The sequence below is a fragment of the Vidua macroura genome, chromosome 2 (genome assembly GCF_024509145.1).
Source record: "Vidua macroura isolate BioBank_ID:100142 chromosome 2, ASM2450914v1, whole genome shotgun sequence".
In the NCBI taxonomy this organism is placed as follows: Eukaryota; Metazoa; Chordata; class Aves; order Passeriformes; family Viduidae; genus Vidua; species Vidua macroura.
In genome coordinates, this window is record NC_071572.1 from 101,005,217 (window position 1) to 101,149,395 (window position 144,179).

The 144,179-nt window shown below is 40.9% G+C and overlaps 1 protein-coding gene and 1 long non-coding RNA gene across 7 annotated transcripts; both read left to right on the top strand.

Moving 5' to 3' along the window:
- The first annotated feature begins 20,911 nt into the window (after positions 1–20,911).
- On the top strand, positions 20,912–111,794 carry TSC22D1 (TSC22 domain family member 1). Of its 6 annotated transcripts, none has more exons than XM_053972056.1 (4): positions 20,912–21,384; positions 22,004–24,867; positions 109,274–109,325; positions 110,362–111,794. In XM_053972056.1, the coding sequence occupies exons 2-4, from the start codon at positions 22,037–22,039 to the stop codon at positions 110,617–110,619; spliced, it is 3,141 nt and encodes a 1,046-aa protein (XP_053828031.1). In that variant the 5' UTR covers positions 20,912–21,384; positions 22,004–22,036; the 3' UTR covers positions 110,620–111,794. The 6 variants fall into 6 exon arrangements, 5 of the variants coding, with proteins under 5 accessions (XP_053828031.1, XP_053828029.1, XP_053828032.1 ...); XR_008436037.1 differs by lacking the exon at positions 20,912–21,384 and having other exon boundaries at positions 21,995–24,867; positions 110,362–110,850; positions 111,009–111,794; XM_053972054.1 differs by lacking the exon at positions 20,912–21,384 and having other exon boundaries at positions 21,995–24,867.
- A 2,852-nt stretch (positions 111,795–114,646) lies between these two features.
- On the top strand, positions 114,647–117,556 carry LOC128804368 (uncharacterized). Its single transcript, XR_008436038.1, has 3 exons — positions 114,647–115,222; positions 115,451–115,662; positions 116,712–117,556. It is a non-coding gene; the product is annotated as an uncharacterized LOC128804368 (long non-coding RNA).
- Positions 117,557–144,179: the final 26,623 nt, after the last annotated feature.

A 144,179-nucleotide genomic window follows, 5' to 3' on the forward strand; every position in this document is an offset into this window, starting at 1 on the left:
TGCTGAGTTGTCTGCAAAGCGCTGGTTGTGCTAGCTAAACCAGTTTGCTTTAAAGGAACAGACTCTGAGCCAGCTCCAGTGCATCCTGAAGCCATGGAAAACTTCCTAGAGACTGCAGCGAGCAGTGGGCTGGACCTTCAGCTGGAAGGGAGGATACTCAGTCTCCTGCAGAAGTGTTTCAGTAACATTTGTTCAGACGTGTGGAATACTGGGATGGAGACGGATATTGGTAAAAATTGTGTAAAGCAACCTCTACTGTAAATCACTGCATCTTAACTGAGCAGTTCTGGGTTTATGCCAACACAAATGGAAAATACTCTGGTCAACATTATGGATAAAACATTGGCCTGCAATTAGGATACCAAGCTGTTGATTTCCTCAAATTCAGAAATGAATGTTCACTTTCTAGGAGCCACAGTTAGGAGAGGTGTAATTCAATAGATATTACTTTCAGATTACACAAGCATGCCCCCAAAAAACATTGAGTATTCGAGCTTGACAGCAATTAATAACCTTGAAAAAATAGTCTGTTTCTGCTGATCACATAAGAAATGGCATAACCCATGGAGGTATCTTCTCAATACCACCAGTAAGCAATGAACTTGCATAGGAAAGGAGAGCCTGAGATTTAGGTCCTAGGGCAGCATCTGCATTTAACATAATGCAGAAGTCAATGTAGAAAGCAAAAAAAGAGCCCTAACATTCTCTGTTTTAAATCCTAAGCCTTTAAAGTTGCTTTCAGCTAGTTCTACTATCTTGCTTCCTCAAACCTGTGTTCCAGGGAGGTTTATACTCAGCAAGAACAGAGACTGGACTACCTGTGGAACTGTGTTCTCTCCTGGGATGTGGACACTGTGGGCTTGGACTCTGCTAGATTGGGGTCCAAAGGGATTTTCCATCTCCTAAGAAAGCCTTCTTAGAACCAAGCTGTCAGAGGCAAGCTGTGCTGTATGGTCAGACAGTATGCAATACCATAATAAACAGCAGATAGGTGTTGGGTTTGATTTTGGTTTTTTAAAATAATTAAAACTCTTTTTTTTTTTTTTTATAATGAATACTACTATTAAAGGTATCTTTCTTCTGGTCTGTAAAATTAATGTTACACTCAATCTCATATTTTATGACACTATAAAAAGAGAAACTTGCAAGAGATAGGTTTTTATACTTCAGCCAATATTGTAGCCATGCCTGTTTAGTCAAATTCATTGAGCACAGTGTTTGAAGGATAACTCCTCTATTATCTAATGTGTGTCAGCAATGATCACCCACTTATGAAGCACTTATTGCAGCCAACAGCACGAGGTTTCTTCAAAAAATTCTGTGAGCAAGGTTGGCCAGGTACCAACTTAATTCAGCTAAGAGACATAACCACTAAGGTCTTTCTGCTGTGCCTGGGGAAGAAGCAATTAAAAAGCTACTTTACCCAAAAGCTCAGGAGAGTCCTGTGACACAGTGCCTTTTTAGCAGACTGAACCTTGCTGCTGATAGGATGTCTGCTTGGAAATGCCCCATCCATCCAGGCTCATACATTATAGCATTTCGTTATGCTCACTTCAACTTAATATCTCCTACAGCAAGCAGGCTCCTGGCACATAAAAATGCAACCACCTCATGTGGACACTCATTGCTGTGAGGAACCTTGCATGGTGTGCCACAGTATTTTATATTACAGGTTTTGTGGCAGTTGGTTACAAATACTGTTATTATTAGAGATTTAAAAAATGGCTGTTCTGTTTGTGTAAATCCTTTCAAAAGACTATTTATTTACGTGACCTCTGGAAGGAGAGTTCAGGTGCACATACTGCACCTTTTCCCTTTACCCTGGGCCAAGCAGGGAAGCTGCTAGTCAGGCTTTGTCCAACAAGTTTAAGGAGTTTGTCCCTCTTTCTGGCCTTGTTCCACCAGGCTTTTCTCATCACTTCTGTTTAACTTGCTTTCTGTCACTGTAGATTGAACAATGCTGTACATCGCTGACCTTCCTGAGTAGGAAGGAGTCTGACTTCAGACCTGGGATTTGGGATTGTTCATCTCCACGCTGCAATGCATCCTCTTCCTCTGAAATCTGTATTTGGACCCGCTTGTCCCTCTCCCCCTTCATCTATAGCAAGCCTTCACCTTCCCCTCATCAGCCCTGGGGGTCAAGTCAGGGATGCTGCAGGTGGGAAGGAGAAAGATGAGGTGAGATTGTGGTTGCAGCCATGCAATCAGCAATGGGAGCTGCAGGGACAACTGCTGCTGATGGGCCAGCTCCATCCTGGCCAGTCTATCCTCTGCAACCCAGTGGCAGCTGCATCACTGCAGCATGTGTGGCCAGTCTACAGCAGGCACTCTGCCACTTTCCTTTTAACAAACAGGCCAAGGGGAAGGGATCTGCAATCCCTCTTCAACCTACAAGCCCAAAAGCAAATGACTGTCCAATGTTTCTTCTGGAAGTAATGGATTGCAGTACAGGAATATCAAGACCCAGAGTGTCTGGGCAAGCTGCCGTGAGCAAAATCACTCCTCCCTCCTCCCTGCATGCACATCATCCCAAAATAAATGTTGATGCCATCAGTAACCACAGCAGTGTGCCAGCTAATGGACCAGCACCAAGAGATGCATTTCTACCACCTCAACAGAGAGACCTGTTGAAGTAGAACTTGATTCAGCTGTGTTCCTATTCTCAATTCTTTTGTTTGTTACAATAGGTCTTTGGGGTGGCAGAAATACTAGTACTTTTTTCTGGATGGTTCTTCCATCCTCTACCTCACCTCTTTTTTATTTTTTAGCACATACCTCTCTGCAGTTTTTAATTGCAAGTACCTTTCTCCTACCTAAAGAGCTGACAGTACTGATTCCTGGTGTCTAATATAGTGGTTCTTATACAGGGAGACACTGGTGTCTACAGAGATGGAGCCATAATCCACACAGAAGCTCTGCAACAGGTCCCATGCTGACCTTCAGAACATGGTACCAAGGATCTGTCTTCTCAGCAGTTTTCTTGGCCGTGTTCCAAATTTTGATCAATTTTATGCTATCATCTTATGTAATCTACTTTTTCCCTCTCTTAAAAAAATAAAAGCCATGATAAGAGAGTTGTTACATCAGTAAGAAAAATTGACTTTATGGAGTCTTCTGCCTTGGGCTGTATGTTTTGTAAAGCATTTTTTCAATCAGTGCCAGGCTGGGATTATGAAGTGTTTTAACCAGATGCAGATAATCTGCATGTACAAAGCTGAATAGCTGGACAGTGCAAATGGCACTGATTTTTTTCATATTTGATGAAAGTTATTATTCTGACCTTAACGCTTCCTTAACTTTCAAAGTAGCGTGAGGAGTTTTGTATCTATGGCTTACTGGCCCCATACTGCTTCTGTCCAAGATAACAGAAATTTTATTAGTGATTTCAAAGAGGACAAGCTCATACCAATGGTGTCAATACCATTGACTGCCTCATAAGGCTATTCTCTTGGAAAAAATGTCTGAACAGGAGTTCCCTGAACAGGAAGAAGTACAGTACATGTAATAGCACCAAATATTTGCCATATGACTTCATGTAGATCCACATGTCCATCATAGTTTTAACAGCTAATGTGGCAGCAAGTAGATGCTCAGCTGGGTTCATTTTCAGGTATCTGTTTCCTCTAGATTGAAGCCAAAGTCCAGATCTGTTGGCAGTGACTCTGTAATGTCAGTAGAGCTTATGCTTCTGTGGCCAAAGGTAAATTGTGTCATTCTTTTTAATGAAATATTCCTTAATTGCCTTTATTCTTTTGAATTGTGTGTTTAATAAATAGAATATAATTTTATAAAGAGATTACAGAAAAGGAGAGTTGGTAATACCATTATATAATCTTGCAAATCCTAAACCTGAAATTGCCTTTTGCTTGCTGTTCTACAGCACATCTTTTCTTTGTGTCCTCTGTAGCTGACAGAATAGTGTTTGTTTAAAAAAATATGTGACAGAAAATACCATGGGAAAAAATGTATTGTGAAATCTCAGCCAACCCGCAGGAAGGCTCAAGCCGGGACTGTCAACACACACAATCCCAATTCAATGTCTGCTCTTTGCAGTAGAAGAAGGCAGTGCAGAACTAAGCAGAAATTAATTAGAAGACCAAAAAGAAAGAACAGAGCAAATTTTATTTCTTCCTAATCCCAACCCAAACATGATACCCGTCTACTGTATAAGGATATAGTTTCACTTTGTAGTTCCTACCTAGTGAAAGCCATAAACTAGCTCACAGTGAAGTTATCATTTTTTTGAAAGCCCAAACAAAACTCCTACTGATTTCAGTGGAGCTAGGCTTTCGTTTGATAAGCTTATCTTCTGCAATTTCAGCACTCTAAGAAACCAATATTAGTTTTTCTTTTTTTTTTAAATCCTGCATTTCTTGGCCTGTGAATTTCAAGTAACTCTTCATAAACACTGTGAACATATACCGTGATGCTATACATTTCTCAAGAGTTGTAGGATGTCATTTTACTGCCTGCCCCTCACAGAGACACACTAGATAAAACAGACAAAAGGTTTCTGTGTACCTCTCCTTGGTGTAAAACAAGAGCAGCTCTTAAATTGACTTTTCTGATCAGAGATGGATCTTGACATTGATTAACTGCTCAGGGCTTGAAGGTACCCACAAGCTCTTCTTAAAAATACCTATTTCTTTGGCTTGGTTCCACCAGAGAAAAAATATTGTGCCACACCCCAACAGATTAACTCACATCGGGTTTAGATTCTTTGGACGCTCTCCAAATAAAAGTGCTTTTGCTATTGCTAATGAAAGGTTTTCACCTTTGATTATGAAGTAGAAACATTACTATGGAAGTAAAGCATTAAAAAAAAACAAAAACAAAAACAAAAACAAAAACAAAAACAAAACCTCAACAAAAACCCACACAGGAACTTCAAGTGGATTTGATAGCTGCTTATGCCCAAAATGTCACTTAAACTTCCTTTGAAGCATGATGATGTTAAGCACAGGAGTCCAGGCCAGAATTGCTGAGCAGCTGGTTTCTGAGCTGCTGTTCTGTTTGATACCCTGATCTTCCCAGATTGCTATTGCACCCCACAGTATCAGGGTTTCACTGAGTGCCAAAACCTGTCGACTTCACAGGACTCTTTCTTCTACTAAGCTAAGGAACCCTGAACTATTTTTGCAAGCATTTAAGCATACTTTAGAAATGGTCTGGATGTGGAATGTCCAGCCAGTGCCAGGCTTACCTTCTGGAATGAGACTGCCTTTCCCAGGTGGCATGACCTGCACAGAGAACTTCCGGTAGTGTCATAGCAAGGTACACATTGCTTATCACACAGAGAATTCCATTCAGAGCATTTTGACAGCCTCTGGGATTGTGACTGACTAGCACTGGCTTTCCACAGAGACGTTACGGTATTGGGGCAGGTGTGGGGCTTGGTGTGTCACCTCCCCACCTACCTTACGTCAGTATTATAAAATCATCATCACATATGCTATTGCGTCAGTAATGGCTACAGAACCTCCCTCTGCAGCTGCTGCTGCTCAGGGTGGCAAGCTGGTCTGCAGCAGGGCTAGGAGAGTCTGGCTCCCTGCAGCTGTGAAACTCAGGAGAGCTATGGCTAAAGGGCTTTTATGCAACGTCTTTTATGCAATAGAGCTTCTCTCTCTTACACACTTCTCTCCATCCTCACGTCATATCAGGAGTAAAAGTTACACTACAACCTTTCTCCTCTACTTCATTAAGCTTGTGCAAACTAAAGGTGTTTGGGACCTCTATCTTTTTATCAAAAACATTAAAATTCCCATGTTTTTGGGAATATATATAATTGCTGGAGTTTGGAGAAAAAAAAATGGGAAAGATATGCTATCACGGATATTCAGAATTTTTTTGAAAGTAGGTTAAAAAAATACTACATGAGATGTAGGGCTTTCACTTTCTACCATGCTGCTCAACAAGATTAGTGATATGGTCACAGCACATATCTATTCTATTTATAGAAACAGTGCTAGGGCAGTGCTCCTCGACTTCCTGCTGGCAGGGGCCCTTCTGCTCTGTAGAAAAAGCCTTTCATGAGTAGAATGCTGGTCACCATTGCTGCCCTACAGTACTGTTCCTAGATACTGAGCACACCAGAAAAGAGAGGCACAGGTTTAAACACTGTCCATGGCATGTTGTGACCAAAATCTGGGTATAGTTATAATCACCTTTTCACTCCACATTTCACCTTTTTAGTTCCCTGAAGGTATTCAAGTGCTTTTATGAAAGATGGGGGTTTGCACAAGGCAGAATGGAATACTTCTGGGATATGATTTCACAGAACCATAGAATGGCTTGGGTTAGAAGGAACCTTTAAGATCATCTTGTTCCAACTCTGCTACCATGGGCAGGGACATCTTCCACTAGACCAGGTTGCTCAAAGCCCCATCTAACCTGGCCTTGAACACTACCAAGGGATGGAGCGTCCACAGCTTCTCTGGGCAACCTCTGCCAGTGTCTCACCCCTCTCAGTAAAGAAATTCTTCCTAATATCCAATCCAAATCTACACTCCTTCCATTTAAACTCTTTCTGTTTCTTTAGATCCGTTGAGGCAGAGGCTCTAAGATTTCTTGTATTCCCACAAAACTGAATAACCTTGGATTTGTTGTCCACACCCATTGCTTATGCTGTCTTTTCCACTAACTTATAAGGTCAGCAGGTAGTCTGCATAGAGTCAGCTGCCTTTGAACAAGCAGAATCCCTTTCACAATACAGAATAGGAGCTGGTTTGGGGTTTTAAAAATTGATTTATTTCATAAATATGCACTTCTTTTTTTTGTCCAGCAGCAATTTATGCTGCTGAATATGTGACTTTCCAACAAATCCCTTGCTTAAAGCATATAGAAGGAAATAATAATAGAGCGGAGAACTCTAAGTCCTGTAAGACTTGTGGAGATCTCTGCCAAAATAGGTCAATGTGTTCGAACATCAGTTTTAGCAGAACTGCTGGAAGATTCCTGAGAGAGGTAAAAATCTGAAACCATTGTATTTGTTGCTGGCTTTGCAATCTGGTAAGACTTTAAAAAGTGGTTAAAATATAGTGAAACAATTTTTATGAGAACTGAGACAATAGCAGATATGTTGAGAAAGGAAGCAACATGCTCATATGATTATGCAAAGCTCTAAATTATTCCTTCAGTAGGCTCCAAATGTTTCTGATTTAATCCCAGATCTTTCTCATATTTATTATAATTTTTAGCCTTAAGAACTAACAAATTATGAGAACTTTCAGAAGCCCATGGCAACAATCATCATCTTAGAAAAAAATAGTTTACCTGAGATTTCTTCAAATAGCAGGGGAACAAATAGAAAATTTCTGAAAAGTTTAGTGAAATATCTGCCAGTTCAAATACTGGCCTATGTCTAGAAACCATAGCACTTTCTGCATCCTAAACATGCATATGACTGGATGTACAGGTTTTGATAAAATATTATTATATTTACACTAATATACCATGCAAATACTTTGGTAGCCTTACACCTTTGTCTGAAACCAGAATGTTTTCTACAAAGATTCCCAAATTTTCTTCTCCTTTCCCAGTCTCAGGTAGCTAAATTTAATTCCTGTTTTTTCAACTTTGCTAAACAGCAACAACTGGCAGCCAATTATAATTTTTGAGCTGTGTTTTCAGCCAAAGAGCTGGATTTAGAGCTCTGAAATGTGAAAACACAACCAGGGCATTTGTATCACATGCAGTTGCCAGCCTTTCCTATAAATAGCTGGGTCAGGAGAGCACCTGTGTTTTTTCCCTCCCAGCATTTGATGGATAGCTTTGCTGGCATCTCTGCAATAGACACTACACTAAATTCAAAAGAGAGGCTTAGTCAGTTCTAAGTAATGGAAAGTGTCCAAATTCTCTTTGGCTTTGATTCTAACAGGGAAAGACATAATTTTCTCGTCTGCTTCCAGATTAAACTCCATTCCATTTTCTGCTGCCCTCAATGCGCACTCCTGAAAATCCCACAGACGCATTAACATTCAGTCAATGAAATATTTCTAGAAGCTAGACTACTACAATGTTTAGGTTCTTCTGCAGTTGCAAGGCCTTGATTTTAGCTTGCCCTTACAGTGCATAAATTGCCTTTAATTTTGACAGCCCTGAACAATACCATCTTGACAGCCTGTAATGTCTTGTACCCTTGCTAGCTATACCACCCAGCCTTTAAGGCTGCCATTTTGACCTTCTGCTGATTGCTGATATGAGAGAAAAAAATTAATAATCACCATCCAAATAATGAAGAACCTGTGTTTTCATGAGTTCTCCTGGAAGTCCACGAGCAAACTTTTTTTTAGCACAGATTGTTTGGAAATTCCTCAGAATGCGGGTGAAACAACAAAGTGCAAATGTTTTCTCTTTCCCTTGTGCAGAATAAATAAACCACCCCCAGCTGGTAGAGTATCAACAATTCCACATTCCGGCATTGGGGAAGCAGGATGAAGGGAGGGATAGTATATCAAGGGAAGCACAAACAGCAGGTTCAGGCTGTGAATGTAAACTATACCTACGGAAAAGAAGAGATGTAACCTGCTAACGTCAACCTCTTAAACCCTTCCCTTGAAGATGGCATGCTACAGAAAGTACAAGCTATTTTCTTGCCACTCACAACCTTTGGTTCAGCTGCTCGCAGACTCGGAAGGATTTGCTACCCAAGTTTATAGCAGATCATGCTTTCAAAGTTTTCTTTGCAACTTCAAAGGGCAGGAGGGTACTTCAGACTGGAAATTAACAGCAACAGCACGCAAGTTCTAGACTGTGCCAAGTGCTGACACTGTCTGGGTAGTCCATTCTGACACACTGCAGTGTCCTTGACCCAACCTTGCATGAGCCACCTTGCATATGCTAACATATGCACTAGCCAAGGGCAAGATCACCAGCCAAGAATACATTCCTCTAGTGGCTTCTACTACTTGTGTCAAACTTCAGATTACCACATTGATGGAGACTCCAAAATGGCATAATGGTAGCTCATGCACACCCACAGTCATAGATTGCTTGCTAAGCAATGTAGTCAAATGTGTTCAAAAAGTATGTGTCATTCTTAGTGGCCTTTTTCCACATAAAATTCAGTTCAGCTGAAGTAATTTCAGTGGTCTGAGCATATGTAGGGCTCCAAAAGGGCAGGTTCCTAGGTTACAGCTTACTTTATCTCAGCCCCATTGAAACTGCTGAGTTTTGTGACAGAGCACACTCCGCCAGATTGACCAGTTTGTGTTTGGCCAAGACATTTCTAGCCTGATTTCCTTAGGCTAAGGTCTGTGATTGCAGCCTTCATGCAAGAGCACATACATGCATAAATGTGTGTGTACATTTGCATGTCTGTGAATTCCCCTTCTCATCACTGTCCATCATCCATTGGTAATGTTGAAGCTCTCAGTCACTTCCAACCAAATCTGATAGCAGAGCAGAGATTTATAACATGCGTATTTTATATGGGTCTGTATAAATAGGCAGTTAGTTAATGGATAAAAGCTCTGGTAGTATATCAGTAGTCCAAAGGAAAAGGTGTAACTCCTATAGTGTACATCTATATCCCTGCATTAATTTTCCAGGACCATTTTCTGCCATTAAGGGCAGCAAGCTGTGAACAGCCCATGCCACATACTACTAAATGCTCTTGCCCTCTGAAATAGGGTGGCCAGCTACTTGATGGAAATGGAGTTGGCCAAAGCTCACTCCCACGCTGTGTTCCGGATCCGTTTGGGAGACTGTTACAGACACAGGTCGGCACCACGCCAAGCACCGTTTGGATAATTTGACAGTACAGAGCACTGAATTTGAGTTGCCAGAACTGCTCCCTGGGACTGTTTGGTGTAGTACAGAAACTCAAAAGGGAAGGGTTTAAGAATGTCCCATCTACAGGAAAAGCTTGGATCAAGGTCACTATCATATTAGACAAGGGTGAATCCAAGTATGAAGTACAAACCTTCAGGGAATAGGCCTCATTAAATCTGTTTCTGACAGAATGACTTGTTTAGCTGATGGCACCTTATTTAGAATTCACTCCCACTAGCAACCCATTTCAGATATGCTACAGAAACTCTCAGCCCTAGATACCAGATGCATGAGTATTTTTTTTTTTTTTTAGTATTTAGGTGTTCAGATTTTGTTCTCTAGTTTGTTTGTAGTAGCTGCCACCATTGTTGTTTTTTTAAGACATTGTAATCATGTGCACCTTTATTGCTTAACATGTGAATCAGATGATTTATCTTATTTGCTATCAGGAGAGGCAACTGAGAATTCAGACTGTGACCTCCATGGCTAAAGCATGAAGATGTTAAAATCTTAGAGTATGAAGTCTGCTAACCAGCAGCTGCAAAATCTCATCTTCCATGGCACAGAGAGACAGAGGACAAATACCAAGTATCTGCACACTGGGTATCTGAAGAACAGCCTTCTGCAAGGATAAACAGCTGAAAATTGTAGCAATGCTGAGAAGATTTAAGACTTGGAGGAGCTGGAAACTTGAATGCCCATGAGGACTCTGAAAATTGCAAGCTGTAGGCTCTATCTCTTTGGTACCAGAGAATGAAATCTCATATTCCTACTGCAATATTATTAACATCTGTTTGTATTTCACTGGCACCTAGTGACCCAAATCCAAGACTAAGCCAACCAACTGAAAAATGAATACACATGCACCATGGGTCCATGATGTGCATACACATGAAGAGAAAGACTCCAGAGAAGGAAACTCTTTTTGCATGCATCTTTCTTTGTCGTAAATGCGCTTATTCCATGAATAACAGCAATAATGTGAGTTTGCGGGCCCCACGTCGGGCAGCTCCCTGAGGGCTCCCCTTGAAGCAGTTCTTTGTCAGGAAAAGCAGAAGCACAGGGTTTTTTCGGTCTTCAGGTTCTTGTTTTATTGTTATCTTATCAAGACTTCAGCACACTGTCTGCACTCAGACCTTACATGCGTGAAAACAGCACAAAATGGCTAACAAACTCGAGCCACAAGGTCTTTTTAAGTCTAATCTAAAGCTAAACTACCCAATAAAGAAGTGACACCTAGATTATTTCCCTTTCTAGCCCAATAACTGACCCCTAAAGGCCCGCAATGCAGATATTTCTGCCCAATTACAAGATACCACCCAAACCCAAGAAGAAGAAGGAAGAAGAAGAAGGAAGAAAGGAACTCGAGACAACACCCTGCATCCTCCATATTGCATCTATCTACAATATGCTAAAAATCCTAAAATCTAAATTTTTCACCCGTGTGACATACTAAACTACTCTCTACAATCTCTACAATCTATTTCACACTTTTGTGGTCTTTGGTTTACTTTGAGGCTTAGGAGGCCTTCTCCATGAATGAGGGTCAAAGTCGGTGTTTTCCTGGGAGTCAGAGCACCCCTTGCCCTGGGTTTCCACACAATAACAATGTTTGCCTACAGACTTTTGCCATGCTACATAGCAGGCCTCCATCCTTCCCAGTTCATCAACATTTTTCTCCTCACCAGAACATTGCCCCTCCTCAAGCTCTTTTTGCCCCCAGAGAGGGCTGTGTGGTGGCTGGCCAGACCTTGCTGGCTGAACCGCAGTGCTGTGGCCACTGCTGCCCCAAATGGCTGTGGGGAGCCTGTGTTAGGATCTCATCCTTTCCTAGGCTGTAGAAGTGCAGGATCTTCAGTGCTAGCATACCTTTGGGATCTCTATTCCTGTCTGAAATGAACAAACAGGTTCAGAGTTATTAAAGGGGGGCTGACAGACAAGCAGACAGACAGCCAGGCAGAACAGTTGTGTAAGCTTTGTTTCCTTAGGAAAGCAGGCTAAAAAAAGAAACAAAATGCAGTATTCACTCATCATTGTCTGCAAAAACACTGAAATCAGCTATTTAACACTTTGCAATGAGTGTAATGGCTCAGCAGAGTTATTTATTCTGCTTGAAAAACCTGTTTCTAGGCCTCAGAGGATTAGTTGAGAAGCAGCATAACCTCTGTGTGACCCTACCCAAGAAGAAGCTGGTCTAACTGGAAGCCTGAAAGCAGTATTTTGAAAGTGGTGGCAGCTATGTGTAGCTGTTCTAGGACTGAAACTAAGGGGAAATTTTGCAGAGAAGGAAAATACTCTAAGCATCAGAAAGGAGAAAGAGTCACAGAAAGTAAGTGAAAAGTAGGATTGAAGACAAGCAAAGAAAAAACCCCAGGATGAATTTAAGTGGGATAAGGAACATGGTATGTAATTAAAATGATAGGTTAAAGGTATGTTTGAATCGTTGTTAGAAGCTGTACAGTGAAGAAATTTGTAAAACACAAATTTGGTGTTCTTAAACACTTTTTAAATCAACATGAAGCATCACTGCCCCCAAATGCAGTGGATGCCAGAACAAAGAAAAGACATCATCAGTAACATGAAGCCAGGGCTGAACCCAAAAATCTGCTTTCATCTACCTGCCAGTGTTAGGTTTGGGAGGTCATGTTCACGTGGACTGTAGAGAGATGTCCAGTTTGGGAAGAAGGAAGACAAGAAACATGGGAAGGAGCTCTCAGCTGCACTGGCCAGGCCAAACCAAGCCCAGAGCACCCTTGGCTAACAGCATCTGACAGCAGGAGGAGGCAGAATTGTCAATCAGCAGACAATGAGAGCACCACCAAGTTATATTAGGAAACATTATTAAGATTATTATTTCCCAACATATATTAACATATATGTTAGGAAATATATATTAAGATTATACATGTAATATTTTCAAACAGAAAACCACACATAAAAATATTTACTTATGTATGCACATGTTTATATACATGCATAAATTTATCTATATAAAGAATGTGATTTTATTCCCCAGCATAATGTTAAAGAATAAAATCACATTCCTTTCTGCTCTGGACAATCACCTGTCACTTTAATCCTGGTATCAGGTAAAAGCCTTCAATTATTGATTGTTGTCCTTTGCCAGATAAGAGCATTGTATATATTAATGGTAGGAATAATCTTACAGATTATATGAACCCTCTCTTGGCAAGCATAGGATTACTCTGTACAGGCAATTCTTTAGTAATTTATCTTGGCTAAATTTGAGTGCCACTGTAATTGATTTTCTACCCTTTTCTCATGGCCTTCCACTGTTAGTGTCCAGTGTAGCTTCCAAACTCTTTGTTCTGATGTTCAGTCTAAATATTCTTTTTCTGATGTCATGGCCTCACATACCTCCCACCTTACCCAAGGTCCCTATTGATAGACACACACTAGACATCTAATTATCCTGGAATCTCCTAGCAGTCAGTGGAGACAGCTCCAGAGGATGCAGAGCTTGTAGGTGAATGTTCCTGCTTTGTAGGAGAAATGTTACAGCAACACTTCTAATTCAGGTACCTCACTGGGGGTGAGCTGAATTTGGATTTTGAAATACTACCCCTCCCCTTTAAACAGTCACAGATGATTATCTTGTGATTTAATGCCTCAACCTGAGAACACTCATAAACAAACACACATTATGACTGAAACTCCTGCTTTTCCAACATCACTTTTTTTTCTGCATTTTTCCGGGCTATTTCCTGTTCTCCAATATATTTCTAGTACTACAATGTTCTAAAATTATTACAATTCACAGGGCATTGATATGCCATCTTCACAAATGTCACCCAACATTAAAAATGTTACTTTGCATTCATTTTATATAACAAAATCAGATCTAATATTGTATTTACTAGCATGTGAACTAAGTAAACATACTTCTGGAAATATTAAGCCTGCATGTTATTTCCTGGACCTGTGTGATTGACACACCCCCTCTCATCTTCATGTCAGTGAATTTCATTTGTATCCCATTAACTTCCTCCTTTATGCACCAAGTAAAAAGTACCATCTCCTGCAGCCCACACCAAGAGGGAGTCGTTAGAAGTCCTCTCACCAAGGATTCCCTTTTGACCATCCTCGCTAAGCTGCTGAGGAGGCACCTGTCAATTGGAGAGCAAGTGTTCTGCATGTTACTGAGCTCGATTTAGCATGTGTGCTGACCAGGATTTGTTTTTTGTTTCCCACAGATGGTTTAAAAGAGACAACTGGGAGACACAGGGCAGGGGGTGTTTGCTGCAGGAAGCAATTCCCTCACTTACAATGTCACCATATTTTGTTTCACAGGACAGGCACACTGACATACTGCCCTTTATTCAAGTAGGATGGGCTCCATCAGCACAGTTTGAGGTGTGTTTTGAGACTATTTCTGCCTTTCCTCATGTGTTATCTAAGAATTCATTTAGCAGTGAGATGTGGCAAGTAACCCCAGTGGATTTTAAACTCTCATCAGTGCTTCCATGCTGAAACTACTAACAACGGTATTAAGACTGAGCAGGAATAAAGCACTTTCCAATCAGTAGCAGCATGCATTTTTGTTAGATAGCCTATTTAAAACAGAGAATGTTCTGTTTTCTGATGAACAACAGTTAAAATGCCTTAATAACAGGTAAAACTGGAAACGAGGTGATGCAGCTTGATCCTAAAGCCATGAAATATTGCAGGGCGAGCTTTTAAGCTAAGACACAAAGCTCCATCAGACATAATGTCAGCATCTTTCAAAAAAATATTGGCAGCATGAGGAGTAACTTTCTTCTTGATAAGGACTCAGCAGGGTTACCAACTAAAAGTAAACAAAATCCCAAGTCTCCATAAGGCCACACCTTAGCACATACCTCATCTTTTTGTCTTCTAAGCCTACAAATATTTACACATTTAATGTTAAGTTTTTAGGGGTTTTGTGACCAAACGTTAATCAAAGGGACTATTCACATGACTGAAGTTAAGCCTCTGACTTTGTGTTTGTGCCTGTCAGGACTTGGCACATCTTTTGTTTTACTTTAAGTGATAAAGAAAAATTTTTTTCTTGTGCTTGAGTTGGAAATCCTAAACCTGTTTTCCACTGAATTTTGTCACAAGGGCATTTTTAATATGACTTTCAAGGCTTGTCAGTGTATGTGTGCAGAAGCAAAAGTGACACATACAGTATTTAAAATGCAGAGATAATCGGAGACAAGATGCCTGAAAAATCATAATGTAGGGAAACAAACCAAAGACCTCACAGATGTAGAAGAATTAAATTTACTATTATTGTGAATGAGTTTGTAAGTCCTTTAGCAGAGAAATATATAGTATATGTATATATATAGTGCAGTATATATAACTTTTATTATTGGAGTTATCAGGAAACATACCAAGTGACTATTGATAAAAATTGTGTTTACTTCTGCTGTGCTCATGACTAGTCTGTGGTTACTTTCAGTAAGCAGTTCAGTTACACTACAACCAATGCGTATAAAAAACAAAGCTGAAGTTTGCTCAAGTACTGTCCCATAGAAAATTCTGGATTTCTGCAAACAAACACTTGCTTCCACAGAATATGTTTTAAATGGCCAGAAATACTGTTGACACAGACAAAAGGGAGATGAAAACTAGATACACAAGCTTCAGACAATTAAATGAGTTCAAGAAGAATTTCTCTGTATCCTCCACAATCAGGAGATCCTATCTGCCTCCAGTTACTGTGTGATAATACAAAAAAAAAAAATTGTGTGGCTGTACTAAATACTAACTAACTATACATTCTACTTTTCCAAAGAATTCAGCATCGAAGAAACCCATTTCTTCAGGGGAAAACCAAAATTTAATTCTAGGCTGAAATTTTAAAGATTTGTGCCTTTTCGCAACAGACACATTCACTCCTGACCATTCAAGAAAACCACACATAAATCACAGAACTTTTAGACATCACAAAATTCCCAGTGCAGTGAGGGAACACAAAGTACATTCCCAAACAAAGCATTTTCCTAAGTGCTTTCCTCTATCAGAGTTAGGATCAGTCAGAAGAAAACAATTCCACACAATCTTTGCAATTGAGAACTACAAACCAAGAGCTCACATTTTCAGCATTTTTAAACAGTCCTATGCAAATGTTTATGATTAATTCATCAAAACTAAAACTAATCTAAAAATATGGTTGACTCACTACTTTGCTCATTGATTTACCAGGAAAAAAAAAAAAAAAGAGCGGGGAGGCTCTATTTAACTGTATGACCATTTTCCATTGATTTGATCATCTATTTTATTTAATCTTCAGCTTAATTATATATAACATTTGGCTGACTAATCAAAGATCAAACAGTTAGCAATCTAAGACCTGTACTCTACAACCACTTAATTAAATAAATGATCTCACACTACAGTAGTTCTGCATTCATTACAGTTGCATGTTGAGGTATCTGGGAAATACTTTCCGTAACTTGGCACTTGTATAAAATGCAAATTCATCAGTTGACTACAAATTCAAGAGAAAATGGAGGAATAAAGGAGAGCAAGATGAATACAGTGATAAAATCGTGGTGATCTTTTGGCTGTTAGTTCATTAGTCATGGGCTGGCGGAGGATTTACTTTTAACCCTTGCTCCCACAATACAGTCTATATAGTCCTGTATGCAGTCTACACACCTATAAAATTTAAAGCAATGATAAAGCATTCTAAACATCTTTCATTAAATCTGAATTTGAATACAATCCCCATTAAAGAAAGACTGCCTACTTGGCCACATTCCCCAAGTGCAGGTATAATGAATATTTTAAACCAACTTTTCCAGATGATCTAGAAAGATATGATTTTGTGTATATTGGCATTGGAATACACTTTACTAGTCTAAAGAGAACTGATTTTTTTTTTTTTTCAAGACTGCTAGATTGCAGTCTTGAATTGTTGATTTCTGGAAGCATTTATTTAATAAAAATTTATGAGAAAACTCCCCTTTCCCAAATGTTCGACATTATTTAATAAGAATTAAAATAAGCACTGAAAAATGTCTCAGTAGGCGTTTTGGAATCAGTAAACTCAATCAACCAACTAACCAGCCAACTAAAAACAAAACAAGAAAGGAAGATCAAGACTTGACTTGAACTTTCTAAGAAAATGCAGAAGCAGAATTACCACTTTTTCAGGGCTGAAAGGTGAGAATTTTCTTATGACTGCTTCTCTTAGAAGGAAGAAAAAAATGCATACATCTTTGCAAGTCAACTTAGAGACTACAGTCAGCAATATTAATGAACAGAGAGAAGCTTTCTGTCTAAACCAACAATGGCAGCTTCATGGGAAAAAAAAAATCTTTTCATTAAATTTTTAAAAATTATTTATGAAGCAGTCACACAGGATTTAAAGCACGCATCAGACTGATTTCTCATGATTTTGACTGTTTTGAGTAAAAACCCCATAGTACTCCTGTTTGTTGGCTTTATAATTACTTGGTACAAAGACATAAACTACTGCATATGCTAGGATGAATGCACACAACTGTGTCAAATAGTAAAGGAGCCAAAGAAAGAAAATATTAAAATAGTGCTTCTTTTGGTATCCTTGGAGAATCTGTGGTGGTAGCAAGGCTTGTTGTTTCCTGTCTGAAGAAATATTACATATACAGGAGACAGATCTCTAAATATTTACACTGCGAAGATCTTATTCTCTTGCACTAGCCCGAATAATAAGATTTTAAAGTTGAAATAAGCGTTATTCCAGACACTCACTCTCCCTGCCTGGCAGCGAGGACTGTGTCAAACTCATCTGTGCTTGTTCATTTGGGAAGCATGTATCTAAGAGATGCAATCCAAAGGGATTCCTCTATCCTGGCAACCCTCCAGCACTCTTCGGTCTGCAGCTGAGGTAATGATGGGACTGCAGGACTGTCTGCCTTGTAGTCATGAGCAGTGATCATGGTCAACAAGCTGCTCAATCCATCCAGTGATGACACAAGTAACTCTGGTTCCAGCTGGCTGATCAATGCAGTTAATTAAAAAATAGCAGGTAGACCTGTTTGGAATAACTGTGGGTAATTTCACTTACTTTCTACACATGGTCAGTTGTGTGGTGGCTGAATTTTGAAATATCTGGTGTTTTGTAAATTAGGTATATGATCAAATTTCTTTTCCCACCTTGAACAACTAAAGAACACAATCCATAACAATTATAAAATTCAGTGGTTTAATTTTAATTTCATATAGTTTAATGGATATGAAAAGAAATTAAAATTGTTAATCTGAGAATCCCATTTTTATGCTTAGACTAATGCTTACCAAAAAATGAAAGAAAGAGAAGTAAGTTTATACCTGAAGAAAAGAGGTAAGGAAAGAAAAAGGGTGTAACATGAAAATATTTCAAGCAGCATTAAAAAACTAATTTCAAACGTGCTGCTTCCGACGTGCTTTGTCTCATCTAGACCATTATTTGGATTGTTAACAGATCAGTGACCACATTATGCAGATAAGTTAACACTGTTATCTAAATTTCATTTTTTTCTTCAGTTTCTCTTTATAAGAAGAAAACAATATGGACCCAATTAATAAAGACCCCATTTCACACACAGTGTTATGAAGCAGTCCAACTACTCAAAATGAATATAAGTTAATTAGCATAGGCAAAGCAAACATTTAATTACTACCAGTACTACTGCTTTACTTCTTTTTCAGCCTTGATGATATTGATTAGGTGCATACAAACTTTACAGCTCAATCCTTTTTAGGTTGCTTTTGCACAAATTTTTAAGTCTAGAAACCAACTCACCCGTATTCATAGCCTCTGTGCTTTAAAAGTAGTTGAACTTTATTCAAACATTCAAAAAATCATCTTTGAGCCACGACTCATCATAGAAGACTCAATTCCTCAAAGGAAATTGTTCTGGGAAAGTTATAAGCAGACAGAACAGGGATTTTTAATAGCAGTTGACTTGCAGTGTTGAACCCTCATCTCAAAAATGTTTACACGTGTGAGTATCTCATTAAAGACAATCTAAGATTTCAGTGTAGCACCAAGGATCAAGATGTAGACAGATTGTGGGCACCTTTGTGATGCTGTCCTGAAATCTGCAAAGGTTACATGCAGGCAGCTCACTTTCAGGTAGTACAGTCTTTAAGTATAGGCTGTCATCTGATTGTCAGTTTTTAAAAAATAATATTGGCTTGCCCTCAGGAAAAGAAGAGTCTTTTTAAACTATGTGTCAATTGTTCTTTAGTTTCTGTATAAAGGCAGTACAGTCATGGAAGGAGCAAGGGTTGCAATTCTACCTTTCAGGTACCTGGAGACCTGAGCTGAGTGCCTGCATTCCAGATAAAAGGACTTAAACTGCAAAAGGCAGGGTTTTCTCAAAAGCCACCCCTATCCCCACACCAAATGAAAGCTAGATAAGCAAGGTTAGCAGGGAGAGGCAAGATGGAAGTGTGAAATTCAGGAACAGGCAGCAAAAGCTCTCACTGTGTGTGACCTTGAATCCTTGCCCTTTTCACAAAATGGAGCAAGAAAAGCAGCTTTTTAGTTCCTTGGTGATTAAACGCCACATATTAAACATGGGAGACTCAAATCTCCTCTCTGCCTGAAGGAACTAACATTTATATCTCCCATTAGAACTTTCTAATGACTCAGCTAAATGATATAATACCTTGGACTCTCACAACTTTTTTCCCCATTAAAGCTCTACTACTCTTCCTTATGTGCTTAAATATTCACTGCAGCAAGAGCCAAGCGCTGTTTTTTCTCCATGCCCTGTTGATTGTCCTGACCAGTGGGCTCCACAGTCAGGTTACAACATTAGCCTGAGCCCTTCAAGTCCTGCAAACACTTCACCATTCCAGGCAAGCCGCACCAATTTCAAAGCAGTGATTTGAGACAACTCCTGCCTGCTCATGGATGCCTCTGTTTGGAGACAAAACCATGCTGCCAGGAGTTGGGAATACGAGCAGCTCTCCAGGCATGGTGCACATCTTATGTACCACCAGGCTGCTGGAGAAACAGGGCAGAGGGTGTGAACCTGTCCCCACCTCTGTAGGAATGCAGGACACCCCACCTATCGAGCTCTGAAAGTCCGGCTGGAGAGGGTTCTGCTGCCGGGAGAGGTAGAGCAGTGCCAGTGGTGGGGATCCATTGGGCTGGATTCATTGATCAAGGTGGGGCCACAAGATACCTGCCAGGCAGCTCTGTGCAAGCCAACAGGCACAAGGGCACGAAGGAAAATCTCTGGGCGGGTATGTGTGCATCGAGTGTCTCTGGCGATCAGGTGGTGCTCAGCGAAGGGGAGAAGCTAGCTTTGGGATGGGAGCAGCCGCACCGTGGTGGGCGTGTTGAGCTTTGCTGGCTCTGACGATGCCGGCACTGGAACAGTGAAGGAAGGTCGGTTAATTTCACCTCGATCCCGTTTAATAAATTTTGTACCTTTTTTTTTTTTTTTTTTTTTTTTTTTTTTAGTCAGTGCTTCGGTATGGTTCGTCTGGAGCTTTCATGAGAAGCTCCTCCACACATACACAGCCGCACATTGACACAATGTGGATGTGGATGGACGATTCCACCTGACCTCCGGGCATCCCTGCCCCGGCACTACCGAGGGCGCCTGTGGGGTGGGCGGCGACCCCCGCCGGGGCTGGGATGGAGCGGGGCGCCGGGGCGAACCGCTCGCCCCGGGCACAAAGGGAAAGCGGCCCCGAGCGAGGGGGATGCGCGCACACTCCGCTTTCCTCCCCATGCGCGGGGGAAGGAGCGGGCAGGAATATTCTGGACCGAGGGAGGGGAGGAAGGAGAGAAGGTGATGAATAACTTGAATAAATCTGCAGCGGAGCTGAGGAGAGGGGGAGGGAGGCGGCGGCGGCAGGTCATGTGAGGCACAGTCATGCTGCGGGCAGAGAGGGGGCACCTGGAGGGTACACGACGCGGCCGGGGAGGGGGGAGGGCTACCGCCCGCCATGGCCGTGGCCGCAGCCTCGCCCCCTCCTCAGCCGGGACACCGCGGGCTCGGCGCCGCTCGGCCATTTCCGCCACGCGAGCCGAACCCTATTTCCGCCGGCCCCGGCCAGACGGGCTTTATGTCTGCCGGCGGGCCGCGCGTGCGCGGCGGCCGCCGCCATCTTACGTTGTCTCTCGCCCGCCCTCCCCTTTGGCGAGCTCTCCCCTCCTCCCCCCCGCGGCGCCTCCTCCAGCGCTCCGTGAGGAGACGGGGCAGGCACAGGGAGGGAGAGACCCGCGGCGGCGGGGAAGCCGGGAGTAGACCGTGAGGGAAGAAAGGACGGGGCGGACGCACACGCGGGAGGAGGAGGACGGATTCCAGGCGCGGTTCTGCGGAGGACGAGCGGGTGCCGCCTGTTATAAAGGGGGAGGAGGCGGCGGAGGGGGAAGGAAGAGCGTGCAGAGCGGAGCCTCCTCCAGCGACAGCCAGACACAGGGAGGAGAGAGAGGCTGCCTGGCTGGCTCCCCCTTCCTCCCTCCCTCTCGCTCTCCTTTTCATGGACTCTTTTGTCGGGTTGCTGCTGCTGCTTTTCTTCCGTCCTTATTCCGTCTCTCTAATACCCAAAATGATTCAGCTCCATGGCTGCCACTGACGGGGATGTCCCTGCCCGGCTCAGCCTGCCGCTGCCGCCCTGCTGTGCGCCAGTCCTGTACGTATCCGCGCCTTCCTCCTCCTCCTACTACTAAGAGCGGTGATGGCGAGGGGCGCCGGCCGCCTCGCTGGGCTGCCCTGCGGGCCCGCCGGCTACCCTCGCCCCGCCGAGGCGGGGAGGGAGGGAGGGCGGTGCTGCCGGCTGCCGGCGAGCCGCGGCGCCCGGCGGAGCCTCCGCGGGGAGGAGGAAGGGGCTCGCCCCCGGGCCGGCCGGCTGGCTGCCCTCCCGGGTGAGGCGCAGTCGGGGGGCTAGGAAGGGGGGGGGCGGCGGCTGAGCAGGGAGGTGGTGGTAGGGTGGCGGGGGGGAGGGTGGTAGGGAGAAAGAAAGTGAATGGCGGAGGATTGAAAGTGTCACATTCAGAGGCGGCGGAGGACCGGTGCTCGCCCCCTCCCTGTCTCGGAGGGGAGGAGGAGGGGAGGGGAGAGGGGTGGTGGTGAGCGGTGGTGCCGAGCCGCCTCAGCCCGTGCGCTGCGGGAGTCGGGGGGGGGGTTGTGCGTGGTGGTGTCTGCCCTGCCCTGGGCACACAGCTAACTGTGTGTGTGTGTATGTGTGTCTGTCTGTCTCTTTCCATACCGGGGGATTGCACTCTTAAAATACACTCGATACAATGCACCAGCCTGACTCAGCCGCAGACATTAGTGCTAGGAAGATGGCGCACCCGGCGATGTTTCCTAGAAGGGGCAGCAGCAGTAGCAGCGGCAGCAGCTGCGTTACTGCTCCCACTGCACCAGGTACCGGCGTTGGGAGCGCTGCCCTCTCCGCCGAGGATTATCAGCCGCCTTTGCTGGTCCAGCCGCCGCCTCCATCTCCTGCAGCAGCTTCAACGGCGGGTCCACAGCCGACACCCCCTCATCCACAAAGCCTGAACCTCCTCTCGCAGTCTCAGCTCCAGCCACAGCCCCTTGCACAGACTGGAGCTCAAATGAAAAAGAAAAGTGGCTTTCAAATTACCAGCGTGACCCCTGCTCAAATATCAGCTAGTATGAGCTCTAATAACAGCATAGCCGAGGATACAGAAAGCTACGATGACCTGGATGAGTCTCACACTGAAGACCTGTCATCTTCAGAAATTTTGGATGTGTCTTTATCCAGAGCCACTGACATGGGAGAACCTGAGAGGAGTTCTTCTGAAGAGACTCTAAATAACTTCCAAGAAGCAGAGACTCCTGGGGCTGTTTCTCCAAACCAGCCTCATCTTCCTCAGCAGCATGCTCCTCTGCCTCATCACCCACAGCAGAGTGTTGTGATCAATGGAAGTGTTCATCCCCATCATGTTCATCATCACCACCATCTTCACCACCACCATCATGGGCACCATCATCCATCGCATCCTGGGGTGGGTAGTGCCCCAATTTCTGGAGGACCACCACCCAGTCCATCGTTTAGAAAACTATCAACAACTGGAAGCTCTGACAATGTTATATCAACTGCACCAGTTTCTGCTGCATCATCCACTGGTTCCCCGGCATCTGCCATGTCTAATATCCGCACTACAAGTAGTCCTGGCAATTTAGGTATAAGTCCTGCTGCTGGAACTAGTACCTTAAGTAATATTGGTGGTGGTAGTTCTAATGTGGCAAGCAGTGTGCTTGGTACTATGAATTTAAGCAACGTCATGAGTACTGGTAATGTAAATGCTTTGTCTGGAACTAGCAGCAATGCTAATGTGAATATCTTGAGTGGTGTTGGCAATGGTACGAGTGCTTCCTCTAGTGTCATTAACAATGTTACTAATCTAGCTGCAGGAGTGGCAGTGGGATCAAGCCAGCAGCAGCCTGCATCTGGCACATCAAGGTTTAGGGTTGTAAAATTAGATTCTAGTTCTGAACCTTTCAAAAAAGGTAGATGGACATGCACTGAATTCTATGATAAAGAAAACACTGTTGCAGTTTCGGAGGGAGTAGCAGTAAACAAAGCAGTAGAGACGATAAAACAAAACCCGCTTGAAGTGACTTCTGAAAGGGAGAGCACCAGTGGGAGTTCTGTTAGCAGCAATGTAAGCACACTGAGTCACTATACAGAAAGTGTGGGAAGTGGAGAAATGGGAGCACCTACTGTGGTACAGCAGCAAGCATTTCAAGGTGTGGGTCCGCAGCAGATGGATTTTAGCAGTGCTGCTCCTCCAGCAATTCCAGCATCTAGTATACCACAGAGTGTTTCTCAATCACAGCTTGCACAAGTCCAGCTGCATTCTCAAGAAGTAAACTATCCACAGCAGAAGCCAGGGGTCCAACCTCCTGCACAGGCCAGTCTAACCACTGTTACTGGGGTTCAGCCAGCCCCAGTTAATATACTAGGTGTATCCCCATCTCTGGGCCACCAGCAACCTGCCCTTCAGAGTATGGCTCAACAGCAGCTGCCATATTCGCAGCCGGCGCAGCCTGTGCAGACTTTGCCAGTGGTGCAGCAGCAGTTGCAGTACGGACAGCAACAGCAGCAGCAGCAACAGCAGCCAGTTCCTACGCAGATGGCCGCAGGTCATGTTAAGCCGGTGAACCAAAACTCTGTCACAGGGGCTATGCCAGACTACATTCAACATCAGCAGATCCTTCAGACTCCAGCCTCTGCCATGCAGCCAAGTTCTACAGGAGTAGGAGCTGGGCAACCGGTTCCTGTTGGCCAGGCACAGGGCATGCAGCCTTCAGTTCAAGCACATCCAGCTGCTGCCCCAGCTCAGCCTGTTGCACATGCTCCAGCAGCAATACCAGGTGTAGCTGCCAGTGGTCAAATGCTAAATGTTGGGCAGCAAGGAAGTGTAGCTGCTGTGGTGCAACCACCATCTGCTACAAACCAAATTCCACCTCCAGTTATGCCATCAACGGCTGCTCCTCCATCTTCCCAAGTAGTGCAGCCTGTGCAGACAGGAATAATGCAGCAAGGATTACAGGCTAGCGCTACAGGCCTTCCTCAACAAATGGTCATTGCTCAGCAAAACACCTTATTGCCTGTACAGCCACAGGCACAAGGAGTGGAATCTGTAGTCCAAGGGATGACTGGCCAGCAGCTGCCTGCGGTAAGCCCTATACCCTCTGCTAGTACTGTTCCTGCACCAAGTCAAGCTGGTTCAGCTGTGCCTCCTGGCATACCTTCTGCTTCTGTAGGTTTGGGACAGCCACAGAATATTGCACAGGCTTCGGCTGTGCAGAACGGCAATTTGGCTCAAAGTGTTAGCCAGCCTCCCTTGATATCAACAAGTATAGGTATGCCAGTGGCACAGAGTGTGCCACAGCAGATGCCATTAAGCTCTACCCAGTTCCCTGCACAATCACTAGCTCAGTCCATTGTAAGCCAAATTGAAGATGGCAGACGCCCTACAGAGCCTTCCTTGGCGGGTTTACCTCAAGCTGCCAACATTGAGAGCAGTGGTGGAGCATCGGCCGCTTCAGATGGCGGTAGCAGCAGCATGCCATCCTCGGCGTCCCTCTTCCCGCTGAAGGTGCTGCCGTTGACAACGCCTCTTGTAGATGGTGAGGATGAGAGGTAAGACTGCCTGTAACTTTATTAAAAGATGGACTCTCTGACAGTTTGATTTGCACTAACTTGCAGGTCTTGTTACAGCCATTCTGTGAAATGAAGGAGTGTGATGTTTCTGTCTAATTAAAATACTATTTCTCAGGTCTCAGCACATGCAGATATTGTATTAAAGAACTTGTTTTCCACTTGAGGGGGTGGGTTGTATTGATTATGCTTTGAAACTACTGTGTGGGTAAATTGTGCTTAACAGTTTGTTCAGTGTGTATATTCCCACTGTGTTGAGGAAGACAAGAATACTGTAGAGTATACTAGTGGTGATTGCAGTTTAGCTTATTTATTATATGGAAATAATTAATATTTATTCTTAGCTATATTTTTTTCGCAAGTGTAGACTTCATCCTGCCTTAGCTTCTCTTTTTAAAGTATTGACTTTACTAAGGTTGAACCAGTTGCGATTCTTTGGTGTATTCAAAACCTCTTTGACAGCCAAGAGATGCTTTAGGCAAATGAGTATGGTGGGATAAGGGATGTTCAGCAACATTGTTGTGGCTCTTTGAATTGAACCTGGGGTACTTTTGGTCTTGATGGTGTTGCTTCAAAGTGTTAATGCACGGTTAGATCTGCTCAGGCCTGCCGAAGGGCGGTGAACCTTTGCATCTGGTGCACCAATTCTGTGCAGTTAGAGTAAGAAAACTGCATTTTTTTTTCCCCATTTTCACCAGTTCAAACTACATGTATTCTCTCACCTTCACCTTTTCAAGTAAATGACCACTGCCTAGTCTTAATAGTACGTGCATGTGAATATTCTCATTTCTTTGACAGCGTGTGCAGAGAAGTTGAGACCATTGTGTGTGCAGGCTGAATCGATTGAAACATCAATTTTAAAGTGTGATGGTTTGATATTAATTATGTGTGGAAAGTCCTCAATGTGTTGAGGACCTCTTGTAATACAGGTTTGTGAGTGCCCAGGAAAACAGGAGTTCCAAAGAACTTCCTGTCTAAAAAGCTAAATTAATGGAGAAATAACTTTTAAGATAAATGACCCTCCTTGGGAATGTGGAGCAGGACAGAAAACACTAGAAAAACTGAGACTAGGGTGAGGAGACAAAATAAGGTACTAAACACAAGGTGGGGAAAATGCTGCAGCAATGGGAGGTGAAGCACTTTTTAAATACCTTCTTGGTGCCATAACTTAAATAGGAGTAATACCAGTGGCCAGACTTTATTAATTTTTTTTTTTTTTTAATCAAATGGGTTGCTGGGAGAGGCTGGATTCTTTTCTTAATATTGAAAATCCTAACTCTATCAGCAGTCTCTGATTATGTTGATCATAAGGTGTTGACTGCCGTAGTGGCTTTCATCACATCTTTCTAAGATGCCAGAGAACTGTAATGAGTAGCAGCTTGTCTTCCAGGAGTGCTAGAAGACAAGTTCCAACACTGTTGCATTCTGGTTATGTTTTTTTAGTCAATAAGTACATGAAGGTGATAGAAGACAGATTGAGGTGTTAAAGTCAGCAGTGTCACCATGATGCCGTTAGCAGTTTTTCAGAAATATTTTTTGGTTTTCTTTCATTTGAATTTTGTAAACCAAGACACTAATCCTTCTCTTCACGAGTCCCGCTGGTGTTTGGTGGTGTTGTTTGTTTTTGCTGTTGTGTGGTTGTTGTTTTTTGGTTTTGTTTTCTTTTATCAACCAAAAAATCCCCCTAAGCTTTCAGGGGATCCTAGCCAAGTAGAAAAATCATAAGCTTAATGATAGGGTTTTGGAAAATGACATCTAGAATATGTCTGTACCCTGATTTTAAGAGCATGTGTTAACAGTTCAACATGATTGGTAGTTTTTCCAGAATGTTTAAATCTCTCAGGGTAACAATAGCCAGAAATACCTTCTTCCTCTGTTGTTTGCCTAGCCAAAGATCATATCCTTTCTTCTCCCATGCACGTTGTGTCTTTGTTCAATCTGTCATCTCCAGGTAGGCTACACTTTTGTTTAGCTGCAGTTGGAAAACCATTTATATTCATTACACAAAGCAGGATATGACTCTATTAAATGGAGACCAAAAATAATCTGGTTTTTTTTTGCATGGTAGTAGTGGCCAGTTCACTTTTGTGTACAATCAGACCATTTACAGCAGCACGTCTCCCTGTATATTTGTATGTGACATTAAAAACCTAGTGAGATTGCTTCTGTTTCCGCTTCCTGGGGATCTCAGGGCAGGGCACTTCTGTTGTCATCTTCACTGGAATTTTTGGGCTGGAGCTGAGAGTTTGTTACTCACTAGAGGCAGTGCAAGATACGTTGTTACTCTGCTTGGCTCTGCACTTTTGTGGCAATGGGATCTCTCTAGTTTGTTTTTTTGCTGGTTTGTTAGATTATCCCCTGTTTTACAGGAGGTAAAGGGTAGTGTATTGTAGAAGGACATAACCATTTCAGAAGCAGATGTATTGTATATATGAAGTACCCATTTCTCTTGATCTTATCTGCACACACATATATCACTGAAGACTTCTGTCAATACATCCCAAGTGATTCTAAACCTGGCAAAGGAAAAGGTAGGAGAAAAGAAGTGAGTGGTGACATAATTGGGCCAGCGAAGAAGCTGTAAAATTCCATTTAGCGTGCCTTTGAAAAAACATCTGACCCATGTAATACCTTGTATAGATTAAGTCCCAGCTTTCCTTAAAGCTGTATGTAACTGCGTTTAAGGCTGTGCCAGTATCTTTACGTCTGTTCAGTTTTTAGAATGCCATTTGCAGCTCTTTCTATGCCTGTTATCAGGGCATGGCCTTTTAAATATAGACAGTGTGGAGTGTATCAGCTTTGAGAACTGTAACCTTTATTTCTCCAGTATAAATGACTTTTATTTCAAGTCATAGTGAAGATTAGATATTAAAAATGATTTGCTTGGCAGAATGCCATATGGAAAATTAATTTGCAAATGTTAATAAATAAAGAGAGGATACAGATAATACTCCCTGTACTTTCTGTATTTAAAGAAAAGAAAATCAAACTGCATAACAAAAAACCCCAAACCCCAACAAAATCACCAAACACCCGTAGTTCTTCTGACTAGCCTTTCTTAAGCCTGTTGGGTATGCCATAGATGTTTGTGTGTTGGTAGATTGATCATCTCTTAATTTTTTGGTCTACAAAAATGCAGGCCAGTTTTTTGGTTGTTAAATACTTTTTTTTCCCCTTCTCCTTAGCTTGAGCCATGGTATGGACTCGGTGCATAGTTCTTAATTAGTTTCTTGGATTTGGAGTGGTTAACTTGATTTGTTCACTATAATTACTAAATCTTGCTAATTTTAGGCATGGTCTTTTGAGTTTAGTATTTCATCTTTAGAACTGTAGAGCAGGATTGCTTTTCTTTTCATGTATTTAATATTTAGGCATAGGAGAATGCATGTTTATATCACAGTGAATCTTTTTGTGTATTTATACTTAGTGTTGCAAAATCAGTTTTAAATCCTTGTAGACAATGTTTTGCTGTACATGCTTGCAGTAAGATTTTGTATGGACTTACATTATTTTTAAGTTACCTGTAAAGTGAAGATTTTAAAAGTTAATTTATTTTTCAGCATCTATGAAGGCTGCTATAAGTGAATTTAAAACTAACTTAATCTGAAATGTTGTTTGCCATTACTCAAAAGCAGATTTTGTGAATGAAGGATAAGAGAACTAGTAACTGCCTCCCTGACCTTGACAATGTTTCCTGTAGAATTGTTTGCATTCTTGAGGCTGGTGCAAGTTCTGTTCACCTGTTTGTGCATGTCATCCAACGAAGCTGAAGAGAAAGAAGGAAAAGATGATGGCAAACACAAAACAGGCATAAAGATTTAAAATATGTTTTATTATTTGACAATCTCATTATTTTTTAAGAGAAATTTTTATTAGATGATCCCCTTAGAAATGTTTTTGTGTAGGACATGTGTTTCAGCTTGTTACTAAGTTTGTAGAGGGGCTGGAACATTAAAGCTGAATATGAGAATCAAGACTTGTGAGCAACTTTTGAGAAATCTCTAGCAGTAGTAACTAGTACTAGATTGTAAAGTGAAGTACAGTCAGGAAGCTGTATTAATGTTCGTCATGTATGCAGCTGTGTAGTGGAAAGCTTGACCAGGTACAAGTGAGATTTTTTACAGATGTAATTCAATATTTTTTGAAGATTTTAGTAAGCAGTAGTGAATGAAGTAAGTAAGGTAGACTTGGAAGCTTCAATTATATTTTTGGTGCAGTAACTGTTTTGCATACTTACTTTGATTGTGTAAGTGGGTTTAGAATTTATATGGGCTTTTTGGTTTGCTGGAAGTTTTTGCTGCTCTATATTTGGTGAGAAAGGGACAACAAAGGATTTACAGACAAAGGATTTCTGGTGGATTAGCATAGATTTATAGTGATTTTAATTTTTTTGCTGCATCTTAGGGGCACTGGTGTTAATTTCTGTCTTGCAGATTTTAAACTTGCTTCATAGTCTTGCCACCATTTTGAAAACCTTGTGATTTGAGTTCTAGGAGATTAACTGTTACAAAAATCTGTTGATATCTTCAATTGAGCTTTCTGTGGAACTTGAAAAAACCATTAACCTCACTAGTGTCATGTCAAGTGAATAGAAAGAGAGAACTTTGATGAAGATGTGCTTGCTGGTGTGTCATGATGACAAGTCCAGTTTCTCACTTAGTCTGATGGAGTAAAAGACCTATTGCTGATGGAATTGACTTTGTTAGTTCTGCTCTAAGTGAAGAACAATGAGGAATTTAGGGTCTACACCTTGTATGTCTGCTGACCAGCTGTATGTGGAAATACCTTTTTTGATGGAGCTTTTCCTGGCATCTTTTATAGATGCATTTTCTGCATGCCATGATACACTTTGAACTAAGGGTTGCTACAGTACTTGGTATTACATTCATTGTCTTTCAAGACAGGAAGAACCAACAGATACCAGGAGGTTGTAAAAGCAGTAATTTAGCACTTAGTAATTAAGGCAAATGCTGAGAAATTAATCTCTTCTAGTGATTTCCAGAAACCATTCCTTAACACTGCAGTTTTGCTTGCTCTTTGGAGCAGTGCATAAATATGAAACTATCTATGTATGTGTATGAGAACATGAACAAGCAAGATTTTAAAGTATTTAATGTTGAAAAACAATCTTCGTTACTGTCTCAGGATTTGCATTCTTTACAGACTAATCTGAAAATTATAATTAAACCCACTGACAAATTGGTAGTGAAGTGTTTCAGCCTTTACAAGTTACTGTGATCTAGATAGTGGGGAGCAGATATCAGTAAGTGGTAAGCTAGCAAAGTTAGCCAAGTAGGAGGGGAAAATAATTGAAAAACAAACGCCACCATCCCCTCCAAAAAACCCTAACCTTAGCAACCCCCAATATGTTAATGTATCTTGCTTAGGCATAAATAAAAAGGAGTATGGTTAGCATTCCTATGCTACAAAAAGACCCCCTATAACCTGTTCATCTTACAGATGGTAATAAAGTAAATAAGCCTTTTCAGACCTGCCTCTTAACAGCTTAGGAAGTACATCAAATCGTAAACAGCAGTATTGCTAGTATGGTTTTTTAAACAAGAAACTGCACACGCCTGAATATTAGTGCAATTATAGCAAGTGATTCTCAGTATGACCTTTCTGGGAATAATTTGTGATCTGGGTTTGCAGTGTGATGTAGGTGAAACATAAAAATGACTAGAGAAGAATAGTGTGTCTTTGTTCTCATTGATTTAATGCACTGGTTCTTCTTCTATTCTTTTGATTAATTTATGAGACTAAAATGTACTGTGTGTAATACATATTATACTTTAACAAAAGACTGAACACTTCTTAAAGTGGGCCTATACCTTTCATTTACTGCATTTACGCCACCAAAAGCAGTGCTACTAAGATGGACTAAGGGTAAGATTATTCAGTAAATTACTTCATGGTAATGATCACTGTAAATAAGAAACTAGATTATTCTCAGCATGGTTGTACAGGAAACCATAGCCTAAAGCTAAGATGGAAAGAGTTCCTGAGTGACTGGAGATACAGCACTTTATTTTTGCTTGTTCTAAAGCATTCAGACTTAGGAATTGCGTGATGGAAGTGCAGCATAATTATGCTATCAAATTGGAGCACCTGATCATCCTTCTGGCTTTAATGTCTGGGAAGACTTTAACTCTTTTTCTGCCTTTGGAATTTGCTAACAAAGACAGTAATTGTGCTACAGTCAGTGGTGTAGAAATCCTTATCAGCTCATTTTGTGCAAGCCTCCAAACACCTATTGTGCATTGTCAGTGTTGGAAGCAGGGTTTGGTTTGTGGTTGCAGCTATATGCAAAAATCTCCATCTTCCACTGAAGCTGAATTGACTTTCCCGAGAGAGATATTTAGAGATTATAAATATTTGGCAGGCAGGGATTGTAAAGGTGCCATACATGCAAGTGGTAGAGCCTGTGGTAGTTTAGGTGTTCTATCATTGTTGGTTATCTTATGGACTAAGTAACTTGCTAGTACCTACTAAATGAGGGCTTCTGATTTTGGTGCTGTGTGGAGATGAAGAATGATATTCATCATGTTCAAACACATCATTATGCTTTAATAACGGGAACTTGTTCCATTTTATGAAATTTTTTTTATACTTGCAAAGCTAAGATCTTTAACATGTTTTGGTAAAACAGAAAAGTCACAGTAAAGTTTTTCACTGTTTTCTTTCAGCAGTTACTTTGATTATGCTTCCTTTAAATTATTTTGGTATTATTGTGTACCAAAAATTACTCTTGAGGTTTTTTTTTTCTCTTCTCCACTGGGTTTTGTTAGATGTTTTTCCCTCATGTTTAATGGTTTATTACGCTATTTTGAGGTGTTGGTGAGGCTTCCTATATTGATGACCTTTGACAATCAGGATGTAAATTTAAGAATCGTAGGCATTCAGGCTTGAAGTTCTTGTTCCAATTTCTGTTTCTTCTTGCAGTGCAGGGTTAGTGATGGCCCAGAGCAGTAAAAGTAACTTTGTTCTTTCAACAGAGAATAGCTACCAAAGGAAACTACTCTTTTAAAGTAGCCTTCCTTGCTGGGACTCGTAGGTATTGTACAGTCTGAAATGGGTATAGAATTTTGAAAGTACACTAGAAGAACAGAGTAAGAAATAAAGTAGTTGGCGATTTTGTTTATCATTCTGGCTTGGAAATTTAACACAGTTTTGGAGCTTACTGTAGTCCTCAAAGACCAACAAATGCACCTACCACTGATGCTTTTCCTTTTCCTCAAGGAAATTCTCAAAAAATGGATTTGTAGTTGTTTTAATTAAATTTAAGGGGTATCTTGTTTATCTGTTTCCATACTTCTGAATCCATTTTTTTTGCGTGTAGCGGAGAAGTACCATTTTATAGACTGCTAAAACAGGCAGCAGAGGATCTTCTCTAAATTTAGATTTAGAGATGAACTTGCTACTAGGTGAATGGCAGTCTGTTAAAAAAGACAGGCAGTCCTTCTAGTAAGGTATAGATTCGATAGCACCTGGAAGTTGGTTATAGAGTGTTTTATAATCTTCTGCTTAAGTTTGTTGAATGACTCAGCCAGGCATATTGTTTGAGCTTCTGTGTGATTTAAGTATTTTTCTAGCCTTTTTGTTTGTATGACTTGTCTTTTCTTTTTTCCTTTTTTTTGTGTCTTGTTTCGTTTTTGCTTTTGTTCGGTTTCTTGTTTGTGTGTGTTTGGTTGTTTTAATTAGCATGGATATCGGCAGGAAGTTTTCAGGACTGATTTCTTGGTGTGTTACTGAGTTTTGAACTTCTCTAGCAGCACTGTTTAAGCAACAGTGTCAAAGTACTGTGCTAAGTACTAAGGATGGTACTGAAAGCTGCTGAAAATATGGATACACATTCAACAATAGTTTTAGCATCTTAATGCATTTAATAATAGGGTTCTTTTTTAGTTCAGTGCTGCAGTGTAGCTCTTAATGGTGAGTTACACAGGTAACGTAATTTCAGCATGCAGTGCTATTACTGTATGGTTGTTTCTTTATCCTCAGTGTTACACTTGTTTCATTCCCCTGTAAGATCTCAAGGTGTGGATCAAATGTAAGTTACACCATCTTTTTTGCAGATATTGTTAGTCTTTTATTTGTAATCCATTGTCTTGTGTGCCCTAGTTATGGATAACTGAATGTTAATTGTCTCTGGTTCTTACATATCTAGTCAGTAGTTCTTTTAGTTATGCAAAGTGTTAAATTCTGAATTTGGTATCCCTTAAGTGTTGCTTATGCTGGTTTATAAATGGTGTTTTCATTTAAATCCTTGTAAACAAATAAAAGTTACAGAAATAGCTCTTAATGTTTCTCTAGTAACTTTGAATGAAGTATGTGCAATGTAGAGGCATGAGATCCCTGTCAAGATGAGAGAAAACTTAAATGCCTCTTAAGCTTCCTCTGACTTTCATTTCACCCAATTTCATCACAGTCATGGATAGATGATAAAGAGAGATGATGACTGGCAGTTGACTTTTATATAAGAAACTGTAGAAATCCAAAAAGTTAGAATGTAACCATACTAAATTTGTTTCTGTATATTTAGTACTCTTATAGCTATTAAGGAAGATGGTGATTAAAAATTAACCCAGTAATTCATGAATGATTGCTTTGATGTCTGTTTTGACTGCAATTTTGAAGTACTGCTCTTTTTAAAGTAAAGCAAGCAAAAATTTCTCAGACAGAATCTGAATAATGAGTGACTTGTTTGGCATATATTGCCATTGAGCTGGGATAAGCAAAGGGAAAAAAAAAGGCTTCTGTAAATTTCCTGGAATATTATTTTAAGCTTCATAATTTTACTGGATGTATGTGTGTTGAAATATCATAATGTGTTTTTGTACCATATGAAAGATTCCATATTTTTCTGGGGAAGTCTGTCTGTGGACTATAAACAGCATTTTAATTTATACTTCCAGATTGAGCCTGACAGAAATGGAATGCTTTTCTTTCCCTTTAGGATTTTGTGAGGGTTCATCCTGTAATGCCTGCCATATAGAAAGGAATGTAAGGGGAAGGAGAACAACTTAGGATGTTTAATGATTATTGTGTGTGTGTCAACTTGTGCATGGTATTAATTGTCATTCTTGCTTGATGTCACTTTCAGTAGAGGATTCTTAGACTATAAGCATCTCTGAAATCTGTCAAGGAAGGATTTTATAGTAATAATTCATTTATATTTAACATTATGGTTTATCTTCTAAGCTGTTCAGTGAAGAATCTTGACCTGACCCTAATTTCAAATGTCTCCTGAACATCTTGATCAATTGGTTTTTTAAATCCTTCAGTCTGAAATTTTTAATGTTCCTTACCTGTATGTACACATATGAGAATATATAAAGCTTTTTTTTTAAATAAAACAACCTGAAACAAACCTACTGGTGAAATAATGAGCCATTGCTGCTTTTACAGTCTCATTTCTTGCAGTCTTACAAAATAAGACCAAGTGAAAATAAAATAAAAGGAACCATGAATTAATGACTATGTACTTTAAGTACTTGTTAAATAATTTACTGTGGCACCCAAATGAATTCAAGGTATAAATGTACCTCTTTAATCTGCTGAATGAGGTTATTATGTTAAGAATGGATCAGCATATTGCACTGCCAAGTGTTTCTTTAGTAGGCCTAATATCCCAAATTGGGTGAAATGTCGAATTGCTCATAAATGTTCAAGGATTGATGTAGGATGTGTGTGTACCTCCATGTTATTTTTTTTCTTTCCAAGTGTATGAGATTCCTTCCAATTCTGTAATTGCTTGTGAAAAAGAGGAGTTTCTGAGCCTCTGTTTGATTGGAGAGAGAGTAGGGAGGGTAGAAGGTGTGAAAGAAACGTTCATGATGCTGGTTTTGGTTTTCTTCTTTATTTCTGGTGGGAAAAGGGATTTTAATTTTTGAAATACTGTCAGGCAGGCAGTGTGTCAGTCAAGTATATGCAGTTGTTGGCAATACAGCCTTTTCCTATTTATGGGATAGTAGCTAAAAGGCCTTGTTGTGAATTGGTACCCTGCTTTGCTGGCTGCTTTATAACAAACAGCAGAAAAGATAATGTTGAAGGATTTGGTGTCTGATACAACTTCTGAAGTGATTTTAAGATAGTGATGCTTTAAAGCAGGCAAAATCCTTCATGTTTTTAGTGGTTCCTAAACCTTCATATGGAAAAACAGAGCAGCAAAGCAGGATTAGTAATCTCTGTGTTCTTGTGGAGTTGTACCGTGCTAATGATGAAGTGCACCATCTCTGGAAGAGCACTGCTCTGCCAATTGTTGGAGCTGCCGTTTTGCCATGAAGGCACAGGTCAGCCTCTTCAGGAGGTCTCACCGACTGCCCTTGGGGTGCACAAATCTGTAGTGCTGCTTAGTGTTGGAGGTGGGGAAGAAACTGAGCAGTCTTGTTATTTCACTGGAATTTAACCTTCAGTTTTGAGAGCACTGTGATCTGTGGAAGGAGAAAAAGAAATGCTACTAGCATGTTATAGCAGACAGGTGTAGTTGTCTTCACTTTCTGCATTTGTCTGACCATCAGAATTCAGTGTGGAATATTTATTATGTATGTTTACTGTCCAAATTCTTAACATATTTAGGACAGTTTTTTTTTTTATTCCTGTGAAGTTATTGAATAAAAATATTTTCTCTGAAAAAGTTCTCCAAATAATTTTATAAAGGACAATGAAATTGTATGAAGTGTTCATGCATATTTTCAAATAGAGGCTTGTCTTGATACTTAGACATTTAATTATTTAAGCAAGCCGTGTAGTCCTCTGTCTTAATACTTTTTCTCTGGGCAGCTGTTCAGGTTTTTTTTTTTTTTTTGGTTTTTTTTTTTTTTTTGGTTTTTTTTTTGTTTTTTGGTTGTTTTTTTTTTTTGTTTTTTTTTATTTTATTTTAAAAAAGTTTCTTCCTGTTCCGACCTCTGAACATGGTAGACTAAGCCATTCTTAATGTTTCAGAAACATGTACATTTTATAACGATCTAAAATGTTTGAATTGTTTTTATATTCCAAGAACAACAATAAAGAACAAAAAAGCACCCAAGCTCTGGGATATCTTTTTGTTAAATAATCAAGTTTACATAATGAGTTAGCCAAAAGATAAATCAGATCAATATAAGAGCCATGCAGTTACTTAAATCCCAGACATCCATCCTTCTAGTTTGGCTTTAAAATCCTATGATTTTGTGGATTTACAGGTGCTCTTTAAAAATCTATTCTTGAGGTTGCTGTCAGGTTGCTTGGGATTAGGTCTGTAGCCTTTGTGAATGCAGACAAATGTTCTCATGCTTTTGTTACTGTGATCACTCGAGTCACACATACTGTATTCATTAAATGATATTGCCATGTAGCTGTGCACAACTTGGCATAGGCAGCTTGGCAGAGCTGTGTGGCAGCTCACAATTGGTCAAGTATAAGTTTTGGTTGTAGCAGATTGTAATATGTATATGTAGAATTTCTGTAAATTATATGCTAGAAGTTCTTAAAAAATTAATTTTCTACTAAAAACTTCAATTTTCTTGGATACCATTCTTAAAAAATTAATTATAATATGATAAATCATACTAAATAAACCAAATATTTTTGTAGCATTTTATATCCTAAATTATATACTCTAACCCAAGGTATGCTTTAAAAATTATGTTATTAAAATGGTTTGTTCCATTGCAGAATTGTTCAAGCATATGGGTAACCCTTTAAAAAAAAAAAAAATTCTCATCTGTTGCATGTTTTTCACCACTGATTCATGTTGTCTGCTTCCAATGAAGAGGCAAGATTTAGAAACAAAGCCATTTCAGAAATCATGAGATTGCTGGAAAGATTTTCATTTTGTTTCAGAAATAAGAGTTAAAAGAAGTAACTATCATTGGTAGTCTCATCTTCCTAATGTGACCACAAGAAAAATGTACCAAAAATAATTGCTGGGAAAAGTAGGCTTTTTTCTTCATGAAAGAAGATCCAGCGATGTCTGAATACTATTTCATTATAGTGTCTGTCAGTGAATGTGACCAGTTTCTGTGAGATTGCTCTTCAGTGATAAACCAAGGGTACTTTTTAATATCAAACTGATAAGAAATGGATTGAAATACTGTGTTTGAAGATATGTGCAATTTTTTCTGGTGAAAAGCAATCTTTAAGTATTGATGTGGTGGATTTTATGAAGATGGCACAGACAGGAAACATGAAAATTAGAACTTTTTGCTTCTGGCTGTTTTGAAAAATAAACTGAATAGAAGGGGTCTTTGAAACATGGCATTGAAGACCTGAAATGTCAGTGTGGCTGCTGTTGACTTGGCAGATTGATTTTCCTGAATCAAGTTAATTCACCTAACTAAGTAACTGATGATAACAGTAAAAGAGATGCTGAAGAGAAGGCTTAATAAGAGCCCTATGAGGTGAAGAACTCAGAAATTCTGGATTGAGGTTTGCCTTTTGGAGCACTTTGCTGTATGGATTCCAAATGTTTACCTACTAGAACCTTTTGAACTTGCTTACCTTACTTTCCTTTACTTAGAAAAAAGGCTAGAAATGTATGTCTGTCCTATTATACCTTCAGTATAATTTCTTGGGAGAGGGCGGAAGAGTTACTCTCTTAATGGTTCATGGCTGGAGGCCCACTGCCATAGGGAGAAGTGGCTAGTGGAGAAGCATTTGGCCAGCTGGAGTGGGTTTTGTGGAGTCTGGCTAGTATGACTGAGTGTTGTGGGGATGCCATATGTCCTTGAAAGTGACTGTTTTAATCAATGCTTGGCCAAGACCATGCAGATTTATAAGCAATAGAAGCAATTGTTTGATGTTAATTGTAGTTTTCCTAGGTTAGCATGTTTTATATGTGTACAAATTGCATTTAAAGATTTTGTAGTGTATTTTCTTTGCTTGGTGTGAATTGCTTGTATTTTAGCTTCATTATATTGCTCTGCTTATATGCTGAAGGACAGGCTTCAGAACTTTGTTCTGCTTGTTTCCTGATAATGCTGGCAAAATGCAGCCAGCAACTTGCCAAGCTAGGTTATGCTGCATGAACTAATGCATCCTTTTTCTAAGCCTGGAATGATGTCTTTGAGTTCTTTTGCTTCAGCTTTGGGTCCTGTGCTTTTTCCATTTGTCCAGTTTGGTTCAGCATCTGCTTTTCTTTGCTTGAGGACTCCTGATGAGTGGTAAATACTTGGGTTCAGGAAAGAAAGGCTTCTGTTGGTGAGTCTGAAGAGTAGAAGCAATAAAAGGGAATAAGGAAAAGAATGGTATGAATGATTTTAGTAAAATTGGTGTGCTGTTAATTCCTCATCAGATTGTGAAAAGACCTCCATTTTTATTATTTTCCCTTCTTTATATTCTCAGAAAGTCATTCTTACTGAACCAGAAGGCCTATGTGTTGTCCTTGTAGACTAGGTTTGCTTGCTGCAAACATTTGGTGTCCGTAGGAAGTGGAGCCAATGTCAGGGTCACTGGCTTTCCTTTTCTCTTACGTCACTCATATATTCTCCAAGTACAATGGAATGTCGTACCCTGGTCATTTTTGCCTTCCTGAGGATTTTTCACTCTCACCCACTATTACTATGGTGAATTAATATGTTAGAGAGTTCAAATCTCTTGCCAAACGTGCCAGAAGGGTCACTTGGTTTTGGTGGACAGGTAAAAAGCACAGAATATCTGTCTTGTAAATTAAGAAGGTACTTTAACTTGGTACTTAGGAAACAAAAAGCTGCTGTTGCTGAGGCCTACAACATGTCAAAATTGAGTTGTGGTGTTGTATTTTTCTTAAATGACAAAAGATAATCACAGGGATTAGAAGGAATCCAGAATGAAACAACCAAGTAATACCTAAACCAAGAAGTAAATCTCTAAAGCTGAATGATAAACCTACATCAGACTTCTGATTGAGACATTGACTCATAAGGAACCTTAAAGCTATGGTAGCATAGTCAGTTACTTGTGCTTTAAATTATAAATGAGGGCTAGCTTAGATCATGAGCTAGACTGTATGTGCCTGTGTGCCCTCACAGAATTTGGGAACAAGAGGCCATGAGTAGAATTGCCTTGGCTAATATTAAGAAAGATTTTGTCTGTTGATCTCATTGGCCCAAGATCCTGTGGAGACCTACAGGAAAAAAAAAAAGTTTAGAGGTTGTTGTACCTTTAAAGTGAGGAAAAGTGTAACAATTGCTCTACCCTGTCAAAGCATAACCCAGAAATTAAGATGTTGTGTAAGTAGAAGCAAGATATTTGTGGTTTCATTAAGAACAAAAACACTTATTCACAATTATTTTTTGGGAAGCTGTTCTTATGCTTGAAAAATGTAATGGTCAGCACAGCAATGGCTCAAAATAGCATTTTGGATGCTATAGCCCTGGCATTAGAGCCTCCTTGGCAAACATCCTAGAGGCATGTAAAAGAAGAAAATGCCTTAAATGTTAAAGTTTCAAAAGCTTCTGTTTAATTTAAATTTTCATTTCTATTTAAATTTAAATTTTCTAATATTTTCCAATATATACCTATTTCGTCAAATATTTGAGAGTGAGCTTAAAATCCTGTGAAAACACACTGGATGGCAAGAATTCTTATTTGCAGCACAAAATAGTGATATTGATTATATGAGTGCATGCAGGTCGGTAGCTGCAAAAAATTACTCAAACTTCGACGTACAGAATCAAGTGATCATTGTACCAGTGAGATAAGAAATTATTTCAGTAGCTGGATTTTTCTGTTCTCCCTGCTTGTGTATTTTTCAAATTCTTACTTGCATGTCAGGTTACAGCGTAGGCCTTTCTAGGTCAGTTCTTCTTTCTAAACATACAAATAGGTTTAGTGGTTACCTGATGCAATTGAGGTGTGTTTGTCCTTTGCAGGACACTGCTGGTACCAGAGGGAGGGGTGGCCTTTAGCAGCCTCCTCTGCTTTTCCCTGCTCTTGGTAGTCATCCTGCCTCGGGGTAGGAAAGATGCCTCCTGTTGTAAAAAACCCTCTTAAAGTGTCTCTGGATAACTCCTGGCTGTTGCTAATGAATGAATACAAAAATAGCAAGCATTTAATATTACCAGGTTCTCAGTTTTACTGCTGCATAAAGCAGGACTTGGAATAAAGGTGGTAAATGCTTCCTGTGCTTCCATATGTAATTGTGTTGGGTAAATGCTGTTGCCAAAGTTGCTGTGAACTGTCTTTGTTGCATCCCGGAGAAACACCAGAACGCCACATGTCTTCACGGTAAAAAAAAACCACCAAGACCCACACCAAAAAAACCCAAAACAAACAAACAAAAAACCAAAAACAAAACCAAAATAATTGGACATTTTAGGTTGATTAATCTCTTTGTGGTCATATTTGCAACCAGGAGACTAGGAGTTACTTTTCTAAAATTAGTTACCGAGGCTCTGACATCTGGCATAAGTTTTAAAAATATGCCCTCATCACAGTGCTCCTTTTTCAAATGTTTTAGGTAATTATCATAGAGGAAGAATTTGACTTTATGCAGCTAATAAATACTGGAGCACATTTTCCAGGACTTCAGAGTTGCTGGTATATCTGATTCTCTGCAGATCAGGAAGCACGTCAGAGGTCACTAAACCCTAAAAGAGACAAGTAATCTACTTAGGCATTTGGGGTTTTCTTCTGACTTTATTTATAACTTCTAATTTGAAATACATTGAAAATAGCTTTATTTTCATTGTGCTGTGTTTTTGTTTTAATCCATCCAACAGCAGAAAAGGATCTTTGTATCTTGTCCAGTGTGTGGAATTGAGTGTTGTGCTTAGACAAGACCTGAATATGATCCCCCAAAGGGTACCATTGTGGGAAGGACTTGGGTCAAAACCTGGGTTAAGGCAAGGCCCAGGTACTGGATCTGCTGTTTCTCTCTGGCTAAATATTAGTATTGTGTTTGATCTACAGCACCTGTTCCAGACCCCTACTTCAGAGGCTGGAGGAGTCTGCAAATTTTTCAGGGGTTATATACTTAGTGTTTGGAGAGGATGTTTGATTAGGTTTTAAAGTGGAGTGTACTGTGGCTTATATAGAAATAATGCATAATGTTTCAAGTCGACAGTAAAAAGAGTAATAAATTTAGAAATGCTGGAAGCATGTTGATTTTGTTTTAAATATAAAAGGTTTGGCAAAACTTAGGCTTTTTTTGTAAAAATTAATTGTTGTTATGAAAGTCAATAAATAACCGTAGTTTGTATTTACTGTATAGAAAATGTTACTTCAAATATTGTTTGCTGCCACATGAAGTAGCCTTGGAGAGAATTGCTCTGAAGATACAAAATTCAAAACCCAGTGTAGTATATTCCAAGGCTTCGCATGTCATATAGCTAATGTATAAGGCCAGTTAGCAAGTGTGGTTTTGCTTAGTGATAGTCTTGGCATGAATTTCTATTCTTCATCCATTTTTTCTGTCTATAACCTATTTTATATAGTAAGTTGATCTGTAGTATCTTTCCATAGCCTTAGAGAAGCATCTTGAATCTGAAATTAGAATATACTAAATTACTTGTGCCTAAAATGAGGATTAGCCAAGTGTTCTATTTATACTTTAACTATTATTCAGGAAATTTTTCTTCCTTGTGCTGGATAGTCATTTGCATCATATTATTGTCTGGGTGATATTGGAATATGCTGTTTGTTGGGAACACTAAGGTGATGGATTACTTTTTCAGTAGGCTTTGAATATCTTAAACTTCTCTGAAAATAGGTGCAGAATTACTGGAAGTGGAATAAAGTACACATAAAGGAATAATGACTAAAATTCTTATTACATTAGTCCTTACCATGTGCCACATCTTGCTCATGTCTATTGGAAGAGACACAGGCACATGAGCATTTTACGTTCTTGGAAGAAAAACTGCTGGAGACTGAGGAAGGTGGTGCAATATGTGTGTAAACTACTTGTGTAGCTTTACTCTTAAGAAAATGTACCTGATCCTGTCTGATATAGCTTTATTGATATGCTCTGTAAAGCATCCTAGGAGAAAGGGATCTGAGGAAGTTGCGACTTTATTGATCTGTGATTTTTGGACTTGTTCTGTATCACAAAAGAGACAGCAATTTGTATATGGCTGAGCAATAAATGGCCTCTGAAGATCAGGAGTAGAAGCTTGACTGCAGGGGAAGACTGTGCTCATGAAGGTGGTTAAGTACCCAACATAAAGGATAAAGAAGGGATGCTGATAATCAAGACTAAAGGAGTATGTTCTTCAGAAAGAAATCTTCATGTGGGGAATGTTTATAAACATTGGTGGGTGAGAAGGGGCAGGTAGGAAGAAAAAGCCAAGGCTGTAAGTATATCCTCTCCCTCCAGATATTGCTCTCTAGCAGTAGGTGCTGTTTTAGCCCGTTATTTTAAGCCACTGTACCGAGTATGTTTAGGTATAGGTAATTAGGCTGGCTAGCGTATTTCAGAAACATTTTCCATATTGTCATTGACTAGAGCATTGTGCTTAGCTTACAAGTGTTAATCTTGTCTTTTTGTCTTCCATATTTATGGTACTGTATGATGTTTAAGATGTGTACGTAAGAAATGTCTGTGTACGTACTGCTTCCTAGACGGAACCAGATATGTTTGTGATGAACAGCTCAACAGCATAAGAAACTAAACTCCTCTGAACTAGCCATGTGACTCTGTAGAACAGTGGCTGTTGGGTTGGATAAGTTTATAAATCCAATTAGTCTAATAACTTGGTGCCAGAAATTTTAATAGGTGCCTTTTGCAAAACCTTCTATTATGCAATCAATTTGGATTTCAGCGTAAGTGTTTGAAGTATGCAACATTGGTTAATAGGCTTTGGAGATGGATGGAATTTTATTTCTGCTGAGGACTTTAAGCTAAGGTGCTCCTGATACTCTTCTTTTTAATTACTTAGAACCAAGAATTGTATTGACTCTGTTTTGCCTTTGAAAAGAATTGTCACTACTATTTGTGATTTGGAAACATCCATGCTCTTGTAATTAGGGGTTTGAGACTAATGAAAGAAAATTATGAAAGGGATTGCTGAGTTTCTAGTATTGGCAAGTTTAGATAGTTAGGTTTGGTCAATTGATGTGGATTAAATAGTTTTAAAAACTGTGTACCAAGATGGTACTGAAGTTCTAGCTAGAAAAAGAAATGTGAGTAAGGATGAACACAAAACTCAGAAGGAAAAATAAGCCAGAACAGCTCAGTGCATAATTTATGCTACGTAAATTGCTTTGAAATTAGTGACCCCCTGATGTCATTGCCCTTAAAAAATGCAAAAAGTAATAGAAAAGCTTGCATGTTATGTAGATCTGTAAAGCTTGTTACTCATTCTAGTATGTCTCTTACTTGAAAAGAACTGCTAAAATCCAGAAGCTTGATTTATCAGAGGAAGTAGAATAGATGTAGAAATTCAGTGGCTGTGTTTATCAATAAATGTATTATTTGTTGGAATATGAGACTGAAAAACAAATACTTTTGCATTGTTTGAAGTTCATATGGAATATGTGACCAGTTGTAAGCACTATGGGACCTGATTCAGGTATTTGTGTAATGCTGTTTTTCTGTTCTGGTTTGGATGATCCCTCATGTGATTTAAGGTTTCCAGATGTTGCACAAATGAACCTTACATTGCATTTCAGCATCAAAACAAACTGCTAAATTATTTTATTTGTACTAATAGTTTTTGTCTTTTAAAGGTTAATGTAATTAGTTCAGATAATTAGCTATGTAATAAAAAGCATACTTAGTAAATAATAAAATCCCATTAAACCTCAGGTTTAATACATGGAAGTCCAGCTGAAGGGAGACGAACAAATACTTTCCTTAACTTTTTAATTGATACTTAATAATTCTTGCAGTCCTAGATAGATCTAGGAAAAGCATTCTTAAGATATTTGTATGTGATTAGTTATTTCTGTGCTGTATCTAGGCAGAATGAATTTCAAAGCCTTTGACAAATGCCTATTATTTCTAGATATTTGGAGCCCATTTTTCACTGGAGGAAGAGTGATGTATCTAGGGAAGAATTTTCTATTGGAATCTACTCATAGCTGTCTAAAAATTCATTGAGTATTTGTGTTACAACTGCTTATCAATGTTTTGATGTTTTTTGTCCGAATGGCTCTCTAAAGAACATTAGCAAGACAGAGGGAAATGTGAATTGCCATGGTTTTGACACAGAGTTTATTATATTAGTTCTTTGAAATTCATGTCTCTTGTTACAATGAAACTCAAAAATAGGAATACATAGGTATGTATACATTCCTCAAAAATAGGAATATAAAGAATACATTCTTTGAAGATTTTGATTTCTTATAACTTTGACATTTGAGTAGTTACTGAATTTTGAGAAGCTATTTATATATTTAAGATTTTTATTAATATTAATATAGCATCAGTCAAAAACATGTCTGTACTTCAAGAGATTTTATTGATTGAGATTGCACACGTTGTTTTATATCTCTCCTAGTGTGTTTGCAGTATAGTGTGTTCTTTATCATTAATGTGGCCATTAGTTTATGAAAACCAGAAGAAATGTCTTAGCTTAAAAAAAGTCTTTGATGTTTAAAACTTTATTATATATAATAAAGAAGTGTAATATGGAATGGCCATGACAATTTCAGTCTTTGGTGCAGTTTAAATAAATCATTGCTTTTAGTGAGTCCCAAGTAACTGTCAGTGTTTACTTGACAACTAGGAAGAGCAATTTTATCTCCTTAATTCTCCTTATTGATTTAATATAACTCAATACTTGAATGCTGCAATAACAAACAATCTCAACCAACCAAAAAAAAATCCCTCGTGCTAATATTCATGCTTCCAGAGTGGTTATGTTACTTGCTTTCTTGCTCTTTTGGTTTATTTTGTAGTCTTGCTGCGTACTCTTTTCAAACCTGTGTGTCCTAAAGCATCCTGATGAAAATCTCTTGAAGTCAATCAAAATAGTGTCCCTGAACATTACTTGCTGTCTTTGCGCTTTTTGGAACTTGCTCTTTGAAGCTTCTGTGTCTGTTCACATGTTTTCATGTCTTTTGGTGTTTCCTAGGTCTTGCAGATAGAAAAAAATCCACACATTTCCTGTAGCTGTCTCTTTGCTCTTCAGTTTCAAAACAAGTAGTTATAAATAAAAAATACAGTTATCGGATTGTATCAGTTGGAAAAGAATTTAACATCTTCGCTGAATGTTTTACACTTTTGAAATTAAGACTTTAAGATGGCAAGCTTTTTATGTGATGCCCTTATTCTGCTCTATAGAAGTCTTTAGTAACAAAACAATTATAGACGGTTCCTGACAATGCAGGCATGGTACATGGCCTGGAAGAAATTGCTGACAAATAGAGAAAGTCTTCTAAATTGGGAAATTGATTGGGAAATTGTGACACATGTGTAAACAAGAAAGTTTACCGATTTGATAATCAGGTGTCAAAATGATACATTAAATATAGTTACCTCGTGGGCTGGTGGCACATTGTGCATCACTGAATGTTTGATAGTTCCTGTAAAGAAAAATCCTTCCTGTAAAGAAAAAGTAGTACAGACGACTCTAAAATGAAGCTTCTCTTTCTTATAGGGAAGTACCATTGTTACTCTAAAAAAATGGGCAGGAAGAGAGGAAGGTGGTCTGTTAGTTGCTAAGCCCCATTTGTTTCTGCATCTCAAAAGTTGGCACACTGGGACATCTTGCAGCGTATTCTTCTTTTGTAGCTTCTTACTGCTTTCTGCTAGCTGACCCTGCTGTGAGCAGTGGTGTTTGGACTAGGTGGTCTCCAGAGAGCCCTTCCAGCCACAGCTAGCTGGTGATCCTGTGAGAAATTCAGTACACTTCATACATTTTTCTTTTGAATTCTATTACTTACAAAGTGAGGAGATGAGATAGTTGTTTGGTGATTCTGTTTGTTTTGTTTTTTTTTTTAAGGAATGAACATAGAAATTGGGACCAATGATTGTAAAACCAGAGCTGAAGGTGGTGCTTCACTAAAACAAATAATGTTCTTCCTCAATCACAGAACTGAAAGCAGAAACCCTAAGTATCTCAGGTTGATGTATGGACTGCAAGCCAGAGTTTTACTAATCCTCTTAAGTTTGCAGTTAATTATTGGTTCTCTAGAATACCTTTAACTTACTCCTGATACACACTTGTATTTTATTTCCCTTTTTTTCCCCCATGAACATTTTTCATGAAACTTTATATAGATACTGCTGTAAATTCCAGTGGCTGCCTTGTTTCAAACAGATAGCTTCGTTCTTAAGGTCCCTTTACCTTTCTCTGCTTGCTGTCTGTACCTTTGCCTTTCTCCCTGACCTGTTGGTTTGTTGTATGGAAAGGCTTCATATGGGATGTTTTGGGAAGATGAAAGGAAAGACGATGTGAATTCACTGTAGTATTTTGTCTCTCTTAGGCCCATGGTTGTGTTGCTGTTTCTAATCCTTATTTAGTTTATTCAAATACATTATACAATTGTAAGTTTAACTTAAAAGTAGTGAGTTTTAGGAAGTGATACAATTTGTGTTTTATATAACACAAATCATAAAAATAAGTATTTGCCATCAGTATATAAAACTATGTATTATAATGGTGAACATACCTTTTTAATGAATTTAATTTACTACACTGTAGTTTGAGAGAGAGAACGTCTAACTTTCTTTAAAGTTTCTGGAAGGACCATTAAAAAACTTACTGTTCCTTCTGCAGGCTATAACTAGTGCTTGCTTGTTTTACCCTTTGTTTGGTTATAGCCGTATCATGTCCCCTTTTCCTACAGTCTTGGAATCTACAGTGCTATTGGCAAAGCTCCTACGAGCTTTGGGACTGCTACAAACCTTTGGGACTGAAGGATTTTAAATTTTGTTATGCATATTTTTGGGGAGATACCTAAGGAATGACTGTCTTGGTTTTGTTTCCATGTTTGAATTCCTTTTCACTGGTGTTTGCAGAAGGGAACAGAAACTTGAAGTAAAGAATTGTAAAGTTTGACAGAGTACAGCAGAGAATTTGCTGCTGTCTGTCAGCAGTTCCACTTTTTGTGGTACACTGTTAACCCATTGCTTTGGCAGCAGCCTACAAGCTTCTGGACAGCTGAACCTGTGCAGATCCATTACACCTTCCAGAGGAAGCAGCAGCTGGATAGGCAAGATTGTCACACAAGGGGAGAGATATCCATTGTACTTGCTGTATGCATCTCTAATTCTCAAGAGTTCACTAGGCCTAGTACTTCAGACTTACTGTTTCTGGATATTCTAGAACTGGAAAGTTTCTGTTCATCACTTTCTCATTTTGTGTCTTCTGATCTCGTAGAGAATGTGGTATAAATGCATGATGGGAGTGAAAATAACAGGCTGAGACTATCATTAGACCAGTAATTCAGAACTTGTTAGGTCTTTGTGTGGGTTTACTTTGGCCAATAAGCAGACCAGAGTGAGTGTGTTGGAGCCAAGGAAATGGAATATGCTTTTGAACCATTGTTCAGGTTTATTCCATCTATTCTTTTTCCTGTTTGCTGAATTGCTAAATGGCTTTCGTAGATAACTTGAGGGAAAACAAAGGTGGAGGAATTGGCAACTGCATGTATCTCTTCAAATACCCTGTTGTGAGCCTGTTGATTACCTTTTCATGAACTTCTGTGAAACTTTTACAAAAAGCTTGGATGTTGAAAATTAAAATAAATAAGAGAGGGAGGTATCTGGAAGTCTGTCTTCCCTTTGCCAGGTTCTGTATTTTGGAGACTGATAATTTTATCATGACAGCTGTAGTTTTACAAATGGTGAATGTGTTTTTCCACTGTGTGTTTTTGAGATACATTTGTGTTATGGCTGACAAACTGCTAGTGTTGCAAATGTCATCCTGAGTGTGTCTTGATGAAAAGGAAGGCAAGTCTAAGGATCAAGTCAGCATGAGAAACAAACCAATGATTCTAGCTTCCTAATTGAGTTAAATTACCTGACAAATCAGACTTTAAAATGTTTTCCGAGGTTGTAGACTATCTGAAAATTGTAGGAAGGCACTTCTTTAGGTGCACAGCATAGGAACTTGGGAAGGCTCAGCAAAACTGACTAAAGGATTCTGCTGCCTTTCTACTACAGTCTTAGATTGAGAATTCCCAAATTCTTCTTTTCAATTAGCCTCTTAGGTGAGCATTTTTTAATGTTGATCAAGAATGTTGGTCTGAGAGGGTATGGCACTACCTTTTATAAATGTTTCATAAGTGTAGTTTTGTTTCTTTGGAAATACTTTGAACTTTGGATTGTGTTAGGTGAAATGAAAATATGGTCGTGTGTAGTTCTATTGTACTTTTGACTTAACTATTGCATTCCTTTTTTTCTTTTTACAAGTTTGTTTTTCTAATAAAACTGCTTGAGTTGTAGTTGATTCTCAATTTCATGCTGTCTCTTGGATGATACTTATTCTAGGACAGACTAGTCTCACTTAGTATTTTTCTAAAATGCACTTGTACTGGTGGTCTCAAAAGAATGCTCCTGAAACTGGGGCAAGGATTCTTCACTCAAAACCGTTTGCAATTGGAGAAGCCATTCAAAACATTTGTCCCTGCTTTGGTTGGTGGAGGAAGAGATTTCTAAAACGTTGGGTACATAAAAACTGGGAACTTAATGTTCTTCTCTCCTAATATGAGCAATTAAAACAAGTGTGGGAAAGAACAGTTATATCTATTGCAAAATATTCTTGACAGGGCCCAATTTCTTCAAGTACTTGATTGCCAGCTCTGCTAAGTTCTAAAGTGTGCATTGATCATCCAAAAAAATTGCGTGTAGAAATTCAGAATTAAAAATACGTTTAAAATTATGGGCTGTAAATTCAATGATCGGGCTCTTTTGAAATACAACACAAATAGATGTGTACTGGTTGGAAATTTTAAAGACTGAGAGTTGTCTTTCTGAGAATCCCCCTGCTTTGCTTGTTTAAACCTTGATACAGTCTGATTTTTCAAGTGTCCACTGTAAATTCTTGGGCTTCTGTTAGAAGAGTTTTGGTTGCCAGGTACCTGTGATGCTTTTAAAATTTTTTGGCACAGTGATGCCAGATGTTTTTACACTATCCTTCATTCTAAGCCTAAAGTAGTAACATGGAAGTAATAACAAAAAATGGTTTGACAGCTTTATGTGTTAATTAGAGGGATAGATTTTAATATTAGTTCTCTTGTCAAGCATATCAGTCACTCCTATGAATAAATACTATTGTGTGATATTTGAATGGTTCTTAAATATTTGGCAAATAAGACGGCATTGACCGACTTGCATCAGAAGAGTGTTTAAAAACAAAATAAAAATCATATAGACTTGCATCAGGTCATGAAAGAAGCTGAATTGTACTTAAAAATAGCATGGCTGATGCAATAGTCAGGCTAATGTTGAAGCCTGAGTGTTACACCCATAACACTGACTCTAATCCTGCCAGTGGCTTCATAAATGAATAAAGTTAATGCTTCAGCAGCATTGAATTCAGTGGAGTTCAATCCAGTCAGTGATTCTGCTACAGGGTTAATGTAGGATGTAGGAACCAGCCTTGAAAGATTTTATTTTCAAGCATGTTTGCCCCCCTGGGTATTTTTGTTTAATATTTGAGAAAGAAACAAAAAGATCCAAATGTGTGCATGGCTTTCAGGGATTTCTGTCAAAAGTCTTGTTGACTGTGGCACTGCAGTTACCTTTTTCTATTGCCATGCTGCTCTCCACTTTGCCCCCGGTATTTCAGTTCTTCTCATATCTCTTTCCCATGTTCCCCATTGTAGTTTCCCTTTTGTTTTGTGTATTTTGGCTTGCTGATTATCTGAAAAGAAGCCCTGGCTGGGCTGCTGCTGCTCTCTCCACTTGGGGTGTACTATCTGGATATCTGGGGGTTGTCCATCAGAATGAGTAACGTTGGGGATGCCTCTTGATGTTCCTCACCTTGTACTTGCAGAGGCAAAAATAGAGCCATGTTCATCTATTCCATTGGTCCCTTCCTCTGTTGTTTGAGGTGAGACACTGGATATAAAATTAACAGTGGCTTCAAAAGTGGTTTTGTGGGGAATGTGCAGTAGAAATACTTGTTTTCTTTTGTTATTTTGTGTTTGTTTTGCTTTTGAAGACCCAGTAAGAATTGTGATTGAACTGTGTGCAGTAGGCAGTAATCTTGTTGAGGATGAGAGGTTTATGATTGCAAACTATTTAAATGTAATAACTAGAAATTTGCAAGTCCATAGAGTTACAAACCGTGTGTGTAAACTAAATAAATTTATATTAACTTTGTGAATTTCTGAACAAAATTAATGGTTCTAATCAAACATTAGTTTGATTGAGCAAAGATTAGTTTGATTTGAGTTAGTAGTTACACTAGCTATGAGCCCCCTTTTCCTGAAACTTGTATGTTTGTGTTTAATGCTAGCTCCAATTCTGAGACAGATTGTTAAGTTTGTTTGAATTTGGCTTCCTCATAGTAACTCTGGTTCCTCCCTTTGAATTGTGGACTTTGCCTGGGCCACGGGGAGATGGATTACCTATGTCCTTGTCCATAGTATCATGTTTTTACATCAGACTAGCTTTGGATTCACTACATATTCATGCTGCAAATGAATGTGAAGTGGTAGTTTGAATCTGCCTTGTCATAATTGGAGAATAGGGTAATCAGATGATATTGGCTTTTTTGATTGCAAGCTGCTGCACAGGCTTTTTTTTTTTTTTACATTATTTAGGACACTGCTCAGAATAACAGTTTTCTCAGATATAAGTGATGAAGAAGAGGAAAGGAAGATGTGTTAATGCATACTGGGGAATGGAGTGGGGAAAAAAAGATGGATTGGTAGTGTGTAAGAAGAATGTTAATGTTCACATTTTATCTCTTAACTTTCCCTTTAAAATACTTAAGTTTTGTCAATAGTGTCTTTTACCACTGTTACTAAATTGCAGTTAGATTCATAGAACTGTAGAATGGTTTGTGTTGCAGGGGACCTTAAAGATAATATAGTTCCAATGCCTGTCATATATTTGCATACATTTTTTTTTAGTCTGTAACCCAGTATTATTTTGATGCAGTTAAAGAACACTAGATACAGTAGAGTTCAAAAATCTGTGCTATCCAGTTAATGATTCATTTCCTTAAAGGCCAAGGTTATCATGGTGAAATTATTAGCTCTTTGAGAATGGTCTGCCACATGCTTCTAACAGGTGATCAAGTGATTCCACTGGAGTTGTGGAATTATATCCTTCCCCACGTCCTCCCCTGCCCCAGTGCTCTATGCCTAGCTTTGGAGAGGGGAAGCATCTTTTAATATATGCAGAATATCTTTTATTGCACATTATTGTAATGAACTGCATTAAGTATGAAAGCGAATTATTACTTGATTGTGGTTGTGAGCGACTTGGTATTAGGCAGAAGCATTTTATTAAATATAACAACTCTTTCTGAGGAAACACTGACCCTCACATATGTTTGGTACAGAAATCAGAGATCAGGCAACTAATTTCATGCTAAAAGAGTCATGTCAAGAATATCTCCGTTGTATGTTATTGTCAGGCTTGCTTCAAGATAAACTGTGTGTTGTAGATATTAATCATATGCAGAAATGTTAGGTAATGATTGAAAAGGTAGTGTTGTTTTCAAGAGGGTTCCTAAGTTTTCCAGCCGTAATAATTCTGTGATACCGTCTTGCATGTTTGCCTGAGTGCGTGGGAAGCTCTTTTCTATCTGCCCTGGATTGTGGTTATTTTTATCAATGAAATCTTGACTCAAATGAAGGAAAGAGGGTCCTGTGAGATTCAGTGTATGGTTAAGCACTCTCCAGCCCAGATCAGTCAGTGGGGTAAGTTGCTATTTTGGTATGGTTATTTGATGTCTTTTTCCCTGTTCTGAATAATTTTTGTGAAGAGAGTATGCCTAGCCTAGAAATCAGTGTTTTTGTATGTGTTTTTATGTATGACTTGATACTGTTTCTTTTTCTTGTATACAACCTAAACCAAGTGCTAATATTTCAACAGATACAGAATGACAGTCAAACACTACACACTGGTATGCCTATGAAGAGGCACTGCCAAAGTTAATTGTGTCTAGTGCAAAAGCTTGGAGTTCTGGCTGATCAAAGCAGGTAGGTGTGAAGATGCTTGCATGGAGAGAAGATAAGGGGACAACTCAATGCAAATACTTTTGCAGAAGCAGAACAAAATTATACATTTCAAATGGCCTTTACCTCAGCTGACTGAAACATTTTTATAATAAAACTTGTGATGGTCTTATTCCAAGCGGTTTGGAAAAAATGATGCAATTTTAATTTAATACTGAAATGTGGGTGAGTTGAGGCACTAGTCCAATAAGGAAAGTTAAGTCAGCAAATCTTCAGAAAACATTTAATTAGCTAATTAAAGACAGCATATTTTGTATGGTGGTAGCAGTACAAGACAATTTAGAATGCTTTTTTCATGTACTGTTAACACATACTGGGTAAAAATATAAAAATGTAATTCTGATCTAAAACATCAGTGGCTGCACATGAGACTTTTTAAACTTGTATCTTGAACCTGAGAGTCAGACTGTATTGCAAAGTTATATCGTGGTGTGCTTGCACATCATTTGCAAGTCATGACTGAATCAGTTCGTCTTCAGTGTCAACTGCTCATGTTAGACAATAATAAGCCACTGTTGCATCACAGATCTATTAATGCTGAAGATCTTAGCTTACAATAGCATTTGACATCACTGTGTCTGAGCAGTAACAGTTACTAGAGAACTCAGTCCAGTTTTGGCTGTAGAATTTTTACTGCTTCTGAAACTAAAGAAGGGATCAAGCCTGTTGCTCTGAGTGCATTCTAAATTCATTAACTCTAAGAGTACAGAAACCCTTTGTAGAAATCAGGATTTGATATGGAAAGTAACGTAAGTGCGCAAATATGAAATGCAAATTTTGAGCGTTTTAAAACTTTGTGAAACTGATGACTTAAAACAACCCAGGTAATTTGTTTAGCTTTTATTTATCAGTGTGTCCATACTGCCTTTTCCTAACATTATTCTATTAAATATTTATGTTGGTGTAAATTTTGCATGAAAGGGACATTTCTCTGCTGTGTTTGAGTTCTCCAGAGATTGCAGACACCAGAGGGAAGTCATGAAGTGTCAAAACTTACAGAGAAAAGTCTTTAGCTATTCTCATCTGGAAATTCAGATAGGACCTCACCCTACCACCAAAAAACCCAGAAAACCCACCCAAAACCCCACAAAATCAAGCATCCAGTCTGATGTGGCTGTTGGAACAGCACTGGAATCATTCCTTCTAACATTCCTTGTGTGTGCTATTTCAGCTTCCAGTTTCTACAGATAGCCAGTCTAGAAGACTCTGACCAGAGAATTGTAGGAATTATGTGAAGATTGAAAACTTAGTAAGAGAAATGATGCTTTTAAAAAAACGGTGTAAGAATTTTCTGTTCCCTAATTTTATGTAAACAGAATCAAATTATTTTAAACAAGCCATGTATCAAGAGCTACAAAGCAAAGTACAAAAACCACTGTTAACATTAAGAAACTACAGGTTTTATTTCATTTTTTCAAGTAAGTTCAAGGTATACAGAAATACTGTAACCTTTATTTCTCTAGTTGGCTTTCTTAAACAGAAAAAAGCAAACAAATAGCCATCATATGATATCTTTAAAAAACACAGTTGTTTTTTTTTTTAATATTGGCTCCTGCACTCTGCCCAGAAGCACAGAATTTCCCTAAGACTGAAAGCAGGTCTGTTTTTATGACGGAAATGCATGTTAGTGCCAATAAAGTCTGTTAATCTGATTAAAATGTGGTTTAGTTAGGCCAAAAAAGGTTTGCTCTCAACTGTACTTTGCATAAAAGCTGACAAGAAATAAAAAGCATGTTAATGAAGACATTTATAAATATTCTTGTGATGTAAACAGTTCTAAAAAGGAAAAAAATAATTATAATATTGTATGGCAAATACCCATTTTTTCAATTGTATAAAATTGATGCTTCTATTAATGGGAATTGTTTTTCAAAGGTAGTATTTTCTATAATCAACCAATCATTCAAGTTTATACCTCTAGTGTTTTCCTGTTGTTGTATGTGTGCCAAAAAATATTGGCTGTGTTTCTCAAATGTGTGGTGTTGTGATAGCTATATATAATTTTGGAATTCTGTGTCATGCTGAGTTCAGAAAAGTCAGGGCTTTTTGTCACTCCTAAACTAGGAGTTTATGGAGAGTCTCTCAGGGATTGGTACCTCTGCCAGTCTTAACTAGGTATAGTCTGGTGCCTTGTCTGATAATCTAGACAGTGCTATGACCCTCTAGGTTTTAGTAGGCCTTTACAGAAGTTGAGCACAGAACATTTCTGAAGAGAGACCAAAAGCTTTTAAAACACCTCCTGGAATTTAGAAAGTCAAGATTGTTGCCATTCTATTTGTTGGCATATTTATCTTTTAATGACAGGTTGCACAATAATCTTAAAAATAACACTTTGACCAAGGTTTTTGCTGCCTTTTCTCTCCATCCTGGGACTAAATAACATTATCTGATGTAGCTATTATAATGTTCAGTGACTTCTACCCTTCTTTCCAATCAAGTCTCCTCCTCCTGTTCCCCCCAAAAAATGCCCTAAACCAGAAAGTTTTGGGAAACTAACATTTTTTTTGTAGTTTCAATAGCTTGGAATTTAAACAGCTTATATCATTCCTTTTGATACTTAATACACATGCCATGTTCGTGCTGGTTTCCGGGAAAATGATGTTTTACTAAAATTTGCCGTTCTTGTAGTGTCTCTTTTGAATAAGTTGAACTGGATGCTGGTATGTAGATCCCTTGGTGGGTTTGCAGCCTGCATATCTGTCTAGAGGTGTAATTAATGGCAGCAGGAGACAACAGCGGTAAGAGCTGCAAATGCTCTGCAGGGGTAGTTGCACCTTAGATCTAAAATAATTGCATAATGCTTTAAAATTTCAGTGTGAAGGTTGAGAAATACTGACTACAGGTAACTTGAATCAGCTATGGCAATTTGTCCTGTTTTCTGTGTTCTTTCACTTGGACCCAGCAGCTGTTGGAGCTGCAGTAATAGAAATACGAAAAGTATTGTTGCTTATATTTATACCATTAACCAAATATGGGGATTCAATTTTTTTGCTTATTTTGCAGATGGTATCCTGTACAATTTACTTGTAATTGTTTAAGCTTTCAATTTCTTGGCTATTGACCTTCTGCTCGCTGATGCAGAAAAACGGAGACCACTCCTCAGTGACTCACGAATTGGCTGTGGAACGTGCCCTGTAGAGAAGGAAGAAAGCACTAAAAGGACTTTTCCTCTAGGTGTATTTATCAACCGTCAGGGCACTATGGAAAGACATTGCAGAGATTCCTCTCTTTGCCAAAGAAGATGAGGGTATTGATTATAGGATTCCTTACCATCTTGCATATGCTCACAAACAGAACTGCTGGTGCTTTCCTGACCTCATCTGTATCTGTAGATCACCAGCATGTTTTTCTTGTGTCATCATAATTTCTTTCTGCTTCAGCCCAAAGGATCCCATTAGAGCCTGCCCTTGAGGTAAATCAACAAACTACAGTATAGTGACTGAGAAGAGCTGTTGGATATTCAGCTGCTTAAGCTGACTTAACATCCCATCTAAATAGTACAAATCATTGCTGGTGATTGATGTGAGGCAACAAAAGAACTTTTCCCAAAATTCCTGTAAGAGGGATTCAGGTACTTTGGTCTTTTCTAGACTCCTTTTTCATTCTTTTGAATCTTCTTAAGACTATTCATTAACATTCCTTATCTCAAAATGCAGAAAGATTTATTTGTTTCAGCCTGAAATACAGATCTCTGTAGGAATCAATCAGGCTAGGGTCTTTGATAGCTAGAACACAAAAATTACCAACCTCATTTATTCTGTACAGTTCAAGACAAGTCTACTCTAAGGGAAGAATTCTGTATGAAAGGATAAAAATAAGAGTTTTTCCTTGGTTGTAAAAGGAGAGATACCATGATCTTGATGAAAAAGAATTTAAAAACAAGTCATTCCTAACAGCTTGTTTCAGATTGATCTTCCAGAAACAGTTCAGCTGTTTCTATGAGAACACCAGTGGACAAAATCCTCATAATGTCTTTTATTTTCCTCTTAAATTTCACTTTGGATCTTTGTGTCTTCTGCTGAAGAAGAGACATGAATCAAGTAAGACCAAGTATTCTCTCCTACACTCCTGAAGCTGCAATAGGTGATGTCAGACTAGTGTATTCAAGGTGATCTGGAGTTTTTTCCATTGAATAGGGTCTTTTGTGTGAAAGACTCTTTCTTAAGAGGCCCTAGACAGATTCCTGTTTCAAAGGACCCTGAAATAAGCTGGGTCACACTGCTTTGTCTGAGCTGATCTGCTTTGATACCTTCTGTTGTTTTGAATATCTTGATACCTTCTGTTGCTGGAAAAGATTATTGACTTTGGAAGTCAGTAGTGTTTGTAGGCTTCAGTGTGTCACCTGAAATGAAGCCTGTAGTATTGTGTATGGCATTGTAGTTATGAATGATAACTAGTATTAGAGCAACTTGCAATGCCTTGAATCTCAGGAACTTATCAAATTATCTGGTTAAAAAGAACCTTCTATTCACAAGGGAGTCTTTAAGAAGAAATAATGCTTTCAACTGCTACTGTCCTTTTATAATATTTTCCTTAGCAGATACAGAGCAGTAGATACTTGCACTGAACACATTCTGTTTATTGTAGTTTATCTTCTTCCGTTTTTCTTCTGTCTCCTTTACTGGAAGAGGAGAGTGCAAACATCAGCCTAGAGACATCTCTTGGCCAAGTGCATTTATATTTGAGTTCATCACTTACTCTTTCTGAATAGAAAAAAACAAGAACATCATGTGAGATGGAAAGACTGAGCCTCATTCTCTAATCTTTGAAAGTTGGTCTGAAATAATGAGAAAGACAACATGTCCAGTTGAAAGGCATAGGAACATATCTTGATCTCGAGTTGATGAAAAGCCATGAAATTACAATTAAAAAGAACCCTATTTTTGTGAACCACTCTTTCTATTTAGACTACAACCTCTTACCCTAGCTTGAGATACTGTAACCATATTCAGGAACAAAGAAGCAGAGTATCCTTCTGCATGCCCAAGCAATTTCTCTGGAAAGAACTTGCTGATTTTTGTTTTAATTACTTTAGAGTATCAGGGTTAGTCCTCGATGGCTTTAACTGTCACTTGTTTAAAAAACAAAAATGTTTCCTGTATGCTACTCCAACTGCAAAATTGCTGTGGTTTTAATGGCTAAACCTTCCCTGTACCACCATTTTCTTGTATTATTTTGAGCACAGTGAAAGAAAGCAAGCTTTTTTTGAGCAGCAGAAAGCTTGTAATTGAAGAACATGTGAGGTATCTAACCATATTTGGTTAGATGTGTTAGAAGCTATTTGGTTTAGATGTCTGCTGTTAGGAGAGGATGAAGAAACACCACCAATTTCCCCAAAATGAATTAAACAAAATTCTTCAAACATAATGAGTAATGTACTTCCTTGGTTAGCTGTTGGATCATGCTCTACCTGATGTCTTAAGAGCAAAGAAGAGCCTGTCTGGTAAAGTGATGGTGCCTCGCGTGCCTCAGCACAATGACTGCCCCACATGCAAATGCCTGGCACTGCTGTTGTGCAGAAGGTACTGCAGTGGATAATAGCCAGTAAATGCATATGTGAGCAGCTATCCCTGTAGCTGTTGGAAGTCCAGTGACTTCTGGTTCTGTTTTGTTGTATGTGGGCTCCATGCTACTGATAAAATTTCACAGGAGTCTTAACCAGCTTTCAGGATTTGTGAAGAAGAAAATTTCAGCTCTCTTGCACATTACTTTTGTTTGTTGTTCATGTAATCACAACTCCTAGGGCATTTGGGTTTTCAGGAATAAAAAGAGGAGTATTTTAGAAATCCAGAAATATGATGCAGGAATTAGAGTTAGTTATTATCTTCCACAGCAATCATAATCTGCCTAGGTTAGACCAAAGGTTGTCAGAACAGCATTAAGCTGCTATTAGTGTTCAATCAGTCTGATTTTGGCAAATAAAGTAAACGACTTGAGATTAGACTAAGACTTTTACAGAGGAGTTGGGAGTGGTGTTAGGAAATCATTGGTGAGGGAAACATTCAGGTAAGTATGACCATTTCTTCTTAAAAGAAATTATGGGGAGACGTTCACTGCATTGCAATAGATGCCATTTTTAATTCACTTGAGAAAAAATGAACAGAGGAGAGATTTGGATTATTTTTCCCAGAAATGAGCACTTAAATTTCCCCCTCCCTCCCCACCTACATCTACTTGTAAAAAACTTAGAGAACTTTCTGGACAAAACATCTTATGATTGATCTCATCTGTTGCTAGATGTCTTAATAGTCTTGAAAGTTCAGAGTTCAACACTTCGGGGTTGGTTTTTTTTGGCATCAGAGCATGAAAAAACTGCATGTCTCGTACTCATCTCTTGTCATCCTCCCCTATTGCAGTGACTATGTGTATGTCTCTGTGTGGCAGAAAATGAGGGAATACAGATCATTATACAAGAAGTTACCAACTAGCACTTTTCCTTCCCCTCCAGTCTTTCTGCCTCCCTATCCTGGAAGTATGGAGTCCCTGCCTCAGCCTACGGCTTCATTCTTTTTCCAGCTGCCCACAAAAGTAAAGAACCAGTGTGAGAGTTTGAAGAAAGAATCTGCTCAGAGGACTGAGTCTCAAGCAAAAGCTCCAGGTTGCAGACTCAGAAAGAAACTTCCTTTGGGGAAGGATCTGCTTCCAGGATTTGCTCGTCTCTTTTTCCTTGGGCAAACAGTTCTTGAAGCAAACAACAGGGTTGCAGGTAGGTAGGGCCCCTTTGAACTGCCATCCACTGAGGTGTGAAGGATGACTTTATGCTGTTTCTCTATGCATTTTTTTTTTTTGGTTAATGTTGTCTTCCACTTCTCTAGGCTGAGAGAGGGAAAGAGTGTGAACGTTGTAAAGAAAAAGTGTTGGGGAGAGAGAGAGAGGAGAAAAATGTTCTGGGCACTTGGAAAGAATGCCTCTGTGTAAGCTTCCTGTCCATGGGTCATATTTGTACTGCAGTTCTGTGAAGCACTAATGACGTTCTTGGTGTGACCCTTCTCTAGACAGGAAACGAAGTCAAGAGCAGAAACTGGTGGCTGGAGCCAAGATAAGGCCAGTGATTGTGTATGGTCCATAGCCACACAGTTTTCATCTCCTCCCTGTCTCTTTACACTAGTGCCAGGTTTGAATGTGCAGTAAGGTGGAGATCATCAAATGGGTTTGAAATCTGACATGATTCCCAGCACTGAAAAAGTTCCCCAGTTCTAAACACATAAATACATTTCTTCCTTTAGAGGAGCCTGTGGCTGCTGGGTTTTTAAAATCCTATTCTTTTGTCCATGTGAAGGAAATAGACTGGAATACTCTGATTAAGGGGATGTGCTGCTAACCCACACGATCAGCAATCCCTCAGGTCCAGAGAAAGGGAATCAGCTCAGGTAAATTCTGCCTTTCTCACTTCATGCTGTGCAGAGCACCAGCCTCTTCCTTGCAAACATCAGTAGCCCACAGTCAGACCTTTCTTTTTCCAGCTATGTCATTGCTGGCACGGGAAGTTTATTCTAAATTCCTTTTTGATTTTTAGCAAAAGAAATCACTTGAAAACTGGCAATGAAATTCTAAGGAGATTTTACCAGTTCCTCTTTCATGCTGAGTTGAAGTCATTTGGAACTATGTTACGTGCATTATTACTTTGGTGCATCTTGTGACTCTCTCTCCCTCTTCATTCCCTCCAAATTGCTTCAGGAAACCTTCTAACCTTTATACTGCATCACAAGCCTTCAGCAGAAGATCTTATGTTGCTGGAAGATGACTGGGTTTGGATCTTGGCCTTCCCTAAGCAGGATCTCCTGGCAAAAAGTGGGATTGGGAAAGAAATGACTCCTTTTTCCATCACAAAGAACCACCCTAGAAATGGAGACCTAGGCAGAAAATTACTTGTAATACATTGTTCTTTAGGAAATGTATTTGGCCTCCCACGGTCCTTTTGTTTCAATGTCATATAGATATCCTTTATAAAATCTAAACCTGGCATCTTCCTATCTAAAGATCAAGTCAATAAATCCAAGATTAAGAGTTTACAGGTGTAATAATGTGGTTGGGTCTTGCTGTCCCTTGCATAGGAGATGCCATGTGAACCTGTGAAACAGGGTTCTGCTGTGGTTCAGACTGTTATATTTGTTAAGCCTTTTCTACTTATATTAAAATTATTAGAAATAATATTAATAAAGGTTCTTGTGAAAATGGTATTTAGACTTCAACCTTGCCGGGTTTACTTAAAAATAAATTTGAGCCAAAATGTCACAATGGGCAATATGGGAAGTAGTGCATCTTTTGAGGTTTCCTGTGGCTTTGTGTCACAAAAAAGTGTGTTGGAACTGTTGAGAGCTATAAAAGTGGAAATCTTTTATTTTTCTTTAAGAGTGAGAAGTTGTTTGTTAGAAAGCAGAAAGCTTTTAATCGTTCCCCCTAAGGGATTCTGTAGTCAAATTTAATTAAATGTCTTGCAAGATCTCAAATAAAAATCTTCTGTTTGGTGGTAGCGAACAACACACACATGCCTGTACACTTGTGTTGTTCTCACTATAGGAAATCAATTTCAAAGAATGGGACTTAGTTCTAATGTTCATATTAGGAAAGGGGAAAGTTTTGTTCTGAAGCTGAGTGTGAGAATAGGAGGCAGGAGGGTGTACCAGACCCTCTGGCAGTAAGTGAAGAGCACTTTTGTTTTTCTGTTTTCTGCTTCTGGCAGTTGAAGTAAACTAGCCAGATGCTTATACTTGAATCCAATTAATTTCTTAAATCAGTTGCCACAAAACTTTTTTTTTTTTTTTAAATTAATGCCTAGATTTTTTGTTAAATTCACCATCTTATTTAAATTATTCAATAGTCTTAACATAGCCCTGAGGCTACTGCTTCATGGCAGTTGTCACTTCTTACTATTCTGGAATGCACTGCAGTCCTAGTACATTCTAAAAATAATTGTTCAGATGGTGTTGTTTAAGTACATACTTACGTAGTGAGCCATTTTCACTGGACTTTCTGAAACTGGCTTTCTGTTGGATAGCTTTTTAATATCTTATTTTGCTGCGATTATCAAACTTGTTTGTCTTGGTGCTTCTGTGATTATTGAGTAAAGTGCTGAATTTATAACCTGGTATTTTTAGAGAACTGATAGTCACATGCCTGTATTAAACTATGCAAGCACAGTAACACTTGTTAACTTAGAGTTTAAAAAGAAATCAGTTTAATGTATCAAATTCAATCCTATTATAGTATGTGGAAATATGTATGTAATGAACTTAAAATTGAGTAGTTGTTACAGATATAGACATGAATTGTGTACTGAACAGAAGTAATCTAGACATTAATAGCTGAAGATCTATGGGTCTCGGAAATAAATTCTAACATCTGTGGCTAGGGTTTTGTGCCAGCAGTGCTTTTAGTTGAAAATACCTGTTTTTAAAATTTCTAGTCCATTTAAGGTCTGATATCCTTTGTGCCTGAACAGGTATACTTACACTTGCCTCAGCCACAGTTTTTGGTCATTTTATTCTGTAGTAGGTAAATTTAGGACTGTCAAATACTTACGAAACAGGCACTGAGAACTGTTTGTTACTGTCGCAGTTCTTAAAATGGCTTTTTACTCCTCCCCATCACAACTAGGAAACAAAACCACCGAAACAAAAGCAAAAACCAAACTAAAAAGCCTGTTGCAATTCTACAGTCAGTATTTTGATACTTGTCTATCACCGTTGCGTTAGCATGTTTCTGTCATGCTCTGAGTTTTACAGTTGAAATCCTGGGTTCTTGATACATCCTTAGAACAATAACTCCTTCCTTTGTGTTATTAAATAATAAAGATACCTGAAACAATTTTCTTCTTGTTTATATTGTACTTGCCATAAGTGTATGTATTGAGTGACTCTTCTGACAAACTCCGGAAGGCCAGGATATGTGGGAAAACACTTTATGATTTCAGAGGTTTTTAATGCTTGGTACTAACAGAATTTCAAAAACCAGGCATATGATGTTCCTATTTTTTCTCTTTCTGTTCTCTTAAAGGTTTCTTTGAGCATTTGAGCTATCTAACTCAATTCATGTAATCCTTTATGTCTTCTTGACCAGCTACCAGCTCCTCCTAATTGTTTCGTAGCTAGTTAATAAAATCCTGTCTTTTGACACTGTTTTTCCTGTCCCAGAAGAGCTGTCTTGTTTAACTTGAAAGTTTTGCTTTCTTCTTTTCACCTTCTGTCCACCCTCTGTGGCTTATGCTGCAGATCTTTCTCTATTACAGGATGCTTTGAGGAAATACCCTGTAAAGATCAGGAAATTTGGGGGAAATTCTTGCTGATGTTGCTACTTCAGCCAGAGCTAAACTTGTCATTTGTGTGAGAGATGCTTTGAAATTTAGTTTCAGGAAGGGAGATGTATCAAAAAGTGTTATTTTTATAAACCAGAAAATTATTTTGATTTTATAAACAAGAAAGTGGGACTAAAGAGCATAGGTTCTAGGGTGTTTGTATCCCCTTGCTTTACACTGAGGAGGTGGGTAAGAAAACAATTTTATGTGATTTTCTGAAGGCCAGACTTGTTCCTTCAACAATGGTGTTCTTTAAGCTGGATTTAATTTTTTCAGTCCAGTTTGCAGGACATGGGGATTTGAGCAGGTAACAGTGTCAAAAATATTTTTTCAGATCTTTTTTTAATTGAGGGAAGTATGCTCATTCCTTGGTTCATCAGACATGAAAGCACCCCTGAGTCTTGAAAGAATGAATGTGATTTAGGGGTAAGTTTAGAAAAAGTGTTTTTAACTGAAAGCTGGGAAAAGGAATTTCCTGAAAGCAGTGGTGACTAATGGTTGAACCATTCCAGTTTTGTTTGTTGCATGGACTTTGAGAAGAATTGGCGGCTGCACGGCTCCTAGGACAGGTCCGTAAGTTGATGTCAGCAACATGAGGTGAGTTGTGGGTTGCTGCAGGAATTGCTCTGTTTTGCTATTTCACTTCAGTTGTCAGTTTAAAGACCATATTAAGTTTGTGATTCTTTTGCTGATGACAGCGACACTTCCCTGATCACTTCCTAATTTTTTAAAAGAATATAAATTTACTGTTCTCGTGAACTGTTCTGTATTGTATTGTTTCGTTCCCTTGGCTGCTCTCACATAAGTGGCTTTGCTTTCTCCCCGGTAGAAAGTGATGTTTCTTGTTTCTTCCATGTACTGAGGTCAGGAGAATGTGTGGGTTTTAGCCTGGTGTTAAAAAACAACAGTAAGTGAAGAAATTATACCTTGCACAGATGGGTGTCACTTTCATGGGGGCAAGATAATATTTTGTCTTGAGAGAGGGTTATAGGAGGTTGCACAGTTAAGGAGGTGTATGGCTTTTGGTGGTTTTCTTCTGGGTAACTATTCAAAAATTGTAACCATACCAGTATCTGACCTTCTCTTGCTAGATTCAGGTTAAGATATCACCTGTAATTCTGAAGAAAATAACTTTCAAAAAAATAACAACTTGTATGGTTATAAATGGATTTAATGAGATCATAATTAGCCTTCAAAGATAGAAGTGTGATTTATATAGGTTTTCCCAAATTATAACTTTGTCCTGACTTAAACTGAAGTTTCATCACTGGATGGAATTACTTTAGAGCTCACATTAAAGCATCCTTATTCATTCGAATGTTTCAGAGGGATTTCCACCTACCTGCTCCTGATGTGTTTGTAACTTTTCAGAATAGTAAAATTTTAACTATTTTTTAAAATGGTTTCCTGGTCTCTGGTAGTACTTTGTATTAGATGAGGAAGCATGAAAAATTGATTTGCAAAATCTTTGTGTGCGTATAAAAACAACGGAGAGATGAAATCAGATGGAAGTATGTAAGAGTAAATGAAGGATAGCTGACATCAGCACAGCTGCTATGTACAGATGGAATGTTCCTGGGTGACTTCAGGATTACAGTGAAATTGAAGCTTAGTTGGATACTGGAACAGCACAGGAACTGGACTTGCAAGCAGCTAGCTAATGTAGGAACTCTCCCTTAAGAGGCAGTAGACTTCACAGAAAATCACTTGAAGCAGCCAAGTCTTTTTTCCCCCCTATAAGTAATAGAAAAGTCTGAACTCATAGATTTATAGCTTGTGTGGTTAGGTTCTCTGGTGTATAGTAGCTTCAAATCAGCACTTACACTCTTTCTTATGTCTCGGGCACTAGTTGTGTTTATCACCTAGTGGTGTCTGAAACCTGAGTTAATGCTACAGCTTTTTATAAGGGGAAGGAAGTAGGGACAAGTTAGAAGGGCTTCTGGACTTGTACATTTATTCTTATGTAAATTTTAAGACCTTTTATATCTTTGGCAGCTGCAACACTTGCAGCTGCTTGAAATTAGGAACAAGTAAAAAAATTGATAAGAATATAGGAGTGAGGATATTCAAAGAAATAACTTAGATTAGTTTCTTTGCTAATAAATTAAGAGTGGCGATAAAAATGAGAATATGCTATATATCAAAAGCAAGTATCTGTTCCCTTGTATTAGTGCTAAATTTTATCAAAAATTTTTAGGTATTCTTCCCTATGCTTGCATCTTCTCTGGAGATTTCTCCCATTTATCCCTTTTCAATCAGTACACTAGTCAGGTCTTTGATACTTCCTTTTCAACTAACTCAGAACTGTTGGGTTTTTTAACAAAGCAGCTTGCAAATGAGAACAATGAACAGTAATCCCATGTCACTTCGTTCTCCAAAAATACATGCTGCTTGGAAGACCTGACTGTATCTCCACTGCTAGCAGTCAAACCAGTGCTTCCAGTGTGGCAGTACAGAAGCTATAGGGCATTTTGCTTGTCTCTTCAGGCAACATTAACACCCAAATTCTTACTTGTACGAAGTAACTCAAGTTACTGCTTCAGATTAATTTTCTGCCTCTTTCAAAGACATTTTAAAAACTGTAATTTTGATGGCAGTGTAATAATAATACAAAAGGCTATCTGTGCTCCTTGCTCATTCTACACAAATTTGCCAATTCAACATTTTTCTTTGGGCTTTAGTGCCACATATGAATGGATGAGATAAATCTTGGATTTTCGCTTGCCATTGCTGTTAAGCAGTGAATGGTTTGTATTGCCACATTTTGTCACCCTGAACTGCCATCTGTTTTGTGCCCCTCCTTAAGTGCCTGCTGTTCCAAAATCTGGCCTGCTTTTTTGAATCTGTGTACATTTTTCTTAAAGAAATTCTCCTTTCTGCCTTTCTGAAATACCAAAGTATATGCAAGGTGTTATGGCTTGACTAGCTGTTCCTATTTGGTTCTTAGCACCAAATGCAGAATTAGATTGGAGATGTTTGAGAACCACATTGTGTAATCCTTTGGTTTAGTGAATAGTCTCATCAGTTTGATTGACCTGTGACATTCACTTATTCTCAGGTCGCTACTTTTTGGAACTTTGTTTTTATGTGGACTTCACTGGAATAAATAATGTAGTGACTGGCTTTCTGTGAGGTAGGTATTCTTGTTGCCTGAAGGATTTTTTTTCTACACTACCTAAAAGAAAATACAATAAAACTGCTAAAGCCCTGTATTTATTTCCCCCTTCTTTGCTCCTTTGTTTGCTCATTAATTTCTGACACAATTAAGAGGTTTTTTACTTAGCAAACTCCATCCACCATTTGGAGAATCTGTGCAGGTTAGATAAGCCTGGAAAATTCATTGCTTTCAATATGATCCATTACTTAATTTACAAAGTACATTAATATCAATAAAGCCTCACCCAATATTAAAATATAGGAATTTACCTTGCAACCTAAAATTACAGTGACTGTAATGTGATATAAATGCTGTTTCCATCTACTCCCTCAAACCTGAACTTCAGCTTAGTCTGTATAAAATTCAGGATGTCATTATTTTCTTCTTTTTCTGTCTATGCCAAGAAGGAGACTTTGCTTATTACATGAGACCATTGGATGGTGTTTCAGTACAAGCATAACTAATTTGTTTTATAAGACAAGGGATTTTATTTACACCCCAAATGAATGTCAATTCCTCATTTGCACCTAAAGTTGAAGAGTTCTCTCAAAATTCTGACTTAAACATAGTCTGTCATACAAGGATTTTGCTATGGCAGAAATCCCCCTAAGGTAGAGTTTTGGGACCTGTAGTATAAAGTATGGTGTAATATGTGATATCTCTTCTTAACATGACAGAAAAATAATTACCGTTAGAGACTGGGGACTGTACCCTGTTGGGTTTTTTTCCTCACAGTTTGAGGTGTTTTAGAAAGGAATCATTTGTACCTGTGAACGGTCTGAAGCTCTGTTAGTGAAGACCACAAATTTTTAATAAGCCCTCTGTCCTTGTTGCCTTGTTGCTGTCCTACTTAGCACACTGACCTTATTTTTTTTTTTACTATGTTTGTAGTAGTGTCTTCTTCTAAAGACAGTAGAAAGATTTTTTTTGTTGTTGTTAAATATTTGGATGTTTATATATTGTTTTTTTACTATGCTGTTAGTGACAGCTTCACCTGTGAGTTTGTTAGCCTTTTGCTAAACGAAAACATTCTTACAGGTATGAGAACTAGGTATATATTTTTAGTGGGATTTTATAAACATTGTGCTCTAGAAGTGGTCAATTAAATACAGATATCTTATTAAGGAACTGCTTCATGGCACTAGGCATTCATACTGACCTTTAAAATGAAAGCTAAACCCCAAATAAGCTCAAACTAAAGCAGCTGACATGACTGCCTGCAAAAAACCACACTAAGATAATGAGTTCTGTGAGTATTATGGGAGAAGCAATTCCAGTTATCATAAGGAGGTTGGGTTAAAGATGCAGATGATTACTTTTAAAGTGAGGTCACTTAGTGAGAGAGGATATTGTTTTCTTCAGCTCCAAACCCATTACTTCTGGTATCTTTTTAAGTGCTTAGTAAATTTAAAAAAAAATGAATTTGTGTCAATTCCAAGCTCCTGCAGCTTATAAGAGTAAGTTGGAGTGTTGGATCTATTTTGTCTGTGGAAATGGGATTATACGTCTGTATATAAATAGATCCATAACTATGTCTATTTCTACAGCTAGATAGAGCAAGTTGGTATGGAATATAATTTTTGTAAACAGCTTTGGGAATTTAGAATTTCTATTTCTTCCATTTGATTTTAAAAACTATCAAACTCAGCCTCTAATAATTAAGTATTAAGGGCTTTAAAATAACTTTCCCCCAGCTTTTCAAAGCAGTGTTATACTACCATTATCTAGTTTTTGATGATTCAGCACTAATGTATAATCAAAGAAGTTTGTCCCCACAAGGAGCAGTGATCACCCTCTGAAGCAGTGGTGTTCCTCTGTCACTAGATAGGGCTGTCAAAGCTTTTTTTGTCATCTCTTACTCCTGTGTGCTGCTTTTTTGACTTGACCTGAATGTTCTTGACCTGTAAGGGCAGTGAGGTTTAAATGCTGAGCACAGACTGATTAACAAGGCATTAAGTCAGTTAATTCTTTAATTTTTAAATAAAGTATTAACATGGTTTTGGTGGTCACTGATGTGCATTACAAGTTAAAGAGGTAGCTTATGTAAGCAGTGTGGATTTGAAGTTTTTGGTGGTTTTAGTCTTCAGTCTTAAACTGTGGAGTTCACTGAAATTAAGTTGCTGAATTTGCTTGCTCATGGTAGCTGTTGCAGTAATGACCAACAGGTATGGTACTAACTTGTTTAAAGCGGAAGATTTCAAATGAGTTTGTGTAAGCCTCGCTCTGTAAATGTGGTTTTTAGAAGGGATTTTCCTGTTTTATAAAACAACGCTAAACTTACTAGGCAAGAGGTGGCTTTGCCATTCCTGTGGCTTAGTACCTGAGTGCTAGTTCAGTGAAACTTGAAATAAAGTGGACTAAGACTTGAGGAAGGTGGGAATCATGTCCTCTAGATGATACTGAAATAATATGACCTACAGCTTAATTTTTCCATGCTTTCTAAACTTCAGATATGGTGGACTTTGAGTATTTTTCAGTTACAACCATAACCGTGTATAAGATTACAACCAAAGGTTCCACTGGAGGGGAAAATAAATTTAAATCTTTATGCTTTAGAAGTATTTTCAAATGCTGAAGAGCATGAACTAAATATTTCTGTTTTGAGAAGGTACCTTTTAGTCCTGAGGTCATCTATAAAAAGATTTTTCATAAAAAGAACTTAACATTCATCTAAGAATTCAAGAGGATTCATTAATACCACTCTTAATTTCATGAAATTGTAGAATATTCCAAGTAGGAAGTGACCCACAAGGATCATTGAGTGCTCTGTGGGGGAGACATAAGAATTCTGTATGGCTTTAACAGAGGACCTGTTACTGCAGGGCAGACTCCTTGAGAGGTGGCTGCTGAATTTTCGTGGAGATGTTGTGGTGCTTATGGATAGACAGGTACTATCCAACACTTTTACTAACTTGGAGCATCTTAATCTCTTAGGATTTGTTTTGATTTATGCTGTTGTGAGTTGATGTACCCTTGAAGGACATGCTGGCATTCCATAGTCGCCTGTTGTATGTCTTGCAAATTATGGGGTACCTTCTGACTCTAAACATGTGTTTAATTAGTGTTGCCGTTGCTGGGGAGGATGGCAGTGCATAGGGCAGTGCTTTTCCCCCAAATGCTGTGTTGAGCAGTCCTGCTTGTGCTGTTAACTGGGTCTGTTCTAACATCTCACCTGAAGATCTGGGGCATATTAACAGGTTTTGGATTATACTAAACCTATTTGTTACAGCATGTTAGAATAGATATTGTAGTTGGGGCATGTGTAGGGAGAAGACACAAACTTCAGGAGAGGCTGAGAGTTCCTGAGAACTCTTAACAATTGTGTACAATAAACACAAGTACTCCAGGTTTATCTTGGCAGCCTCTCCAGCGAAAGGCCATTAGTCATGTTTCTGGATGCCAGAATAAGATAGAGAAGTTTATTGCTTGCAGATGGTGCTTCACATGCAGAAATAAATGATTTCTGCTTATGCAGATATGTGACAACCTTACACAGCTTGGTTGTAACTTTGAATTGTGCTAATGCACATCTGAAGCTGGAGTTCTTGGGTTTGACCAGTCCTTTTCCTAAAGCTTATTTTGATGTTATGTAGACCAACTGAAAGTTCTTAACAGGTTAGTTGTTAACAACCAAGGAATCACAATTTACTGAAGAAATCTACTGCTGTTTTGCTGACAGCTTTTTAAAGTAGGATTGAAAGTGTAAGTCAGTATAGGAAATGGCCTCTGAGCCATAAAGACTTCTTTTTCCCTTCCATCATACATATACTTTGAACCAAGTACCATACGCATGATTTTACATGAAAGGAGAGTCTGCACAAAGAGTAATTAAAATAGTGTTGATGTAACAGACTCTTGGTGGTCAGTCATTTCCTCTGTAATCTGAGTGCTGAAATCTCAGCAGCCTTACAGTTTTAAATTTTGTGTTTCTCTGATAGTCATCATCACAGAAATTGATAACATTCTCATTTTTTCCCTCTGAGGATTTTAGGCCATGCATAACTACTGCATCTATCTAAAGATAATTTCATGAAAGGCCTCTTCTCATGCCTTCATGTTATCGTGGTGATACTCAAGTTTCAGCATAACTGGAAGTGTCAGGACTTAGCATTAATTTTGGTCCAACTTGTTATTCTGATAATGGCATTAAACTCGTACAAATTTGATGCTATCACATTCAAATTCTAAAGGTATCCTAGTCTATCAGTATGTGAGTAGTTCTCCATTGGCACTGATGGTGGGAGCTTTGTTTCCATTATCTTTTATTGTTATACTGAAATATAATGTAGGTTTATGATAGGATTTAAAAACCCATGACTGTTAATATGAGTAAGTGTATATAATGTACTTTAAAGCTTCTGTCTGTCTTGTATCACTTCCTTCTGACTCTCCCTGGAAAAAGATTCAAACATTCAAAGAAATAGACTCTAGAATATCTTACATTTTAACCTGGAGACAGAATTGATGTATAGTCCATTATCCACAGAGACTTTAGGTCTATTTGATGCTAGGTAATGCCATTATATACGTATTAAATGTGTATTGTTTTATAAAAGTATTTAACCTGAAGAAGCTATTATTCTTTTGGAATGTGTTTTTGTTAATTAGCAGTGCATGTAAAGTAGACATTGTAGGACTGGTGAGGTAGGGAGTTGTCCTTTCTCTTCAGCCTTACTCTTTCTACTTCTGATTCTTGCTGATAGCCAAAATTTTAAGAGCATTGTCCTGGAAGTTTTTTCCTTTTTAAAAGGGTAGCAATATTCTTCTGTTTTGGCAGCCCACTTCCACTTGGTGGGTAGGACATTGTTCTTGTCACTTCTTCCTCCCTCTGCCCAGCTGTTGTAGTGTTGACTTTGCAAGCAAACCGAAACTTCCTCTCTCATGTTTAATATAGAAAAGAGATTCTCTGTCCTAGGACCTTCCCAACTATGCTAAGAGGTCAATGTTTTTGCAAAAGCAGCTTAAATCTGTTGTCTTATCCTCTTGTGTGAGGTTTTTTGCGCTTATGTCTGTGTTAAGATTTAGGCTGCAAACAGTGATGCCACAGCTTCCCTGGTAATAGTACAGGTGGGAAATTAATAATCATGAGGGAAAGATCAAACCAAAAAATAAGGCAGTTAGTTAGGAATGTCTGGTATAACCTAAGCATATGGCTGTGTGGGTGGCCATAGACTTTTTAGAGTTCCATGTTTAGAAAACCTGCCTAACTAATATTTGGATGATTCTCTAGCTAGTAGAGCATTCAGTTCCAGATACTTGGTAATCAGAATTTTTGTAGTCATGCCTACCGTTCCAAATTCCTGTCATTCATCTGTCTATTTTAATGTGTCTCTTGTGGAGTAGTTGTAAAATTATCCACTGTTTTGACCTGACAAATGGGAATATGTGAGCTCCTCCTGCTGCTGTTCAGCTAGTATATGGCTGCTTACACCATTGAAGTGAGATGATGCTTCTGCATGGAAGAATGGGGCATATAAAACTATATGCTGACTCTTGCTCTATGTTTGACCTTTCCCTAGCAGTGACAGACAGGGTTTCAGCTCATCACTGCAGTGTTGAGAATGTGTTTTGTTTATTCAGTCAGATTTTCAGAGCCCCTCACTGAAGTTCAGGCTTTACAAACTTGCTCCCATACAAAAGCCTGTTTTGCTCACCCTTAGTGGGCTTGCCCAGCTATGCTTCCTCCCTTAGCTTGTCTGGCCAAGCTCATTGCTCCCTCAGAATATGAATTTCTGTAGAATGTTTTGCAAAAGGCAGTGAGCCATTTACTAGTGAGACTTGGGAAATGGGGTGTTAAAAGTAATCAGTAATAAGTAGCTCTTTTGCTAGGTTCTACATTATGTCATTGAGATCAAATAGTTTGGAAATAGTGAGGTTTTGATTAAAATAAAATAGTTGCTTTTCAGAGAAAATGGAAAGGAAGAAGGATCTGAAAGAGCTACCACCCCATGCACTGGTGAAGGAGAACACAGGCTTACTGGAGAAGGCAATATGTAGGAGGCAGTGGAAGAGGACAGCTTTCTACTTGTAACATAAAAACCCAGCCCCGCTTCCTCTTTGTCTGTTCCTCTTCCATTTTCTAATTAATTCTTTTTCTTCTGACTCTCTTTTTCTGTACCTGAACAGATTTGCATTTTGCAGCTACTGTAAGCACTAGGTAAGAAGAGATGAGTTCTCTCACCTTCTAAGCATAAAATGGTGTTTCATGAATTCCAGATGATGTCTGCAGTTCTAGTTCTGCCTTGCTGAGCTGCTGTCTAATTAAAACTTCAGCTTTCCTCTTATCTCCTATACAACCCAAACCTCCCATATTTTTTAATCTCTTTATAGTTCAAATGTCTTAAATACTAGTGGTGCATGAGTTTTTGTCATCCAGTGATTTGGATAATTTATCAAAAGTTTTAAGAAAACAGTTCAGTGTTAGTTAGGTGTATAATTCTGTGAATTGTGAACTAAAAGAGTTGAAAGTCATTTATTTGCTGATAGACAGTGCTATGCAAATACTGTATGGTAGATCATCCAGTTGCTTAGCAATAACATTAACAGTCATGAGTGTTTATAAAGCAAATACAATATGATATGGTCAACAAGGTATGTGGTGCTTTTTGTATTACTTAAGTGTCCTGATAACTGTTGGAAAACATTTATTAGGATTACACATGAGCCAGCACCTGACACTTAAGAGCAACAACTTGAATAAGTAAATCTGATAAATTATATGCCTGTGATTTTTTTAATCTAAACCCCCACAACTTGAAACATGATGGTTTTCCAAATAACACTAGCTTTGAACTTTGAAATGTTATTTTCATGGCTTTGATAAATACTCTTGTAATGGCTTTGGATGTTCAGCCTGGAAATACTAAGGGTGATAGGTTATGTGATTAAAAGGCTTGTCTCTGTGTGCACAGCAAAGCCCTGAGGCACAGCAGCGGGCGGGGGAACCCGGTAACCTCCTCAGAGAAATGAGCCCCCTGACCTGGCTCCTGCCAGGGCTGTCACTGGAGATTATCAGCCCTTGGGGACCTGGGTGGCAGACACTTGAGTTAACAGAGCTCTGCTTGTTCTTACCTGGATGCAGGTAAGAAGATCTTGGAATTGTACACAGCTCAGAATGGGATGGTTGGGGAAGGGACAAGGTTGGGGAAAGGAGGGATCAGTGGCTTTGTGGGGAATGAATCATGGGAAAAATAGAGGAGCAAAGGGAGCTGCTTGTGTGTAAGCAAGTGGCTGGTCAGGATGTTTGTGAGGCCATGCCCTGGCTTCATCAGTGCAGTCTCATTAAACCCTAATTTAAGGAGCTCAGTACTGTGTGTGCCTATAGGGGGTCTCAGTGCCAGCAGCTCGAGTCTGACCATGGGTCACAAGGGCTCACGTGGCGGGGTCAGGTGAGGGGATGTGTGTGGGGTGCAATGACTGAGGACAGTGAAGCAGGAGAAGGGAGCAGGAGAGGAGAGTTGGTAATGGCCATTTTAAGAACAAAACCTGTGTGCATCTGTATGATACAGCTGGAGGAGCTGGGAGCCCAGGCCAAGCACTGCAGAGACTCTGGGGTCTGGCTGAGACCCCCGTTAGTGTGCGTATTTGTGCATGAAGTAACAGGAGGCTCTGGGGACCAGCTGCTGGGTAGAGGGTCCCAGGCCACATCCCAGAGGGCTCTGTGATGAGTGTCTACATGTTTGTGAGGGGGTCTCAGTACCAGCACCTGGAGTGGGGCCACGGGAGCTGGTGTGTCCTGTGCTGCTAGCTGGGCAGACCCCAGCTGCTGGGCAAGCTGCGAGTGAGCCCAAGGCCAGTTACAGGGCCGGTAATTCTCTGAGTGCGTGTGCACGTGTGTGCGTTGTCTCCTAATGGACTTTCACCCCCAGCAGCGAGGAGCGGGAAGAGGATGTCGGTGCCGGCTGTATTTACCACAGTGCTGAGTTTGCAGTGACCTGTGTTGCCAGACGTGTGTGTGCTGTGCACGTGTTTTGTGTGTGCCTGTGGGGAACTGTGCTCAGCCTCACTACCAGGCCAGACCTTGGGGCAGGGAGCTGGGGCTGTGGCGCCTCTGTTGGGCTGCTGGATTCGGCAGCTGCTACTAAAGGACTGTGGGTTTGAGAAAAGGTGATGAGGTTGAGAAGTCTGTCTTTATCAAAACTCAAAATGATGATCTGAGATAATTCACTTCAGAAGATACTGATTCCAGTTTTCAAATGTACTGTGCTGGTGAAACACGTAAGAGAAATTGTAATATAGTGGGAAATAATTTCAGTGTAAAGACTTACAGATGCTGGGGCTTACAGAAAGTCAGAGCGTACATAATTTATAACTAATTTAGAACATATATACAATTTAGAATATAAAATCTAGTTTAAAATACAGCTATTAAGTATGGCATATGGTGTTGGACAGTATTGTTCCCCTGCTAGATCTCTACTTTTCAGACTGTTAATTAAATATTTTTGGTAGTACATTATAATTTATTTATTACTGTTGGACTTTGTTTTGAGGCAGCTTAGGCAAATTCAGGGTCCTAGATCTGACCTTGAAACTTTTTCTATGCATGTGTACCCTAAAGCAAAATCCATACAAGTAGTACATATTTAAGTGTTTCCCTTTTCTGGGATAGTTCTCTATTTTGATTTAGCAGAGGTTGCAAATCGTATTACGTCTGTAATAAGTTTCTCTGGAATGATGTAAGAAACTTCATCTGAAGGAAAGCCATCATTCATAAAACCCTCTAGATACTTAAGCTGTTAGTTAGTAATATTGTCTAAACTTAGGTAAATTGACAAGTTTTTAAACAATACTTTGGTGAATTCTCTCAGCCACCTGTTTAGCTGAAGGAAATAGCTATCAGTAAAAAAAAAAAAAAAAAACAACTCAACAACCTTGATACAGAAAACCAGGAAAAGTGAAAAGCTACCTGAAGCAATCATGACAATAAATGTTTGATGCTGTTTTGCTCTGTGAATTTTCAGGTACTGTTCTGCAAGGCTGTTTCAAAATGTCACAGGCACTGTGTAAATGGGTTGGTAGTATATTCTTGTACCCTGATACACCTGTCCCCTTTTTTATTTATTTTGTTCTTAAAATGAGCTCAGACCTCTGAAGAAGCTCACATTAGACATTTGGCATAATTCTAATGTCTCATCTATGTTAAAGCAACTGATGTAGGGGGAAAATGAGGAATTGTTTGCTTCATACAAAGTACATACGGGTAAAAAATCAGAATGGCTTGTGCTGTGTGGGGAATGGTATGTAGCCCAGTGGCTGAAGACTGATGTAACACAGTAGAAAAGAGAGTTAAAGGTCTCTGATATCTTAATGTGAAGTAAGTTAATGCAATATATAAAAGCTGAGGGGGTTACTGAATCTGGAAAGAACAAGTTAATTCAAAATACGTATATTGGAATGCCTGCATCATGAAGATGGAAGGAAGGGTGCTCTGTTGAGCTTAAAATAAAAGAATTTAGACAAGTTTTTGAAAACTTGAAGTGCCTTATCTTTAAGTAGAAAAGCCAAACAAACGGACACTAATTTCAGCAGAGGAATATTTTGGAAAGAACATGTTATGCAAACCAAGTTTCTAAGGGGTCTGTAGGCAAAACAGAGTTTAAGACCTGATACGCAAAATAATTCATGTTCTACTGCAATTATTGGGGGTATGTGTATTATCAGTTATCTAGTATAAAGGATTATATTTATCCTTGAACAGATCCTTGTGTGAGAGTTTAGAAAGACTGACATTCAGCCTTGTGTGACTCCAGTGTATTGGAAACAAGATTTTGCAGTTCAGGTGACCTGTAATGTCTGGCTCTGGCTGTTAAATGTGGGTCAGATCTTTGAGAGCTGTGGGACGGTCTGAGTTCTGGACAACAATGAACTGATGAAATAATTGTGGTGCCTGATTTTGGTTTTTGTTTGTTTGCTGAGGATTATAATGGGCACATGTTCTTTCAGCCTTTGTACATTCTTCCACTATGGGTACATGGTGCATTTTTTTCATTTCCTGGCTCACTTAAGCAGGTGACTTCCTGAGAAGTCACTGGCAACTGAATACTGTGGCTCCGTTATAGGATTAAAACTTTGATTCAGAGGTTATTAGCTTCATCCTCTTTGACCACTAAGTACTGAAATAAATGTTTTCTGTATTACGTTCTGTGAGCTGCTACAAGATACAGCTTGACTTCTAACGTGTGTTAGTATTTAATCATAATTAAAAAAGGGTAGGTCACTTACCTGAATACTTAGATAAGGACTTCTTTCTTGTCTATGTAGTGTCTGCTTTCCGATTAGTCACTTTAAAATGCAAAACACTGGGGTATGGGAACAAATGTCTGCAGTGATTCTGGATGCAGTTTCATGATATTTTCCCTTCTACTTGTTAACATAGTTGCATGTCTATTCCTGCCTTCACTGATCTTATAAAGCTATTGGTTCTTTCCTATTCTTGTTTGCCAAAAAGTCTTAGGCTAAATTAGTTGATGAAAATGTCTCTATTTTGCTGATGCTGAGTCAGAAGTGTTTATTTAAAGATGATGAATTTAGTAATCATCAAACCATGTTTAAATCATCAGGAATGCTAATTATAGATCATCCAACCTATATTTCTGAAATCCTTAATGACTTGAAGTCCAAATCCTCCTTACTTAAGTTAATAATAAATGCATTGGATTCAGTTGGAAATAGGTGTCTGTAGTTCACAAAAGATAAAAGTAGTAATTATGAAGATGAAAACATAAAACTTATTTCCCATGATATGGAAGGAAGAGAAGCTGAAGTTCTCTTTTTCCATGTCCTTTAGGGTAAGAAAGGAATAAAAATATTTTGAGATTCTTTCAAGCTATATATATAATTTTTATTTTTTGTGTTTTTGATGCTTTCCTGTGTTGTGGTATATTTTGAATATTTATTCTGCCTGATTGGTAAGATTTTTCTTAATTTTTGTAGCCTCTGTTAGCATTTTTATTTGCTAATATTTGAGGATCCTACTGTTGATTATGGCTAGTTTGAGAGTCAATCTGAGGAAGAAAACAAGTCTTCCATTAAGCCTTTACAATTTATTTAACACTTTGTTTCCAGTAAGTATTTATAGTGGTAGTATGCTTTAATAGGTAGGGGAACATTCCATTGAAAGCTAATTCTGGAACAAAGCTATTTTAGAAAAGAATGAAAAAGCTGTCTTCTGTACACGGACAAGGGGACAGTTACTGATGTAAAGTTTGAGTCTAAATTGTTGTCATATAATTTTTGTCCATTACATGTGATGAGGAAATATCCAGATTGTTGTGCCTGCCCTTTTTTTAATCTGGAAATTCCACTTTCTTAGTGATTGTGAAATGTAATGGCATTGCAATGGTCCTGAATGCTGTTGTGAAGCAGCGCTGTTTTACTGAATGTAAAAGTCTCTTACATTTTCAGAGACCAGAATACCATTGTTTCTGGTTTTGCTTTTAAAATGGATGGAAACCTGGGTACTTCCTAGTAAGAATCTATGATGAAAAGAAAGGACATGAAATATTTTAATGTCTGACTAATTTAGATGAAGGATCTGTCCATACTTGTGCCTCATCTGCTTTCAGAAACTGATGATCAGTTATAGGGAAAGGTTTTGTTCAGTTAAAATTGGCTGAAAAATGATTCAGTGCAGCTTCCTAATAGGGCATCATTTTGACTTAGTGGACCCTTACATGTTATGCTAACTGGTGTTAAATAAAATTAATCCAGAGCAGGCAGGTACAATTACTCTTACTTAAGTTACTGTTAGAGTGCCTGAATTCAGGGTGTTTGAGTGTTATTTAATCAAATTTTAAATAGAAATAATGAGTCTGATGGGCTCTACTGGCATAAAACAAGGCATTCAATATTTTTTATTTTCCAAAGTGGAATGTTAAAAAAAAAACCCCAAAACTAAAAAACACGTTTCACTGTAGACAAGATGACAAGATAGATGTGTTTTAGGGGCTGGGAAAATTATTGCTGCTATGACTGTTTTTTCAGTATAAGACAGTGGCTTCAGGAGAAATGGTACAGAATACATGAGAGATTAAATAATGCTAAATTTACAAAATTTATAATTCTGTCAAATATGGGAAATTCTATGCTGTTACTGAAGGCAGATTTAATATGGCAGTATTGCTGATGAAAGGCAGACTTAATTGCCATGGATAACATTACATGCTATGTTAAAACTCTCCTTTCTGCACTAGCCTACTCCTTCAAGTTTAGTTTTACATGGATGCATATAAAGGTAAGACTACCTTAACATGTTTCAGATTTCTGCAAGCTTTGGGAAAGAAATGACTGTGACTCCCCTAAAAAGAATGTATTTTATCAGAGGTTTTCTTTAAATTCTACCCAAGATTCAGAGATTAGTTTTACACACATTTTCTGATACCAAGTGTGAGCTTCTCATTTAATGTTGGGAAGAAAATAAGATTTTTATCTTGATGATGGGAAAAACCCAAGTCCCAGCACCTATTACCTAATTCTCTTCAGTGAGTTCCTGTTGTGTGAAATTACCCATGGTTTGTTACTTTTTCCTTCTTTTTTTTTTTTTTTTTTTCATCTCTGTGACCTGAATGTCTCAAAACTTTGTGACAGCAGGGGATTGTCACCTCATTAAACTTTTGTATGGCTTTGGAGCCAGGACAGTCAGTGTTTGAGAACAAATGAGTCTGAGCATCAGAAGAATGTTTTGTGCCTGTGTAGAGTCCCAGTTCATAACTGCCAAGTTTAGGCAACTGCTTATCTTTGGGCTATTCTTAAACTCAGCAAACATGTATTGCAAATATTTCCAGCATGTCTAACCTTGCTGTTAGAGTTCAGTCTAGAGTACAACTCCAGAAAAAAAAAAAAGGAAAATTCCATCATAACTTTGTGACCATCAAGTTTTTGGAACATTAGAAATATCAGTCTTTAACTGTTGGAAGCTATAGTATAGAAAAGTGTGTTTAGTACTGGCAGTGAGTGCAGAAAAAAAGTAACTGGTCTTAATAGACTTCAAAACCACTTAATATTGTACTTATGTAACACAGATGTTTTGAGAATAATGTTAAATGTGATGATGTAAGGCTAAGATACATCTCCAGTTCACTTACAGTCTTCATGTAACCTGCTTGCTTTTTTTTCCTCTTGTAGTAGTAACAGAATTGATTTCTACATCTCTAATGTTTCTGTTCTCCTTTTCTGCTCTGTTTTGCTTTTGACTTGGGATTGTACGGAGCTGCACCCACTGAGTTACTAATTAAATATATATCTTTGAACACTGCTAATAGTGGTTTAATTCAGGCAGCATTCATCTTTATAAACACTTGGATTGAAACAGTGGTTCAGAGTCATAAATTAGAAAGCAGTCCCAAACTACACAGGTGATGAGCTTTGTGAAAGTGGTCATTCGTGTATTACAGAACAGCACAAAAGCATGTAAAACTTCTGCAGATTCATAGGTGTGTTTTTAACTTAAAACCAAAGTATCTAATTCTTGCCTTTGTTTTAAGGTTTTTCCGGTGACACTATGTATATGTATGTATTACAGATGTGGCATTTTGCAAATGAGTTCTACTTGGCATGAATGTTTTGGATCAGTCTCCGGGGTTATTTTTTAGATAGCATCTCTGTTGTCAGTTTGGATATGTCTTTCTTTCAATGCTGTCTGCACCTCGGATCATGATAGCATACCTAATTACAACATAATTGTTTGTGACCGTTGTTTTTAAATATGTAATTGGATTTAATTATCTAATCTACTGATGCAGTTACTGTGTTGAATTCTTGAGGTTTCAGGGTGCTTCAGAGCTAGGACCTAGTCCTATTTACATTTGCAAAGCAAGAGAGCAGGGTTTTATCTGGGACAGTACTACAAAACCTGTTGCCTCCTGTGTGATGTATTTGGTGGTGTTTTCACTGTCATTTCTCCCTTTGATACCCCCCTGCCCTAGGTCAAATGCAATTTGGGCATTTATGAAAAGGTTTCATGTACTGAGCTTCTTGCTGTCTTTGGCTCTTGCCTTGATCACCTTTGCCAGTAGATGTCTGAGGGCATGAGACTTTCCTCCTTAAAAACATCCATGAGGGAGGAGAGTTACAGTTTTTATTTTTCAGGCTAGTGGGGTCTCTTACCTTAAACCGTCACAAGAAAATAAATATGACATACTAAAGGTTACCGCTTGCGGAGAGCTGAAATTCTGGTTTGCTCTCCAACTGGAGTGCAGAAACCAAATAGCTGAAGTAATTTTTCAAACACAGCTTAATATAAGGTATGTTCTGATGAGTTGCCTGCTGTACTTTTGATGAGCCATAAAGTTTTTTTCAAGAAAGGTTCTGATATCCTAGAACTGTAATATTTTGGAAATTGATTACTGATTCTTTGGATGATCTATTATTTTCCTTTCTGCTGTTCCAGAAAATAACTTGCGCTGTTTTAGTAAAGGGTGGGGGGATCACAAATGGCTTTGCTGGTCTGAATTGCAAGGTCCAAAGGCACCATTTCTGTTCACTGCTCTTCAGCATTCCTAAAGCTGAGTCTTTTGGATGGCACCTTCCAACTTGTGGTGCTCTGTCAGGGTAGTAGTGCTCGTGAGCTTTTTGGGCTCTGTCTATTCTTGTACCATTGCTTCAGAAGGCAGCCTCATGTATTTTTGAAGCTCACCTTCATTTGAGCAGGAGGTTGGACTAGATGGAAGCCAAAGGACCCTTCCAGTCTAATTTTTTTTTTTCTGTTATTTTGTGGTTGGTTACACCTGTATTATACTTAACTAAGTGGTTTTAAATCTTATATTTTACCTCCCTATTTTCATTCCTTTTTTCATTTTATTGGACTTCCCGTGTTATTATTTGTTCCCTTATGTTGAAGGCAGAAACTTTCAGTTATCTAACTTGTAAAACCTACAGCAAGACACATTTGGTCAATTAAGAATTGCCCATCAATATTTTTCCCTGTGCATCCTGGCAAAGGATTTTCAGAGATTTTTCTCACGAAGAAAACTCACTGCCTGCTTCACTTTTTTGTGAAGTAGAGAGTAGAAAGAACTTGACTACTTCAGGAAAGCTAAGATGATTGAGTGAAATAATTGAATAAAACATTGCTTTGATAATTTAAAAGTATACATTTGGGTTTGATCAGATAACTTGTGGAGTCTACGTGCTGTATTGAAACTGCCATAGTAAACAAAACTCCAGGTTGGCACAGAAACAAAGATTCAGACTCTTATATCAAATCCTGTTATGGCTGCTGATTCCATACTAAATTTGGAAGAGTAGGTTGCATAAAGTACCTGTTTTTCATTGAGTTCACAATATTGCAGGCACATCTTTTTCTGTGAAATACTATGTTTCAGTGCAGGTGTAGGTAAGTCAGTGAGGGAGAAAGTGAAGTGGAGGAGTGAAAAAAAAATCAAGGCTTGATCCCTTTTCTTTGTGATTACCTTTGCGTTTCTGAACATATGGATCTTCATGTGAGTTGGAGTGATTGTTTGAGGTGAATCCAGATTTTTTTTGATGATGTTGTTTTGTCTTACAAGTTTTCACGCTGCTGGGCTAAGAAAACTAACAATAGTTTCCATTAATGCTTGACCTGGCAATGTGTATGTTCTGCCTGTTCAGAGGGAAGGCCAGTGTTACTAACAAAACAGTACTGACATCACTTTTATCCTAGTGATGCTTTTGGCAGTTGAAGAACAAGTCTGTGCCATGTTGGCTGATGCTCTGTTAAAACAAACAAACAGAAAAAAAACCAAGGAAAAAAACAGACAACAATACCTTCAAGTGTTTTGTGTCTTCATAAAAAGAAAAACACTAAGATGCATGTTCACCAACACTGAAAATGGTTGCACAGGGGAGTACACACACTTTAAGTGTCTCGTTTTTCATAAAGAAATGCTAAAAAAACCCCATATAACTCGGTTTTTAAATGTATTCTAACAGTAAAAAGTCTTGAAAATTAAGACTCTAAAATCTGTGTTCTGAAATAAAACCTCACTTGTGTGCGCTGTGTACATACCCACACTTGTGGGTATTTTCTTAAGCTAGGTTCAGCAAGGGCTTGTTTCTTGTGGTATCCCTGGAAACAGTGGCAGGATTTGAGTGCACACTGATTTAGTATTTGCTCACAGGTAACCACCAGCTACCAAAGTTGGACTGGGTTGGAGGTGAGAGTGCGATGACCCTTTGGCAGCTTCTGCTAAAACAACTCTTTGGGTTGTTTTTATTTCCTGTCATATGCTGTGAGGCTGGCCCAAAGGATAAGAGTCCTTTCTCAATAAAGCTGCAATGCTGTGGGCATGCATTTTTTGTTGACTGGCTAATGCCCTCCTAGCAATAGAAAGGACTAAATTTAGGAGAGTTTTCAGGAAAACATAAGAGGGAGTCTGGTAATCTGATTGATAAAAGGATTGCTTCAGTCTGAGAAATGACAATGGCTTTACAGTAGGGGAAAAGAGGTTTCTTAAATATAATGTCAATTCAGTGTTTGAAAAGAAAAAAACAAACAAAAAAATAGGTTTCTTATACATTATGCCACCATAAATTGAAATTGTAATCTTTCCCCTTTCTGATGAAGTGTGGATTTTCTGGTGTGACACCAGTATCTTGCTACCCTTGCCTGTGGCTTTTCTGCTGATGAGAGGACTGAGGGGAGGGGAGTGTGTTACTTAAGCTTGACTTGAATTGGCAAGTGTGGTGTACTGCAGCCTGTCTGCTGTGGCATTTTGCAGGTTACTCTCCCAAGAAAAACATGGTGTGCTCGGTCTGATTCAGATCAGTCTCTTTCTGCCTCCATTCACTAGCAGGTTCCAGCAATCAAATCTGCGCGGGCTTCCTCTATGTGCAGCACCAGGAGATTTTTCTGTGCTTCTCCTGCATGCACACAGTGTTAAATATTTGGTAGGAGGGAAAAACCAACAGAGGTTTTGGTTCCAAGGTCTTTTTAGGCCTGAAAGTGTAGTGAGTGACTGGTGGATGCCCTGGGGAAGAGGCTAGTAGTGGTAGTGGGGTTGGTATAGCATCCTGGAGGCAGCTCCTTCTCAAGGCAATCAGAGAGATGAGTTGCTGGTGGGAACATGTCCCAGGGCAAAGGTTCCTTTTCTCAGAATTTTAGTAGGACTCTGTCCCTGTAAGTTTTCCCTTGGCACTCTCTCTATGCAGTGGGACTGCAGGAACAGAAGGCTGCTAGGTGGGGATGTACAAGCTGGTGTGTGGCCCAGGCCTAGGGTGATGCACGGTAGCTGGGATAGATGTGCCCAGCAAGCCGTGGTCCCATATCTGGCTGTGCTCCACTGGCATCCACAAAACTGCCTTTCGCTGTCAGTCGGGTTTTGTCCGTTCTGATGCTCTTATTTATGCACCCAGCCAGTGTAAAGCCGAGATATTCCTGTGCCAGCACGCTTAGCCGTTATCGCTGTGGGTGAAGGCCAGATAGCCGAGTCGTTGTGCCTCCGTTCTCAGGCTGTTTTCCGGGAGATAAAGCCGTTTTCTGCAGGGAGGAAGGTGGGGGAGCCTGGACCGCTGCGTGCCGTTCTGTGTGCGTGTCTCACGGTTCATGCGTGTAGTTATTTATCTGCAGCAGGTGTGCGGTGGCGCCGAGCGCGGCTCGGGGCCCGCACGGGGAGGGTCCCTGGGCTGGGGCCCTGCGGCAGCGGCGCCCGGGCCCGCAGCGCTCCCTGGCGGCCGCAGCGGGGCGGTGCCGCCTTCCAGGCGGCCGTGCGGGCTCTGCCCGCGGCTCGGCGGCTCCGGGAAGGATGGGATGTTTCCCTGCCCAGCCGCATCCCTGTGCGGGGTGGGCGGGAGGGCCGTCCCGCAGGGCACGGCGGAGCGAGGCGGCGATAGCGCGGGTGCGGCGGCGTGTCCCGCTCGCAGCGGCGGCGCGGGCGCGGCCGGCAGGTGGCGCGGCTGAGCCGCCGCCGCCTCCTCTCCATCCCTGCCCTGCGCCGGGGCGGCCGCGGTGTCCTGAAATGACCGATCCCAGCGGCGCGGGCACCTGCGGGGAGCAGCCTCTGCTGCTCCGGGCTGTGCCCAGCTAATTCCTGAAATGACCGATCCCAGCGGCGCGGGCACCTGCGGGGAGCAGCCTCTGCTGCTCCGCATTGTGCCGAGCTAATGTGCACGGAGGAAACGACTCCTGTCTGTGAATGTCTGGAAGCGAAGCTGAATCCACAACTGGCCAAACTAACGGTAGTTAAGATTAGTGGGGAGTGGGGCCAGCAAGGGACAATGATGCCCCACAAGAATGCAGATTCTCTTTGTACATGACAGTTGTGAAATGAACTCAGTAAGTTAGGCAGAGCTTTATACTGACCTCACATATGGGTTTCTTGGGAGGACAGAGTTGATGGAAGTAGTTAATAGCATTAAGGTTGCTTTTTGCATGTATGCATCATGGTGACTATTCCACTTTCTTCCAGATTGATTCTGCAGAGGCCTGGTCTGGTATTTCTTATTTCAATTTTACCTTGATTCGGCTCTTAACTTAAAAGATATTTAGAGCTAGACTTCTGGGGCAAAGTTGTCAGTAGGTGCTTGCCTGACCTGTGTGTCTGCCCAGAGAAGCATCTGCCTCTCCAAGCCCGTGGACCCCAAAAGGAGGGAAGCATCGAGGGAAGGAAAGGCAGAAAAGGCTTTAAAGCTGTTGGGGCAGGGTGGTGTTCAGCTGAGTCTGCAGTGTCAGTGGTGTGGTGTATTAGAATAAATTTTGCTCAGGTATGGTATTTTCAAGGTATCCTTAATTATTGCAGTGGTTGAATAAAACTCCCAGATGGGATAAAGCTTGCAAGAAAAATAATGAATGGTCTAGACCTGTATTTACACTTTACGGCTTTCTTGTTTGAGTTCCCAGTAATAAACAAGGGAGGCTTTTCTGTCATAGTGCGACTGTTACAGATAATTCCACATATAAAGAGCCCTCTGGGGGCAAGGTTGGTGCTGATAACATTGAGCCTTTCTGCACTGAGAGAGAGGAATTTCTGGTTATGCAAGCAAGCTTTATGCATTTTTAATTCCTCTTTTTGGCCACAGTGTACTGTATGGGAAGTTTAAGAATCTGTGTGACTTCTTTGCTTTTCTCTAAGCATTACATTATGCACGTAGTCACAGGATGGCTTCTTGTTGTTTGGGGGATTTTGTTTGGTTTGTGAATTATTTTTTTTAAAACTGCATTTGCATTCTAGATACCTACTTGCAGTGCTGATATTAGTGGCAGCTTCATCTTGCTCTAAGTTGGTGCAAATGTAAAATAAAACAGAAGTGTTTGTTGAAAAAAAATTGATTATTTGTCTTTTATGCTTGTTCTATGGAAATGAGTGTTTTGTAGGCAGTTGAATGATTATACAACAGGGCCTTTGAAGGAAAAACCAGGCACCTTACTGGTGAAGGGAGTTTCAAATCAGTCTGAGTAACCACTTGCTTTAAAAACAAAATCTGGAATACCTTTTAATCCTAGTAAAAACTTTATTTTATGGGCAAGTGGCATTTTGAGACTGAAAACTGTCTAATTTTCTCTTTAATTCAGGGTGGCAAGAAAATAATTGGGATAAATGCTAAAACAGCAATAAGATGATAATGTTTCAGTTTCTTAAGGTACCTTCTGCTGTGTAACTGAGCAAAGGTTCAAATCTTAAAAAAACATTTTTTTCATCTTCAGTGCGAGTTGCTAGATACTGAGCACTTTTTTTGAGTTGTTGAAATAAATGTAAAAATATCTGAAGCTAAAATTATTTTAAGGTTAGTCTGTGCAGCTTAGGATAATATAGAATGATTTCTCCTTGGAGTTATTTTTTTTTCTTTAAATCTTGTTATCTCTGGCTTTCCTAAAGGTGCCAGATTGACCTTTTTGTGTGTGCCGTAGATCCCCGCTTTCCTTACAGTATGGTGTGCTAGAAGACTCTGCATTCTCTACTGAGACATCTGCAGCTCAGATTAATTCTGTATGCTTGGTATCCATTGCCTTCACCTTCTACCCATATTATGCTTCCCTCATGCTTGGAACTTCATTGCTAACTGTGTCTTCTGGGAATAGGGCAAATGAGAACACCTGGAAGGTTTACTATGTGTCAGTTTGGGAAACCAAAAGGAAAAGTACCTGAAAGAACAGAGAAAAGAATACAGTAGAGGTGAGAACAGAGAAATGGATGGGCTTAGAAACCAGCACAAAGCACAGGAACACAAAAGGTGCTACTAAAAGCCTTTCCAGTAAGGGTCTCAGTTTGAGTAGCCTTGTAAAGTCATAGTACCAGTAGTTGTTCTACATAGTAGATTTTAGCTACCAGAATTCTTTCGTTTTGGGGTTTTTGCGTGCTTGTGCTTTGTTTGTTTTATGAGCTTTCATTTTCACTTATGCTGGCCACTGAAAAGTCTGCTTTGTAGGAGGGAAGGATATTCATAGGTGCTAACCTTAGTTCAGGATTCATTCTGCTGTTTCTGTGATTAGTGGAGATAAGGCAGTGACCCTGGGTGCTATTCTGTAGACATCTAACCTTGTCTATGCTAAAGTGAGCTTTAGAAACACCACTTTATATCCAATATGTGAATTACTTCTACTAAGCTTGTGAGCAGACCTGTTTTTAACTGTGCACTTACCTTGCAGGGTGTCTTTGAATGGTCCACACAGTCACATGTGATAAATCCATTACTCTAATAATACTTTTGAATAAAATAATTGGATAATGTTGCATCTGTGTCAATACCTCTCTCTTCCTAGGCACAAGAGATTCAGTCACTTCTTGAGTGAGCCTGAAATAACAGGTTTAATGTTAATTGTACTTGCTGTTGTGTGTCTCTTAATATGATAACTCTGATTATAACTGGGATTTTTTTTTCTTTTTTCTGCTGTCATTTCTGCCTGCCTGCTTATCTTCATTGGAATGTGGTTCTTCAATTGTTCTGATAAACTTCTGACACAGGTAAATACCAGTCTGTTTGTATCTGTATTTACTGAGCATGCCCTTTGCTTGGCAGTGTACAATGAATCTTGACTCAGATATGCCATACAGCTGTAGACTGGGAAAGGGAAATGCTACTGCCATGATGTGCCTATTTAGAAAAGATAATTAGCAAGGAATATTTATTTCCTTATCTGTTCTTTCTTATTCCTCCCTCACTTTTAACAACAGTAAAATAGATAGATATCCAGATAGAAAATAACAAAATTTGCTTTTTGCTTTTTTGCAAAAATTTGCTTTTTGGTGGTAGTATATATCCTGCCTGGTGTTTCTTGGGAGACCTTATGCTCGTAATGGAGTTGGTGTGTGTGTAAGGAGAGGGAAAGCAACCTAGAAAGAAAAAATGTTTATACAGTCTCACTCTTCCTACTCTGCCAGTCATTCATTTCTGCCTTCACTTTTATATTGTTCACATGGAGTAGCGGGTGGTAATTCTTGGTTTTCCTTTGGATCCAGTGAAAAGGGAAAGGCAAAAACATGTGGGCAGGATGAAGTAGGCGAACCTTTCATGGCAGTTAGTTGGAGTCCATTGTGAAATACAATAGTGGAATATGTGTAATGGAGTGAGAGTAATGGAATGTTATTCAACTTGTCTTGTTAGCTGCATTTGTGCCGTTTATTAAAACACGTAAAATTCAACCTTTGTCAATGGAAGGCCTGTTGCCATGAATGCTGAGCAAGTTACTTACATCTTTGGACTTAGCTCAGTATGTATGTACTGATAAGGATCACTGCAAAGGTTTAATGAGATGTTGAACTGTTCACCAAATGGGAAAGTAATAAACTTTGATTGGTTTGGGGTTTTTTTTCCTCTCCCCAGCTGCCTTGGAAACAAAATTCCTCATTCTTTTAACTTGATAAATTGATATTCAGAAGCCAGAAGTACAGAGAGTTTTTGGAATACGTTTAGAACCCATCATCCTTGCCACTTCTGGTGCATTTTTCAGTGAACAATATGAAGTGTTAGCCATTATTAACTACAGCTGAAATGCACATAGGTCAATAAACTGGCATTGCATCCATCCATCTGTCCTGCCCACTCAAAATGGCTGTGCTCTGAAGAGGAGTGAAAACGGCAGCATCTTGTTCAGAGCTCAAACGGGAGTGCTGCTGTCCTAAAAAATCCTCACACGTGTGGTGACCAAATTAGTTGTGATTGTGGAAAGATGGATGTAGGCTGGGTTTTTGCTTTGAATGGTGCTTAACCAACCTGCACTGAAGGGCAGCTGCTGTGCTGGCTACACATGGCTGAGCTGCAGTGCCCCTGGCAGGACATCCTGCATGCTGGAGGAGCATTGGTGCATGGCTGCAAAAGGCAGGACAGTGCAGTTCAGGGCTGGATGTGTCATTTTGGAAGGAGCTACCCTAGCATTGTCACCTTAGCCCTTTCCAGAGGGGTAAGATGAGCCATGTAGGGGTCTTGGCTAATATAACTGGTTTACTTCTGATACTTCAGGTTAAAGCATTTCTCTAGTACACTGTATTTGGAGCATGAACTGAGGAGAGAGTCATCACAGGTTGGATGTTTTTGCTCACGTACGTGGAAAAGGGAGCTTGAGAGTCTGAAGCTTTTAAATTTTTTTCCCCTTTTTCTTCCTCTTTTCTAGAAGTTGTCATCATAAGACAGTGATCCCATGGCATTAGTTTATCAGTGGAAGTGCTGGTCTGCCAAGAGAAACTGCAGGGCTTTGGCAGTTGCTTGCTGTAGATTTAGTTTCTTGATTCTTCTCTTCCTAAATTTCTTTTTTTTCCTTGAAAAGTACGGCATTTCCAGAAATGCTCTTTCTGTTTTTCAGATGTTGTATTAAATGTACAAAAAAAAACCCCATCTGCTGTTACCTTTCTTTTGGGTATTTTTAGCCAATAATTCCTTTTTCCTCTTCACTCCCTCATGCAGTTTCTGACCCTTCTCTCTCCTGTTTGACTTGCCCTGATTACTTTTTCTCCCTCTTTCTTCCCTGCTTCCACTTGCCTTTTTATTTTGAATCTTTGCTTCTTACTGTGGCAGCTCTCTTTAGTTCACTGACATGTTTTTCTAGCTTCCGAATCTGTAGTTTGATGGTTTTCCTGTGGTTCTGTTATTTATTTAATATTTAATTTCATTATAAATACACTTTTCAGTCTCAATTGTAGTTTATATAAAAATAATATTTCTTCCTCTGAGATGCAGTGATACTCTTCCAAGTGCTTATTTTGGTCTCCTAAATAACCTTCATAGCTCTTTGCTCACCTGATTACAGCAATTCAGTTCAAGAAAATCACTGATAATTACTGGCTATGGAACTAACGTCGCAGTTTCTGGCTTGAGGGGCATTTCAGTGCATCTGTAATGTTGTCACATACTGTGTTTCTGACTGATAAGGGAAGAAGTGAAAATATTGTCAGAAGGTCTCTGAAGAAAATGCTTTGTCAGAAGCAGCTAATTTCAGAATTGCTGGTGTTGTTACATAGCCAGATACGAAAATTGAAGGTGATGACTTTCAGTTTTTTCTGAAATAAACATTGGCAAAGGCAGTCAGTTTAGAAGTACACTGAAATAGACACAGTGTAAGAGTTAAATGTTCACAGTAAAAATAATGAAGTATTTGCCTAGTGCTGTCTTCCAATGCCTGCTAAAGGAGCTACTGTTAGGGTGATGTTGACGCTTGAACTAATGCAGCTTAATCATTCCCGGTGGGCCACTGATGGGATTCATTACAGGAGAACACCTCTGTGATATCAGTGTCTCAAAGTGGCAAGGTATTTATTTTGCCACCTGTGGTGTTACTTCGTTGATGCTGTTTTCCTGTCAAATCTCTTTAAGCATTTCAGTAGGTTTCACAGTATGATGGAAGTAGTTTGTACAAGAAGAGGTAACACACAGAACACTTGTCAGACCGTGAAGTTTCAGTTTCAGCAGCAAGCTGAAACACCCTTCTTTCTTCTGCATGCACAGCGCTCACCTTGTGCTACTCATGAGAGGTCCTGGGGTGGTCCTCTTGGGAAGCAATGTGTTAATGGAGGGTTTTATTCTGGTTTAAATATCAGAGAATCACTTTTTAGCTAGATCTTGCCTTGCAGAATTTCTGGCCTAATTGAAGGAAGAGAGGCAGGATAACAAAGTGTTTTTCCTTCTGTGAGAAAATACTTGGCATGGCAGAGAGAACCCCAGTCCATCTGGTCTCTGCAGCTTGCTTACAGCAGTGAGGGTCATGTTAAAACTGCTGTGCTCACAACACCAAAAGGGCTTGGTTACTCCTGTATGGATTGGTGCTTTTGTAGTGTCTCAGAGGTGATGTTCTGCTTGCTTCCTTTTGTAAGCAGGCTGACCTGTTAAAAATAAGACAGTAACCTTATGGCTCCCAAAGCTTACTGGGCCTGAACTGCTTTTGAGTACAGGCTGCTCTCTGAAACCTGAAATAAAGGAAGAATTTTTAACTCTAAGAATTTTTATTCCCCCAGATTTTTTTGGTATTATCTTGGTAATGGTTATAACTACATTATTCTAAACCTTTGATTTACTCCTTTAATATGGATGTCATAAAATGCTCAAGGAATGTCTGCTGTAATTTAGTTTCATAAAGTTCCAGTATTACTGAGGAAGAGTATCATCATTCTAGATTTAACTGGTTCCTGTTAGCTCACACCTAGTAATGAGTCTCAGTTTGGAGGTTTAGGCAGGACAGAAATTTAGTCTGCAATTTTCCTGTGGAGGTTTTGGATGGCCCTTTTCAATAGGAAGCTCTGAGTCTTTCTTCATGGTGCATTTGTCTGTCAAAACTGAGGTTCCATTTCATGGATTGTACAACTGGCAACTACAACTTCATAGTATTCTCAAGTTCTGTCTTGTATGCTTATGTTGAATGCTGATATGTTTTGGAGGGCAGGGTTCCTTCCCCTCCAGTCTGGCTGAATTTCTGCAAATCCTTCATTTTTAATTTTGTATTCAGTTGATGTAACATGCAAAATAAATAGTCAATCCCTTGCAGCAAAAAATGCTGAGCTGTTGTTAGGTGCTGTGCCAGTTCATGTTCATCAGGCTTCTTGTTAATCAGATTCTGCTGGTTTGTGTTTCACAGGTACTGCAGCAAAGGAAAGGAGCACTCAGATTAGGATAACAAAGCACAGCCAGGGTAGAGACATGCCTTACTTTTAGAAGTGGAAGAGATACTGGGCTTGTCCCCTGTCGGCTTAATCTGATTTTACTGATTTCCACTGTACAAAAAGCAGTCACCAGTAACTGTTCTAACTGGCAGTGTGTGTTCAGTATCAATGCTAACAGTTGCACAGTTTGAATATGCTTTGATGATATTTGCTCTTCTGTATGATTAAATGACAGAAGTTCAGTGACTTTCAGTTAGTGGAATGTAAAGCACTCGCTTGCAGATTGCTCACTGTAGTGCTTGAAGGAGAAGACTGACTCCTGCAGCTGCTCCTTCATGCTTGTGCTGCCTTCCAGGTGTTTCTAATGTGTGTTCTTAAATCAGGACTGCTCTTGAGATTCAAAATCATATCTCTTTAGAAGCCAGGGTGATTGATGCTTCATATTTGATAATTTTAAAAAGTCTCTTCCCTGGGTAATTAACTCCAAATTAACCAACCAGAATTTTATGAAAACTTCAGAACTATGTGATATAAGTAATTTCTTGAAAGGAAAATAAATGGACGAATTCTTAAAAAAAAATTCTCTTGCATCATTAAACACTAAGTTATTTCTTCTTGTGCAGGAACTCCTCAAGCTGCTGGTTGCTGGCAGGTTGGAGGATACTGTAGGAAAATTGCATTTATTTGCTTGCCTTTTTGGGTTCTCACCTAAGTATCTGCCTCGGGCTGTGCCTAGAAGTGGCTCCCAGGCTAAATGGATGTTTCAATCCAGTGAGATCTTCCCCACATGTGTTTCTTGGTCTTTCACACAGGGAGGAGTTGCTTTTCAGCAGTATATGTAGGGGTACCAAGATGAAAATAAAAATTGAGTGTAAACTAACAGGCTAAACATGTGTAATTGTAGTGTTTATCTCTGTGTAACTGAAAGCCATACCTTTGGTATCACCTGGTGATGACTATGAGCAATGTATAAGAAAATTCCTCAGATTTTCAATTAGGATGTTAATAACGAAAGACTTTTTTTTAATTGCTTAATGATGGACTGAAAGCTACCTTCTCTAACTGCACTTCATTATAGTCATTCAAAATACAAAGATAGCAAAAATACAGCAGTGATTTTTGCTGCTAACATTTGGGAATGAGATACTTCCCAGTTTGTTGTCCATGTTCTTCTCTTTCACTTCAGTGCTTTGGTTTTCACTACAGTGCAGATGTCTTTTTACAGGGTTTTTTTGTGCTTTTTACTTCTTCTAGTCATTAAAATTATTTCCTTTGATATTCTGGCATGCATTGCTTTACTCATGGTTTCTAATATTTTCTGAAGTCAGTTTTTGTTTTTGTGTGCTGCTATTGCTGACTAGCAGCCTTGCAAAACCCTGTGCCAAAGCACTCCATAATGATTGATTTTAAAATAGGGAGAGTGTTTGGTAACAGGACGTTAAAAATCCTGTAGGTTAGGATGCAGTTGATATATGGGATATCTCCCATACAGTAAGCACTGAAACTTCATATAAAGATTTCTTTGCTGTACTTGTAATTTTTTTAAAGCTCTAAATATCTTAAGGGTTGCATGTTTGCAACTTTAAAGTCTCCAGAAGAGCTTGAATGTCTGGTATATGTTATGCTTTATCAAGAACTCATAGGCACATCTGAATTTTAAACTTATTATTAGTTTGTTGCATCATGTCAAAATTGATGCTTGTTACCGTAGGGCACTTTATGTCTGTAGTCTAAAGGTTGGCTTTATTTTCTGCTTCTTACGGTGAAGTCTGCATTATTCAAACAGTGTCTGAAGTCCTCTATAGAATGTGGAAAGTGAACCTACTAAATGTTTACTCCGTGGAGGTATGGCAGCTCAATCAGTGATGTGTAATACGCTGAGGAATGTGGGCTGAAGTGCTACACTTTATTCAGACTGACATTAACAGTAAATTCTGCTGGATGAATGCCAGATTCATTCACTTACAGGTTAGATTTAAACTTGGGCTGATGTATTTTTTAATTTAATTTTTTTTTAAAGCAAAACTGTCAAGGAGTACCACAAATCAAGAATCTTGAAATAGGCTCCCTTTTCCCCTTTGGACATAAGAACTATGGGTGGGGGAGAACCTAGGTACCCTGATGCTCTCATGCATGAAATCTTGTTTTTTGTTTCATTAAATTTTAAAATTTGTCTGTATCTGACATTCTCATGTACCCAGAGTGATAATTCATCTGTGAGCAATCTGTCACTTTATATAAGAGCCAGGCTAGTTCAGGACAAAGGAAGGAAAGCATAGCTTGATGCTGAATTCTTGAATGTGACAGGAGAAGAACGAAGATCCTTGTACTTCAGGCATTTTTCAGTTGCAGCTAGAGGCTATTTTTCGAAGCAATAAAAATATTCAATCTCTTAGATAATCCAGTTGTTTTACAATTTCTTTGTGGTTTCTATTACCCGTAAGTTGTTGACTCACACATAATTAAGTAATGCTTTTAATTACTTGAATGCACTGGACCCAACTTTGTCAAATTTATAGGAAATGCTTATGAAAAAAATGACATAGTTGTCAGAATGCCTGCCTCTGAAGTAGTTGTGTTTTCACTTTAATTTGTTTTCAGTCTGGTAACTGACAAAGCATATCCTTTGCTATCTTTTGTGAAGGTGAGAAGTGGAATTCATATAGATTCCTCTGGCACACAACCACCCCCCAAATAAAAAGCTGATTAATTTGAATTAGGTGCTTCTAGATCAGTGGTATAGAAATAATTTTCCTTGACACAGCTAAAGAAGTATCATCAAATGAAGTCTGTGAGTGTTGCCTTATTGTAAAGTCAACACCAGAACTGGTGCTGAAGCTTGAGGAAAGGTGATTGGTGTTACCAGAGATGGAGCTAGCTGTGCCTTTTCTTTGCGGGCCCAGCAGTGAACTTGCTGCTTTGCAGAATGAAGCAGCTGCTATATGCTGCAGTCCCACATCATACATGCTTGGGTGTGTATATATTTGCTTTTCACTTTCAAACTGACTCTGATGTGGCTTCTTCTAGTAAGCAGAGCAAATTACAAGAATTTTAGCAGAAATTCAGGAGAAGGATGCTGCAAAAATAATATTTGCAGTAGTATCTTTTTATTGTGTCTTTATTTGTGGATGTTATAGTACAGTTATTAATCTTCCATGAATTTTATCCAGTGCTTAGACTTGTGTCTCTTAAGAAATTCCTTCCCCCCCCACCCCATGTAATCTAACATTTAGTGATCTTTCTGGCTATATGGGAAACCCAGATTTGAGTCAGAAGAGCTTTGGAGCTGAGTGGTGTATTAGTCAACTGTGCATAACTTACTGGACCCTTTTTTAACTCTCATGATAGCTGCTAGCATGATGGAGCTCCTGTTCAGAGGGCATCTTGGAATAGGAAAGGAGAAAGTAAAGACTGGAAAGGTTAATGTCACTGCTTTCATCCCCTTCCCACCCCAACATATGTCAGACTGTATCCGTAGTTTCAGGCATCCTGGAAAACACCTGTGACCAGTGGGCACATCCTGTATGTGTGGTAGGTATGGAGAAAGATTGTTCTCCTACGTGGTATCGACTGTGCAGCTTTACAGGCAACAGAGATGGCAAGAAGGCAGCAGCGTTAGGGGAATAGCATCTTAAATCTATCAGCTCTCTTGGTGCAGTTCTGTGGGACACAGAACTGAGCTAAGTTCTGGCTTAGCTAAGCTAACTGACACTAAGCCTGACTGCCTCGGCTTAGCATATCTGATATATGGGACTGTGTAACCAGCAGTATTCATTAGGAGTTATTGCTGTCTCCAACTCTGGAAGGATATATCAGGATGCTGCTCAAAGTAAAATTTCTGTTTTCGTTCAGCTTTGTGGAATTGGTTTTGAGCATTCTTCTAGTCAGCTTGATACTTCAGCTCTTTAAAATAAGTAAGATTCCATGCTATAAGTAATATTTCATTTTGAGTACTGAAGTTACTCAATAATATTGGGTCAGACTTTCTCAGTAGTTGTTTATTGGTGTGATTGCTGTTTCCTTTGTTCCTTGTTTATTTTCCATTGAAGTCTGTTGACTTTGATTCACCTCTCTCTTATAAGTGGTTGTATCCATTTGAAGCTTTCTACAGGAGCTCTGCTTTTAGAGTAAACATCCCTCTTTTAGGGCTGTTATATCAGTCTGCCTCTACTCCAAGGACCAAGATCCAGGAATACAACTGCTCCCCCACCTGAGTGGTCCCACCTCTGTTCCTTTTCAGTGGGAGTGAGATGAGAATGCTAAAATCAGCCTTGACTGTTACCCATTCCCGTGTGGAACTGAGAGAGATGGACTTGATATATTAAGAGAAACACTTATTGTAAAGTGTAACTTGCCAGCTTCAGCTCCTTGGTGTGCCTTAAAAGGAACATTATGCTCTGTCCTTGTAAGACAGCCGTACAAGGATCTGGGAAGACTCTTTAGAAATGTTCTGCCCTCCTTCACAGTTAGTACATCTGAAGCTCCATTTAAATTTTCTGAATTCCCTCTAGGCTTTGGGAATGGGGAACTAATCCCACTGCACCCCTCATTTCCAAGGGAAAACAATTTGCATTTTTCTTTTCTTTGCTTCTTCACTACCTCCTAAAGAAAATACTCCTTGTGTGTGATGGTAGACCTCTTAGTTCTAACTAGTTGGTTTTAACACTCCCTTCCTCACCCAAGCCAGACCCCTTTCTTTTTTATTGTGTAATACCTACTTCTCTTGCCATCAATCACCTCTTCACTGCCTTGGCAAGGTACAGCAGAAGTGCAGGTAACTAATATATGGCCGTGCTCTGAGCCAGCTGACAGAAGGCGGGTTTAGATTAGATAACAGGAAGCGATTCTTTACAATGAGAATGGTGAGACACTGGCACAGGAGGCCCAGAGAAGCTGTGGATGTCCTATCCCTGGCAGTGTTCAAGGTCAGGTTGGATGGGGTTTTAAGCAACCTGGTCTAGTGGAAGGTGTCCCTGCCCATCACTGGGGGGTTGGAAGTAGATGGTCTTTAAGGTCCCTTCCAACCCAGATCATTCTATGATTCTAAGAATTTGTTCAACGCTTCAATTTGGTTTCTTTCCAATGTATTCTTGCAAGGCAAACCTACTTGAGGAGACACGTGTGACATCACTTTAGCAGTCAGCAGTAAGCCCAAGTAACATTTGCTAGGTTGTTGTCTCTGCATTTGTGTGGTCTTGGTCTGATGGAAAGGTGTAACCATTGCCCATGCTCTCTGGTGTGGTGGGAGTTCCTATGCACTTACTGCAAGTGGCTGGCTGTTTCCATGGTGAGGGTTCTTTCTCACTCTGCAGCTTGCCTGTGGAGTAAGGAAATTAATCTTCTTTTCTTCTCTACCATGTACTGTGGGCAGTCAACTTCTCTTCCCACTGAAAAGCATTCAACAGGGTCAAGGAAGGAAAATGCTTACGTTGCAGCAACGTTGGATAATGGTATCTATGCATATAGGCTCATCGTTACATGGCAGAGAGTTACTACAATGCACCAGAACCTCCTCATGGCAATCTGTGTTTCTGTGAGGAAGAATATGCAGTATTTGATTGAATTTTGGCTTGATACGTGATGAGTTGCTATCTTTATCTGACTAACTAGATACATGTCTCCAACTCTCATCACTGGTTCTTTTTAAAGTAGCAGTGATGGACAGGATTTGTCTGTGTAAAATATTTTCTGGCAAACAAGCTACTGTCACTTTCGTGTCTAATTAGAATTGCCATTAAGCCTTAGAACTTTGATTTGAGAAACAGTACAACTTCTGCTGCCTTTCTCTAAGCAGAATTAGCTACCTGTAGTGATTAATACATACTTCACAAAAAGTGGGAGCAAGTTGAATCAGCTTTAGAGTTGACGAATTTGGCACTGCTGAGAGAAGATGCATTTGTTTGAGATTTGAAAACGTAATCATGAAGATTTTAATCTCTTTTGATGCTTTATGTAACAGAACGCCATGTGACCTCAGGATCTGTGGTGTCACTGTTTGCCCTTCTTGTTTTTCTTGATCATGACCAACCAGTATTAAACTCAGCAAACTCTGAATTTAAGCAGGTGGATAATCTTTAACGGGCAAGGCTTTGCGATTCTTAAAGTGCTGCAGAATTCAGGACCTGTAGTTAATAGAGGAATGCTAATGCTAATCTTACAGCCACTGAGGACTGAGGTATTTCTTCTGACCCTCCATCTGGGGCAAACTAATCAGCAGGTACTAAGTAGATACATCAATGAAAGTGGGACTTCTCCAGAAACAAGTGCCTGACCAAAAATCATGAAAGTGTTATTCTTGGAACTGGAACAGCATCTGAAGAGGTACTTGTAAAGTTTTTAATATGTAGATGCTTGATTTATTTGTTTTAATTTTTGGGGGAGGTTCCTTTATTTTGTTTGCACAAATATTTAATACTTCTAAATCAAGGTGCTTGGCACTTGTTAAAACTATTTCAGGAACATCATACTGGTTGAGAGTACTGTCATGCAGAGTTGATTACTTATTCAGTGGAAACCTACATGCCTTGAAATATCTTTACTGCAGTATTTAAAATAATCCATATTATAAAATGTTTGCTCTTGTAGTGCTTTTATTTCTTTTTTTTTTTTTAATGTTATTCCAGTTATTACAAATCTTAAGTAATGTAATATTAAACGAAAAAAAGATAATTTGAAAAAAACAGGATTTGAAACTCATTATCAAGTAAGTTTGTATTCATTCAAATACTTTTCATACATAATATGCACTATCTTCTGTACTGTCACATGATTGAAGAAAAGTTTAGTTAATCTGTCTTGTTCAATGTTTGGAGAGAACTGAAATACAGCTTAGTCTTTTGCAACCTCCGTATTTACAGTGAAATATGAACTGCATGTTTTTGATGTGGTTCTTTCTCGTGTTTAAAATAAATACCAAGTAACTTGGTGAATTGGAAGAATTATTTTGCTGAGTTAAAAATTCATGACAGTGAAGGGAAAAAAATGCCCTGACTCTTCATGTTGCAGAGTTGTTTTTCTGTGTGCAGAAGGAAAATACCCATCTGTGGGAGGGAGCATGGAATTTGTTCCTATCTTCTGATCTCTGAACTGGTGCTTTTGTTATGCCACACCCTTAAAATCTAAACCCCTTGATCTTACATAAATGTTTACATATATCAACTAATATGTTTAACTTCATATTTTTGTCACGTTATGTTTGTGGTATTGCCTGTGGAGAACAGCTTTCCTCTGCGAATGGTGTCACTTTAAACAATATTAAATTGTACATTGGAAAACTTTTTTTAAAAGCTCAATTTCAATTTTTTTTCAGTAATTGACACTTTCTGAAAACATGTTGAACTTTCAAATGAACAGTAAAATTGTAGTAAATTAATCTGAATGCTTAAGGGTAAATATAATATTCTGTAACAGCAAATGATATGTAATGGGAACAGTTATGTGTGAGTAGCACATGTATACAGTAGTATATTGGTATCATGTATTACTGAACAAGGGAGGTAGTATTGAGGAGGTTGTTTCCTACCATCAACCAAGCTATTCCACAGAATGTGTAATGAAAAAGGTGTGGTGGAGTAAATGTGTCATTTTCTTTAATATTTTTGCATTATTAAAAGGTTTTGTTGTGACTGACTTTCACTGATACACACAGGAACATGATGCAGCACCTCTAGTAATAAACCAAAGTCTGCATCTGCTAGCATTATACAGAAAATGTGGACAGTTTCTCCTGTAGTCTTACTCTGCAAGCTGCTTTCTATTTAGTTTTCATTTGCCTTTGATTTCTCTAGTTTCTCTTGCAGAGATGCTGGTTTTCTCCTGGTTATTGTTCAGTGAATTCAAGGTGGCTGGTTGTCCTGTCACCAAAAATAGCAAATGCTAAATGACGATTGCAAATGGCAGCCTTTCTTGGCTAATATTGCATGTGACTGTATGTTTTTTCTCAAAACCGACCCTGCTGGATGCATGGGTCAAATACAAAGAAAGAAGCATTTAGCTTTTTCTGGTGTAGATGTGGAATTTGAGAATGGGTGCAGTTGTGTGTGGCTTTCTGGAGGAAAGAGAAACAATTCTGGGGTCAGGCATCTCATTTAAAACTTAGAGAATATGGATACAGTTGGGTGAATCTTTTCCTTCTTGCAGTCCTTGGTCAAGGGCAGTTTACAGCATACTGAGAAGTACTTGTACTCTTAATAAAATTAAATACTTTATGCATATTTTGCATTTTAAGGCTGCCAGAATGAAGTCTGAGAGTCAGAGTTTATGCTCTGGAGCTCCACCAAATTGTTTTGGAAAAGCAATCCCTAATGTCTTTGTGCTATTGGGGAACTGTCTAGCACTAGACAGCTGGAAATGGTGATTGTATGGGTGTGCAAGAGCTCCAGCCTCTTGTGAAGTGCAGACTGCAGACAGGTGGCTGTGTCCACTTTGGATGTACACCATCATCTTTCCATATTCATACAGAGTAAATGGTGGTGTGGCATCCTCCACATTTCTTTTTGAAACTTGGTTGGAAGTGCTGAAGATGTGAGCAGGGAGGGTGGGGGGAGATAAACACAGGTCAGAAGATACTTCAGCCTTTGGTTATGGCATAAACTGGAAGGAGGGAGCACTGGCTCCATCTGCTAACTCTTAGGATGGGTAAAGTGGGCTGTAGTTGGTTAAAATACATTAATATTGAAGGCAGGCATGAAAACACATGTGTTGCTGTTATGTTTAGGTCATCCCTATCAGAACATCAGTAATTTAAATCTATTAAAAGCATACCTGAGTGATGGACCTGAGTCTCTGACAGGTGGACGTGGCAGTGTTAGGTTTTACAGTTGGACTCAATGATCTTAAATGTCTTTTCCAACCTAAATGATCCTATGATTTTGTGTTATCAAGGGACAGAAAACTCACTGTATTTATAAGCTAATGTTCTTACTCTTCTAAAAAAAGAGGCTTTAATTCATCATTAGGTAAATGTTAGGTAGTTGTATTCTAATATGAAGAAATAAAAGTCCAATAGCCTCTTAAACGTAGTGTTTTCTCTATTTAAAGGTAATTTTTCACTCAAGTCACATCTCAGTCCTCCCAAGGATTTAAAGGATCCTTTGAAGTACCTTGACATTTTTCAGTCTATCAGTATAAGTAAAATCCCCCAGCCTCAGAATCAGTTTAATGTTTCTGTTCTTCCTGCTTCAGTTTATTGACAACTTGGTTTAAAATGCTGAGTTCTTCAGAAATAGAGCAGAAAAACAGGTTTGGGCAAACTAATTCAAGTCAGGAGCCTATCTGAGTGGGCAGCAGTGCTGTGACTCAAACATTCACTTAGAAATATTTTTGTTTGTAGTTGTCATGATTGTTTGTACCTGAGCTGCAGATTGATATTACTGTCCACCTGGTGAGGGCCTCTGTCAATTAGTAGCAGCTGGGAACAGTCAGAGAGGAATTCCCCTGTTGTATAGCTTGTGTGGGAGGAGGCATGCCTCCCTGGATGGGAGGTTGCCTAGTGTGGGTTTTAGGAGAGATCCTTCTGTCCTCTGTGCTTGGTGAACAGCAGTGGTGCCTTGGCTCTGTCAGGGGAGCTGAAGAGGGGATTTAAATTCTGTGTTGCAGTAGGGATTTTCTCTCCTTCCCATATATTGAGAGTAATGTGGCAGCTCACTGTGTTGATGCTGTAGAAGAGTGGCTACTGGGCTAACACCCTGTGTAAGAATGAGGAAATAACTCCTGGGAGCTGTTTTGGACTCCATGCATTTCTAACTGGGTTACTTAGACTTCTGATACTGGAGTTACTTTGGTTTTGTTTTTGTGGGGATTGGGTTTTGTTTTGAATGGTTTTAAGCCACAGAGGTTCAAGGTGTCATTATAATGGTAGTGGTTTCTGAAGGATGAAGTAATTGTTTTTCAGAAGTTTTAGGTGCCTGACATAGTATATCCATGAGCCTTGGACCTTATATATACAAAACCTTGGACATCTAATTAAATGGTTTAGGTGGATATCCACCAAAAACCATGCATCAGCAGTTTTAGGGAGAGGACAGGAATGCTTCATAAACAGGGTGCCACTTGTAAATGTAGCCATCACTGCATAAAGACGATTACCCAGATACGGATTAGGTATGACATGATAGGCTGCAATCTTTCCTTCGCAAGTTGTGTATTAAAAGATAAAGAGAACATCTTCTGCTGTTTGCAGAATGTCTGGCTCAAGGGCAGCTAAATGTCAGTGGTGTGTGCCCTGCATGGCCACCATGGATCCAACAGTCTCAAGGTACTTGCTGCTTTGAAGCTAGAAGATGCTGTCCTGTGGAAAATTAGAGCTTCTTACTGCCTGAGGTTCCTTTGCAGGATCAGTAGGGTACTGAGGAAGGCTGGATCCTATTTGAAGGAGAACCAGGACTTCAGGATATACAGCCTTTTGTAGATGACCTGGCCCCATGCCAGCTGATTGCAGTCTCTGGCCTAGAAGGTGCTCCAGGGATGTGTTCAAAATATGCTGAGCCAGCACATCTATGTTCTGTTCTCTTTGGTTTGCAGTGTGGCAGAGTTTCAAGAACGAAGTGTTGTGCTAAAGTAGGTAATGCATCCCTAAAGCCACAAGGCAGTCAGGTCAAATTAAAATTTCGATCAATCTGTTCTTTAGGTAATTTTTAAGTTTTGCAGCACACCTCATTTTATAGTCTTACCTACTTTCCCAGATATATTGTATTCTATTTCAAATCAGTATCACTTTACAATTTATTCCTTCAGCAAAGAGAGTGTAAATGGAGATACTCTGGGATTTCTGCGATTGTGAGTCAGCAGGATTTGTGTCTCTTAAATCACTGAAGCTGTGCCTGGATTAAGAAGCCTGAGAGTGCCTTCCCACTCCAGAGTTGAGCTCTACCTGTTTCTCAGTGCTGTACTTACTGAGTTGAAGCATCGACATTCATCAAATTCCTCTCATACGTTTGTTTTCACAGATGGGGGAAGGTACAGGTTAGGCAGGAAATTATCCCACAAATGCTCAACTCAGTGGCTGTTAAAGGAAAGTAAGATTTTGGGGTACACTGTACTGTGCAGTCATATTCTTATTTGTTTGTGGAAATTCTCCCCATGCTTCCTGAATGGTAATGGAAGTAAATGGGGTTTGATTTCTAGAAATTAAAACCTCCATTCAGGTAGAAAAATACCTTTAAATAGGCTACAGTAAATTCAGCCTGTTAAAGTACAGTTCTTCTTGGATGGTACAGAAAGTCTTTACGTTTTCCTGTATTTTCTTAGGAACTCACCAAATTATGATAAACTGTGGGTTGTGGCATTACTAGAGCAGAGTATTTTGACCACTCAGAGATTAGGAAATACGGCGTTTCAATTTTCTGTAATATGCATGCATTGGCGCCAGGGGAATTAATCTTAAAGTCATTTACCTATTTATATATTGATACTGCTGATACATGTGAAGCCATTTGCTGGTGATTGCAGAGACTGAAACTGTGGGAGTCTAAATGGGCAGCTGGATAGAGGTCTGTTGTCTTAACGTATTTGCTGAGGAAGAAAAGTGGCATTGAACTCTGAGCTTATTGTCTTTATTTTTCTATACGTGTAAACAAGTTGCAGCGTTGGGAGTTTAATGTTATTGAACAGAATGACCTTAAAATGGTTCTGCACAGCAGGGTGGTAACGAGGGATCTGCCACCACAAAAGCTGAGAAGTGGCCCATTTTCATCCTCGTCCACGGCAGATCGGTTTCGGCATCCCGGGTGCTCCCTTCCCACACTGAGGACTTAGGTTTTGTTTCTGTACTTTTCATCAGCTGTTCGTAATAATTTCTGTAAAAGCTGGGGTAGGGAACTTCATTCCCAGCTTCCTGAAGACCATAGGACAACTCTAGTTAATTGCAGAGGTTTTGGTTTTTTTCCTAGCAACCCTGAGCTGGCTTCTAGTGTGACAGGCTTCTGTGGGAAACACAGGCAAGTGTTGGCCATCAAAGGGCAAATGATATCCAGTGGGAAGTGCAGACCAGCTGTTAATGCTATACAAATACTTTTTTAATAAGCATGAGTAAATTATTAGTTGATCCAAGATTTTCAATATAGTTTCAAGGATAACAATTAGAAACAGGGGAGGAGGTGGGAAAAGAGGAAGGAATGGACTAAGGAGTTAAAAAAAGACATAATGGGTGTAAACTTTATAAGGGGCTGGGGACAGGGGAAATTAAGGGCCTTTAGATCCACCATCTCCCCCTTCCACAATTAGCAGTACTCAGTAAGACATAGTTTTCCCATTTCATTTCATGGTGTGGCTTTTCTGCAGCCTTAAGGAAACAGAAAATAATACAAGTTCAAAAATAATCTAAGATGACCATTCTTAGTTACAGGTTAATTTGGCTGTTTTTTAATTTGATTACTAAAGCCATTGTGTACTATTGAAGGTAACCTAGGGTGGGTGGGTGTCAGCCATTGTAGTTCCTCCTGGGCTGCTTGTCCTCTGAGTCAGAGATGCTTTTTAATACAGAGCATTTCATCTTTCCAAATGCTTGTCATGTCAGTGTGCCAAAACACTCCATATACTTGCCATGTTTGTTAAGTGTTAACTTAAAATGATCCAGTGACTCTTTCCTTCCCTCCTTCATTTAATTTTGGAGTATGTGGTTGAAAATCTGTTGTACAGTTAGAAGTAGGATTAAATATTTGTGTAAGTGTTTTTTGCTTTGAGAAGCAAAAGGGGTGTTCTTACCTTTGAGAAAAGCTTTTACACATGAGAGGTACACAGAAGACCAGGGAATTGAACACTTTTTTATGCATTAAATCTTAAATTATTGAAGCCAAATTTCACATAAAGGAAAAATAAACTTGGGTAGTGAAACTTAAAGGTTGTAACATTTTATGACTCTTGTATATATGCTCCTTTATGAACTGAACTTCTTTCCCATATTCATCCTGGGGACAACGTCAGCATGCAGTGTGACATTGTGTGCAGCTTTCTGGAGGAAAAAAAATATTCCTGGCTCAGATGTCTCACTTAAAACTTTCAGGATGCTAATTTCACCTGTAATAAAGTTAAATGTTTCACACCTACTCATTTAAAGGTTTCTGAAATCAGGAAAGCCTGTGATTCCCAAGCTGCATGTTACTGCAAATGTATAACTTCTTTAAATTTGGAGTAGCATGTGGATGTAATTTCAGGTTTTGAGTTATAGTAGACCTCAGCTGGCTCTGTGAGGGGACTTTGAAACTAATTGGATATGTATAGAGCACAGACCTTCATCTCAACTGCATTGCTCGATGGTTATCTATGGATGATCACGGGAAAAGGGATGCCCTACATCCCTCTCCAAGCACCCAAATTTCTTTAAGATGGCTCCTATTTCCCTGCAGAATTCTCTGTGATGGGTAACAAGTGGGTCATCTCTTTGTTTGACTGTATCCAGGTACTTGATTATAGACAATATGTTTTGTTTTGTCAGCATTAAAATTGGTAGAATCATTATAATTCTCATTAAAAATAACTAGGATTGACTTGGTAATTAGTTGCCTGTCAAAGAGAAAGAGGATATCCTCAGAGGAACCAGTGAGAACCTCTTCTTGTTTTTCTTTTGATCTTACATGGTTATCTTCTTGCTTTAAATGCAGCCTTTTGTCTCTAGTGCAGAGCTCCCAGCGTGATACTTCCGTGTATGCACCGCGATCAGAGATACTGTCACGTTATTTCCAGAGCCCCAGTAGGGTGTGTGTATTCTTTCCACTAAATATTTATTTAGTTATGCTTGCACATCTGGAAAAAAGAAAAAAAAAAAAGCACTAACAAATACAGCACTTCATTTCACTAGCATATTGCATAGCTTTCCCTTTTATCTGTTTTTCCTGGAACTAAACTCCAATTTCTAGCAAACTAATAAACTAAATTATAGCTGCAAATAATATTTCTATGGGGGAGGAAAAGCTCACATTTAGGAAAACTGAGAGAGTACTGTCTTGTAGAAAGAGCTTTTTCAATTTAGCAGAAGTACATAAATTGAAATAGTGGAATTCAATCTAGAAATAAAATACATGTCTTTTGGAGCTGAGCAGTAAGTTCTTAGTGACTTGGTTTCTTTAAATCAAGATCTTAGCTAAAGGTTTGGAGCTGGAAAAGGAAGTTGGCTGAGATTTTGTGATCTTTATTTAGGCTATCTGAAGATGGGGCTTGTGTGGGTGGGGTTATTTTGTTTGGTTGTTCTTTGGTCCTTAGTCTGTTAAAAATATTTATGATTTACTGTGGGAAAGAAAGTTCGTTGGACAGCTTCTCCAGTTACGTACCTTTACTGAAATGAAGAAAAAAAAAAAGTGGCCTATTGAAATAAATGAACATTTAGTCCTTGATGTCAAGTACAGCCAGAGCTTTCTCTCTCAGTTATTAGCTTGGCAGAATTTTGCATAAGTTGGATGCTGGGAGGGTTGCTGTCAGTACACAAAGAATTTTGAATCTATGAATTTTAAGGCAGAATAGTACTCTGCCATTTATTCTCCATTTTTAGATGCCAAGTGGAATGCACAGTCAGATGTCAGGTAGAATCTAATTACTGTAGCCTTTTCTTGAGAAAATAGCAGATTTTATTTTTAACCTCTTCAGTACTTGCATTCTGCAGTTGAAAGCTGTTGTTGAAGTTCACAAGATCTCAGCCTGTCTGAGCGTAAGATGAAAGTGTGCTGTGACAGCAATTGCTGTTTTTCTAATATGGTTTCTGGTATGGCATCTTTGTAACATCATCAAAAGATGAGATTTATTTTATGTTCAGAAGATGCTTATCTAGGGCTTTTAATGTTGTCATCTGAAGGGAGCATACACTGACAAGGTACTTACAAGATAAATGTTTTAAGTTAAAGAACTTTTTAACACGTGGAGAAATATGACAAACCAGACTTGCATAGAGACAAAATGATTCTGTGCTGTAGTTTACCTCATTATGTGCTTAAGATGAAAAGCGCTTTCTTCAAGTGCTTAGCATGAATAAATTGAGAGAAGAGGAAATCATTTAGTGGGAGGAACAGTGTTTAAGAGCTGAAATATTACAAAAGGTGGCATGTGCTGAAAAGTCTTTTACTACTGTTTGTATGTTCAATTTAAGAAGTCAGTTTACTTGAGGATCAAAGGTGCTGGTCAGACTCTACTGATTTCTCAGGAGCCCATCTCGAGTCTTCTTCTGTTACTTTATGCAGTTTGTGAACACCTGGGGTGCTCTGTAGATACACAGGTTTCCAAAGCATGTGCTAACTTGAATTTGTCCAACTCAGTGCACGACGAGAGTGCCTCAAACTGAGGAATTCTGCAGCCTTTCTCACTTCTACTCCCAGGAATTTAAGCCTTTCCAGGAGCCGAATATCACGTATTATCTGTTAATGAGGTGGTTATCAGGTTTTGAGTAACACAGTAGTAATCTTGATGCCCTTCTAGAGGAAAACTGAGTTTGGAGAACTATCTTCCTTAAATATTCCATGTACTTTTTTATTTCATAAATGAGATATTTGTTAAAAACAGCAGCAAAAACCCACTCCTTAGAGTTCAGTGTCTGTCCTTGTCAGGCAGATAATGGGGTGTTGAATTGAGAAGATCAGATATAGTGGTGATGTCCCCTCCTCCCAAAAAATTTCACCCCAGTTTTGGAGATTAAAGTAATTTATATCATGGGGTGTTTTATTTCCTAGATTATCTGCTTTCTCAGCCATAAAGGGACATTTATGGTTTGCTTTTCTGTAGAGTGGGCAAAGCAGAACACGCATATTAATATGCAGTCCTACTTACGCAGCTGACAGCTTTCTGTTGAATCACAACTCTGCTTGTAGGCATCTAAAAATAAATAACAGATTTTGTTAAAAGCCCACTGAAGTTAATGGAAGATGGTTAATGAGTTTAGTGGGAAATTTATTTGGGATCATATGTGTTATCTCTTCTTTGTGAAGATTAATATAGATTAAAGATGGCAGTGTTGTTGTTAATTTAGTTTGAGAATGGTGTAATTTTTCTGTTGTAAACTGAATAATGGCATTCGATAATTATCAGTCGTTCTGGCAGAAGCAACAACCATCTTGGAATGAAACCATGACTTTATTTCTACATGTATGAATGAAAACAAATGCAATTGTCTGCTGTCTGTCCTGCAGCAGCAAAGCAGGAGTTTTGAGGATAGATCTGTGAGTTTGCTACCTTCAAGTTCTTTTTAAAAAGCCTGATTAGCCTGATAGGACTTACCTGTTTTTGCACCTACTCTGCCCTTTTTCTGATAAAGAACTACAAGGCACAGAGGTTGTCCCAGAGCTTTTGTCCAACCACAGTTTTGTTAATTGTGCTGAGTAACTGCCGTGGGGAGGATTCATTTGAGACATTACTGATTTTGAAGCCCAACCTGTCATAAAACATGAATTTAGATCAAGTCAAGGAGTTGATACAGATTCCAGTACAGCTGATGTGCTGCTGGCACTGTCTGTTACACGGCTCCGTTCATCACTGGTGTGTAGTGAGTAACCTCTGCAGAGAAAGTGCTGCGGGGAGGTGTCAGTACCGCACGTGGTTCCTGGTGCGTGTCCCTCGGGAGGTGGGGGGGGGGAAGCTGGAGCCTGATGCCCCTGTTTGAATGCGTTGCCTCAGTTTACTTGCTGTCACGAGTTTGCAAGTCAGTACGCGGAAGGGTTTTTCTAAAACACTTCCTTTAATTTTCAGCCTGTTAGGTGCTATCCTGTGTAAATTCCCCATATATCCAAAGGGTGGGATGAGAGCTGTGCCCTTGTGGGATATGAACCCTCTCTGGTAGTAGGAAAGTGGCTGTGAGGAATTATTATTCTTAAATGTGACCTCCCTGTGAACAGGATTAGTTTGTACTACTCTGCTGGCATTACTGAATGAAAGAATAGTAGTCTAGGACAACATAAATAAACTAAGAAGGATGATGCAGATACGCAAATGCTAAATTTAGCTTTAAGATGATTATTCCGTACCTCCTGGCTTTCCTGCTTTTCTGGGACCAGCACTTGTGATGTATGTGACTTGTAGCTCTTGGAGAAGTTAGCTGTAGAGAATGGAAGAGGTTTTTTACTTTATTTTTTTGCACCTTTAAGTAATGTAACACATGCTGAAAGTGCAGGTCTAGAAAAGAGTGGTTTTAGAGGCTGGCTGTTTCTTGTGACAGTATTTCATGGTGGTCTAGTTCAGCCTTGGGTCTCTTTCTACGCTGTAACTGGTAGAGAAGATCACTTGGATGGGCACTGAATGTAGTTGATGTGTTCCATGACACATGAAAGGATAACATTTGTTGAGAAAAACGTCACAGTTAGGTGTGAGAAGGATCTTTTCCTAAATTATTAATGCATGTGCTGCAACTTTTAAGAGTGAGTGCCTTATGGTGCAACCTAAAAATAAGTGAATAGGCATTTTCCCTGTTACTGTAGAATAATATCAGCCGGCTTGCTAGAAATCCACAGGTTTGTGCCGTATGTGCTTTTGTAGATGATCAGCGGCTGAGTATTTTCTTCATAAATGACTTTATGGGCTCATAAGGTGTGTGTGAGGAATAAAGGGGGATCGTAGCTGTCTGAGAGTTGTCTGCAGTGTGTGGGTATCCTACTTGTACTGCTTGGCGTGGGCGAAGCGAGCAGAGCTGCCGGGTACGGGCTCGGCTTTGCGGGGCCGGAATGTGCGGATTTGGGGTCGAGGTACGGCTCGCTGGATAAGCCGTGGGAGGCGGCACCGGGACCTTCCCGCAGCCGCGCGCCGATAGGTGGCGCTGTCGGCGCGGCCACGGGCGGCCCCTCGGCTCGTCCCGCGCTCCCGCCGGGCCGTGCGGGGTTTCCCCGCCGCTCCTCGGGCCCGCTAATTATTATTATTTTCTCCTTTTTTTTCCCTTTTATCCCTTTTTTTTGTTTGTTTGGTTTTTTTTGGTTTTTTTTTAATTTTAAATCCCCCTCCGTTGCTGCGGGCTAGGGCCCGGCAGCGCGAGCGGCGCTGAGGCGCCGCGCGTGCCGGGGCTGGCGGAGGCGGCGGGACCGCGCCCCCCCCTCTCCGCGCGTGCGGGGCCGCTCCGCGTAAGCACCGCCAGCCCGGGCCGCGCGCGGCGGGGGGGGGGGGGGGGGGGGCGCGCTAATGAGATGCGCGGGGCGGGGCGGGGCCAGGGCAGCGCAGCCAATGGGAAGCTGCGCCGGCGCATAAATGAGGGGGGGGGGCCGGGATGCCCGGGTTTTGTGCTGCGCGGCGGAGCGCTGACCCCGCTCGGAGCCGGCCGAGCGCAGCCCCGCAGGGTCCCGCAGGGTCCCGGCCCCGCCTCGCCTCGCCCGGTGGAGCGGCCCCGCACGCACACACGCCTTCGAGAGGAGCGAGACCTGATATATTTTTTTCTGGGGAGCGTTTCTGGCCGCGGTTGCATGAATGCCCAATGTTGTAGACCGGTGGCAATGGATCTAGGAGTTTATCAACTAAGACACTTCTCGATTTCGTTCTTATCGTCATTGCTGGGCACCGACAACTCGTCTCTGAGGCTCGACAGTAGGTAAATAAGTGTTGTGTCTGAGCGGCTCTGCTGGCGCGGCGGTAGCGGGGCAGGTGAGCTCCGGGCTGGCTCCTTTGTCCGGGGGAGCCGCAGCGGCGGCACCGGCGCCCGCCTCTCCCCCCGGAGCTGCTGCCCTCCCCGGCGCCCACCGCTTCTGTCGCAGCCTGCGATTGAGCTCCATCTTTGTGGTCCGTCGGGGGCAAAATGGTCGGGATATTTGGTCGGGCTGCGGGCGGGGGGCTCGGCGCGGCTTCACAGGTTGCTTTACTGCATTAGAGCATCCTGGTGAGGCGGCGGCAGGGCAGCGTGAGGATGACTTTCTCAGCCAACTGCCTACCAATCCTCGCGTTTCTTGTCTCTTAAATAATTCAGCCGCCGCTAATGTTGTATGTTTTTTCTCTTTCTTTCTCTTGCAGCTCCTCTGGTGCAAGCGTAGTAGCTATCGACAACAAAATCGAGCAAGCGATGGTACGTACCGATGGGGCATAAAACCTTGTTCGTGCTTGAAGCAGTAAACAATATGGGGATACAGCGCCGATACCGTGCTGAGACGCGTTTCGGTAGCGGAGCCGGGGACGGAAGGGGAGGCACGGCGTCGGTTTCGGGAGCTTTGTTATTTTTATTTTTAATTGATCAAAGGCTTCCCGCGGGGAGGAATGCGCACGTTTGTGTATTGATGCCGGGGAGGGAATGACGGCATTGCTCTTGGCTACTGCCTCCCCAAACGATTGATCCCGGCTCCATGCGGCGGCGGAGGGGCGCTGCTGGGCAGAAAGCGGAGCCTGTCTGTGGGGTTTTACAGTTCCAAAGAGAGGGCGTTTAGGAGTACTTTTCATTTTATCTTTTTAACTTCCCCCCCCCCCGCCCCCGCCAGGCGCAGGCGAGCGCATCCCCCGCGGGCTGCAGCCGGGGCATCCACCGCCGCTGCACCCTTCTCCCCGCGGGCGGCACGGGCGCTGCGGTGCCCGGAGCCGGCGGCTTCGCCCCGGGGGCCGCCGCGGCCGCTGCCCCGGCCCCCGCCCGGCGCGGAGCCGGGGGCCCGGCCGCCCTTTGTTACTGGAGCGGTGCCTGGAGCCGCTCTCCCGGGAGCCTCTCCGGCTGTTGCTAGGCAAACTCCGAGCCTTTAACTCCCGGCTATAAATAACTCGGCCGCCCATTGGCCGCGCCGCGCTCTGACGTCACCCGCGGCCGCGCGCGGACGGCGGGAGGGAGGGAAATGCGGCAACCTGCGCCCAGAACTGGCTGCAGCCGGCGCGCGCGGGGGCGGGGCCTGGCGCGGGGGCGGGGCCGCTGTGCAGGCCGGGCCGCACGTGAGGCTCGGCGCTGACGGCCCGGCCCGGCCCCGCTCGCCTCCGCACGGCCGCAGCCGGGACAGCGCTGCCCGAGGCACAGCGGGGTCACACTGCACAGCGGGGTCTGCCGCGTCTCCGGCGGGGCAGGCTGGCAGCCCGCGGTGGGAGCTGCGCCGCTTTCCTAACGTACGCGCTCTTTTTTTGCGTTTCAGGATCTGGTAAAGAGTCACTTGATGTACGCAGTAAGGGAGGAAGTGGAGGTCCTCAAAGAGCAAATCAAAGAGCTGATAGAGAAGAACTCGCAGCTGGAGCAAGAAAACACTCTGCTAAAAACACTTGCCAGCCCAGAGCAGCTTGCCCAGTTCCAAGCACAGCTGCAGACTGGTTCTCCGCCTTCCTCTTCCCAGTCACAAGGGACAACACAGCAGCCTGCTCAGCCAACGTCACAGGGCTCAGGGCCTTCAGCATAGCTCGAGATGTCATTGTCGTCATGATTGCTGGCTTCTGGACTGTCCAGAGCGAGGAGGGCAAGCGGGAATCCGCCACAGCCACCCTTCATCCATTTCAGTGCACATTGCAACCCAGACTGAGGACTCCATGCCTTGCACACATCAGGAGAGGCTTCTCCCCCTTCTATTACACACTCATCTGTCTCTCTTACCTCCTTTACCCCTTTGGCTTGAAGGACTCTATGTTCTTAGGTTGGTTGAATAAAATAAACTTCTTCCAGAGAATTAGCACAAGTATACTGGGGACTTGAGCAGCTTCTGCCAATGGTTGAGAAACGAAGCTGCATGCCTGATTTTTTTTTTTTTTTTTTTTTTTTTTTGGTTTGTTTTTAAATCTTCCACTCATCCAGTGCTACAGCTGATACAAGTGCTTTTCAAACTTGGAAACGTGAAGAAATAGACTGGAGTAAAAAGTGATGGCTCAACCCCCTGTAGGGCATTGGGGTTCCAAAGTGTGGACTGGTGCGTAGGATCTAAAAGGAAGAGGGAGAAAGGTAATCTCAGTGTTTAACACTTAATTGTCACCTGAAACCTTAAGTGCAAATATTTGCACCGTTTTCTGAACCAGTGGACAGGTGCATAAAGCTGTATTATATATAGAAAAAACAGGTAGGTGACAATATAGTTGTTGGGTCATAGGATAATTACCATGAAGGTTATTTGCCTACTGTATATTTGTGTATTTAGTGTAATTACTTTGTAAAATAGAAAACTGTAACTATTTAGGTTGTACAGATTGAAGTTTAGTTGTCTAATTGGCTGATCTGAAGAAGTTTGAAAAGTTTTTTTTTTTTATGCTACATATATAAGAATGCACCTACGCAACTGTTCGGAATTTGGCAAATTAATGCTGTTTGTGTAACTTCTGAAGATCCCTGGCTGCTGATTATCTTGAAGTAAATCATTGTTCCTTGTAGTTTGGTTCAAGATGGGAAAAACCACTCCAAAAATTATCAAGCCCTGCTAGCAAAGAATTAAAGAAAAAAAATTTGATTTCCCAGTATGGATTTTTTGCATATGATCTGTATAGTAGTATGCATATGTTTTTGTGCATGTTCTCTACAGTTGTAACACGTCAATGTATTTAATTGTTGCACTTGTCAACTTTCAATAAAGCATACAATGTTGATAAATCACAGTTTGTATATTGTACTGGTGTTAACCACAGCCACTTTTAAGATGTTGCAATGCAGTTTTACATGGGTGGTGAGGTCAGCTTTTCAAAACAGGCAGATACTGAAGTTAAACGGAGGAGGAGGGAATAGGGCACCTGACTAAGCAAAGTGCTGGGTTTGGTCCAGTTATATATGGTTAGGACTGTAGGGCCACAGATATGTGTTGTATATGAATATATAAGTTGTTTCCTAGTGGCAAACTGTGCCCTTGCCTGTGCACTGGTCATTCCATGCTGGCACAGTTCCCATCCTTAACTTGGGGTGACAAAGGCAGTAAGCACTGCAGCTATCCCACCAGGTCAGCCTGTATTACAGTATTAATTCTGAAAAAAGTTGAGAATAATTTCCACTTTTGTGTGTACGTTTGGAAAAAATGCTTCTTTAGTAATACTGATTAAAACTGAATCTGAGCTTATGAATTTCTAGGTGAATGAGTAGTGAAGGTGTGATTGATACACTGCAACGAGGGGGGAGCAAAGGAATATGCAATTTTTAAGCAGTGACTTAAAATGCGAATACAAGAAATTAATTTGACAAAATATAAAGGTTATTTACAAAGGGGTTTTTATAGGGTCATTTGAGTGCCTACCCCGTGTAGTGAAAATCAGGAGATACTATTTTTGTGGAGCTTCTTGTTACTGAGTAATCAAGTGTAGCAGAGGAAAATAGAAAGCTGAAGGTTCAAAGGTAGGACAGGTCACTCTTGTAATTTATAGCTAAATTTTTGCTTTTGGTGGATACTTACCCTGTAGCAGTTAAGGCACTGCTTAGCTGAATCACAAGTAGTTGAATTGCCTTTATTGGGATTGCCATATTAAAGTGCTTGCGTGAGTGTGTCTTCATGAACGTGTGAACTTCAATTCATAGCTTGTGTTTGTGAGATTTCAGTGTACAATTTAGGAGAGTTCTTAATGAGGAAACACCAGGAGAAATGCAGGATTTTTCTTTTTAATGGATTAAGCTAAAATTAGAAATGGTTGATGGCCTTTGTGGCAGAACAACACTTGAATTATTTGGATCCAACAAAAGGAATGCTAATTTTGGTGCTTTTTAAAAGGGCTTAATTGTCTCCAGTTGCCTTTATATTCTGACTGTCTCTTCAGTGCTTCCAGACCATAACATTGTGAAAATTGACTTTTTTTATATACTTACACAGATCAGCTTTTTCACCCGCTTCAGTTATCAAACCTTGTGAAGAATTTTTTGTTTGTTTAAAAATAAAATGGACTTCTGGGTTTATTTCTTAGAAGAACAGCATCAACATATTCTAGATTCCAGTTTGGGGTTTTTTTTTTAACTGTTCTTTAATAAATGATTTGGAAGGCTTCAGGATTTTGATTAGGTAACAACATTAATTTCAGTATACTGTACTAAACAGTAGCAAATCAATGCTGGCAAATCTGATCATTTAGGTACTGAGTAGTTCTAAACTGTGGAGCTGGTTCTTGGAGCTGTTTAATTACTAAAATGAGGCTAAGCAATGTTTTGTTGCTGAGATGATTTTAGCAATAGCTCTGTCAAAGCTGCAGCCTCTTCATGAAATGGATTCAAATTGACTAAAATTGTGCTTGAAATCCAGACAAAGAGTAGATGTTTTTCAGTTATGTTGTAATACTTCTGGAATTAATTGTTTTGATTTTTCCTTTTGTTCTAGAACAAATTTTCAGAGAACTTTAAATCAAATGTTATCAGTGGTCAAGAGTGTTGTCTTTTTCCACCAAAGTTTTTCTTCTTACAGCTCTGAAATGCTCATGTTTTCATCCGCACTGAGACACATATTAAATGTAACATATCTTTTATGTGTCAAACCTTTTATTCTTTGCATATCTCCAATTCAGTAACTCTTCAGGCTATATTCAAGCTGTTTGTCATTTAATTTCTTGCTGTCAATTAGCTGCACACTGGCTTTATTTTTAACAGCAATATGATCAAAGCAAATTATCACTGAGACCGGGTTGCTGGTCTTTTTTCTTCTTACAGCTTTCTTTTTTTTTATCTAATACTTTTTTGGCACATAATTCTGAGGCAGGTCTAGGCAGTTCAGATTCTGGGGTCTCTATAAATACTTGAAAGTGCTGGCTGTAGCTGGGGTAGAGCTATTTTTCCTCAGAGTATGGTATGGGGTCGTGGGTTGGATTTGTGACCAAAACAGTGTTGGTAACACAGGGATGTGTTTGTTGCAGTGAGCAGGGCTGACACTGAGTCAGGGCCCTTTCTGCCTCTCACTCCACCCCACCAGAGAGAGGGCTGGGGCTGCACAAGGAGCTGGGACGGGACACAGCTTGGACAGCTGACCCCAACTGACCATAGGGGTATCCTATAATATATGGTGTTGTGCACAGCGTATAGAGCTGGGGGAAGAAGGGGAGGAAGTTCAGAACTACGGTGTTTGTCTTCCAAAATCACTGTTACACGTGGTGGAGCCCTGCTTTCCTGGAGATGGCTGGACACCTATAGGCCCATGGGGAATGGTGAATAGATTCCTTGTTTGCTTCTCTGTTAAACGAGTTGTCTCACTTTTCTAATTCTGTCCCCTATCCCACTGTGGGGGAGTAAGGAAGTGACTGTTGTGGAAGGGAAGAGAAATAAGAGCAAGTGGCTGTTGTGGCACTTAGCAGCTGCCTGGTTAAACCACAGCAGTCCTTTTTGTTGCCTGCTGTGGGGCTCGAAGTACCACCAGCTGTGATTGGAAGGTGCACGATCGATTTTATCACTATTATTACTATTTTGCTGTTAATTGACAGGCTCCTGTTTGTCATAGGGCTTGCTTGCCTGAGTCTAGTGCTCATTAGTGGCTGCTCACTGCACTGGTGTGCTGCTTATCACCTTACTCTGCAGTGCCTGGGAACATTTTGATAACAGCCATGGCGATGTGTCAGGCTGGCAGATAGCCAGAGCTGCTGCTGTGCTGCTGTTCTGGACAGGCTGGAACTCCAGCGTGAACTTGAGTGGAAGGGCCTGTGATCTGTGGATGAGTCCATGTGGGAACTGGACACCCTGAGGCATCTGTGGCCCTGGATAAGGCCATGCCAGAGCAGGTACATTTCACAGCATCTGTGGCCATGGTTATGTCTGTGCCACAGCAGCTGGACCTCTGAAGGGATTGTGGCCCAAGGGGTAGGTCCATACTGGAGAAAGACACGCCTTGAAACATCAACAGCTGTGCTTGAGGTCATGCAAGACTACCCCAAAGTGTGTGGCTGTGGATAAGCCCAGGAGAGAGCAAATACACTCCTGGAGGGACTGAAGTCATGGGTAAGGCCATACTGGAGCAGGTTTATTTTCCAAGGGACTGGCTGTGGGTGAGGCCATGCTGGAGCAGGAACATCTCTGAAGGCATTATGGCCCGTGGAAAAGACCATACTGAAACTAGTCTACTGTGGCTGTGGGTAAGTCCATACCACAGCAGGTAGACTCCTGAACAGACTGTGGTTCATAGATAAGGCTTCACTTGGAGCAGGTACACTCCTGAAGGACTGCGGTCTGTGGAAAAGTCCAAACCAGAGCAGGGCAAGCAGAAGAGTCAATTGCAATTTTAAACCCCATGGTCTGCTCCAAATGAACCATGGAAACATCTTGAAATTGTTGTAATACGGAATTTGGCTTGCATGTTATAGGAATTACTACAGCAGGAATTACCCAAACCAGTGGAGAACAAGCCTTACAGGAAGCAGTGCAAGTGCAGCAGTGACCTGTTGTGACCTGCCTTTGGTGCCCAGTAACTCCACACAGCACACCACGTCTCCTGTCCTGACCAAAGTCATGGACTAAATGAACTCAAAGGACATTTTGTGGATGTTTGTGGATGCTTGGCAGGCATTTCACAGAGGTGAGCCATAGACTAAGGAAATGATGCCTGTGTTTTATATCAAGGGATGGTGACAGTGGTGGTGGGTAATGAGGATGCATGGATAGTGTGGGACCCCTGAGCATGATGTAAGTGGTATGGAATCAGGAATGGAGAATATGCTGGTTTGGGCTGGGATAGAGTTAGGATTCCTCACAGGTGCTAGTGTGAGACTATAGTTTGGTTTTGTGTGGAGAACAGTGTTGATAACACAGGGATGTGTTTATTACGGCTGAGCAGGGCTGACACAGAGTCGGGGCCCTTTCTACCTCTCACCCCACCAGAGAGAGGCATGGGAGAGGACAGCTGGGACAGCTATCCCAGACCATATGGCATCATACTCAGCATATAAAGCTGGGGTTTGGAATTATGGAGTTTGTCTTCCCAAGTCACCATTACATGTGATGGAGCCCTGCTTTAGTGGAGATGGCTGAACACCTGCCTGCCCATGGGAAGTGATGAATGGATTCCCTGTTGTGCTTTGCTTGTGTGCTCAGCTTTTGCTTTACCTGTTAAACTGTCTTGATATCAACCCCTAAGTCTTTCCACTTCTCTGAATCTCTCACCATCCCAGTGGTGGGGGAGAGTGAGCAAGTGACTGCTGTGGAAGGAAAGAGAAATACTCTTCAATAACAAGCCTGGCAACTGTCCAGAGAGCACCCAGACAAAACCTCCCAGCAGCAGTGGAGTAAATGCATTGCCTTAGAGATGCCTCTCCCTAATTCTTCGGGAATAAACCAATGCCTGGGAGGCAGCTTGCTGTGGTTCAGCTGCAGAAAGAACCCCACAAGGCTATTTGGGAATTACCACCCATGATTTTTTGTAGCTACAAATCTCAATACAAAGAATTTTAAGTTTTAAGAATTTTAATTATTTATTCCTTGCAGGGAGAAATAGCAGCTTGCTGGCTGAAGGCATACTTGTTTATTTAATATGTGCCATTTGCAAAACCTCTTGTTAAGCATCCTGAGCACAGTAGTAAGAGATCACATCTTACAGATGATGCATTATTTTCACTTTTCTCTCTTTAGGATTATGTTTTTTAAATTCCTGGTGAATTTTCTGCTGGAGTAAACGTGAAATAAGTTAGAAATTCAAGGAAATCAGCCCAATTCAAACCTTTGCTGTTCAGCATTACTTCAGATGTATGAAATGAAATGGAGAATGGTTGCTGGAGGGACCTCCTGAGAAGTCTGGAATGAACTGGAGTGAAATGTTTGGGGATATTCTGAAAAAGTCCTGCCACTGGGCCAGTCCTTTTCCTGTGATGAGTAAGCAGACTCTTCTGACTGCATTTATTTAGTATGTGCTGAGCTAGGTCAACAAACGGCCTGCTTGAAAATCCCAGGCAAGGAGTTTCCAGCAGACACTGGCAACTGCCCTCCTCAACTGGGATCCAATTTCCAACAGGAGCAAAGCCAAGCTCAACAACAAAGTTAAAAGCCAAACCATTAATAAACTGACTTCCTTACATTGTAAATACATCGGAAAAGGGCAGCAGTTCAAAAGGGAAAATGAGCCAAACTCTGATTATTTTCCTTGAAACTGAATCCCAGGGGGTGATTGTCCATTGAGATGCCCCCAGGAGAGTTGTGCTGCGCCAAGAAGCAAGAGAGTTCGGGTAGGACATGGCCAAGAGGCCTCCAAACTGTTGCACAACAGGAATTTGGGTACAGCGTAACAATCATCTGAGGAAAGGGAAAACAGTTCTCACAAACCTAATTCCTGAGCTAAGCCAGGTTCTCAGGCCATCTTGAAGTTTAATTTTGATTCCTCAGCTGTGTTGGGTGGGGGTGGTTTTTCAGTGATGTGTATGTGGTAATACACACTGATTGTGGCTCAAGCCATCATGAGAAAGTAGCTACAGGCAAAAAAAAAAAAAAAAGGGTCATAATGCTCCAATTTAGAATCTTGTAGTTTGGGTGCACTGAGAGCTCTGTTAAAGTTCTCCTTCTCTGGAGCTCTAAAGGCACTGCAAAATGACAAGAGCTTTTGATCTGGCAAGTGCAAGCTCAGGGCAAATCCACCTCAGTCTTGGAAGTAACAAAAGGGGAGTGAGTAAAACCTTTCAGCCTTTAAAACTAAAGTCAAGAAGAACAAACCTCAATGGCCTTCAGAATGGAAAGCAGATGAAGTTGTCCATCGGGGAGTACTGGAAGCAATGGAGATGAGCTTACTTATGTATTATTTAAATTACTGTTAGCTGCTTTCCAGTCCAACATACACTCAGGATCTCTAGGATTTGGAAGCAGGGTATCTGTGCTGAGGTTTCGGATCTCTCGCCCCACACCCCCCAAAAAAAAATCTTGTTAAAAGAATCTACCTGCATTATGCTCTCTGTGGAGGCTGCTGTAAATGGCCAGTCTTCCTTCCATTACTTTTATTACTGAGAACCTCCCTGTTCTGCCTTTGCTCCTGTTTTAATTGAAGCTTTGCTAGCAGATAGCCATCAGAAAAGACATCTGCAATTCAATTAGATCTGTGCTTACACTCATGATCTCTGTGAAACCAGCCGCTGCCAGAACTGAGTGCCCTCCATGGACTAAACTGGGGCTGCAGCCTGCCGTGCTTTGCACTTCATCCCCCTCCTGCCATGCTGGCCTCGCTTACAGGTGCTTGAAATGAGGATCCATTCCTCACAGGAGGTTTGTAGGAGCTCATTTCTTCTTCCTTGCATAGCCAGAGAGAAGCTGGAAACTTGGCACCGCTGAGGAGCCATGAAACCTGTTTTATAATGTACTGAAAGTGGTTACTTCTCTACTCTGCAGAAGAGAATCTCTGCCATGGCAGGTGGGATATTAAGGAGTTCCAAAGGTGCTCCAGGGGTAACTTATTGCATATTTTGCATAGATATGAAAGCATGATGAATTTATAGGAATGTCCATACTAAAAGAAGTTGGGCTTTTTTGCTGACTTAATTCAGTCTCTGGTGCTATAAGTGGCATGTTCCCTGGTGCCAGCTGCTCCAGGGCCACCATTCCTTCTTGCAGTGACCCTATGAAGTGACTGAGGTGAGGACCAAACATCTGGGCAGGCCAGATCACTGAACCCCTGCAAGGAACAGCTCTTTGGAAATATTTCCATGACCCTAGAGGTAAATGTTGGTCTCTAAGTGATGTCAGGCTGGTCCCTGACATGAATCACAACCTTGTTTATGAATGCTCCAGAAGAATGTTACAAAGTGCTTCAGTGGTCTCGCTTAAAGCATTTGTAAGAACTGATTATAAAGACTTGCAAAATCACAAATGAAAGAAGCCAGAAGGACTTTGCAGAAAAGAATCAGTTGATGAAAACCCCAGATCTGAGGTGAAATGAAAAGTGAAGGTGAGCATGAAGAGTGGATTTGGATTGAGGCTCACTGCAAGCTCCCCTGCCTTCAGGGAGAAGTGGCTCCCAGTTGATAGAGGGGAAAACCGAATACTTACCTGGGGTGGGAGAAAATCGAATGGGGATCAGAATAATGCAGCTGAGTGTAGCAGATGGGTTGGAGTGCTGTACCTGTCTGTGCCCCTGAGTAGAGGGCTTAGCCTTGGTGAGAAGCCTGCAGCCATGGGCTTTCTCCATCTGCCTTTCACAATATTGTTGCTCTTCATTTATTTTTAATAAATCAAGTGAAATCTTACAGGGGAAGGAATTAGTCTAGCAGGGGTCCCTTTCTGTTTTAAAGAGTGAGGACGTTTGGGACTGCTTTTCTACTGGAGCATCCTCAAAGCCTGCAGTGTTTTAACTTGCTCCTGGACAATCTGGGCTGTCCAGAACAATCTGAGTTTTGGCAGAACACTTGTATATGCCTAGATGCCCCCCAGGCCTGTTTGATCAGGAGGTGGAAGGGGACACAGGGGGTACGGGAGTTTTCAGCTGGCCACTGCCAACCCACCCTTCCCTTGAGGAGCTCCTCATGAGGGTTATGCCCCCAGCCACTGGTGAGGCACATAGGACAAGGAGAGGGCTTTACCTCTGCACCCTATAACCCAGGGGAAAACACTTCCACTTTCCATGGATTTTCTAATTTCATCTCAGCCTTGCTATTCATAGGCAATCTGGAGGTAAAATAAACTTGTACCACAATTCTCTTTGCATTTCACCACACTGCTTCAGTGGCAAGCACCCCTTTTTTTAAAAAAAGTTTCATTTTGGGGATGTGAAAGTACAGGTATCAGTTGTTAGTAATTTAGATAGGAAAAAAATCTTGTATCAACGCTAAAAAACTAATGTAAATATAAAACACTCTGTAGAAGGCCACAGCAGTTCTGCACACAGTGATGTACATGCTGGGGGAAGGAAGAATCCTTCCAGCAAAGCTTGGCAGTTCACAGCTTTTCCAGCTCCTGGAAAACCAACCAATCTAGGGAAAGGTTGAAATGAAAACATGTGCACCCTTTTGAGTTGTTGTATATGAAAACTCTCAGACATTAATTTTCTTTTCAGAAAAAGATAAAAGAAAAGCAAACTTTATTTTTTATTTAAATGTTCACAAAACTCCATTTCTATATATACTTCAAAGTTTCCCAATGAAGCTACTTGGCAACATCAGTACAAAAGGATATATCAGCTGTCATCTATGTTAGAAAAAACCCAGGATAAACCTACAGTATTGCTAATTTCTGATGACCTTATCATAATGCCAGATAGATTTGATGTTCCCATTAAAATGTGAGTTTCTGAAATAATGCTGCTCCTGTGAGATTTGTACCTTCTATTAAGAATGAGTCAGCTTCTAGCCTTGGGTTTCTGGGTAAAAGAACTGAAAATATCAACGAGCTGTAATACACCAAGCTAGAAATCAGAAAAGAAATCAGAGAAGAAAATTCCAAAATAGTTTTTTTAACATTCAATGACATATTTGACCTGAAATTTAGGATAGTTTGACGACTCTGAAATCGTGTTGCACCAAACCTGTTCTTGTGCTGTGACAGTGACACAATCTGCATTTGGTGTCATGATGCCCTGATCCTGCAACAAATTAAGGGTTTGGGGTTAAACAAACACAGGATAAATCTTTCTGTTTCACAAAGTGGGACTGAATTTTTTTCCTTGATGTGTGACAGTTTTGTGATATTTAAGCTTATGCTGGATTTTTAACCTTAAATACCATTTATCTCTTTCCCTCCCAAGGAGCATTTTGTATTCAGTATGTTTTAACTGGTGACTCATATTATCTGCAAATAATCAAGCTGAAATACTAATTGCTTTTGAAGAGGGAATAAAGGATGACATTGTTCTGCATCATCAAAAGCAATTCAGTCTGTTCCTAAGGCAGGAATAAAGGTTGCAGCCTTGTTTACAAAAATGGGGAAGGCAAGGAGCCACTCTCTTTCAGTTGTGCAGATGGGTGAGGAGAAACAATGTTCAGATTTGGGTTATAGAATGCTCCAGCTCTACTGAACCTCTTAAAAGTAGCATTTAGTTCAGAGGCAGTGGTGTTCATTCACTCACCCCAAAAAATCTGGAGGGATTATATTATAGCTCTACAACCTGGGCAGTGTTTGGCTCCAACTGCTTTGTAGAAGATTGCTTCCCTGGAGCTCTTGCAGACTGTGCCCAGGCACCAGGGCTCATGCCCTTCAGTGCCCAGGGGCACGGCCACCCTACAGCCAGCGGTGCTTTCTCAGTGGCCCCAACAGTAGGGGCAGGTATGTGCATCCAGAGCTCTTCAACAACAGGTTTCCTAAAGCTTAGGTTGTGTTTTGAAGGGTCAAGAGAAAGCACTGACTTTTCTGTTTTCCAGAAACTGCTAAGTTAATGAGACTGAAAAATAGCAACAGCCATTTCCCGCAAAAATAACCAGCAGCAGTAATGGTCTCATCTGCAATCTGCTACGTGTTGTCCTTTCAGAACTTCATCAGGAACACACCAAAAGGACACAAGAGCTGTTAGAAGAACTGGAATCATAGAATAATAGCATTGCTTCTGGTTGGTTTGCAGTGCCCAGCCCAAACCTCTAGCCTCCCAGGCTCTGGATTTAAGGGCCAGGAGGAGAAGCCATATGAAGAGCAGCTGAAGTCTTTTGGCCTGTTCTGCCTGGAGGAGACTGAGGGGAGACCTTGCAGTCTCCAAGTTCCTCATGAGGAGAAAAGCAGAGGCAGGCACTGATCTCTTCCCTGTGGCAACCAGTGACAGGATCTGAGGGGACAGCCTGAAGCTGTGTCAGGGGAGGTTCAGGTTGGATATTAGGAAAAGCTTCTTCACCCAGAGGGTGGCTGGGCACTGGAACAGCTCCCCAGTGAAATGGTCACAGCACCAGCCTGACAGAGACCAAGAAGCATTTTCACAATGCTCTCAGGCACATGGTGTGGTTCTTGGGGATGGTGTTGTGCAGGCTCAGGAGTTGGACTCGATGATCCCTGGGGGTCCCTTCCAACTCAGCATATTCTGTGATTCTGTGAATAATGATTTATTGCATATTAAAATACTTACTGTTGGGTTGAAATGACAAATGTACACAATCCTATGGCTTTTGGTTTTGAACAACTTGCTTTTAAAAGATGAGTGGCTGATCTCAGGCTTAATTGTTTCTTGAGCAGCCTTTGTTCCACTGATGCTGGAAAGTCATTTTCCAGGCTGTGACACCTGCTGACCTGAAGCATGAGGGGATGAAAGCAGACCCAAACATGAAGTGACCTGTGCGTGGTGCCTGTTTGTGTTGCACATTCTGACACAGAACCCCGGTGTGCAGCGGCCTGGCTGTGCTCAGACATGCTCCGTGTGTTGACGCCGCACCAGCATGTGGTTGTGTTGAACAAACAACTCACTGTGCCCCCAGACTGGTGCTGCCTTGGGTCTCTGCCTGACCTTGGGTGATGTGATACGAGTCCTTCAACCCCAGACTCGTTCAAATGCATGCTTGAAATGCAGTTATTTGGGAAGCCAAGGACTTTTCTCCTAGCAGGGCCGGGTGCTGTGCCTCCGATGGCACATGCCTGGAATGGGAGGTGATGACCTGCACCACCAGCAAATGCCCTTGCTGCTGTGGGTAAGGATACAAGATAATGCCTGGGCAAACCTGAGACTTGTTATCTCCTGCTCTGGGATTCACCACATGATTGCAGAGACAAAGTAGCATAGATGTAGAATGACTGAACCTTTAAGGGACCTGGGGAGGTCATGTGCTCCAACTTCTCACTCAGAGCAGGGCTAATTTTGGCATGAGGGCAGATGACTCAGGACTGTTTCCACCTGAGTTTTGGAAATCTCCAAGGACAAAAAAACCCACAGCCCTTCTGGGGAACCTCTTCCAATGTTGTTTGGGTTTTTTTCCTAATATCCAATCAGACTTTTCTTTGATGCAACTTTTGTCTTGGCTCCATGAAGTTTCTCACCTCATTTGGGGTAAAACAATTTGCAAGTTGCAGATTAGGAGGAGTCTTTTCCCACTGGTGAAACCTTGTGCATGATGCTTCCCTTCTACTACCAGTTATCCTGAGCTGCAGACACCTCCTCCAGCTGCTGTGTCCATGAGAGATAACCAGCCCTTCCTCAGCTCTGACTGTCCACATGGAAAGCTGGAATAGCATCTGCTGACAAAGCAGGAGAAAACCTGCTTTTAGGGAGAGGAAGAGAGGCTGGTTGACTTTATCTGCTCCACCTGCAGCTCCCGTGTTCAGGGCTGCACACTCACACCCAGCCTGCCTGTGGTGTCCATGTGCTTGGCATACATGACTATGGAAGAATTTGTCTTCTCTTCAGAATGCAAGTTAAGATAGAAATTACAATGTACATACAATATACAATTTTGTTTGTTTGTTTTTTTTCCACAGTGTGTAGCTGCAGTATTTATGTTATTGGAAAGCCCTGGGCTCTCTGTGGAGTCATCCTGCATTCCAGGATAAAAGGCCAACATGTATGGGGGGGCTGGTTGGAGCAGTGCATTTGAGAAATATGGATGAAATAATCCTCAAGCAGTCAATTTAGTTAGGAATTGACAAAAGAGCTAGCAGGTGATTCCTTTTTTCTCTGACAGGGACAATAATATTTAGTCTATAAATAGGTTTTTTAAAAAAGCTTTTTAAGTTGAATCCATCAGAATTTTTTCAATGAAGTGTTTTTGACAGAAGACACTGATCAAAATTAAAAGTCCTCCAAAAAATAGCTAATTATGCTACAAAAAGGTCATAAATCTGTAGAGGAAAATATAATAGCATTGCTTTCAAAGCATAAGTTGTTCATTTTAAAAAATCTGGAATTTCACAGTGATATCTTTAAAGTTATATGTTCTGTAGGGCTTTTTAACATCATGGCTGACATGTCATGAAATCATCACAGTGCATAATAACATCTTATCATTTCTAGCTCAGAGTGTTGGCTGTTTGTTGTAGTGAAACAGTTTGGCACCTGATCAAAGTGTCTCCTGCCTGTCTTGTAAAAAAATAATGTCAAACTTCCATTACAACACAGACAGGAGACACTTTGATGTAGAAAGAAAGTATGTTAGTGTTTACTAAGTGGCAGATGGTTTTAATAGTTTTAAAATGAAACAGAATAAAAAAAAATAATAAGGTTTTCCTATATAATATGCAGGACAAATGAAATGTCATGAAATCATATGAAAAAAGAAAAACAACAAAACCCTAAACCAGAGATAAAAAGCAGGAAAGAGCATTTCTTAAGAGAAAATGACCTTTTTTTTGGTAAGGGTATTTTCCTTTGTCATTTGCTTTTGACCGGGCTGGATTCGCCAGGCACTGAGTCTGCCCTGCACTCTGCTGCTGGGATGTGGGCATGGAGCTGGCAGCGCTGTGAGGCTGGAAATGCCTGACTTGTTTAAAAAGAGAGATGAGGTTGACCCATGTGACATGGATAACTCCTGTGTTGTTGCCATTGGCTCATTTAATGTCCAAGGAAAATTCCAGATCAGCAAATATGCCTATTCTTGGCAAATATATTAAACAAAAATAAAACTCCAAAGAGCTGCCCGATCTGGAGCATAAACTTGAGACAGTTATCTGTGGTACCTGGGGATCTGTTCCAGGAAACAGTGTGCTGAGCTCCACGTCTGACTCCAGCTATTTGGGAATGGGGTGCCAGCGTCACACCGTATGTGTAAGCATATAACAATAACCACTGTTATTAATTCACTGTTGTTGTTATTATTACTATTGTTGTTGTTGTTGTTGTTATTATTAGTCCTCAAGCATCAAACAGAATCATATGCTAGTGTGCACACAGTGAACAGCACCCAGAAATAAATAGATACACAAAATGCTTCCCGGTGAGAGCACAGAGAAATCAGACCAGCTTCAGGCTGGCTTACCAATATGGTTTAAATCGGGACAAAGCAAAAATGTCCTTTTCTGTTGCAGGTCCTTGCAGTTAGGTATGTTGGTAGAAGCCCAGTGAGGGGTCCTATTCCCCTCTGATAACTCATCCTGCCCTCTTTAACTGTTATCCAATAATTAACAGTGAAACCTTCACTGCTGATTGTAGGATCATTTAGGTTGGAAAAGGTCATCTAGTCCAACTGTAGAACAACAGCTGAGCTTGCAGCTGCCAGCAGCATGGCTGGCTGGTGGTGGGACATCCCACTGGTGTCCTACCACAAGCTTCCAGCTGCACAGGCATCTGCCAAATGGAAGAGCAGCTGACTGCTGGCCTTTCTGCATCAGGCTGTGGCAAGTCCTCAGAAGACATGAGACGGCCAGAAATGTGTTTGCATTTGTGCCTTTGTGATGGGGGTATCCAAGCCCAAGGCACAGCTGTGCTGTCAGGAGAGGCAGCTGTGACATGGAATGGCTCTGCTTCCCCACTGTCCCTGAGGGTCTGCCTGAGCCTGCAGTCCTCCTGTGTGCTAAGAAACCAGGCATCTACCTGCCTTACCTGTCTGCAGGATGGAGCCAGCACAGCTTGCATTGTGTCCTGAAAACTTCTCACTGTGAGATTCCTTACATGTGGCTCTGTTGGGTACCAGCAGCTTTCCACTCTGGTATTCATACCAGACCTCCACATGCCTGTGGAAAGCAAGGCCATGGCACACAAACAGTTACTGCGGGAGGAAGCACAGGAAAGAGGAAAGACAGATTTCAAGCCTCGAGTCAGCCAGAAAGCTGAAATTGTAGGAAGCTGCACTGAAAAGATGAAAAAAATAAAGAAAGGGAGATTTGAATGGATCCAAGCCTGCTGAGCTGTACAAAGGAGAAAAACAGTGCAGGCATGAAACTCTTCCAGCGGCTTTCCACAGACCCGGCACAGCAAATTTGTCACAGGAAGTAAAGCAGAGAAAGGGAGTGAAATGGGTCAAGGCGAAGAGGGCTCATGGAGGGATGCTTTCTACTACTATGGGTAAGGCAAGGTCAGAGCACTGAGCTCACTTCTGCATGTGGGCCTGTGACCAGCGCCGGATTTTGGGTGCCCTTGGAGAGGCACAGCAGGGATGTGGATGGGGCTAGATGGGGAAATGTCCCCTGGGACTGGCAAAAGCAATTGTGTCAGCTCTGTCCCCAGCCAGTCAGGGTGGAGCAAGGAGAAGAGCGAGCACTGGCTGCTTGGTCTGCCTCCTGCAAGACCTGCTAATCCCTCCCTTCACACAACAGGTGAATCAGGGGGAACGCACAAGGAAGAAAAAAAATAGAAAGAAAGAAAAAGGAAAGATATAAGAGAAGCTAGGCAGTGTAGGAGATGAAGTAGTTATGAAGATGCCTTTCAGGTGTGACATGGTGTGTCGAGAGTGTCCACGGGGGAAGGTTACCACTCATGCCTGGTGGGAAGGCAATACCATCATGTCCTGCAATCAACCAGCCCTGCGAGAGACTGAAATGTTAATGGTTAATGACTCGAAACAATGGCCCATTTGTGGGAGCGGCAGGGTGCTTAGCACCCCCCGAGGGGGAGGAGGTGAGGTTTTGGGTGTGTGATGGCAAACCTCTGGTCTGCATAAGCCAGAGGGGGTGAACAATCACCACTGGAGGCCACAAACGGCCTTTGAGGCTAATAGGAGGCAGATCCTGTGAGGTGGGATGGTGCTTTTCATCATGCCAATTGCCCTCCCTTACATAAGTCACTCAGTTGTAAAACTCCCCCCAGCCTCCACCTGGGAAAGGTCCTGAGGGTTTTCATCCTCCTGATGGGGCATTCCTGGCTCAACTGCGCTGACTGAGAGGCAGCTGTGATGTCTTAGAAGGTGTCACAAACCATCAAAGACCCCCAAAGTGCCCCCAGACTCATTTCTGAGGCTTTCCACCAGAGCACTGAATGCTCGCCCCCAGGGGAGGCACTTGGGCGCTCCCACTGAGCCTAATTGTATTTGAACCCATCGGACTTTGTGTTTTACGGGCTTTTTTCCCCCGCCCTCAACAGATCAAGACTGCGATCATCACTTTAACCCAGGGACACTAAATTGCAACAATCAAGTCTTGCCGTGAGATCCATGGGTGGTGATATATTTCTACTCTTACCTTTTCTTTCTGTTTCTTTCTTTTCCCTTACACATTTTCTTAAGTGATGATATTTTTATGCTCTCATATTGACATATTACTGCATATAACAGTAAGCAAAACGGCTACATGCCTGCTTTCCATTGCAACCAAATTGTTCTAAAATAAACCCTACATACATATATATATATGTATGTATGAATCTTTACAAACACTGATCGTCCAATGTCCTTTCACTCTAATCAACCCCAAGGGATCTGTTAACAAGAACCTGGGTTGCTCTCACCTTTTGGGGCTGGGCATAACAAACCCCTGCTGGATGGGATCCTGGCGTGTAAACCCAATTCCAGGGGATGGGATGGGGAGCAGTTACCAGAGAAGAGGACGTTAGCTGACATGCTATGGTGTTGTGGAGAAAAGCACTGGGAAGTGAACTGACGGCTGCTCCCATAGGAAAAGAAAGCTACAAGAAAGTTGGTGAGGAATCTTCTACAAGGATATGTAGTAATAGGACAAGGGGCGAAGGCTTTAAACTGAAAGAGGGCAGGTTTATTTTAGGTATTAGGAAGAAATTATTTTCTTTGAGGATGGTGAGGCACTGGCACAGGTTGCTCAGAGAAACTGTGGATGCCCCACCCCTGAAAGTGTTCAAGGCCAGGTTGGATGGGGCTCTGAGCAACCTGATCTAGTGAAAGGTGTCTATGCCCATGGCAGGGAGGTTGGAATGAGGTGATCTTTAAAAGCCCTTTCTAACCCAAACCACATTACCATTATATGAAAAAGGGTTTATGGGTAAAAGCCACGAGGTTTATCAATCTAGCAGTCAACCTGAGATGCAGTGTGTGCTTTTTACCTTTGTTATTTAGAAAAGGCCTATAAGAACCTGCTCTAATACATAAAAGATACAGGCCTGTGCATATAACCTCTGGGGTCAGTTAGGGTCCTCCCTGGGAAGAAGTGAGCAGGAAGAGGATGGGAAAGAGCTTTCAGTGACCTATACCAACAGAAACAAAAGCAAGCTGCTGCCCTGCTCTTGAAGGTGGCAGGTTAGTAGCAATGGCCTGAAGCTGAAAAAGGAGAAGGGTTCAGGTTAGACTTTGAGAAAAGGGCTGAGCAGTGAGAAGTCATCCACTGGGGTGAAGCTTCCTGGACTTACATGGAGCTTGACAAGTGATTCAGAAATGGCTTCTGCCAGCAGGAAATGTTTGCCTAATCACAGCTCCCCAGGCCATCTTATTAAAGTTGGAGTCTCTGAGGGACAACACTAAACCTATGTCATTATCAGTGCTGTCTTTTCAAGATGGGTCTTCAGATAATGGCACTAATTCTCTCTCTCAGGCAAAATTTCCATGTGATTTGCTGGAGGCTGTGCACAAAAAATGAACGTCCCTCAGAGTTCAATACTACAAATGTTTTTGCTCAGAAATCAATCTGTTGATTGAGGGGGTCATTTCATGCTAGAAAAATTGTGTTGTCTCTGAAATCCAGCCATAAGCTTAGGGAGAGGAGGCTACCTAGTCAGATGTGCGCTGTTGACTCAGTCTCTGCCAGAACACCCTTGAGCTCCTGTGCTCACTGCTTCCTCCACTGCCTCATCCTCCTCCTTGGCATCCCAGTGCTCCAGGTGCTCTGGGGCAGACTTTGTTTTCCTGCAGGGCTGGTTCAGTGTGATGAACATGTGGGAAGAGAGCACAAGAGGCAGCTTTGTGCTGTCTGCCCAAGGATCCTTGAAATGACTGGGCACCTCGTTGAGACACGGAGCAATAGTTTGGAGATAATGATAATTTAAGACATAACTCTAAGAAACTGTTTATAATGTTTTCTTAAATAATTGCCCTCTTAGCTAAAGGTCACAGGATAAAAAAGCCACAGAGCCCAAGTATGGCTGTTCTTAAGCACCAATCCCAGCTTGGCTGGACTTTGCTGAATACTTGCAAGGAGATAACCTTACACAGTGACTTGTACCAGCACACTTGTGTAGAAACATTATGTTGGGATACATCCAGTGTGATTACTGGAACATGTAAAACATGCCTTTGAAAGCAATTCAAGGTTTGTGGAAGCTTGAGTGGGTTGGAAAAGCCTCCAGGTACCAGCAGAGCACAGCACAGCTCAGGGACCAGATGTTCCAGTCCCCTGTACCCCACATCCGTGCCTGAAAAGGTGGCCCGCTTCATCCCTGTTAGAAGTCTCTAACGAGCTTGTAACCTAAAACTATAAATACAGGAGCAGATTTTGTCACCAGGGCTCACCCAAAAGTCTTCCCTCGAGAGTGAGTAAATCTATTCCAGATGGCAGCAGCGGCAGTCGCTGCCTTCCCAACACCAGATAACAACCTTCCCAACCTCAGATAACACCAGAACCTGTTCTGTTTGGCAGAACAGCCCACCAAACCCCCTGCACCACTGCCCAGGATCCCAAGTACCGAGCAAATCCCCACCAGCTTTCATGTCCAGACATGTTTTCTGTCAAGACTTAGTAGCCATTAAATATTGAACGCTGAAAGTTTGGGGAGGAAAGGTAGCAAATCAAACTTTATTGCTGTTTCCAGAGCTGTTTCCTAAGGCACAAACACAAGTTTCAGGGGGAACCATGCCCGGCTGGTGACTGCTTTCCACTTTCCTGCTTTCCCTTGCTGCCCACCCTTTGGAAGTGTGTTCCTACCTGGTCTGCAGACAAAAAAAAACAGAGAGAGCCAGCAGCTGGATCCTACAAGGGACTTCTCCTGTGGCTTCAAAAATATGGGTGGAGAGAGGGGAGAAAGAAGTTTTCGGTTGTTACTGCTTTGCTATTTTGCTCTGTTAGCTCATGTGAAAACAGATGCAGAAAGACAAGATAAGGAACTCTGTGGTTTCATCTTGTAACCTCAAACAGCAAACACTCCTCAAAAACAGTTTACTATGTGGCCACATTGCTTCGAAGAAAGGATAAGAAGCCCAACTGAAAAAAACACAATATAGTAATTGAAAAATAATATTTAGTCACAGAGGAGCTATAAATAAAATATAAGATGCCCTGAGATTTGAAAGCCTCAACAACTCAATAACATCTCTCGCTCAGGAGGTTTCTTCTTTTTCTCTTGTAGAGATGCTTCAGTTGCTATTGATACAGGCACCTCCTCCCAAAAACTGGCTAAATGGTTTACCCACCCCCGCCAAGTCCTATTAAAATAGATGCTTTTCAGCATGTGCCAGGAATAGCCTTATGTGAAATGTGCTAAGATGTTGCAACTTCTATTAGGTTTGAGTGAGTATGATAAAGCAGCTTAAGGCAGGGCTCTGAGGCTGGGGACAAACATGGAAAGGAGAAGTTCATTAATTTATAGTAATTTTGAACTGCTGAGTTTCGTTTTCATGTGTACTGCTAGCATGGCACTACAGAACAGGTTGAAGATTTAAAAGAAAAAAAAAAAAAAAAAAAAACCAAACCAAAAACATTAAATACCAATATGCTAACTATAGCACTCGCAGCTTCACAAAAAAAAAAAAAAACAGATGTTCTCTAAATGCAGATGTTGCCAGTACTGAAATAACAGCTGGCATATACTGATAATTACTAATTGGACTTGTTCAGTGGGTAGAGCTTAACAGCGGCGGAGTAAAGGCAGAGTAACAGACTGACTCCTTTCCCCAGCTCCAGAGAGTATCTGAATTTCTGGTTTGGCTTCCCTTTCTTCTTCCTTTTCCTTGCCATTTTTAATTTCAGCCTTCCAACAGCCTCTGTTTCCTCTCCCCCCGCCCTGGGTACCCACCCCACGGATGCAGGTCCTGGGGCAGGTCCCTGCTGGCAGCTGCCAAAGCCACCCTGTCCCCAAGGCAGCCGCTGAGCAGGGAAGGAGGTTCAGAGCAATCAGCCTGAGGGGTGTCACCCACACTGGTCCCCCTCCCACCGAGGGCAACAACGTGTCTGCTTGATGCCAAGCATGGAAATTGATCTTCCAACACAATCTTGGTGCAGGTAGTGCAAATTCCCACTAACCAGTACGAGGCAACTCAGGAGGAACATCACCTTAACCCCAAGGGGTGAGACCTGGAGCTGCATGGGGCTGTGGGCAGAGGAGACACAGGGGCAGCAGTGGAGAATCCCAGGCTGTTTATGCTGTGAGTGGTAGCTCCTGCTGCTAGTCGTGGGCACTTTGAGCTGAAATGCTGCCTCACACATCAACGAGCGGCAGAAGCGAAAGAGAAAAACAGACTGACTTGATTTAAAGTAAACATGAGAGAAACAAATCCACCCAAACCCCCAAGCCGTGTTATCAGAAAGGTACCAGGCTGTGGGAATGCTGTGGGTTAAAGTAGCCTGTACTAGTTGATTTTGAGTTGCATTTTTTTGTAAGAAAAGCAAATCAGCAAGTTTTTCCTAAGGATTGGGAAACACCACGAGCTGTAATATACTTCTTTTAAAATTTGTCTTCAGAGATGTAAGGACAATTCAACAGCAAAGCTGGATTGTGGCCAGACACATCTGGGGAAGAGTCCCACTTACCATGTTGTAGTGGGTCATTCTGCCTGGCCACACAAAAATTCTGGCGGTGGGTCTCCCTCCACCCCCTTGGAACACCAGAAAATCTCCTTTCCTCCCTTCCTGGGGAAAACTTCACCGCTGGGATGGAGGAAGGGAAGGAGTACATCTGTATACTTTCCACCAATCTCCTTTTCTTGGTGGGTTTAGACCAAAGAAGAACTGTAAATGAGTTTTGAGTCAAGGCACACTAGGCTGGAATTAAAAGCCCTCCTTCAGAAGCCATCTTTCGGCTATTGCCAGCTTTGGCAGCCCAAGTGCTGGTGAGCTGGTGAGCCTTTGTGGCTGGATGGGCTCCCAGCCCATGGAGCAGGGCCAGAGCCTGAGCCTGGCCACAACTGCAGAGGCCACAGGGGAGATTTTGGATCCCTTGGGCCACAAAGCCTCTATTCCCCTGAGCTGTCTGTGTGTAGATACAGGCGTACACATTCACACGTGTTTGTTTTTTTTGCAGGGTGTGGCTTGACACTTCCTCTACTGGTTTCACAGGCAGGAGGTTTTCCTCCCTTTTGAAGAAGAAGTCTGGGAAAAAGAAGCCCTGCCTTCTCCAGGCCCCAGGGAAGCATACTTGAGTGACCCTCAGAGCCCCCCTAATGCCCCCCACCACCCCCCACACCACCTCAGCATCGCCTTACCAGGGCTGGGCTATCTTTCCTCCCTGGTGGGTGGGGGTTTCACTGTGCTTCACACTTGCCTTCCAGATCCACTGTTTGGCCATCATCACTTTCTTATTTCATATATATATTAATTAATTGTAAGTATACACAAGTAATTACATATATATGTGTTATCACTGTGTTTTGGGTATAATTCTCTCACTCCCACCTTCCCTTTGGAGGGCTGGTGCAGAAGGGATTGCTGGTGCTCATTCCTCTGGCCCTTGAAGAGTGCACATCCCCCTAAGTCCCCTTGCCCACCACAGGCTGTGGCACTGGGACACATGGGGGGCCCCATGGAAGGTGGGGACACTTGCCTAGAGAAGCCTTGTGGGTCCCTTCAATGCCCAGTGTGTCCCCACTCTGTGACCCCCATTCTTCCTGCCACCTGTGTCACGCCGTGCCTGGCCCCCAAACCCCTATGTCTCTCCCATGTTTCCACATGCTCCCCCATGTGTCCCCATCTTTCACTACTTCTCCACATGTGTCCTGTTGTCTTTCCACACCTGTCCTTCCACGTTTTCCTACATGTCCTGCCATGCTCCCCTGTGCCCCACCACATGCCCATGGGTGTCCTGTGCCCCCACATGCACCTCCCCTGTCCCACCTGTCCCTTTGCACCTTCTTAAGTGTCTCTGTGTACCATGCATGCTTCCCACACCCTTCACACTTCCAACCAACCCCCCTGCATGTCCCCAGTGGTCCCCAATGCTTGTCCCACTATGGCTCCATGCTTGTCCCTTGCACCCTCCTTGTATGTTCCCCACCAGCTCTCCCAGCTGCCCCATTCCTTACTGTCCCTGGCAGTAGAGTCGGCTGACATCTTGGTACAATGTGCTACCAAAAGCTGAGGTGTCAGTTTCTGATTTTGGGAGAAGCAGCAATGTTACCATCTAAGATGAAAGCAAAAACCCCTTTCCTCTTGTGACAAGCACTACTTGTTTCAAGCTCACGTGAGCACAATCTTGAGTGTTTTGGTGTAAATTGCCTGCTTGTGACACACAAACCAGTTCCTGAAAGAGTGCCGTGGGCTCACTGGCTGCTTTGGTCTGGGGCTGTCTCAGCTTTCAGGATATAACACGTCTCCAGCAATTATTTCAAGCTGTAGCAAGAAAACACATGGCAAACTGTCCAGCTGCTTGCAGTAGCCCTGCAACAAGATCCGTATTGTGAAAGTAGGACTAAAAATGGCAGGAGAGAGAGGGTGCCCCATGGCATAGCTCCATGGCCAGGTGACTTCTACTGTAAATAATGTAGATTGTTATTGACAACTGAAAAGCAATAAACCTATTGCTACATGCCTTTTAGGCCAAATTTTGGCTGGCAAACAAGGAATGTGATGGACCTTCCCAAGGCTGGTATTCTGGTGTTTGCTTTGGGTATTGACATTTTATATGCCATTGTTAAGGGCTGGGAGAAAAAGTCAGTTATTGATTGGGACAGAGCTATCTTTCTGGAAAGGCGTAGGGGCCTCCTTTTCATATTATTTGTGTGCCTTCTCATTTACTGGGCGTGGAGAGAGAAAAGCTGTGTCCATGACACTGTGTGGTGCACAGACCTCCCTCCCTGGATGCGCACTGAGGTGACAGCACGGCTGATGGAGAAGGCCAGCTTGTGTGGGTTAGACTGGTTTCACATCCAGCCCAGCATCCATCTCCAGATGTGGCCAGATGTTTTGGGAGGAGGGAGGACAGGGTTTGTAATGCTTCCCTTGCCAGGCTCTGAGATCTTCGTTCACTTCCTGCAGGTTCCTAGTGTTTGACCTGCTTTCTTGACTGCTGCCGTGGGCTGAGCTTGTGCTTTGGTGGACACTAAACACAGGACCCAGCTCTGGACCAGCAGTGGTCTGTGCAGAGCCCGTGTGAGTCCAGGACTCTTTTTTCCCTCAAAATATCTAGTTTTGCAGTTGTATGTGTTGAATTTGATCTGCCCTTTGACCCCTCACCGTCTGCAGTTCTCACAGCCTGTCCTTGTCCTCAGACAGCTCCTTATCAGTGGCCAACTCTCTCCCCTCCCTCCTCACCCCTTTTCCAGGCCGTTTACGAAGGACTGAGCAGCCGAGGTCGCTGCACAGACCCCGACCCCGATGGAAGGTCACTGCTATCACGCTGCCATATGAGAACTGGCTGTCTTCTCCTGACCTCTGTTTCCTGTTTTCCAGCCTGTTATTTGTAGATAGCAGGACCCACTTTCTTATGCCTGAGTGCCTGCATTTCCTGAGGAGCTTTCTCTGCAGCCTCATTTAATCCCGAGCAGCTTCCTGGGCTAATGGAGCTGTTGTGCCCACAGGAGTGGTGCGCTGATCCCAGCTTGCCTGAGCCTTGGAATGATGATATATGTGCCAGCAGGTCCAGAGCCACCCCACTGCCTTGGTGTCTTTGGGAGAAACATGTGTGTTTTGGGTCACCCCTGCAGTCACTGCAGGGCAACAACTCCAGACCCTCCAAGGGGCTGGTCTCTGCCCATCATCCAGGGCAGATGCTGTCATCTGGGGGTCCTGCAGCCACCAACTCAGGGCTGAACAGCAACCAGCAACAGTCTCAGCTCAGCAGAAGTCTGTAAGAACATATGGCTAATTTGGTGTATGCACATGTGCTACCAGGACCAGTGTGGTTTCTGAAACGAGCCCAGGTGATTTTGCAGCTGGGATGGGGCTCAGGGCACATGTTTTTAAGACTGCTGTTTATCTCACGTGGTGGTGAGTCAGTCTAAGATCTTTGTTAACTCTGCTCTCTCCATTTCTCCTTGTTGCCATCAAGCACTCACGGTTTATCACCAGCATTGGGATGTCCCTCCCCAGCAGTACCTGAGGAGTCTGTGCAGTAGCTGCAGCAGCACCAGGGTAGAACACGCTGGATAGGCACAGCTTATTTCTCTTCCCACAGCTCCAGATGACAAAAATAACACAAAATGGTGACAATTCTCCTATTGTTTTATTTCATGATAATTTTCTTCTCCCTCCTTCCTCTGCCCCACTGAGGGACGTTTTGGCAGTTTGCAAACATCCCCCTGTTCACATTCACTGAATGTTACTGCAGGCATTTCTTTCATGTGACAGCTTGAAAAGGGGATGTGAAAGCTTTCCTTCTTGTCTTCCTGGCCTTTCCCTCTATCATCTGACCCTCATGAATGCTCTCCAGCAAACAGTTTGCCTTTCTTGCATGGTAGAATCTGGAAATAATTGCCTGCCACAGCACTTACTTCTATCAGTGAATAAGCTTGTGTAATTGCACCGTGGTCTTTGCTCCACAGTTCAATTTCTTAACTCAGAAATGTGCTTTTATTTTTTTTTTTTAACCATTGCATATAGTCTGTTTATCCCCACAATTCATTGTTGCCAATAAAGTAGGAAAATAAGGGATAATCACCACTTAAATGGTTTAAAACCAATGCCATGTGTGGGGAAAAAACCCCAACCGAACAAGGAAAAAGTCCTACTATCCTCAAAGGAATGTGCATCAAATGTGCTCTAGCCAAAGCACTGGCTTTTTCTGATGGGTCATATAAAAACTCAAGGTCCTGATAATCTGACAAGCCACAGTTTGATTTTTTGAATCCCAACCATAGCTCAAAAGTTGGCTGACTTGTATCAGAAGCTCTGTAGTTCTGGTTGTTGCTAATCATTTGTTTGTAATTGGTATAGCAAGCTCTGGGAGCAGCAAATGTCATAATCCTGTGTCACTGTATTAGCTCCAAGGAGATTGCTGATAAATAACAATAATATACACACACATAATGGATACAGACAGCAGCCAAACAGGACAATAACTGCTGTCTTGGTGGAACTTATTAACTTAAATGAGGCAGAAAGGGATTTTGTGAATGGATGTCACCTTTGTAATTTCCTGGAAAAAAATAAAAGGCCAGTATACAACTTTGGAAAGATGTGCCCTAAGAGATGTGCTTCATGTGACCAGGGAGGAGCTGTTTTTTTTGTTGTTGTTGTTGTTTTGGTTTTGGTTTTTGTTTTGTTTTGTTGGGGTTTGTTTGTGTGTTTGTTTTTTGATGGCGTCTAGTATTTGCCCCAGGACTGGCCACAGAGACTAAACTGGCTCTGTTTGATCTGATTTTCATTGTGATGTAGCCCCCATCACAGCATGTTTCCTCACCTAACATTGGTCCTGCATTCAACCCTCTGAAGTTACCCAAATCCACCTGACCTGAAAGTCCTCCCTAAGTCTGAGTGATATTTCAGTGTCTTGGGATGGGTCCCCCCATTTTCAAAGCCCAGGAGTGTCTGTTCTGCATGCCCCGGTGCAGCTGCCTGACTTTCACACTTCAGGTTTTGCTAAAAATTAAGGATTAATTCTCTAATTAATTAATTAATTAATTAATTCTCTAGCTCCAGTGTTAGCCAAAAGCCCAGCTGCTTGTCTGCCCATCCATGGTCTATCCATATAGGAACATATATATTCCAACAGGAAATTCCGGACAACCTTTGGCAGATCCAACTACACATCCAAGCCGCTTTTTGCCATTTCAGTTATGCAAAGAAGTGGGAAACACAAGTAAAGTAGCTACTTGTTCAACACATTTATCTATTTTACAGCTTGGGATTGATCTGAAGCAGTAGCATAGCATACCCATCCTGAATACATACATTTTAAGACATAAAGGGGAAATCTTGGTTACAGGGAAATTTATGAGCATTTGTATTCACTACCCTGTGAGTCCTGTCTGAGATTCACCATCCAGCCAACATCTTCAGGTTCATCTGTACAGATGGCCCTCACAGCTAAAGTTCATCGAGCTGACAACTTCCAAAAAGGAGTCCCCACAATGAGGATTTTCATCTCTGTTGGCTGGCATTAGTGTGAAGTCAGAGGAGTAATCCTCAGTACGTATTGGTTTAATTAAAATTAGTCTTATCCTCAGTCAGTGGAAATTATCAAAGAGGGAAATGTTAGGGAATTCTCTGCTGCTGAACTGTGGAGAAATGTATACAGAAATAGGATTCCCAGGTCTCTCCCTCAGTTAATGATGTGCATGGCGTGGACTGGGTCCCCTTGGTGCAAATGTGGGATAATCAATGCAGTCTGGAATTGAACTCTCGGGAGAATAAGTCCATCATGCTCCCGCACTGCAGCTCAAGTCGTCTTCTGTTCCGAGTTAATAATAAACACAACCCACCTAAGTGATATACGTGACACGTTTATTACCATGTCCTTTAGAAGCAATTTCCTTTCTGCTCTGTTTTCTCACAGACAGTGTAATTACCAAGTTAAAGAGAACAGAGAGGGAAAAAAAAAGTTTCTGACTTGATCTTTCCCAGATGAAATGACAAAATTACTGAACCAGTGTATACTCTTCAGATCTGTAAGGAGATATACCTTAGGGTTAACAGCTGAATTTCAGCAAGTCTTCAAGTGAAGGGACACAGTGAAATCAACTCCATATAGGTACAGCTTAGCAGCAGGGGATTTTTACATGATTATATTGAAGCCATTTATGCCTACATGGAAGGCAGGCACTGTGACACTCCTAGGTATGTTTTGCAAAACAAACCCAGCCACCATTCCTGGCATAACAGTTTGCTTAGTTCCAAACTGGAGAAAAAAAAAAAAAAAAAAAAAAAAAAAAAAAAAAAAAAAAAGAGGCAAAATCCTAATGCAGTAGGAGGAGGTGACCATTGACTTTGTCAGAGTAAGGATTTCCCTCATGCATTGCCTCATTTTGGTTGCACAGGGTGAATGCCATGAGCTTTGCATTTGTTATTCTTCCTGTTCACTCTGTGGCCCCATCACAGGGAACCTGTTTAACTGGGGACCAGAAAGTAATCCCTCAACTGCAGATTGATCAGCAGCAGGTGCCCTAAGCTGTCATATGCATAATAGTTGCCCATTGAGCACAGTGGTGCTGGTTAATGGTTGGATTTGATGATCTTAGACATCTTCTCCGACCTTCATAAACAGAAGGCTGAGAGGAGTGTGAGTGAGGGTGTGCAGGCTGAGAAGCACAGGAAAAAAAGGCCTTTGGATTTCTCTGCACCAGTGTGCCCAGTGAGAAATAGTTTCCATACATGCTTTCAGCTCCTTCTGCTTGGAAAGAAAGGACACAGCCCCAAGGCACGATCATTACAATGGGTTCTATGTAAGTAGCTCCTTAGAAGCGTTTGTCAAACTGCAGTGAGCACAGGACAGTGTGGCAATGTGTCCTCATTCAGCAGTGGTTCCCATGGGCAATGGATCATGCTGGGAACCGGGCAGACTGCTGCTGGCTTCTGGCACAGCAAGGCAAGCTAAGGTGCTTGTGTTTTAACCTCTAAAATCCCAAATTGTTTGGCTTCTGATATCTTCACAGGGTCTGCATTGAGTGTCTTGGTCAAAGTAGCAGTGGCACTGTCTGGGTGGCAGGACCTGGGTGTTAAATCGTCCCCTGCAAATTGCTCTCTGCTTCCCTGTTGGTCAGAGATTTGGAAACTTTCAGAGCATATTGCAAAGCTAGCAGCTGTGTGAGTCTACCCACTCCATATTAGCTTTCAAGGAGGGTAATTTAGCAGTAGAAAAACAAGGAAGCAGAGTCAGCCAGCAGGAGGGTGATGTGATGGAGTGCCACAACACGTGTGCCATGGTGTGAGGCAGACAAGGACCCCACACTCACCTTTCTCCAGCACTGCCAGACCAAGAGCACATCCAGGCCAAGCATGAGGAGGATCCCTTGAAAGGGTCAAACCCCTCTTCCTTGTGGAGAAAGTCTCAAGAGTTTTCAGGGACTGCTGTCCTGTAGGGCTGGTCTTGAAAGCCGCTTCTGTCAGGGCAGTAATTGGGACCCCCATGGAGCCCTCCCACCTCTGAAAAACCTGTTGTGTGACCCCTCATGGCCATCCCAACCAGTCAGTGGGCCTGGTGCCCCAGCAGAGTTTCTGCTTCTTGCCAGGCAGCTGTCATGATGTTGGTTTGAATGGGGATGCTTACCACAGCCAAGGGCAGAGATGGACACCCTCGGGTCTGTGATGCTGGGATATCCCCACGCTGTGGGTCAAATATAAAGAACTAATTAAGTTTAATCCTTCCGAGGCAGAAATCATGGGCCAGATTTCATCTGGTGTAAATCAGCATGGCTCTGCTGGGGTCAATGGAACAAACCTAGGTTGTGCCAGTACAGGCTCTGGATTGGTGCCTGCCATTGTGCACAGTCACAAACGCTGCTGAGTGCCACGAAATTAGAATGAAAGATTAATAAAATCATATTTTGCATTGTCCTCAGCACAGACAGGCCATTTGAAATAGCACAGCAGCCACATATTATTGGTAGCTCTGAACCATGTTGCTTTCAAAATACACTGTTGTGTATAGAAATTAATATGGTTACATGGTGAAAAGTATTGTCCTCTGCATTATTTGTTAATTTAGGCTTATGGCTAAACAATTCACTTCATTTAGCCTTATAGTTTTTATTTTAAATTGCACACAGCACTTCCAAGTGTTTTATAAGCTCAGCTGTTCTCTAGACTATTTTCCTGGGAATTTAGGAGGTGGTGCCCCTCAGGGTTTTGCCCATAGAGGGTCCTCAATACCAGTTAGAATCAGGTGTGCTGGAAGAAACATCACTTTTTCTTCTCTTCCTGAAGTTTCTGCAGAATTCCTCTTTACTGACAAACTCCCTGTCCCAAGGAAATAAGGTTTCATTGCAATTTATGATAACCATGGTCATCTAGCAAATTGAAGTCCACTACTTTCCTTTGACAATATGTATGATACTGGGTGAAAGACTTTGTATGCAGATTTTTTGTTTTGAAGCAGCATCTCAGGACTATGCACAAGCTTAACACCCAGCCCCCTTTTCCCTAAATAAGAAAGTAAGTTTTTCTAAAGTAAAGCCATTTGCACTATGCACAAGCTTAACACCCAGCCCCCTTTTCCCTAAATAAGAAAGTAAGTTTTTCTAAAGTAAAGCCATTTGCTCCCTATGGCTTAGACTCTGTTCCAGAAGTTGTAATTGAATTTTGCAGCTTCTATCACAAGCTTATTTGCTTAGGATATTAAAAGTTAGTATTGCCTTAAAAGCAGTAATAGTAGATTTGCTGTTTAATCATATCACACTTTTGATTTGCAGCAGAAACAACTTTGTGCTCCAGCTGAAGACTGGAGCTGAAAAAAAAAAAAAGCAGATCAAATTTCATTTATTGGAGATGTAATAGCCTTTATTCTTGCAATTATTCACCTATGTCTTGTCAGATTAGAGTTAATTACTGGGAAAGATAAGCTGCTCTTTCTTTCATTGTTATAGCTGGGGTGATACTGGATCAGAATGACTTGGTACATGCTCATTGCACTTTGAGAGACATATTCTCCAGTGAAAATTGACAGAACAATTTCAGCAGACATAAAACCTCCTGAATTTGCACAAGGCCTGCAGATGCTCCTGCCACAGAGTAAGTTTCCATACAGACAGATCAGAAGAACGGTGATGTGATGTTGTCTTAGAGGTTTTGAGTCCTCAAATGTGTTACTGCTTTGATTTCTTGTCCCTGGCACACCCAGGGTGGTTTGCTGTGCATTTCCTCATGGAGAAGGAACCTTACTAGGCCAGCTCGATGACAACACGAGCCTTAACAGTCATCCTTTGGGTATGCTAAAGGGCTGTCAAGCATCCTTAGATCCCTCTTTGATGTCCTCTAAACAAAAAAAGATTTCCCAAAGGAAGGGGTTTCCAAACAGCTGTTGCTGGGATAACCTTGGTTCCTGGGCTCAGGTTTTGTCCCTGCATTTCAGAAAATATCTTCACAGCTCAAACTGGCAAAGCTTGGGATCTTGTGGTGAAATCTCACCTGTGGTTTCTATATCAGACATATCTCAAAGAAATCTCTGATTTCTCCTGGAGCTCCTGTTCCATGTCTGGCCAGTTAAGACAGGTATTTTGGACCACTTGATCTGTATTTTATGAAATGCCATGGCAGATGTGTGAAGGTAAAACATTAATTCCTTTGGTAGCTTTAATGCCTGGAGTTCAAGGATGTATTCCCTTGATCTTAAGGATCCCAATGTATCTCTATTGACCCAAGGACACTGAAAGGAAAAAAGGATTGTCTAAAGAGGAGTCAGAGTTGCTGCTGCTCTGATCCATCCCTATTCCATTTCTCTCTTCTTGGACTGCTAAGAAAGCACGTTGATATTGGCCTGATCCATTAACAGCCTGCTTCTAGTCCGCACAGCCTCCCAACTCAGCTCTGCCTGTGTCTGTTACCTCTCCGATTTCGCACATCATTACCGGCTGGTCATCACCCATTCAGCTTCATTTTCTCATTACCTCTGGGAAGTCTGACATCTTCGCTGTCAGAGGGGTTCCATTCCCTGCTGCAGCTCCAGGTTTAGCTGTGAGCTGTCCGGAGTCAAAGCCAGCATTGCTCAGCCCGTGTACACCAGCAGGGTACTGGGCTGGGCAAGGGAGGCAGGCAGCCTGAAGTCCCTCTCCACTGCTGCCTAAGCTGGGGCTCATTTCCTCTTAGCATTCCCTGCTTCAGCCCAGTTTGGTGAACCCTTTTGCTATTATAGGTGGGTTGCGCTTTCCAAACATTTCTAACTACTTGTGCACCATGATACTTGACTTCCCACCTGTCTTCATTCAAATCCCCCTTGAACACTCAGTCTTTCCAAGAGGCCTATAAATGCTAACCTAAGTCAAGATAATGTCATTATCACTGCCATCGATGAAGTAACTCATCAAGTGCTGAAATAAATCATTTTCCCTAGGGATTACTGCCTGAAAGCCAAATGTAATCAGTAAAGCTTGGGTTTGACAAGGCTGTCACAGATAGAATTCATTTACTAATGAGTTCCAGCCTATAAGTCCACATTGGTAATGTGTCTGTGGTTTTAATGAAACATTACAGAGACCTTTTTCTCAGTATCTTTTGCTTGTTAGATATGCTGTTTGTCAGATAAGTCTTCCCACTTGATGTGCAAGTTTTTTTCTCCCTCTCCCCCCAGCTGAACAATAGGTCTCTAAGCATTGTGTTGCCAAATGCTGTTTTCCAAAAATCTTATTTGATCCTTTGGAATAAGGATCAAATTGGCCAAAAGCAACACGCCAGCTATGCTGATGCCTGTCCATGGAGGGATACTGCCTTTTGCAGAGGTTTTTACAAAATTGTTCCTCCTGACAACCGCTGAGTGAAAAAGAAAGGTGCTATCTGTTCACCAAGCTATCAAGAGAAAACTTGAATCATCGATAAGGATGGTTTCTAAGCAACTAAATGCAGTCTACAACCACAATAACAGCACTTTGGAAGTAAATCACTTAGTCTGGTACATGCCCTACTCTCCAATTAATGGCAAATTCTTATCAGCTGTATTGTCTGGCAGACACGCATTTAAAGGGCTGAAGTAGTTCTAAAACAACACCTCAAGTGGTAGAACAAAACTCAGAGTCATTCAGATGTCCCAAAGACGAATAGCTTTATAGAATTTTTACAGAAAATACCCTAAAGATTTTAATGGAAAATAACAATTCTTACCTTTTATACCTTACAGGATATTCCACTGAACTGTGTCTCTGTTCAAGGCTGACTCCCCAAAGCTACAGAAAAGATATTGCCATAGGTTTATGAATATTTTTCCTGATTTTCCATATAGAAAAGCGACCCAAGTACCATCAATGTAGTGTTTATTACAGTGCAGAAAACTCACTCTTTGTAAGAGAATCATATACTGCATCGTCTGCTCTACTGAAGTGTAAAAACCACTTAAAGTAAGAGCAAAATTATCTTTTTCAGTAGGTAATATTGCAAGAGGTAATACAGAAACCTGTAAAAAGTACCTTTCCCTGCCACAGTCCACTTCCCAAGTCAGTCACTCATCATCTTGGCTCCCTGCCACACCATTCCTTTCATGTCTGCTTCTCTTCACCATCTTAGTGCAGAGAGAGGGTGATGCTCCCCACTGAGCTGGTCCTAGAAAAGGTCTTCTTGTCTGTCCCTGACAGCCCTTATCCTCTACCCATGGTCTGAGAAGCATGGAGACCAGCAGCCCCCTGTTTCTCTTAGCTGCAAAGCAGGCCAAGAGGACTCACATCTTCATCTCCATCTTCCTGGTTCATTTTAACAAGCAGGGAGGGATTTAGGGGACCTGATAGGCCATGAAAAAGGATATTTTAAATGTTTTAAAATGCACTGCAGAATAAAGCAGGCAGCAGGTGGTTGTTTTTCTGCATGACTTTTGTGAGGAGGGAAAGGGCAGCAACTGTTTCTCAGGTGGTCCCATCAAGGACGTTGCTGGGAGCTGGTGACACAGAGCATTGGGAAATGGGAGACTGGGGAAGCAGGCATCCTTCCTGGTTAGGGACCAGCTGAGAGGGGTGGCAGGGAGTCTGGCGGTGCCTGCTTCTTCATGTGCATGGTGTTGAAAGGGCCACAAACCCTGTGGTCCATGTGGGAACAAGGACCAGAACTTCAAAAAAGCAGATGTTTGCTGGGGGAAACAGAGGCATTGCGGCCACCCAGGAGCCTGAGCTGCTTACAGTTCATGCTGCAGTTTGGGTCCTTTTAAGTGGCATGCTAAGATCTCCCCATAATGTCTCTTGACCTAGTATAAAATGGGAGGTAGAAATTGTATCTCTGCCCTCGCTTTATCTGATTTGTCTAGTTTGACAGTGTCTGGCATGATGATAGTGCTGAACACAACTGAAATACAAGCAATATCAAATAACTTCCCAGAGGAGTTGTAGAAGCTCAAGGATGCAGCAAACAAGGGTAGGTATCTGGGTCTAGGACATGGGGCAGCGAAATACTGTGACTGCCTTAGTTGCAGACCTCTATACTAATATACATTGACAAATATTTAAAAAAAATTTTGATGGCTTCATAGAATCTGTCCACATGTTAAGTGCTCCTGGCAAGCTTGATATATTTTGTTTTGGGAATGTAACCTCCATGTCTTCAAATGCATGCAAGAACCAATCTCCTCTCCAGCTGCTTTCATGGAAGGACATTTGATTAGAAGCCTCGATACAGGGCAGC

Bases quoted from the DNA above. Each gene is read 5' to 3' on its own strand.
- TSC22D1 (XM_053972054.1), top strand. From the start codon at position 21,995: ATGCACCAGCCTGACTCAGCCGCAGACATTAGTGCTAGGAAGATGGCG. The intron at 24,868-109,273 runs GTAAGACTGCCT...TTTCTCTTGCAG, and splicing joins GTAGATGGTGAGGATGAGAG to CTCCTCTGGTGCAAGCGTAG. The intron at 109,326-110,361 runs GTACGTACCGAT...TTTGCGTTTCAG, and splicing joins ACAAAATCGAGCAAGCGATG to GATCTGGTAAAGAGTCACTT.